This window comes from Terrapene carolina, unplaced genomic scaffold (assembly GCF_002925995.2).
Source record: "Terrapene carolina triunguis isolate 2854851 unplaced genomic scaffold, T_m_triunguis-2.0 Scaffold22, whole genome shotgun sequence".
In the NCBI taxonomy this organism is placed as follows: Eukaryota; Metazoa; Chordata; order Testudines; family Emydidae; genus Terrapene; species Terrapene triunguis.
The window spans coordinates 3,221,574-3,365,752 of record NW_020664373.1 but is presented as its reverse complement, the minus strand read 5'-3'; the positions used below and the strand labels follow the sequence as shown (position 1 = coordinate 3,365,752).

Sequence of the window (144,179 nt, the reverse complement as noted above, 5' to 3'; positions counted from 1 at the left end):
CTGTCAGATATGTAGAGATCAAAATTTGAATTCCAAGCAGCTAGGAAAAAGTATAGTGTTTGCAGATCTATGCTCCATTGTCTGAAAGTAATTACAATGTCAATAAATTCTAGATGTGGAATTGAACATCTCTTTGAGGGATATAAAAATATGGTAAATTTCATTCTGAGCAATATTAAAATCAGGCTTTTGCCATTCATGTTTTAAAAGCAATAGTAATTTCAACAGACATTGGGTTGCCTTCACTCTTAGCTTTTCTTCATTGCAGTTGTTGTTTTCTTACTTCAGAATGCGTCCTTACTAGTGGGAACCTGTGAGTGCTTTTATGATAGGCGTCACCAGATGGTGCTGTTACACATAGTCCTCCATGTTCTTTTTCTTAGTGGGCAAGTTTTGACCCTTGGGAAGGCAAGCTGTATTGTTGTTAGTTTTGGGTTAGGCAAGGCTTTTGTGTGCAGAGGCAGCTTTTGGGACCGAGAGCTGTGCGAGCAGCAGGGCCTTGACCTCTGACTAGAGTCAGTTCTTGAGGCACAGTTGCTCCTTAGTCACAGGTCTTCGGTGTTGGGCAGAAGATTCTTTGCAGAAGGGACGACCCTGGCATGCTGTTTGACTATCTCATTATAGGACTGATGTATGTGTGTAAATAAAGCAAATTACCCTTTGAATGTACCCAAACTCTACGTCATTGGGTTCTTCTTCACTGGGAAGCTGACCTGCAAAACCCTGGACGTTTGCTACGTGCTCAGCGCACATGCAAAACTGGTGTCCAAATGGGACACTGGCATGAGAAAGAGCAACAATACCAAAGCATTCTGTTTCCCCATGACCTCCCATTTGCAGTCTCCCATTCACTGCTAGGCCAACATTTTTACAGCCTGCTTTTAAACACGTCTTAATTTGTGTAGACATTTACTATGATTTTGCATGCAAGATAGTTAATTGTGCATAAAGATTACCATTAGTCAACTGTGCAGACAATTACCTGATTTGCTTGTGCAATTGCAGTAATTAGTCATGCAAATAATTATGCAATTGCATGCCTAAGTTTATTAAAAATAAGGCCTTTGAATAATCTATCCTTATTAACTCAACCCTGCTAGTCACCGCCTCAGTTTGCCACTCAATACATAACTCCCACTGACATCAAACTTCATTATAGTATGCATTCATTCTGTGGCTGTCTCCCCTCTCAGAGTTTGAGAACTGATTTCTCTCTATCTGGCATCTTCTATCACTCAGGAAATCAAGTGGCTCTTTCCCCCACACTCAGCTTTCACCATCAGTACAATTATCTCAGTGCATACCCCAGCTCACCACACAAACAGTCACTCCAGTTTAATGGGCTAAGTGCACTCCACTGAACTGAGAAACAATTACTAACTAATGTTCTCATTTTCTCCGTTTCTATTCCACACTGTTTTCTGAAAAAAAATGTTAAATACAAATACTCCCTGCTATATAAACACTGTAACTAGCATGAAGCAAACTCCCTTAAAGTTTGGATTCACTGTGTGGCTTTTTTCATTTATTTCGGGGCTGGTTTTTTAGAGCTCTGTTTCTGAGGAAGGCTCCTCACTTTTCCCCCCAGCATATACTGCAGAATTCCCTCTCCATCTTGTCCAAGTCCTCTATCTCTAGTCCTGACTATGCTTTAGGCCTCTTTTTATCTGCCCCCAGTTCCCTGATTGGTTACCTTTCCCTCTTCCCCACTTCCTAGGAAAGAGCAGCCAACCAGACATCCTGTGGGAGGCAGGCAGAGCTCTCCTCCACCCCTCCAGAGGCAACAGAAGATTTTGGATGCAGGAGATGGGGAGAGATATCAGCTGATATAATTTTCCACACAGTAGGCAAGAGGAAGCAGAAAGCCCAGTAGCTGGTCACGGTTCTGCTCCCGTCTCCTTCCTCTGTTTCTTCCTTTCTGTTCTGCATCACCAGGCCTGGGAAGGGAGAAAAAAGACCCTGATGGAACTGCCCTTCTGCCCCAGGCTTGGTCAGCGGAAGACAATCTTCTGAATCTGTCTCCCTGAGACTGGCAAAAGGGCAAAGAACCTCCACAACTGCAAGAGGAGCAGAGATGTGCTGGGGCAAGGCTTTTGGAATTGATTATCTTGGGTGGGGTTGCCCAGAATTGATATCTGAGCTGGGAGGGTGTATAATTAATTGATGTGTGGTTTGGGGCCACCTCACATTAATACTTACAGGTTTGCAAGATTTGGCAATGCTAATTGTCACGCACATATTCTGGGGATGGGCAGGGAGTTAAAAATCAGAAGGCTGACCAAAATACACACACATATAAAGAAACTTCATGATTTGAGGGATAATCTTTTTCTGGGTCTGACTCATGAATTTTGAACTTCTGGGGTTGACAATACAACAGTTTATAAAATGAGAATATTGTGCTTCAGGCCTGAATTACAGGAAAACTATTATGTAATCTCTTGATTGATTGCAAAGGAAGTTGATGTAAATAGGCAAGAGAGTTCATAAGAACGGCCATACTGGGTCAGACCAATGGTCCATCTAGCCCAGTATCCTGTATTCTGACAGTGGCCAATGCTAGATGCTTCAGAGGGAATGAACAGAATATGGCAATTTCAAGTGATCCATCCCCTGTCGTCCAGTCCCAGCTACTGGCAATTGGAGATTTAGGTAGACTCAGAGCATAGGGTGGCATCCCTGACCATCTTAGCTGACGGCCATTGATGGACCTTTCCTCCATGAACTTATCTCATTCTTTTTTGAACCCAGTGATGGTTTTGGCCTTCACTACATCCCATGGCAACAAATTCCACAGATTGACTGTGTGTTGCATGAAAGAGTACTTCCTTTTGTTTGCTTTAAAATTGCTACCTATCAATTTCATTGGGTGACTCCTTGTTTTTGTGTTCTGTGAAGGGGTAAATAACACTGCCCTATTCACTTTCTCAATACTATTCACAATTTTATAGACCTCTATCATATCCTTCCTCAGTCATCTCTTTTCTAAGGTAAACAGTCACGGTCTTTTTAATCTCTCCTCACATGGAAGCTGTTTCATCCCCCGAATAATTTTTGTTGTTCATCTCTGTACCTTTTCCAATTCTAATATATTTTTGAGATGAGCTGACCAAAACTGCACACAGTATTCAAGGTGTGCACTAGGGCTGTCAAACAATTTAAAAAATTAATCGCGAGATTAAAAAAATACTCATTATTAACCACAGTTTTAATCACACTGTTAAACAATAATAGAATACCATTTATTTAAATATTTTTGGATGTTTTCTACATTTTCAAATATGTTGATTTCAATTACAACACACACAATACAAAGTGCACAGTGCTCACTTTATTTTTTATTACAAATATTTGCACTGTAAAAAAGGTAAACAAAATAACTAGTATTTTTCAATTCACCTCACACAAGTACTGTGTTGCAATCTCTGTATCGTGAAAGTGCAATTTACAAATGTAGAATTTTTTTTTACATAACTTCACTCAAAAATAAAACGATGTAAAACCTTAGAGCCTACAAGTCCACTCAGTCCTCGTTCTAGTTCAGCCAATTGCTCAGACAAACAAGTTTGTTTACATTTTCAGGAGATAATGCTGCCCGCTTCTTATTTACAATGTCACCTGAAAGTGAGAACAGCCATTCACATGGCACTGTTGTAGCTGGCACTGCAAGGTATTTATGTGGCAGATATGCTAAACATTTGTATACCTCTTCATGCTTCGACCACCATTACAGAGGACATGCTTCCATGCCGATGACAAGTTCTACTTGATAACGATCCAAAGCAATGAGGACCGACACATGTTCATTTTCATCATCTGAGTCAGATGCTACCAGCAGAAGGTTGATTTTCTTTTTTGGTGGTTTGGGTTTTTTAGTTTTCAAATCAGCGTGTTGCTCTTTTAAGACTTCTGACAGGATGTTCCACACCTCGTCCCTCTCATATTTTGGAAGGCACTTCAAATTCTTAAACCTTGGGTCGAGTGCTGCATCTATCTTTAGAAATCTCATATTGGTACCTTCTTTGCATTTTTGTCAAATCTGCAATGAAAGTGTTCTTAAATCAAACAACATGTGTTGGGTAATCATCCAACACTGACATAACATGAAATATATGGCAGAATGCAGTTAAAACGACTGAGCAGGAGACATACAGTTCTACCCTGAGGCTTTCAATCACAAATTTATTAATGCATTATTTTTTAACGAGCATCATCATCATGGAAACATGTCCTCTGGCATGGTGGTCAAAGCATGTAGGGGCATACGTATATGTTTAGCATATCTGGCACATAAATACTTTGCAACGCCAGCTACAAAAGTGCCATGTGAACACCTGTTCTCACTTTCGCTCTTTTAGCATTCCAATCATCCAGCCATTTCAGCCTCTTGCATGACCTAGTATAATGTTTTTAAATGTGTCCATGCAGTTTGCAGGCATGTCACCCGTGTAGCTGTTCCTTTTAATTTCTGTTTAACTAGCATCCTTTAGACTATCAGGGTTGGAAGGGACCTCAGGAGGTCATCTAGTCTAACCCCCTGCTCAAACCAGGACCAATCCCCAGACAGATTTTTGCCCCAGATCCCTAAATGGCCCCCTCAAGGATTGAACTCACAACCCTGGGTTAGCAGGCCAATGCTCAAACCACTGAGCTTTTCCTTTCCCCAGCCTCTTTCCCCTTTTCAAATTAAATGATTGGATGGTGGATTTCTTTGGCATTTTCCCATTAGGCAAAAAGATTCTTTTCCTCAAGAATCAAGCAGGCACAGACAATACAGAAGGGGGATTATTCACGGTACCGGGAAGACTGATAAACAGCTTCAAAAATATGGTGCCACTATGGCCAGTTATATACATTCTTTTATTAATTCATTTGCATTTATCTGTACATACAGAGACAGACATTGTTACAAGTCAAGAAAGAACTCTGAACAAAGATAAAAATAGGAACAGTACGTACGTATAGAGGTCATCCTGATTACATTAAATATCTATGGCTACCTTGCGGGGGAAAGAGGCGGGCTGGAGGGGTAGGGATGAGTGCTTACAGATATCCGGTGGTATGTTCTGTTCTAAGAGCTGAGTTACTGGGCGGACACTTGACCATAAGTGTGCTCTCGAGGGATTTATATCTGCATTAGCAGTACTGAGCGGGGCGAGCGGGAGCGGGGGGACAGGGGCACTGGATTCTAGCGGGTCATGGAATTTAAAAGCCTGGCCATTTCCTCTTTGCTTAGGTGTGAGTAAGGGTTGGCAGCTGGTTGAGATACCGGTGGGAGCCGGTTGCCCAAGGTTACTCGGCTCGGGCATCCGGCTGCCCAATGTCCAGTCTCCCCCCATACAAAACACAATGAGGTGGTGGGGACGGGACCAGGACCAGATTGAAAGGGCAGTGAGGTGCTGCAGGGATTCAACTGGCCGTGATTCTGTCCCTGACTAGGCTTTTGGGCCTTGCACCTGCAGTTCTTTTGGGTATATCTGAGACACCCACAGTTATAGCAAATTACATTATCTTTTGCTGTTACCACAGCAACGCCAGCAGACTTGCTCTTTATCTCTTTAGCTTGTCTGGCTTCGCATTCGGAGGCTCACATACAGATGGATTCATAGTCAGAGCCTGGGTTCACTCCCATATTAAGGGCTGGTTGCAGGTGGGAGTTAAAACCTTCCTTTAACATTTTTAGAAATGCCTGATCAGTTTTCTTTGGGTTCGCAATGCCTGCATTGCTGGAATACATCTCCCATTTTTTCTCACAATATTGAGCCGCAGGCTCATCCTTGCCTTATACGCAGCCTATGATCAGTTTGCAATTACCGGCTCTGTTCCCCAAGGCTTCTTGGATGGCTTCCTTAAACTCAGTGCAGGCACGAGTCATATCATTTTCAGATTCAAATTTAACAGAGGCCCAAACGCCATTTATAGGGATCTTGGCCCATGATAGATCGGGGCATTTAGGTTTTGTTAAAATATAAAGATCCCTGGGATGTAACACAGGTGGTAACCATCTGGCTTATTCTTTTTCAGAATATCAAATTTGGGTCTTTGGGCTTTAGATCAGGGCTTTCAGTAAGCCCCTCATATCCTCTGTGCTGAGAGGAGTGTACTTATAAATATTATGAGCCATTCTGTTTTCACCTGTCCCTGAACAACAAGTGGTCACTTGGAGAGGGACCAAGGGAGCACTGGCACTTAATTCTGGGTTTAAAAGGAGGGGAAGAGAAGGAGGGGGCCAATTATTTCGCTCTTCCCCCGTGTGTGTCAGGTTCCAATTTTGAATTTGTTTCTCAAGGTGTTTCCAATTAATTTCATTTTGGTTTTTATCAGTATCTCTGCCTAAACCAAAGTCGATGAAATTACCCTTTTGTTGTATGGTAGCAACAAAATGGCATGCAGAGGAGTTGTTTTCGTTTCGTTTTGCTTTTAGAGCCTTGTTTTCTGCTTCAAGCTCACTCAGCTTGCAGTTGAAATCTGCCTTTTGATTCTGCTCTGTAAGAGCGTTTTGGAGTATTTCCAACTCTTGTAATTTCCTTTCATATTTGCAATACATTATTACAATCCCTTTCTCTAATCTTCCTTTCATCTGACCAGACCACCACGACACGCTGTCCATCGAACTCATACCTTCATTCCATCCAGTGGCGTAGCCAGCTTCTAAGAGGAGGGGGAGCAAATATAAAAAAGGCGCCCCCCCCTTGGCTCCTCCTCCGGCCGCACCGCCCCTCCCCCCCATGGCTCCTCCGGCCCTGCCGTGCCACCCCCGTGGCCCCCCCTCGCTACTCCGGCCGTGCCCGCCGCCCCCCATGGCTGCCGGCCACACTGCGGGCTGCCAGGCTGTGCCCCCCCTCGCTCCTCCAGCCGTGGCTGCTGGGGTGTGCTGCGGGCCGCCAGGCTGTGCCCCCCCCGCTCCTCCGGCCGTGGCTGCCGGGCCGCGCTGCAGGCCGCATGCCACGCGCCCCCGCTCCTCCAGCTGTGCCTGGCCCGCTCCTCCGGCCATGCCCGCCACCCCCCCATGGCTGCCGGCCACGCTGCGGGCTGCCAGCCTGCACCCCCCCCTTGCTCCTCCGGCCGCGGATGTTTCCATCCATCTTTTGCCATCATCTTTCAAACCTTCTCACGTTTACCTTTTATAAAATCAATGAGTCTCCCTCCCGTAGAGGGCATCATTGATGTTCCCCAGGGCCAGTCAATGAGTCTCCCTCCTGTAGAGGGTGTCATTGGTGCACCCTGGGACACACCAACAAGTCCCCCTCCCATAGGGGGAATTGTTGACGCATTCTGGGGCAACTCATACAACATTGTATCCCAGCTTCCTGAAACACACTTAAGCAGTACTTCAGGGGAGACCGACTGAGCACACCCTTGTACTCAGTCTACTGCAGCACACACTTTGGTGCTCAGTATCTGGCAGTGCAGCCTTCGCCTCCAGTGATCGCTGCACCCCAAAAACTTGGCCACAAACACAGTCCCATTCAGTCCTCTTGTCTGTGTGCCCTATATGTGGTTCGTATTAAAAAAGGGGTGCGAAAAGGTGTCTCGGGGAGTCCCAAACCAAGGTGTGCACTAGAGGTGGTAAGTAAAAGGGTACTCACCTCTATCTCTGGTTGTGAGAAACTCTCCGAGGATTCCCGATCATACCCCACTCGCTGTGCCAAAACTGTTAGGCAAAAAGATTCTTTTCCCCAAGAATCAGGCAGGCACAGAGAATACTGAAGGGGGGTTATTCACGGTACCGGGAAGACTAGTAAACAGCTTCAAAAATATGGTGCCACTGTGGCCAGTTATATACAGTCTCTTATCAATTTATTTGCCATAGAATATCAGGGTTGGAAGGGACCTCAGGAGATCATCTAGTCCAACCCCTTGCTCAAAGCAGGACCAATCCCCAGACAGATTTTTGCCCCAGATCCCTAAGTGGCCCCCTCAAGGATTAAACTCATAATCCTAGGGTTAGTAGGGCAATGCTCAAACCACTGAGCTATCCCTCCACCCAATACAGAGATAGACATTGTTATAAGTTAAGAAAGAACTCTGAACAAAGATAAAAATAGGAACAAGACATATGTATAGAGGTCATCCTGATTATATTAAATATCTATGGCTACCTTGCGGGGGAAGGAGGCGGGGCGGGGGGCAGGGGGTAGGGGTTGGGGATGAGTGCTTACAGATATCTGGTGGGCTGTGAAGGGAGGGTTTGTTCTGTTCTAACAGTTGAGTTAATGGGCGGACACTTGACCATATAAGTTTATCAAGTGTTTACAGTTGCCAGTGTCCTTGAGCTACTGAAGCATTCCTGCTTGATCTGCAATTTCTGTCTTAGCTGTTAGCTACATTTTAACTCTTGCCTGACACCCCCCTAGAAGGATGCAACATTTATTTACACTACGGTCACTATTACCAAACAGTTCAGCTATATTCGCTACTTTGACCAGATCCTGTGCTCCACTTAGGACTAAATCAAGAAGTGCTTCTCGCCATGTAGGTTCCAGAACTAGCTGCTCCAAGAAGCAATCATTTTTCTGTGTCTAGAAATTTTATCTCTGCATTCCTTCCTGAGGTGACATATACTCAGATAATATGGGGATAGTTGAAATCTCCCATTATTATTTCATGTTTTGCCTTTAATCTCCCTGAGCTTTTCACAGTCACTGTTACCTTCCTGGTCAGGGGGTTAGTATTATATTTCTACTGCTATACTCTTCTTATTCAATCATGGAATTTCTATCCATAGATTCTATGGTACAGTTTGATTTATTTAAGATAAATACTATACTTGATTCTATGTTTTCTTTCACATATAGTACTGCTCTCCCACTACTGGAACCTAGTCTGTCATTCCTATATATTTTGTACCCTGGTATTACCATGTGCCACTGATTCTCCTCATTCCACTAAGTTTCTGTGATGTCTATTATATCAATATCCTAATTTAATACCAAACACTCTAGTATCTTAGTATTTAGACATCTAGGATTTGTATATAAGTACTTGTACATTTTGTCAATATTTAGTTGCTTGCTTTTAAGTGTTATATTTAAATTTGTCTCTTTTATGTTTGCCTCTTTTATGTTTAATGATTACCTTCTATCTGTACTTTACCAGCTTCTTTCCTACCCTCTTTACTAGGATGTAGAGTTCCCCTTTTAATAAATTTATCCTTAAGGGATGTCTCCACCCAGAGTGTGTGCTCCTCCAACATCTGGTGGCTTTTTCCCACCCGTGCAGTGCACAGCTTTGGAAGTTTCAGTTTTGGCATAGGCAGTAGATTAAATATAATAAACTATTTTATATAGAATCATCAATAAAAGATTGAAATAGGATGAAACAGTGGCAAGAAACTCATAATAAATGACAGATACGTGACTTTTAGATACTCTGTATGCAATTGGATACATCAGAGTAATGTAGAATGGTTAAGATTATATTAGGAACTTAATCTTTATGGTTTTAATGCTACAACCAAGAGACTTAAAATGCCCAGAAAGAAAAGGGGGAACCTGAGGAAAAACTGATCAAAAAGCCCCATTAGTACTTGATACCCTATATGATTAATGTCTCCATGATTAAGACTATAATTGATCAGTATCCTGTATGATTTATGTGGGAAGCCATGGTGTGACCAGTAAATTTTGGAAAGTCTGAGATACAGCCATCCTGAAACTACTATGTATATAGCTGTATGGTTTTCCTCTGTTTATATAATGCGGTAATGCTGTCTAATGATGAGCTGAATGGGACCAATCTGTGATCCATCAGTAATGAAATATACTCCTGAAGGCTGATTGAAATGATAATGGTGACTCTGGCAGACCAGATACCAGCTCATGCCATAGCCCCTAAGCCTCAATGAACACTGACAAATATATAGCTGAAAACCAGTCTGGCTCACCTGTGTGTTAGTATTGTTAAAATAGGTGTTAAATTTATAGAGTTATGTTTAGTATTTGGACTTTATTACTTGCTTGTGAGTTGTTATATGCATTAATTAAAGAAAGAAGGACTGCTAAACAGAGATGATGTCCACCTATCAAGGAAAGGAAAGAGCATATTTGGATACAGATTGGCTAACCTAATGAGAAAGGCTTTTGAACTAGGTTTGAAGGGGACAGGTGACCAAAGCCCACAGGTAAGTCAAAAACATGGAAACCTGGGAGAAGGGTCGCAATTTGGTGGGGAGCATGGGCTGTTATAGCAGGGATAAAGGAGAGACAAGACAGAACACAGGGAGAAATCAAATCAGTATCTTAGATGTCTGTATACTAATGGGAGAAGTATGGGGAATAAGCAGGAAGAAATCGAAATGCTAGTAAATAAACACAACTATGACATAGCTGGCATCACAGAGACTTGGTGGGATAATATGCATGACTGGAATATTGGTATAGGAGTGTACAGCTTGCTCAGGAAGGACAGGCAGGGAAAAAGGGAGGAGGTGTTGCCTTATATATTAAAAATGTATATACTTGGACTGAGGTTGAGATGGAAATAGGAGACAGACTTGTTGAAAGTCTCTGGGTAAGCATAAAAAAGGTAAAAAAACAATGATGATGTCATGGTATTGGTCTACAACAGACCACCTAACCAGGAAGAAGAGGTGGATGAGGCTTTATTTAAACAACTAACAAAATCATCCAAAGCACAGGACTTGGTAATGATGGGGGACTTCTGTTGGGAAAATAACGCAACAAGGAACAGATTATCTAACAAGTTCTTGGAATGCATTGGAGATCATTTTTTTTTATTTCAGAAGGTGGAAAAAGCTACTAAGGGAAAGGCTGTTCTAGATTTGATTTTGGCAAATAGGGAGGAACTGGTTGAGAATTTGAAAGTAGAAGGCAGCTTGGATGAAAGTGATCATGAAATGGTAGAGTTCATGATTCTAAGGAATGGTAGGAGGGAGAACAGCAAAATAGAGACAACGGATTTCAAGAAAGCAGACTTTAGCAAACTCAAGGAGTTAGTAGGTAAGATCCCATGGGAAGCAAGTCTAAGGGGAAAAACAATTGAAGACAGTTGGCAGTTTTTCAAAGAGACATTATTAAGGGCATAAGAGCAAACTATCCCACTGCATAGGAAAGATAGGAAGTATGGCAAGAGACCACTCTGGCTTAACCAGGAGATCTTCAATGATCTAAAAATCAAAAAAGAGTCCTACAAAAAGTGGAAACTAGGTCAAATTACAAAGGATGAATATAAACAAATAACACAAGTATGTAGGGAGAAAATTAGAAAGGCCAAGACACAAAAGGAGCTCAAACTAGCTAGAGACAAAAAGGGTAACAAGAAAACATTCTACAAATACATTAGAAGCAAGAGGAAGACCAAGAACAGGGTAGGCCCGTTACTCAATGAGGGGGGTGGGAATAATAACAAAAAATGTGGAAATGGCAGATGTGCTTAATGACTTCTTTGTTTCAATTTTCACCAAGAAGGTTGGTGATGATTGGACGTCTAACATAGTGAAGGTCAGTGAAAATGAGGTAGGATCAGAGGCTAAAATAGGAAAAGAACAAGTTAAAAATTATGTAGACAAGTTAGACGTCTTCAAGTCACCAGGGCCTGATGAAATGCATCCTAGAATGCTTAAGGAGCTGACTGAGGAGATATCTGACCCATTAGCGATTATCCTTGAAAAGTCATGGAAGCCAGGAGAGATTCCAGATGACTGGAAAAGAGCAAATATAGTGCCCATCTATAAAAGGAGAAATAAGGACAACCCGGGAAATTACAGACCAGTCAGCTTAACTTCTGTACCCAGAAAGATAATGGAGCAAATAATTAAGCAATCAATTTGCAAACATCTAGAAGATAATAAGGTGATAAGTAACAGTGAGCATGGATTTGTCAAGAACAAATCATGTCAAACCAATGTGATAGCTTTCTTTGACAGGGTAACAAACCTTGTGGATGGGGGGAAAGCAGTAGACGTGGTATATCTTGACTTTAATAAAGCTTTTGATACTGTCTCACATGACTGTCTCATAAACAAAGTAGGGAAATGTAACCTAATGGGAGCTACTATAGGGTGGGTGCAAAACTGGTTGGAAAACCATTCCCAGAGAGCAGTTATCAGTGGTTCACAGTCATGCTAGAAGGGCATAATGAACAGGATCCTGCAGGGATACGGTTCTTGGTCTGGTTCTATTCAATATCTTCATCAATGATTTTTATAATGGTATAGAGAGTATACTTATAAAGTTTGCTGACAATACAAAGCTGGGAGGGATTGCAAGTGCTTTGGAGGATAGGATTTTAATTCAAAATGATCTGGACAAACTGGAGAAATGGTCTGAAGTAAATAGGATGAAATTCAATAAGGACAAATGCAAAGTTCTCCATTTAAGAAAGAACAATCAGCTGCATACATACAAAATGGGAAATGACTTCCTAGGAAGGACTATTGCAGAAAGGGATCCGGGGGTCATAGTGGATCACAAGCTAAATATGAGTCAACAGTGTAACGCTGTTGCAAAAAAAGCAAACATCATTCTGGGATGAATTGTATTGTAAGCAAGACACGAGAAGTAATTCTTCCGCTCTACTCCGCGCTGATTAGGCCTCAACAGGAGTATTGTGTCCAGTTCTGGGTGCCACATTTCAGGAAAGACGTGAACAAATTGGAGAAAGTCCAGAGAAGAGCAAGAAAATGATTAAAAGTCTAGAAAACATGACCTATGAGGGAAGATTGAAAAAACTGAGTTTGTTTAGTCTGGAAAAGAGAAGACTGAGAGGGGACATGATCTAAGTTCCCTCTAAGCTGCACGGCCGCACAGCCATGCAGCTGCCTATTAAGCGGGGCTCAAGGCTGCGGCAGGGAGAGGCACTTCTTCCTGCCAGCCCCAGCACAGACCTGCCACGGTGGGGAGAGGTTCCCCTCACCGCCGGCCCCAGCATGGACCTGCCCAGGACTTGCCGTGAATGGGGGAGTGAAGCCTCTCCCTGGACCCAGCCCAGTCCAGTCCCACCGGAACTGCTGTGGCCGAGGAGAGGCGCCTCTCCCCCGACCCTGAACTGCTGCAGAGAGAGAGGGCTGAGAGGAGTCCTCTTTCCCTGTCGCAGCCCTGGGGCAGCATGCACCCCAAACCCCACATCCCTGGCTCCACCCCAGAGCCCACACACCCTGCACCCCAACCCTCTGCCCCAGCCCTGAGCCCCCTCCCGCACTCTGAACCCCTCATCCACAGCCCCACCCCAGAGCCCACACCTCCAGCCAGAGCCCTCATCCCCTGCATCCAAGCCTCTGCCCTAGCCCTGAGCCCCCTCCCACACTCCGAACTCCTCGGCCCCACCCCCATCACATGAATTTTGTTATGTGCACTAATATGAAAGTGATGTTTCAATTGATTGATTCCAATTACAACACAGAATACAAATTGTACAGTGCTCACTTTATATTTATTTTTATCACAAATATTTGCACTGTAAAAAACAAAAGAAATAGTATTTTTCATTTCCCCCATTGCAAGTAGTGTAGTGCAATATCATGAAAGTTGAATTTACAAATGTAGAATTATGTAAAAAAAGCCTGCACTCCAAAATAAAACAATGTAAAACTTTAGAGTCCACTCAGTCCTACTCCTTGTTCATCTAATTGCTGAGACAAACAAGTTTGTTTACATTTGTAGGAGATAATGCTGCCCACTTTTTGTTTACTATGTCACCTGAAAGTGAGAACAGGCATTCATATGGCAGTGTTATAACCAGCATCACAAGATATTTATGTGCCAGATTCATATGTCCCTTCATGCTTCAACCACCAATCCAGAGGACATGCGTCCATGCTGATGACGGGTTCTGCTCGATAACAATCCAAACCAGTGAGGACCGACGCATGTTCATTTTCATCATCTGAGTCCGATGCCACCATCAGAAGGTTGATTTTCTTTTTTGGTGGTTCGGGTTCTGTAGTTTTCGCATCGGAGTGTTGCTCTTTTAAGACTTCTGAAAGCATGCTCCACACCTCATCCCTCTCAGGTTTTGGAAGTCACTTCAGATTCTTAAACCTTGGGTCGAGTGCTGTAGCTATCTTTAGAAGTCTCATATTGGTACCTTTTTTGCCTTTTGTCAAATCCGCGGTGAAGGTGTTCTTAAAATGAACCACATGTGCTGGATCATCATCCGAGACTGCTATAACTTGAAATATATGACAGAATGTGGGTAAAACAGAGCAGGGGACATACAGTTCTCCCACCAAGGAGTTAAGTCACAAATTTAATAAACTATTTTTTAATGAGCATCATCAGTCCTCTGGAATGGTGGCCGAAGCATGAAGGGGCATATGAATGTTTAGTATATCTGGCATGTAAATACCTTGCAATGCCAGCTACAAAATTGCCACGTGAATGCCTGTTTTCACTTTCAGGTAAAATTGTAAATAAGAAGTGGGCAGCATTATCTCCTGTAAATGTAAACAAACTTGTTTGTCTTAGCAATTGGGTGAATAAGAAGTAGGACTGAGTGGACCAAAGTTTTACATTGTTTTGTTTTTGAGTGCGGTTATGTAACAAAAAAAATCTACATTTGTATTATCTAAAATCTACATTGTAAATTCTATTATTATTTGTAAGTTGCACTTTCACGATAAAGAGATTGCTCTACAGTACATGTATGAGGTGAATTGAAAAATACTATTTCTTTTGTTTATCATTTTTAGAGTGCAAATATTAGTAATCAAAAATACTAATATAGAGTGTATTGTAATTGAAATCAATATATTTGAAAATGTAGAAAAACATCCAAAATATTTAATAAATTTCACTTGGTATTCCATTGCTTAATAGTGTGATTAAAACTGCAATTAATCTCGATTAATTTTTTTTTGAGTTAATCTCATGAGTTAACTGCAATTAATCGACAGCCCTAATATAAACCCTTGTCCTATCACAGTTTGAACGTGGGGGGAAGGGAATAAAAAATCTCTGCCCAGAAGGATCTGTTTCACTGTGCTGCTTAGATTGTAGCGAGGGCAATATTTGCAAGCATAAGCAAGGGATCCGCAAGCTTCTCAGCTTGGGTTAGCCCTAAAGACACATAGAACTTTCACATTACAGCAGCTACTATAATTATTTTTTTGAAACCTAAGACTTTAACTCATTTGTGTGTCTATTTACCTGCTTTAATCTTGTAAACAACTAATTTCTTTTTCCTAGTTAATAAAACTTTAGTTTACTATAAGATTGTCATTGGTGAGCGATCTAAGGTACAACTGACCTGGTGTAAGTGACTGGTCCTTTGTGACTGGGAGTAACCTGATTTTTTTGTGTGCAATTTTGGTGTAAGGGACCATCTATCACAAAGGCAGGCTTGCCCTGGGTGGTTAGATAGACCAGAGTGCCCAAAGGGATTGTCTGTGACTCCATGTTAAGGATGTTATAGTGCTTGAGGGGTTCACACTTGATATTTGATTGGTGAAATCTAATTATAGAAAACACAACCAGTTTGTGCACTGGTTTGTAACAGTTTGCCCTGGGGTTGACACCCACATTTGAGAGCCACTCCAGACAGCTTGACAATAACATAACTGAATATATATTTTATGACCACCAGAGAAGGACAAGCTCCACGGTACTCATCCAGAACTGGGGTGTGGCTGTTATGGAATACACAGGGGATAGTAAAAAATGACAAGAAAAAATACCTGTGTGTGAGCTGTGTTGACAAGGCCTTTTTAAGCAGTGCCCTGAGGCTGAATTTAAAGCTCTAACTAGACTAATTTTTTTCTAATCTGCAGACCAAAAGATATGGCAGCTACCTCTATATATAAGAAGCCTGTTTTTCAGAAGTACCAAGCACTGAGAGTACCCTTTAAAGTCCTTAAGAGCTGTGGTTGCTCAATACCTGTGAAAAACAGCCCCTTTCTATTTAAATTTTTAGATATGGATTTAGATGCCTAGTATTCACCAGAAGTTTGAAAATATTGACTTTAGTCCTTTATTTTTGCTTTAAAGACTATCTTCAAGCATATGCATTGGTACTTTCCTGCAATGCAAAGGAGATTCAACACTAGAACTGGTTGAAAATTATCCATTGAAACAATTTTAGAAGGAAATTGGCTTTTCTTGGCAAACTTAAAATGTTCAACAAATATATCCATATTTGTCAAATTGGATTAGTGGAGGGGGGGGGCAGGGGTTTCAAAAAAGTTTTGCAAAAATCTGGAAAAAAAAGTTTGACAAGAACAACAAAAAAGTTGTCAATTTTTGAAGGAAAAACAAAAACCCAACCAACTTCACTCCCTTGTAGAGCTGGCTAGAAAACAACAATTTCATTTTGCAAAAAATGTTAAGGTTTTGAAATTTGTTTTTGTTCCAATGTGAAATGAATCCAAGACTTTTTCTGATTTTTATTTTATTTTATTGCAAAAAACCCCTGACTAAACAACAACAAAAGAGCAAGAGAGATACTCATTCCAGGAACAGTGAATAGTCTGATGGTTAGAGCTGAACCGCAACAAAAATCAGAAAAAAATATGCAATTTGATTCAAACTAAAACAATTTAAAAAATGAGTTAAATTAAAAGAAAAGTTTCAAATCAACTGAAATTATTTTATGTGATTTGAAATGAAAATGTTGTTTTTTCAACTCATTTTGAGTGAACCAAAATGTTTTGATCTTCTCTAGACAAAATTTTTTTTTAGTTTTTTATTTTGATTCGGCTACATGTCGGAAACATTTCAACCCTTTTGAAAAAAAAATCCAACTGAAATGTCATCTAAATTTAGCAAATAATTGTGGGGCTCCCCAAATACATTTTTTTCAGTAAAAATACAGTTTGGTGAAAAAAATGTTCCCCAGTTCTAGGGCTCAGGGAATTCACATGGGCTATGGGAGACCAAAGTTCAAATTCTAGTCTGCTTCATTGCCATTTGTGTGCCCTGGTCACCAAACTATCATCTATTTTGGGATAAATCTCTCTCTCCCTTCCTCCCTCCTCTGAGCATCAGAAATTACATCCTGCACCCATAAATTTCTGAGAACCAGTAAAACAGTTTGGTTTCAATAACAGCATTTTTCTATGAACATTGTTAGACTGCTCGGCTCCTGATCACATTTCCCTGGAGTGCTACAAGCAGAAGCAGCTTACGAAAGTATCTCAGACTCCATAAGAAGCTTAATGGTGAACGTGGTGCATGGGATGCACAGATTCATCACATCCTGTGGAGCCATAGTCACATTTTGCACAGAGCCAACCTTCCAATCTGTGGATGGATATTCTGCTCAGGGGGACATGTACCCTTCAAAACACTTGGAGTACTCAGCATGTATCCCACAGTTGAATCTATCCTAATGTGTTTAACATGTCAAAAACAATTGCAGGATTTTACTCCAAAATAGCAGTTATCAGTTTGCGAGTCCCACATGACATTGCAAAATCCTTTATTGTGTCCTGCAGCTCCACCCTTCTATAATATTTGACCTAACCACTTTAAATTGTGCAGTTTAACTTCCTTTTATTATAAAGAGCAAAGTAAAGTCTCTATTAAAAATCCATTTTTGCTGTTTAGATAACTAACAAATACTATGATGTGTGTTTATAGCATGTGCTGTGTTGTTCTAGCATCCCAGTTAAGGCTAAGGGATCTTTAGCCACCTCAAAAAATGTCATAATTATTGATGAAAACTTGTTAGAATCATTTTCCACTACGGGCACTGCAGGTAGATAATAATGTACATATTGTCAGGGTCACCTATGTCTCTCGCTTTGGTGGAAACAATTTAAGAGCTGCTGTGGAAAATGAGATCATAAAGTTAACAGAGTAAAGGTTATAAGAATCAGTTGAAAGGATTTTTAGAGATTCAAGCCTGTACTGTTTTTGCAGGATTTCCTGAAGGTTTACAAAGAGAACGTAATGACGTGCATGCTTCTGAAAAGAGTTTGCACATCAGTATTCCAGAAATGAAGAGTTCAACCAGAGACACCTCCTTAGAATACATTAGTTGTTGGTTCACCCATAGGGAAAAATATCTGAACCATTTCATCTGGGTGTCATGGCAACGGGAGGTGCAAGAAAGTATAGATTCAGTTCAAAGAATCGGGTTGTCATGCAACATCTTAAACAAATTCAACTCTGGCATGGATCCTCAGATATATCCACACAAGTTAAACCGAGGTTTTAATGTCCTTGCACTGTCAGTGTTGTTTTATCATGATGAAACAAGGAAACAGAAAAAAAAGCAGGTGAGAACAGACTGGAAGCATTTGAATGAACTGCTTCTCAAAATGACTTTAGCACATGTGCTAAGGAGGCTGTTCACATTAAATAAACCTATACAACTGCCAAGAACTTGAATGACTACTTTCACGGGTTGCTCCAGGGAGCATGGGAAGTTCTAGAGCCTCTCTGAAGACTGAACAGAATCTGAGGATCCACAGGCACTGGCTTCCTCTGGGCCCCAGGGGTACTCAACCACCCGCTCTGCCCCAGGCCCCATCCTCACTTGCCCCCTTCACATACAGCAGCAGTAGTATGGGCTATGGATTTTCATTATATAGCTTTGAATGACACAAGGCTTCTGAAACATCATGGTCCCAGACTGTGTACAATAGATGGCATTCACAAGGCTAATATGAAAGTGTTCAATACTTTTAAAAGCTGAAGTATGTTTTCTGCCTTCCAGTTTGAAGGAATACATTTCTTCTATTGATACTCAGATTTATTTCTTGTACTCTGAGGGATTTTTTTAATCTCATTTGCTCTATTGTCCTTGGTGGTTGGCTCCCACCTCTACCCCATCACTCTATTACCACTATAACTCTTTAGCTAATTTACATCACTATCCCAGCTCTTTGTGCTCTTTCCTTCTCTCCCTATTCACCTCTATACATACTGTAAGGGACCGGGGTATAGGCAGTCTGGTCTATCGGTCACAGCTGGGCTGAAGTCTGCACATCAGGGATAGTAGTCATTGAGCAGGTGTTGAAGGAATTGCAAGAACCAGGTTCAGTAAGCAAGAGTGGGGGCCAGGGTCACAGCTTGGAGGTCAGAGGTCATACCAGGTGAGAGTTAGGGTCAGAATCAGGCTGGGATTGGAGACCAGAGAATGGGTACTAGGCAGTTTGGAATCATAGCAGGCCATAGTCTTTGTGGTTTCCCAGACAACTTTCTTGGGCAGCCCCCTAAGTTAAATAGGGTGCTTGGTCAATTAGAGGGCCACAGGGTACAGGCAGCCCTCGACTCTACGACATTCGAGTTATGATGCATGGCACTTACGCTGTTTATAAATGGACATTCTATTTCAACTTTATGACACTGATTTTGACTTTACGATGCTTGAGCTGACGCAACACCACACCAGCGAACAAGTTCATATGTGCATTGATGTTCTGTGCCTCCCATCTCCCTGACTCAATTCGCTCAGTAGCTGTTCTGATGCCATTTTTACATCGTGATTCTTTATGCTTCCAAACTGTTTCTAAAAAGTTAGTGTTTCTTTGCCCATAATAATGGCAGAAAAGTGAAAATCTGGTGATGTTTGTTCTTCTAAGAAACGTAGAACAATTACTATGGAAACAAAAATGGAAATAATTAAGAGGTCCGAGAAAGTGAGACACCAAATGAAATTGATAAAGCTTTGGATTTCCCCCGAATGACTATTGTGACCATCCTGAAAGACCAGGTGCAAATTCAGGAACGTGTTAAGGGCTCAGCTCCTATGCAAGCAACTGTGATAACTAAGCAGTGTGTTGGACTTATTGCCCAGGTTGAGAAACTGTTCATTATTTGGCTGGAGGATCAAAATCAACACCGTGCTCCTGTGAGTTTAGGCATAATTCAGGAAAAGGCTAGGAGTCTTTAAGATGATCTAAAGAAACAACAGGGGGAGAGTTCTAATGCTGAGCCATTTTAATGCAAGTGTGTGTGGGGGGGGGGTGGCGGTGCCCCCCATAAGGTTTAATGGAAATATACTTATAAATATATATGACATAACTGGAATATGTTCTGTGCTACATATGCCATGTAACGTATCTATGTAAAGGTTATGATCTACTGAATCTATTAATCCTATTTGTATGCATGTATCATTTTTGTATTCAAAGATATGAATATTGACTGTGTACTGGCTTGATTTCTAAATAACCTTAGTAGAGCATTTGGTCAGTTCCTGGAGAAAGGAATTCGCAAAGTTAAGTGCCCAATCAAGAAGCACTTAAGGAACAATGCATTTTGGAATGCTCCAATCCACATAAGAAGTCTTCCTGGAGATATTCAAGATACCATGTGGGCAATGGCTTCTGCCTGAAAAAACTGTGGGTCATGCATGGACATGTGACTTGCCCAGGTGATTCCAGAACTCCATCTTGGAGCTGGACTTTGCATAGGAGAGAGGAGGGGGTCTCCACCCACAAGAGAAAGTCTATTTAAGCCCATGGGAGACCCCTCCATTTTGTCTTCAGCTGGCTAAATAGAGAGCCTCTCCACCCCCAAGGATACCTGAAAGAAACTGGAACAAAGGACAGTCACTACAGGGGGTGTGAGTGATTGCTGGACCCAGACTAGCAGGAGACTAGTCTGTAAAAGGAAGCTTATTGGAACTGGTGAGGTGTTATTTGTATTCAGTTTTCTTAGACATAGACTTGCGTGTTTTATTTTATTTTACTTGGTAATTCACTTTGTTCTGTCTGTCACTACTTGGAACCACTTAAATCCTACTTTCTGTATTTAATAAAATCACTTTTTACTTATTAATTAACCCAGAGTTGTAAGTATGTATTAATACCTGGGGGGGGGAACAGCTGTGCATATCTCTCTATCAGTATTATAGAGGGAGAACAATTTATGAGTTTACCCTGTTTAAGCTTTAGACAGGGTAAAACGGATTTATTTGGGGTTTGGACCCCATTGGGAGTTGGGCATCGGCATGTTAAAGACAAGAACATTTCTGTAAGTTGCTTTTAGTTAAGCCTACAGCTGTTAGCGGACGTGGTTCAGACCCTGGGTCTGGGTTTGCAGCAGGCTAGCGGGTCTGGCTCAAACCAGGCAGGGCACTGAAGTCCTAACCTGCCAGGACAGGAAAGCAGGGGCAGAAGTAGTTTTGGCACATCAGTTGGCAGCCCCAAGGGGGTTTCTGTGATCCAACCCATCACAGATGGTTTATCTGTTTTAAAGCAAGGGCCAATTTGCTGCCAGTGCTGATGAGGAGGCAGCTCATGTTTTTCCTGAGACATTGGCTGAAATCATTGAAGAGGATGGGTATTGTGCTCAGCAAGTTTTTAATGTTGATGAAACTGGGCTCTTTTGGAAAAAATGCCATCGACAACCTACATTGCCAAAGAGGAGAAATCCAAGCCAAGGTACAAAGCTGCTAAAGATAGGCTCACTCTTTTGCTCAGTGCAAATGCTGCAGGTGACTTCAAACTTAAACCTTTGCTTTTGTACCTTTCCGAAAACCCCAGGGCTTTCAAGGAATATTCCAAGGTATTTATCCCAGTGATATAGAAATCCAATCGTAAGGCATGTGTCAATAGGAACATTTTCGAGGATTGGTTTAATCATCATTTTGTGCCAAGTGTCAGGAATTATTGCAGCAAAAAAAGTCTTGCATTTAAAGCATTGTTAATCCTCGACAATGCTCCTGGTCATCCAACCATTCTTGATGACACGCATCCTGACATCACCCCAACACTACTTCACTGTTGCAACCCATGGACCAAGGGGTAATTGCATCCTTCAAGGCCTACTATCTTAGAAGCACATTTGCCAAGGCCATCAGAGCAACTGAGAAGGAAGGTTGACCAACTCTGAAGGAATTCTGGGAGGGCTTCAACATTTACCATGCAGTTAAGAACATTGGTAAGGCATGTAATGAAGTCAAACAATCAAATTTGAATGGTGTTTGGAGAAAATTGTGTCCTGATTTTGTGTCTGACTTCCAAGGCTTTACAGACACTGTTGAGGAAGTGACCAACACTGTTGTTGAAATGGGAAAAGATCTCAACTTAGATGTTGCACCAGAGGATGTTGATGAGTTGCTGGCATCACAATCTGAAGAATTAGCGAATGAGGACCTCATTGATTTGGAACAGCAAAAAGTGGCAGAGGAAGAAGAAGATGCAGCCACTGTTGAAGAGACTCCTCCTCGTAAAGTCTTGACAACAAAAGTGTTGGCTGAGGCATTTGGAAGCTGCCAGGTTCCTGTTTGAGGAACATGATCCCAACATTGACCACAGTGCATCTGTGAATAGGAGCATATCCAAAATGTACAGCTGCTACAGAGAAATTTAAAAGGAAAAGAGGAGAACATCCTTGGACACTTTCTTTAAGTCCTTCCAAATCACCTCAAAAACCCCTGAAAACCCCACCCAATTAGACCCACCCATGAGCTCAGAAGAAAGTGTCCCATCTCCTTCTTCATTCCTTCAGTAATTTTCTTAACCTACAAATCAAATTACAAGATCAGCAATGCCCAGGAACCAATTGTGTCATAAGTCCGAGGACTGCCTGTACTATATTTCTTTATGTATTTTAGCTTATTATGTGATATTTTTATGTCAACGTGATTGCTATTTACAATATAAATACATTGATATAGCTATATTACTTGTGTATAATTGATTGAGTACAAAAATCTGGGTTATTTTGGTGAAAATAGCATATTGGGCCTTGGTTCAGGAACCAATCGCCCAGTTATAACATTGGTTCCTATGGGAAAATCAGTTCCAAGTTACAACGTTTCAACTTAAGACGCAATTTTCAGGAACCAATTGTGTCATAAGTCCAAGGACTGCCTGTACTGTCACTCTGGCTCTCTTAGGCCTGGTCTACACTAGGACTTTAATTCGGATTTAGCTGCCTTAATCCGAATTAACCCTTCACCCGTCCACACTACAGAGCCAGTTAATTCGAATTAAAGGGCCCTTTAAATCGATTTCTGTACTCCACCTCGACGAACGGAGTAGAGCCTAAATCGATTTTGTTAATTCGAATTAGGGTTAGTGTGGACGCACACCACCGAATTACTGTGTTTAAGTTAATGGGGTAGTGTGGCCGCACACCACCGAATTAATGTGGTTTAAAACCGAATTAAGGTGCTTAGTGTGGCCACGCACAATCGAATTTATACAACCTGTTTCCCAAATTCGAATTATCTAAATTCGGATTAATCCTGTAGTGTAGACATACCCTTAGGTGATACTTCCTGCAGCACCCACTCACTGGCTGTGGTTCTGGATGGCTCCTGGTGGCAGTGTGGGAATGTCAGCTGTCCCAGGCTCTGCAGGCCTAGGGTCTAGTCTACAGACCCTTACAGATACCCTCTCTCTCTCTCTCTGCCCACTCCCCTCTCTTAGGCCTGGTCCATATTTGAAAAGCTGTGTTGTTGTAACAAAAATGATTTAAAAATCAGTAAAATTACACAGGTGCAAACATACAAGCACTTAAAACTGATTTAAGCCTCACTTACAAAAGTGGGTTAGCTGGCACTTAAACTGGTGTAAGGTGTAAACTGGTGTCTACATTAGGGGGTTGCATGAGCAAAGTTAATTCAGTTTCAAATCCATTACATTGAACCAGCACAGACTTTCTACTATAGAACCTGCATGGAACTTGGAGAAAGGAACACATTTTGCAGGAAGGAAGAATTGGGAAGAGGCACCAGGAAGCTGGTGTGCATGACCTGGCTTAGAATGTTAACTGCATTTGCAGCACCTCTGTAAATAGTTCTCATAGACTTTAAGGCCAAGGGACCATCAGTTCTTTTAATAAAGTGCCAATTTAATTTTATAAGCATGGCATCTTTTCATATTATTACCCAATAGATGAAGCAGAGACCAGGCCTTAATCTGACATTCCATGCCTACCATTCCCTATTTTCCATTCCAAATGTCTCTGATTTATAGCTTTCCAAAGTTGGTAGATATGTTTTTCTTTTCTTTGGAAGAAGATGCATTTTGTTGGTGAAAACGAGCAAAAAAACTATGGCTTAAAAAGGGGGGAAATTGATGGATCGCTTTTACATGGAAAACTTTTCTGTCACGTCACTCTGACTTTCTCCCAGACTTTTCTTTAAAAACTAAAACTCCTTTCATGTTCTGTACTTTTGTAACATTCTGGCTAGTCAAATTGACAATGAAAACTAAAAAACAAACGAACAAACATAAAACAACCACTCTTCACTTCAGCCATGCAAAATCATGGCAATCAACTTCATTTTTCATGGTTCTTTAAGAACATGAATCTTGTGGCCATTTCTTCCAATAAATGAATGTGTTAGCTATTCACCTTTGGAGACCTGGGAATAAATCCTACCTTAGATCACAAGTGAAAATGAGTTTGGTGGACATTTGTCCATATCACATAATTTTAATAAACTGGCAATCTCTCCCTAAGAGAGACCCAAGTATTCTATAGGCCAGCAGAGTAGTGCATAGGCAGAGGTGAATGAATAGGCTAAAGGAACACTTGCCTAGTCTTTGCTTTGTCCTACGTGTTACTACTGGTCCTACCTTTGTGAAAGACAGAACCTTTACACATGCAATATACACTCAATAACATGAGCTGATTAATTATAAATCATTCACATTTTAAGGGAATGTTATATTAGTCATTTCTCTTATTTTAACATTAAAATGAAATAAACCTTAAGGATTGATTGTAGGGTTGACATACTCCAGGATTGCTGCTGGATTTAGCAACAGGGTAAGAGCATGTTGGGCAGTTGATGGTTGTCATATAATCTAAACAAAGACCACAGGGCAAAACAGAAGAAGAAAAACACAGCCAGGCACTTCAGGGTGAATGCAATATATCTTTCCCCCGAAATTAGGTTACTGACTTTTTAACGGTTTGACACATATTTATTCCAATTAATTCCAATTAGGAAAAACAAATGTAAATGAATATTGAAACATTGTTAAAGTAACCAGGCACTGAATCTGTGATCATTAGACATGATTTTCATTTGAGGTGATTAGTGGAACTTGTAGACAGTAAATTATCTCTTCAAAACAATCAGTTACATTGGGTAGGCTTCATGGTGTGACAGTCCTTAAATAAATTAATATGCTATTAAAATTTCTAATGAATCTTGACGTGCCCATGCTATTTTTGTTAAGATGAATTAATAATGCATAAGAATTGGAGATTCTGTTGCTCAAACATTAAAATCCCTTCCTCTCATTTGTGGTCTAGATAGATACACAGACTGAAAGTTTCAAAAACGTGTACATGGATTTTCCAGTGGTCTTCTCCCTATATCCTTTATGTGCTCCCTATGTTCTGCAGGCTCATCCATCCTTAACATCCTGGACATCCTAGAACAGAGTCCTGGTTATCTGTCCCTTCCAGCCACATAAATCTGGGTCACATTTCAGTCTTATGACAACACAACTGTTTCCTGGTAAATTAGCAATGCTCTATAATGAAAATAATTTTAATAGCTCATAAAATGCATAAGGGAACATTATGTTTACTGTTCCTTGTAAAAAGGTTATAATGATATGTTACAATTGTAGGCCAGATGCTTGGCTGGTGTAAAATTGTGTAGCTTCGCTCTGACACTACGCTTCAGTGGACTGAATTGACGTCAGTGGTGCTACATCAGTTTACACCATCTGAAGAACAGGACATAATTACCTAATTAGAAAAAAAAAATTCTACTACCTAGAACAGGAGCGGGCAAACTTTTTGGCCTGAGGGACACATTGGGTTTCTGAAATTGTATGGAGGGCCGGTTAGGAGATGCTGGGCCTCCGCAAACAGCCAGGCGTGGCCCGGCCCCTGCCCCCATCACCCACCCCCCGCTTCTCGCCCCCTGACAGCCCCCATGTGACCACTGCCCCATCCACCCCTCCCTGTCCCCTGACCGCCCCTGGACCCCCCGCCCCTGACTGCCCCCCGCTACCCCATCCAACCCCCTATCTCCTTCCTGACTGTCCCCCCAGGACCCCTGCCCCATCCAACCACCCCTTCTCCCTGATCGCCCCCAGAACCCCCACCCCTGACTGTCCCCTGCCGCCCCATCCAACCTCCCCTCTCCTTCCTGACTGCCCCCGCCAGGCCACCTGCCCCCATTAAACCCTCCTGTTCCCCGCCCTCTGACCACCCTGACCCCTATCAACACCCCCGCCCCGACCACCACACCAAACTCCCCTACCCTCTATCCAACCCCCCTGTTCCCTGCCCCCTTACTGCACTGCCTGGAGCACCAGTGGCTGGTGGCGCTACAGCCGCGCCACCCAGAGCAGCAGGATAGGCAGCCATGCCGCCTGGCTGGAGCCAGCTACATCACAGTGGAGCACAGAGCACCGGGTCAGGCTGAGGCTCTGCAGCTGCACTGCCACCCAGAGCATTGCACCGGCAGCACAGTGAACTGAGGCTGCGGGGGAGGGGGAACAGCAGGGGAGGGGCTGGTGGCTAGCCTCCCAGGCCAGGAGCTCAGGGGCCAGGCAGGAGGGTCCTGCAGGCTGGACGTGGCCCGCGGGCCATAGTTTGCCCAACTCTGACCTAGAATGATGATGGGAATAAAATGTAAGGTGTATCATGTAACATGCATAGTCACTATACACTTGCCTATTGCAGAGCCTTTGCCCCAAATCACTGAGCAATTGATGGACCACACTTTATAAGAGTGTCAAAATTGTATAAGGATGCATGATAGTATTTGAGAGAGTATGTGATCATGTCATTACAGGCTGAATTAGAACGCACACAGAGAAGGAGAAGAGCAAAGGGTGCATGTGCAAACTTAACTCCAGCAATTCCAGACCTTGTAGTGCTTAACAGTGGAAACTTAAGGTTCTCTAAATGTAGGGATGTTTTTAATGGAATTTCCTTATGTTTTTAAAAGAAATAAATAAACAATGTAATTTGAAACTATTTCCAGTTGTTAGTGCTTGAAAACAGAACATCCATATGTTTGCACATACACAGAAAGGCTCCACTTTCTGAAAAGCAGGTCCCTGGTTTGGTTCTGGTTGTTGTTGTGATTGGTTGCATAAAGTCTGTGAATTTACTGTTGCTCTTCCTCAGGAGTATCTTGAAAAACATAGCCTGAGACAGCAATTGGTATGCTGCATTTGATGCAGTGTGTATGGACTACTAATGCTAGAATGAATGTTTGGAGGCTTATGTAGATTTTAATTTTTGTCAAAGGGTACATAGTTCAAGATGTAACAGGCATGGAAGGAAATGCCTGTAGAGAATAGTGAGGAAAACACTGAACAAGTCCAAGAAAAGCCATGACTGAAACCCTTAGGGTTCTTACAAAGCCTTTTCCTCATTCTATTTAAAAGGAAAATAGTAATTTTGTTGAAAGAAGGGATGCTTATTAATCCACTGACAAATACTTGTTCTTGCCTGAAGTGCTATAAGGCCTTGGAACTTCTCTGAAAAAATTTCAGTTCTGTTCCTATATTATTCTTAGAAACATAGGCATATTAGATTTGCCATCCTGGATCATAGCATTAATCCAGCAAGTCTGCCTTTGGCACTGCCTAAAACCTCCTCTTCAGAGCAAGACAAAAGAACAAAACAAAAAAAATAAGCCACCCATCCAAGTATAAAATATCGTGAAGGTAGGTAGAGTGGTGGTTAGGTTATGAATTCCTTCCTGATCCCTACAGTCAATCAGCATATGCCTTACACCATGAGATTTAATCAGCCCTATCGTTATTGGTTGTCTAATCAGCCCTATTTAAAAATCAACCAGAGTGGTTTGGTTAAATGTTGATTTAATAATTATTTCTTTTCATTCAGGGAATGAGGAAGGGCTAGTTATGGAAGGCACTTTGCTGGCTCCATAAGAATATGGACACTCTAAACTACTCCCTTCCCTCTTGAGAAGATTTGCTTAGATAGTATAGGTGCCTCCGCTTCCACTGCCCTACCACCTCCCATCTGAAGGGCTCTACCTCTCCTGTTCCTCCCGTCTGCATTGCTCCACCCACTTTCAATAAGTTCACTGTGGCTGCAGCTCTAGGTCTCCTTGAGGACATGGTAGTCTTCATGCAGACCTTGGAGGGTACATTTTCACAATAATGAGAGGAAAGCTATCCATGGAATGTTTGGTGCTTTTTGCCTTAAACCTCCTGACTGTCTTTTTTCACAAGTTTTATGTTAGTGCATCCTAAAAAGAGATGAGAAAAGGAAACGCTATTTGTAGTCTTAAATGTGTGGATTATACTTTGCCTAGGACAGCCACAGAAAGTTGCTATCAGATGATGGCACAATTGCAGCATATCTGACCAATCTGATGGGGCCAAGTGAAAGTAGATGACCACCAATCTGATCACACAAATACAGAAATTGATCAGAACAAAAAAAATCAGCCTGACTACTCAGCACTTTCCCAGGTCAGACAATCTGAGAACCGATGATGCCCTGTCTAGGTGTCAAATGCTGTAGAACAGTGGTTCCCAAACTTGTTCCGCCGCTTGTGCAGGGAAAGCCCCTGGCGGGCCGGTTTCTGTACCTGCCGCGTCCGCAGGTTCGGCTGATCGCGGCTCCCAGTGGCCGTAGTTCGCTGCTTCTGGCCAATGGGAGCTGCTCGAAGCGGCGGCTGGTACGTCCTTCGGCCCACGCCGCTTCCAGCAGCTCCCACTGGCCTGGAGCAGTGAACCGCTGCCACCTGTGGACGCGGCAGGTACACAAACTGTCCCAGCCCGCCAGGGGCTTTCCCTGCACAAGCGGCGGAACAAGTTTGGGAACCACTGTTGTAGAAGAAAGCATTCCTGGGTTTTTCTTCTAGCTGTATGACCAGTGAAGGGGCCCCACAGCTGGGTCTCTTCAACAGCTCTCACAGTCACAAAGCCCTAATCTTTGTTCTACATTCCCATATAAAAAGGCAGCAGAGTGTGAGGCTTTTTCAGATCCTTGGTGTTTTCCCCCTTCTCAGTAATGGAGAAGGTAGTAGCAAAGGTAATGAATGTCAAGCCAGGCATGTGTCTCCCCTGGCTGGTGCAATGAGATGAAAAAGATTCCTTCCTGTTACACAGAGTAATAGTTGTAATTTTTTCTTATTTCTGGTCTGAACCTTTCTACTTTGTTTCTTTCTTTCCATTCGGTGAAGGACTACAGTGCTGGTAGTGTATCTTTTTAAAATTCTTCTCTTGATATTTATCTGATTCTAATAGCTGATTCTTTTATCTATTTTTTGCTATCTTTTATCTATTCATTGTACAGTCAAGTATGTTTTATTTCCATTGAGCGATAAGCCATTGTGATAGTGGTAAATGCTGGGCTTAGCAGGTTCCTAGCTATGCATGTATAAAAGGCTACCTTCATTTCTCATTTAAATATTTGTTTTCCTCTGGGGCTGGTTTAGCAGATTCAGTGTTCTTTTCTGTGACCCATTAACGCAGGTACACTTTATAGCTGGATAGTGGCTGACCTTTGCTGCTGCCTGCTGTATTTGGATTTATCCTTTACAGAAAGCCTAATTATTTTAACAATATATTCAGCATTATAATCTCTCCTGTAAACTGTATCTTAGTAACAGAAATGATTGAGCATTGAGTTGGGATTTTTTGAAAACGTTGGTTTACCTCTGTATTTCTACCAAGAGAAGATTTGGGGATGAGGTAACAAATGGCTTAAATGTACCCCCTGAAAGTGGGAGAAATTTGGAAATTAAAACATAAACAACTATTTATTATTATTTTATTTTAGAATAAGTTAAATCTATTAATCAGTCAAAGTAAAGTGACAGTAATACAACATCTTCCATTGTTGTATGTAGTGCTGTTGTAGCTATGTTGGTCTCAGGATATTAGAGACACAAGGTTGGTAAGGTAATATCTTTTACAGAAGTTGGTCCAATAAAAGATATTACCTCACCCACTTTGTCTCAGTAATACAACAGTCAGTTTGTATACTTTCTCCTGATCCTGCAAAGCACTTGAGCATGTCAATGGGATGACTCACATATTTAAAGTTAAGTATGTACTTAAGTGCTTTGCGGCCTTACTGCCCATGTTTTAACAAATATGTGAGCTCAGTCAAGCAACAATATTGAATGGAAAAAGGAAACTGATACCATAAAATTATTAGAAAGGCTCTGCAACTTAAGAGCCTACCTTGCCTCATGCTGCATTATAGTATGTTAAACAAATTTTACTTACCCTAAGAAACTGACTAAATTAAAACATCCAGAAGACTGATCGCTACAAATATCTATGTCATGAGTACTTGTGTTGCAATTTATCTATTTGCTAGCCTGGGGAGAATCTCTGTTTCTATAAGAAGAGGGAAAATGTGTGCACACAGTATTATGGGCACGGGCATTTAGGTGGTAAAGGGCACGTTACAGAAGTTGAGTACTGCACTTCAAACCCAAGTGATTCGATACATCCCACATTTATAACTGATGTTAGCAGAAAATGCTAATTGGAAAACAGCTTAATTTACTGCTGGCAGAATTCTATTCTAATTGAAATATCTCATCTTAGTACAATAATTAAAATGTTGGCATACAGAATGATTAATATGACCTTAAAAATAAATTGCTTGACCTATATAACGGTGGCAATTCTTTAAAATTCTGTCAGTCATAACTTCTCCACTGAGTTACAGTGGATGCTGAAGGTTACATGAGCTAAAATCCTTAGGGTTAAATCACAGCTGATTCTGCATGAATATGCAAGGATGGCAATTCCAGGTGCTAAAGTCCTTCCCCTGAACAATAGGAGACCCCCTTTTAAAGCACAAAAGGGAAGGACCTCTTTTGGGGAAAGGTCTGGTAATTTATTCAGAGAATCAACAAAAAGGGCTAGCTTTTTAAAGCTATTTAGGCACCTAACTTCCATTGATTTCAAAGCCTTTCACAGAGGCTCTTGGATCCTCTAGGCTTTTAATACAAACTTCAAAATGCAAAACATGTGCAAACATGAATTCACAGCAATCCCTCAGGAAATAGAGGGCCACTTTTTCTGCTAGGAGCAACAGCAGCAACCACTGCTGCCTTGCAAGGGGAATGCCCTCTCTATACATCTGCTTTAAAATAGTAGGTGCAGTTCTCTTACTGCCATCTTTTCAGCTCCTGAGGACAGTACTCTGGGTCCAAGCCTCCATCTTCTATGCATTAGGGAATCTGAGATGTCAGGGTATAACCACAAGGGCCCCTTTCTGGGAATCTGAGATGTCTGAACACATTTATGAGGTGCAACATGCATGGATCTTCTAGGTGCTAGGGCTAACCACATTTATAGTCCTTGCACTTCATGCTCATGTCACTGGCCATGAAGGTTAGGGCCCCACAACTCCCTCAGCAGTAGCCAACGGAGATCGCTGAAGGAGTGAGGAATGCACCCAGTGTGTTTTAAGGAGTGGCTGAGCTGAAGCCTAAAGAGGAATTTTGGACTGAACTAGCAAGCATTCCTCCAGGGGTTCCTACTGTACTGCTGCCCCTCTAGTTCTCCCTGCAATGTGCACCATGGCTTAAAGCCAGTGTCTGGCCCTTAACAAGAGTTTAACAAGTCTGCCAGCATGAAATATGACACAATCTTACAGTACAGCAATCTCCATGCTTGCAGAGAGATATCTCTGCATTCATAAAACACATTTAAATATCTGAGGAGCAGAAACAAACAGTTTAACAGAGCTTGTGTTTTTCAAGCCATAAACTGAATTGTGGTTGTGAGGGTCTGAACCCCTCTTGCAAAAAGAGACTCATAAAAGAGACATGGAACTGAACCTAAGCTAAAAGTATGAAGGAAAGTGCCTTTTATATATTCTGCTATTGAGTGTTTCAAATTGATAGGCAAAACTAAGTATCTGCAGCATTCACACCATGCACATTAATGCAGCTGCCTGAGTGCTGGCAAACCACTTTTGTCATTGTCATTAATTTCCAGAAAGGGCAGAATGCCATCTAGCTGCCAGGGGTGGCCTCTCATGACTGAATTTCACTGAAAGATAATCAAAGAGGGGTGTCGTTCAGCAGCATAAATCTTAGTGTCAGAGAGGATCTCTGTTTATTTTTAGCAAGCATCAGAGGAGAGAAGGCTAGGGCATCCAGATGATCCTTTTGCAAAGTAATGTTTTTTAAAAGCCTGGTGAGTGATGAGATGACACTCGATAACTGCGCTTTTCATATGTACCAGACAGAGAGATGTTAGGGTCTGAAATTCCTCTCTACCAATCTCCCTAGAGCTTAAACAGTTATCTGGACAGTGGCATTAATCAAATGCTTCCCAACGTGTTATCTAAGATAGCATAAGATTGACTTTTACAGGGCAATCGGCACATAGTAGTTGATGGCAAGTTGGTTTTCTTAACTCCGGTTATATTGTCTTTTTTTAAAGGGGAACTGCACAAGAGATAAAAATGAGAAAAAATGAAAGAACTTCTTACATATGGAATATGCTTAGAGTAATCTCTTTTATCACCATCAGACTGGAAAACTCATTTTTAATTTTTTTTCTTGATAGCTTATTTTAATTCAACAGTGATGAGAGCATACTAAGAAAAAGCAACAGAGGGTCCTGTGGCACCTTTAAGACTAACAGAAGTATTAAGCTTTTGTGGGTAAGAACCTCACTTCTTCAGATGCAAGTGAGGTTCTTACCCATGAAAGCTTAATACTTCTGTTAGTCTTAAAGGTGCCACAGGACCCTCTGTTGCTTTTTACAGATTCAAACTAACACGGCTACCCCTCTGATACTAAGAAAAAATTATTCTCTTGCAAGCCCAGTGCAAGTCTGCTAAGCACTTGACATTTTCTTGCTCCATCCTTTTATCATAAATATTGCTACAAACAGCAAGTTTGCACCTAGGGTGACCAGATAGCAAGTGTGAAAAATCGGGATGGGGGTGGGGGGTAATTGGCACCTATATAAGAAAAAGCCCCAAATATCGGGACTGTCCCTATAAAATCGGGACATCTGGTCACCCTATTTGCACCAAATTCTCTCACAATCAATGTCACAATAAAGAGCACTGCATAATAATTTCAACCATTTCATAATGTTTTTCATGCCAGCCAGGGATGATACAATATTATCTAGAGAAAAAAAAGTGTTTCTCTAATAGCAAAAGCACAAAGGAAAATCGTCTTTAAAAAAATGTGTTTGGCAGAACATAGCTATATTTTAAATCATTTTAAATTTAATTTTAAACTTAAAGAAAAATACTTTAGGCACTATTCCATTTATATGTGATAGGAGATAGCAACTTCGCCAGGGAATCTACTCTGATTAGCACTAAAAGGAATTAAGAGCAGAATTTTAAAGGTATTTAGGTGTTGTGCCACTCTGTTGCAAGGCCTGTGGCCCAGATCCTCAAAGGAATTCAAATCAAGGGGAAGTTAGGTACCTAGATATCTTTGAGGATCTTGGCCTAAGTGATTTAAGTGATTTTAAAAAGTGACCTTCTTGTCAACTGTTGGGAATGGGTCACATCCACCCTGACTGAATTGGCCTCGTTAGCACTGACCCCTCACTTGGTAAGGCAACGTCCATCTTTTCATGTGCTGTATATTTATACCTAGCTACTGTATTTTTCACTCCATGCATCTGATGAAGTGGGTTTTAGCTGACGAAAGCTTATGCCCAAATACATTTGTTAGTCTCTAAGGTGCCACAAGGACTCCTCGTTGTTTAAGCAGTCAAAGTCACTCCTTTTCCTCTAATTCATCCACAGTCCCTAGCAGGCGCAGATGGACTCATACTTCAGTGGCACGCTGCTTGCCATTCTGAACAGTTCCAGTGGGTGTATGGCCTCTCGCGTACTCCATGATGCAGGGCTCTGTTCTGTCATTCTTTTCTTCAGCATGTGTGACTGGTTAGCTAGTGAGGCGGATTGAGCTGCAGTGCATTAGTGTGCTGACCAGGTCCAGACCATTCAGTTTCTCTGCTTGCAAATGCTTGGCCAAGACAGAAGTTGTGAAGCTGATTTCAGATAAGATATAGATAGTGCTAGTGGGAAGGAGAAACCATACAAAAGGTGTGATGGAGCTGGTGTCTGCCCTGTTTATAGAATTCTCGTGCCTACAACTTGTCAGAGGCTTCCAAATTCAGGACCCCCTGTCCCTCAAAGGTCCTGGATTCTCAGCTTGTGAAAGTGGCCAGAAGCGTCTTTATCAATCTGTCTTTGTCCATGAGGTCATGACCATTCCTCTCACAAGTGGAGTTCTCCATATTGTTATATGCTTTTGACTCTCCAGCTTACATTACTGCAATGTGAGCTACTTGAAGCATTAGTTTGTGCAAAATGAGGATGTACGCTTATTTAGGAGTGCAAGACATGAAGTACGTCATATTAGTTTTCTGAAGGCTGTACACTTACAGGTATAATTGAGTGTGTTAACTTTGATCTCTAAAACCATATGGCCCAGGTTGACACAAGTACTAGGCATGAGGACACTGAGCATCATGATGCCTAACTTTTAGATGCCTGGAAAAAGTCTGGGATTTACAAAGCTCGAGTTTGGTGCCTAGGCTCCCTATACAATGAATGGGGAGAGACAGACACCTCAGAAAGGGATTCACAAAAGGCAGCATGCTAGGAAGCTCCCCACCTAAGCTAACCAATGGGAGATACCAAGGCGAGGGGTGTGTCCTAAGTCCCATCCTCTCAGGGAGTTCAGCACCTACATCTGGGCCGCAGAGAGGCACCTCCTTCTGCTTGGGTTTCTCTGCTGCAATCCCTCTATTGGTGATAGGCACCTATGATGTTTTTGCAAGAAGCTTCAGTGGGATGGGAGGAAAGGAGACAGCTTCAACAGGAGAGACTGAGGGGACCCCCACCATCATACTATTCTATAGCCCAGTTGTTAAGGCATTCACATTAGAGGTAGAAGAGCCCTGTTCAAATCCCCAGTCCCTTTGGGTGGAGGAGGGACTTAAACCAGGCATCTTCCATTTCCCAGGTGAGTGTCCTAACTACTGCACTAAAAAGCTATGAGGGATTGATACTCTGTCTCTTCCTCCACCCGCTCCCTGCAGGTCTTTCAATATGGCTTTGAAAGCATCCAAGGAAAATGTTTAATTGCCTTACATTTAGTTAATCTGGAACGAATAAAATATCAAAATTCTGAATGCAAAACCAAATTTTCATTGCAAATCCTTTTCTTTGGATAATTAATGTTATTTTATTCCGACATGCAGGGCTTTAGTTTACAGTGTAAATGAATGTGCTGGAAGGTTCCTTTTGAAACTATTGCAAGGCTGAAGAGATTCATATTCAAATTGCCACCTTTGTTTAATTATGCAGAGGTCCAACATGTCTGTGCACTTTCAATCATAATTAAATATGCATAATTTCATCAATGTGCATTTTACCTCTTAATTTCTCTTTCCCTGTGCTACTATGTTCAACTTTGGAACTATTATTCAAATCTCTCCACTGGCTCCCCCTTGCCCATGAAAAGAAGAAGAGACTAAGATTAAATGTACTTAAAAAATCTAATTAATACTTTTCTCTGAGTCTCCCAGTTCCTCTCTTTTTTAGCCATCTCTCTCTCTTTTAGACCCTGATCTCACACATGCTAAACTTTAAGTAATGGTACTACTCACAAATTTGAAGTCCAGGGGTAGTTAGATGGTCTACTAGTTAGTGCACTATCTTTCCTCTGAAGCTAAGCATACATTTAAATTGACCTAGGCTGCTACCCTGTACCATGTTAACGCATTTTTACAGCTAGGATAATTAAACAATAGGGGTGGAAGAGACAATCTCAAAGCAGTGCAGGAGCAAGCTTTTCTTGCACATTTCTCATTAATAAATAATAGAATTTATGCATGAGCCACCATCAAACCACTGTGAAAAACAAACTTTGCCTTATTAGTGCATGATGCTACTATACAAGATGGTACATTGTGCTTCACTTTTTATTCTGCATACATACAAGACTGTTTTAATTATCAGGATCCGATATGTCACCGAAAGGTACAATACATTTGTAATGTGGGGGGATTATTTTATTAAGCACTAAACAAAATAGCATCCAGCATAACTGCTGAAAAATATAGCGTTATACTTAATACAATTGTATTGAAGTAACAATTATAAAATTAGATTGCAGATTTTATTTTCAGTGTCAAAAAATTAAATGTTGTGTTACAACATATTTTTGTAAATATGAAATATGGCACAAACAAGAACTAACTTCAACCGTCCATGCTTTTTTAAACGTCTTTGATGTTATAATATACAGTTAACTTAAGCATTCTTGTTAGACCTTAACTAATAAGTAGAGGATTAGAGTTGTAGAGCTCAGAAAACTGCATCTATTCAAAAAGATTTCTTTTTACTGTGGTGATTGGATGATATAGAGACTGAAATGGAAAGGGGCGAGGAAGAATTTGAGGTGTGTAAAGCTCCTAGGCATGGAGATCAGAAAGACCTGGATGATTCCAAAGAAATAGGGGGTATTGGACAGGCCTAATTCAGTTGGGGAAAGAGATCAAAGAGGTGGGTGGAGGAATTATCTCTCTTGGTAATTCCCTCTTTTGAATCAGAGAACATATACTGCTATCTGCATCAAAAAAAGAACAGTCGCACCAACATCATGCAGGAAAAAAAAGATAGCAAGCTGGCAGCTGCCGGAGGAAAGGAAGACGATATGGACGTTCTTAAGAGTATCCACTGAGAGCCTTATTGAGGTCACAACTAGGGAATTGTGAGGACAAAGATGGGTTCAACAATGTAAAATAGCTCAGCCGAATACATCACTGTATAGTAAGCAAGAAACGTATGAGAACGTATAATGTTGCATACATTCATGCTTGAAAAGTTCACATAGATGACAGCAGAAAAGTACTTGCAGTACAACAAGCATAAACAGATTTCTTTGTTGCTAAATTTATCGTGTATTTGCTGTGATTTAATAAAACAGACAGGAAACCAAGCTGAATGGCCATCTCATGGCTTTTCAGCTGTAATATAAATAGCCCATATGGGTTATCCGGGAGTTATTTGACCTGACTTGTCACAATATACAGGATCTTGCTATGTTATTGTCAACCTACAGCTGGCATGAATGGCATAACATTTAGAAAAATGTACAATGATAAATCTGCAATGAATCATCCAAAATAGGGAATATGGGAAATATGACACCATACTTACCAGGAAAAATGTATGGATGCCATGGATTAATCTGTGAAACCTTGAGCTTCATTGCATGAGTTTCATAAAAAAGGCAAATAAAACACTAGGTTATAATAGGCCGAGGGCTAGACTCTAAATCAAAACATATATTACCATGACAGGCAGCTCAAAAAAACGGCATCACAACTTTAATATTAGCTAAATGCAGTTTTTGAGTGTTAACATCAGCAAAGATCATATTGTGTTAGGGCCTTACTAATATCATCAAACACCCCCTAATGCAGTGACTCTCACACTTTTTGTGCTGGTGACCCCTTTCACACAGCAAGTCTCTGAGTGCGACCCCTCCTTAGAAATTGAAAACACATTTTAAATGCTAAATTTATAACCCTATTGTTTAAAATGAATCTGCCTTTTCTCACCTCTTTTAAATTAAGACTAAAACACATTTTTATCAAATTACTGTTATAAGCAGAACAGTTATTTTTTTAAATAGTTACTGTTTAGTGCTGGGGGGGGTGAAGAAACTTTTCACAGAAGACTTAATGCCCCATTGCCACCCTTAATTCTGTGCTGCTGCTGATGGTGGCGCTGTCTGCAGAGCTGGGTGCATGCATGGGCTTCGGCTGTCAGCCAGGCATGGGATTGATAGCTGGAGCCCAAGCCCAGGGACTGACAGCTCGCAACCCTTAGTTTGAGAACCCTTGCCTTAATGCAGGGGTCGGCAACCTTTGACACGCGGCCCATCAGGGTAGTCCACTGGTGGGCCACGAGACATTTTGTTTATGTTGACTGTCCGCAGGCACGGCTCCCCGCAGTTCCCAGTGGCTGCAGTTCGCCGTTCCCGGCCAATGGGAGCTGCGGGAAGCGGCAGCCAGCACATCCCTGTGGCTTCCCACTGCTCCCATTGGCCAGGAACGGTGAACCGCGGCCATTGGGAGCTGTGGGAGGCCGTGCCTGTGGTCAGTCAATGTAAACAAAATGTCTTGCGGCCCATCAGCGGATTACCCTGATGGGCTGCGTGCCCAAGGTTGCTGATGCCTGCCTTAATGCATTATGTTGTTGGATGGACAGGAATTCACTATGTTTCTGTGACAAGGTGAAAGTCTCATATTATTAGGTATCACATAATTTTAGTTTATATTGTTGATATGTTTTCTTAATATCTGCCAAAAATAATAATAATTTGCTTTGCTGCAGAATGAAAAGAAAATGTGAGTGAACAAGATACAGAGTAAACTCTGGTACTGAAATTAGCCCATAAATGCTAAAGATTTCCCCAGGCCTTATTAAGAATACAGAGTATACACATTCAGCCTTGGGTAAATCTGAGCTACTTTTTATAGACTTCTCAGAAAATAGCAGACCTTGCAGGGGGTTTTCAAAGTAATAATTTCAAACATTTGAAGCAAGACTTTTTTTAAAAAAATGTTGTTCTCTGCCATCAGTGAAACAGCTGGTTTGCACAGTAGCTACTGAGAGAAAAGACCCTCATAGCATGGCCTGTGTTTGGAGTTTGGACATATAGATTGGGCAGAATTGGCCATTCAGTGTTTGGACCCTGTTTTGGGATGTTTGTTATTATGGAACTTGTTGGCGAAGTAGGATGGATCCAGTTGACTGGGCCAAGTTGGACCTCTCCACATGATTAGTGGCTGTAAAAGGCTTCATATGACACACTCCTTTGCCTGCTTTTCTGCCTTCCTGCCTGTCAGCAGCTCAGTAAGCCCATCTGCCCTCCCAGAAACCGGGGAATGCAAGTGACATCATCTGTTAGTCCCGTTAAATATGGGCAGCTGTTACTGTGTAGTCATCCATAAGTTGTTTTGTATAGTCAGTCATCTATTTTTTGTTTTATAGCAGCATTGATTGCCCGTCATGAATGCGGCTACAAATCCTCTCTTTATCTGTCTGTTTCTGTGTCTGTTTGTCCATCTATCTAGGTAGTTCTGTGGTCCTCATCATGGTGGTATCTTTTTTGTATTTTTCCCTTGCTGCAATACTCTCGTAACAGTAGATGATAGTTACCAATGGGGGCAGGAGCGATGTGTGACAGTTGCAGCTGGAAGCTGTAGTTACATACCTTCAAAGCTTGTGAACACAGCTGGAGTCAGAGGTCTTAAGAAATAGTACTCTCCGTAGAGTGACTACAGCATGACCATCTGCGAATATGGCAGGCACTCCTGCTTCATACAAACATTGCATGAAAAAGGATTATGCCAAGGGTAGAAAGGGTTGTGCTGCTCCAGAACATACTCTTTCCTCTGGAATGGAGGGTCCAGGATTGGTTTTCCCTCCCCCAAAAATATTTGGCAATGGTGTATTTAAAAGATGGTTTACCCTATATAGTCGGATTTGGGATTCCAGCAGATACTATACACCTATGATAGAGTCCTAGGAGCCCCAGTGGGATTGTAAAGGTTGGGTATTGTAGTGGTTCAAGCAAAACAACCTGCCAATACCACTTGTTCCAATTATTGAAGGTAAAAATGCAGATATGTTATCCAAAAAGCATGTGTGTGTGTGTTTCAGAGGTGTCATGCTGTAGGCAAGCTTAGTTTTTCTTCTGACTCATGGTCACAGTAACAAGACAGAAAGACGGATGAGCAACATAACTGAAGCCAGGGCTTCCAAAGGATATTCCCCCATGATAACTGGTTGGAGACTATGTGCAATGATTTTGTATGGTTGTTTACTGCTTGTTGAATGACATCAAGGATTTCATAGAAACGATGTTCAGTCTCTGGTGTTAGTGGATTCTTCTCTCCGGGGTCTCTGGAGAGATCAAAGAGTAGCGGTGGGTTATGGTGTGTGACAAGTCTTCCAAAGCAATAGCACACGTGGGAATTATAGCAACCGTTGGAGCCTTCTGGATTAAAGTTTGGAGTAAAGAAAAAAGCTTTCCAAATAGATTCACCTGCAATTTAAAGAAACAACAGCTGATGATTAGAGTACAAAAAACCCCTTGTGAAAATCAAAATCAAACCACATAAAATTAGTCATTAATCTCAACCTTTACATGTACAGTATTAGTGTACAGAAACCACAAAATACAGAAATAGCACAAAAAGTTTCTTGCAATGTTCCACTCCTATTCGGAGCAATTACAGTCACTTCATATTCTTTATTAAAATGAATCATATACATCTTAAAACCCCTTTCCACTTAATCTCATGCCACCCGTCTGCACAAGAGGTGCACCATAAATATCCACAAGTCATTGTATTACCTTCAAATCTCTCATTACAATGCACTTCTGCCATGATGCCAACAAAATACTGACCATAGGCAGGCAGCTGATGTTCCATGACTACCATTTATTATGCTAATTATAATCATCTCATTGTTACTTTGAGCCCCTCCATCTGCTTGTTGTAGCTACCTGTTGTCTGTAGTCACATACATAGATTGCAAGCTGTTTGAGGCAGGGACTTTCTATTAGATGGATGTAGAATGACCTGCACAATAAGTCCCCCATTTCCTGACTGAGGCCTCTAGGAGCTACTGCAATAGTACTACTAATAATTACACAGATGAAACTGAATTGCAATTGTTTAGGAAATGTGGCAATGTCATCTTTAGGTGACCCACTGCCTTGGCAAATGAGAATCAAATATGTCTTTAATTCTAAATGCGTTGCTAAATGTCTCATTTTGTTGTGTATAGGGAGTAAGTGATATGCACTGATGTAACACAGTTTAATTTTTCTTTTCTTAAAGTATTGTCTGATTTTTTGTTTTTTTGGTTTCACAGAAAGCAAATGTGAACTGATGCAGATGTGGTTTAAGCGCAGATTTATTGGGGAACCCCAGAATGTTCAACAGCAAAGAAGTCTACCAAGAAATGGCTAATACTTTGCTCAAATAGCACAGAGCCCAGTTGTTTGCAGTATTGTTGTAGGCATGTTGGTCCCAGGGTATTTGAGAGACAAGCTTTCAAGTTTACACAGAGCTCTTCTTCCGTCCTGAAGAAAACCTGAAGAAGAGCTCTGTGTAAGCTTGAAAGTTTGTCTCTCTCACCAACAGAAGTTGGTCCAGTAGAAGATATTACCTCACCCACCTTGCCTCTAGACAAGATTGTAACTTTTCATTCTGCCCAGAGTTAGCAACACATAACTGAACTGCCCCAGCGACAGACCAGAGAACAAATTGCCTCTCAGAGAGTCACAATTTGTCTCCTGTTCTTGCTGGAAAAAAACACACACAAACTGCTAGCTTTTATTTCACAACATTGCATCACTGAAACAATTTTTTAAACAGCTCACCCTTTAAGTGCCAGTCAAGGAGACTTTCTTTCTTTTTTTTTCTTTTTTTTGGTATTTTCCACATTTCAGGGTAAAGTTAATCTCAGTAAAAAGAGCTTCATTGAGCTCAAAGCAAGCTTTGTTAATCCAGTAACTGGCTGTCATGATTTATATGCAGGGCTACATAATGTGGTGTTCATTAAGCCCCCCAATGGAAATCATTAGGAAATAGGATGAGGGGAGAGATAACCGGTGTATCACTCTAAAAGTGCTAACTACATTACACTTTGCTTTTTAAGATAAGATTAGTCTTTCAGACAGACCTGTGCCAGTGCAAAAAGAGCCACAGAATGAAGGTATAATATACAGCCTGGATTTAAAAGAAAGTAAGTAACCTTAAGATTCTTTCCAGCATCTCCTATCATACATCATTCTTCACAGTACAAGATACATTACCTTTAGGAACTTATTCAGTGACAATCTGACAGAGCCTGGAGGCTTCCAGTTCACTTAGACGGCACTAACACTCAATAATCAGGATCAGGTGGGTGAAGGATATTAGGAGGGGGGAACCTCTGAATGTTGCTTAGAACTCAGCAAAGGGAGAGGATGTTTCAAGCCTGAGACTGACTTGCTTGTGCAGACAATAAGTAGCAGCACCTTGAAAATCTTCAGAGAACTCCCTGACTCCCACCGCAGATATTCACAGACTTACAGAGCTGTCAAGTTGTTGCAAAATGGATGCAATCACCTTTCTCTGTGTTTCCAGCATTATTCTGAAAGGCACACTGGTGGCTTTGCTTCGTAAAATATTCTCAGATTTAAATAAATCACAATTCTTCTACATGTGTCTTTGCACAGACCATTGCTCTGAGCAGGGATATGCCTCTATTTACTGTGGTACTTATTTAAGCATACTGGGAAAGGTAGATAGTTCTGTGCTAAGTGTTGCTTCAGGCGATTTTAAGTGTTTAACTGGCAAGATGGATTGGGGGAGGCATAAGGAAGAGAAAAGCTAAGGATTCTATTAATCGGTGATATGTGAGAATTGTAGGTTGTTTAGGATCACACAATGGAGTTATGCTGATTTACCCTAGCTGAGGCTCTGGCCCATAGTATTACAAATCATTTGACGTAAAGATACAGCTGGATAACAGAGGTCAAGAAAAATGAAAATTTACATAGCTATCAAAATAGCAACGAGAAAGAATTTCAATAAAAATATTCATGTGGGGAATTTGAGGAGGTCATGCTGTCTGATCACACATTTGTCTTTGATGGCGCATTTGTGCAGAATGACATTGAAAAGAAATCTGCAGCCAATTCCATCATTGTTGGGCACCATAGCCTGATGCCAGTTCAAGGATTTAGCCATACAAATATTAAGTAGAGTATCCTGAATAATAAAAGCCTTTATTTAGGGTAGCTCAAGTAAATACATATGTTTGCAAAAAAAGAAAAGACGTGGAAACTAAGTAAATAGCACCCTGTTTGTAACACAAACAAGCAAAATTAAGGGCATTCAGTGTTAAAACTGAAACCCCAGCCACAGCTTGCAACCACTGTCTTGCAATTGCATAAGTTAAGGATGGAACGTGAGACACTATATTACATTTGAATTTTCTGGCTTTGGCTAGTCTTAAATTAAAATGATTATGAAGTGTTTAGAAAAGTAACAGCTACACTGCTTCTTAGTGTAGCAGGTGTGTTGGGCAAAACACTGAGCTGAGCAAAGTCTGCTATTGTTTCACGATGTTTCATTTCATTTCATTGCAGTGGCATTCTGGTGTGATTCTGGAACATCGGTGTATTGCTGAAAGACAGCAGTGCCGTCTAACTACTGATTTCCAGATCGTTATAAAAAAGTAAAACATATCAGATCCTGTGCCTGTGGAACAGCCAATATAATATGCTGGTAGACATAAAGAGCTGTCAGACTTGTAATCTGTAAAGTTGATAAATTGTATAAGGCTGGATATTAAAAGGAAGAGTACTCTTTCTGCCTCTCTCAGCTGGTATAAAATCTCATTTTGTCAGAGGGCTAGCCACAAGGATCAAATTAATCTCCCAGTAATTAACAATCTCTTTGTTCTACAAAGACATCTGGCTAGTAAAGTCTCATTTGATGTAGGGATTACTACATACCCTTTTCTCTATGGAATCAACAACTAGAATAAAGAATAAGGCTATGGCTGTAGCACCAGGATTCCTCCACAGATAGGCATGCTAGATCCATCCTGGCATGAATTTACAGGGCTTGTACTATTATTAATTAATACTAATTATTTTGTATTGCAGCAGCCCTAGTCATGGAGCAGAATTGCATTGTGCTAAGGTGCTGTACAAAAACAGAACAAAAAGATGGTCCTTACCCCAAAGTCCCCTGGGAGTAACCCAGGTCCCCTGGCATCCAGTCCCCTGGGAGTAACCCCTTTAGTGTGCCAGACCCTTCAGGTGCCAGCAAAAAACGGTTACTTACCTGTAACTGTGGTTTCTCAAAATGTGATACAGACATGTATTCCATGTGGGTGTGTGCTCACACCATGCTCCAGAGCTGAAGAACTTTGCCTTGCAGTACCCATGGGGATGGCGCTCATACCCTGCATCTGCAGCCCCTCCCCTGGTCATATGAGAGAGATGCCGCCTCACCCCCCTCAGTTCCTCCGCAAAGAATTTCAGGAGTATACACTCTGATACAGACGGAGGGGGACGGAGGGCAGGCCATGGCATACACGTCTGCATCACACCTCAAAGAACAACAGTTACAGATAGATTACCATTTACTCTCAAGCAGTACTCGCAGGAGGTGGGGCTTGGAGTCTATTTAAAGAAGGACTGCAGGATTGCCTTCCCAAAGTTTGCATCTGATCTGGAGGCAGCAGTAGTGGCATAGTGGTTTGCAAAAGTATGCACAAGGACCAAGTGACCGCCCTGAACATGTGTAATATAGAAACATCGTTTCGAAATGCCATTGACGTCTTCTGAGCTCTTGTGGAAGGAAGTTGTATCCCTTGAGTAGACATAGCCTGGGCTACTTCATATGCTCTCATGATATAGGAAGTTATCTATCTTAAGACTTTATCCAATCTGCATACAAAACAAAAAGATGAGGTAAGAAATGGAAAGGTTTAGTTCTAATCAAATAAAAAGCTAGACACCATCTGACACCCAATATGTGAAGGCACTGCTCCTCTGGGGTCGAATGTGGCTTAGGGAAGAATACTGGTAGATACATAACTTGGATCAAGTGCAACAGGGAAACTACCTAAGATAAAAACAGGATGTGGCCTCAGGTTACTTTGTCTCTGGAAAATTGCATGTAAGGAGGTTCTGCCATCAAAGCCTGCAACTCACACACTGTCCTTGCAGACGCTATTGTCATAAGAAAGGCAGTTTTCTGCCACAGAAGGGAGAAAAAAGTTGCCAGAGGCTCAAACAAAGGCCCCATAAGAGCCACTAAAACAGTATTAAAGTTCCACAAAGGAACTGGCTTTTTAACTGGTGAGTGGATACAAGTGACTCCTTTCAAGAACCTCACTGCCATGGAGTTTGAAAACACTGTCTTCCCATGGATAGGAGGATGAAATGCCAAAACAACCACCAGGTGCACTCTCAATAAAGTAAGTGCAAGACCAGAAGAGTGAAAGTATAACAAGTACTCCAAGGTGTCCTGGATACAAGTCAGCATTGGTTGAATTCCTTGAGGTAACGACCATGCCAAGAATCACTTCCATCTGTCTGAATAGGCCATCCTGGTGGAAGGCTTCATACTGTTAAGCAAAACCTCTAGGACTGCTTCCAAACATCGTTCCTCATCATCTAGCCATTCAGCATCCAGCCCTTGAAGTGCAGAGAGATTACTGCTTTATGCAACACCTGGCTGTCAAGATGAAGAGGAAGGGATATGGGAGGCCGAACCGACAATGTGCGGAGGTTGGAGAACCAACATTGCCTTGGTCACGCCAGAGCAATAGGAATGAGTTTCGCACAATCCAATTTCAGTTTAAGAATAACCTGCAGGATGATCAGAATTGGAGGACATGCATACAGGAGCACCGATTCCGAGCTGAGGTGGAAATCATCAGTCCAGGAACCCAGACTGAACTCCTGGGGAGCAGAACAGTGGGCATTTGTTTTTTTCTCTTGTGGTGAACAGGTCAATCATCAGGATGCCCCAAACTGCAAAGATGGTCTGCAGGATACTGGGCTTCAGAGACCACTTATGAGTCAAGGAGAAATTCCTGCTGAGGTGATATGCCAGGTGATTGTGTATCCCAGGTAAGGGACCGGCCACAGGGGTAATGTTTTCCCAGCTGCAAACCTGCCAGAACCTGATTGCCTCCTGGCACAGCACATTGGAGTGTGCTCCCCCCCCTGCCTGGTGACATAATACATTGCAGTGATATTGTCAGTGAGTATGAGAACCATGAACCCCTGAGGTGATCCTGAAAGGTCTGACAGTCATTGTAGATGGCATAAAGTTCCAGGACATTGATATGAAGCGAAGCTTCTCATTCCACAGGCCCTGAACTTTCAGTGAGTTCAGATGCACTCCCTAACCTATTAAGGAGGTGTCGGTGACTATAATCCAGGTCAGTGAAGGCCGAGCAAAAGGAATGCCCTGGCACACATTGTCCAGCATATCCACCACTGTAAGGGCCCAGAATCAGTGGAGGAAGCTGGACAAGCATGTCTAAGGGATAGCGATTCAGATGATAGACCGACTTCAGCCATATCTGAAGAGGATGAATGAATATTGAACTACCTGTATGCATGCGGCCATATGGCCTAACGACCTCAGGCATATTCAGACTGTGATTGAGGGCTGAGACTGCAGCTCCAGACATAAGTAGTGGATCACATGGAATCTCTCAGTTGGTATAAACTCTTTTGAATTCATAGAGAATTCAGCAGGACCCCAATTCATTTGATACCTTGAGTCGGAACCAATGTTGACCTAGACCAGTGATGGGCAGTCTGCGGCCCATGGGCCGTATGTGGTTCGTCAGGGTAATCCACTGGCGGGCTACGAGACAGTTTGTTTACATTGACCGTCTGCAGGCTTGGCCCCCCGGAACTCCCAGTGGCTGCGGTTCACTGTTCCTGGCCAATAAGAGCTGTGGGAAGCGGCATGGGCCGCAGGCACATGCTGGCTGCCCCTTCCTGCAGCTCCTATTGGCCAGGAACGGTGAACTGCAGCCACTGGGAGCTACAGACGGTCAATGTAAAGAAACTGTCTCACGGCCCACCAGCAGATTACCCTGACGGGCCGCGTGCAGCCCGTAGGCTGCAGGTTGCCAACCACTGACCTAGACAATCAAGTAGGTATAGGGTTAAATGAACATTAGACTTCCTCTCTGGACTTGCCCCTCAGTAACCAATTGTCCAGTTATGGGAAGATAAGAATTACCCTCTTCCTGAGTTATACTGTTAACACAATCATGCCTTTGCTGAAAACCCGGGGAGCAGATGACAGGTGGAAAGAACATGACGTTCTGGTAGTGCTGGCCAGCCATAACAAATTTGTGGAACGTCCTGTGGCTCAAGATGATTGCTAAGTGGAAATAAGCACTGAGGGAGAGGAAGATTCTGGCAAGGAAAAGTCATCTGGAGAGAATGAGGAGGCAGTTTGCTGTGCCAATGACAGATCCTGTTCTTGCACCACAGGATCAGGTCGGAAGAGCCCTGTATGCCCAGGGGGAACAGACTAAGCTGTCACTTGCAGCTGAAACTGGGAGTGGGAGTTAGTGTCACAACTGGTGATCTCGCTCGGGAGCTGTTCGAGGAGCGGGAGCCCAGAGACTGAGAAGCATTGCAGGGATTCCAAGGAGGCCACTGGGCATACAAATAAGGCACTGGTGACCAGTAGGCACCGGTTCAAGAGCCCCTGTCCAAACTGCAGGACAGATGCCAATCTCAGTTCTGGTAGTGATCCATGGGAGATCTCTGGTGCCTAGCCAACAAATACCCCTTTTCCTCTGGGGGAGATGCCAGAGCCCATGTGCCGAGTGGCATCAGTTGCTGGATCTGAAGGCAACCGCCAATGAGACCAGGGCCTCATTAGCCTGCTTCAAAAGGTGCTGCTTCAACTGCAAGTCTCTTGTCCCCTGAAATCTCTCTGTGAATGACTCAGAGATGGAGTACCTCTCTTTAATGTGTTTCTCACTGAGACGCACCGAGCACCTTGTGTAAGTGGTTGCTGTTGGGGATGGTCCCCCTACATGACAGACAATGCTTGAATCCTGGTGAGGGCATCACACAGGGCAGCCAGCTCCTCTACTAACACTAAACTAACACAAACTAAAGCTAAGGTACTGCTATTACTATGTGCAAGAAAAAGTTCTCGGAAAACTGAGAGCAAAATGTGAGGTGAAGACACCACAGAAATTCTAGCTATGGGAGGTGAGAAGGAACTGAGGTGGGTCAGGGTGGTGCCACCCTTATATGGCCAGAGGAGGAGTTATGACCGCGGGTTATGAGCACGATCCTTACGGGTACTGCTAAGCAAAGTTCTCCAGCTCTGGTGCATGGGGCGCACATACACTCACATGGAATACACGGCTGCATCTATTCGAAGAAGATCCTCTGTTTCCCACCGTGAGCTCCCACAGCGAGTCCACTTTAGTTCAGACCACTGGGGACACTTTAACTTCTTAAGTTTCAAAGTAGCAGCCGTGTTAGTCTGTATCGGCAAAAAGAACAGGAGTACTTGTGGCACCTTAGAGACTAACAAATTTATTTCAGCATAAGCTTTTGTGGGCTACAGCTCACTTCTTCAGATGCATAGAGTGAAACACACAGACAGAAGATATTTATACATACAGAGAACATGAAAAGGTGGAAGTACGCATACCAATTGTAAGAGGCCAATCAATTGAGATGAGCTATCAGTAGCAGCAGAAGAAAAAACTTTGAAGTGATAATCGAGATGACCCATAGAAGGTGTGAGGAGAACTTAACATGGGGGAGAAAAAATTCATTAGTGTAATGACTCAACCATTCTCAGTCTCTGTTTAGACCTAAGTTAATTGTGTCTAATTTGCATATTAATTCGAGTTCAGCAGTCTCTCTTTGGAGTCTGTTTTTGAAGTTTTTTTTGTTGCAAAACTGACACCTTCTAGTCTGTCACTGAGTGATTAGAGAGGTTGAAGTGTTCTCCCACTGGTTTTTGAATGTTATGATTCCTGATGTCAGATTTGTGTCCATTTATTCTTTTGCGTAGAGACTGTCCAGTTTGGCCAATGTACATGGCAGAGGGGCATTGCTGGCACATGATGGCAAATATCACGTTGGTAGATGTGCAGGTGAATGAGCCTCTGATGGTGTGGCTGATGTGGTTAGGTCCTATGATAGTGTCACTTGAATAGATATGTGGACAGAGCTGGCATCGGGCTTTGTTGCAAGGATAGGTTCCTGGGTTAGTGTTTTTGTTGTATGGTGTGCGGTTGCTGGTGAGTATTTGCTTAAGGTTGGGAGGCTGTCTGTAAGCGAGGACTGGTCTGTCTCCCAAGATCTGTGAGAGTGAGGGATCATCTTTCAGGATAGGTTGTAGATCTTTGATGATGCGCTGGAGTGGTTTCAGTTGGGGGCTGAAGGTGACGGCTAGTGGCGTTCTGTTATTTTGTTTGTTGGGCCTGTCCTGTAGTAGGTGGCTTTTGGGTACTCTTCTGGTTCTGTCAATCTGTTTTTTCACTTCAGCAGGTGGGTATTGTAGTTTTAAGAATGCTTGATAGAGATCTTGTAGGTGTTTATCTCTGTCTGAGGGATTGGAGCAAATGCGGTTGTATCTTAGAGCTTGGCTGTAAATTATCACTTCAAAGTTTTTTCTTCTGCTGCTACTGATAGCTCATCTCAATTGATTGGCCTCTTACAATTGGTATGCGTACTTCCACCTTTTCATGTTCTCTGTATGTATAAATATCTTCTGTCTGTGTGTTTCACTCTATGCATCTGAAGAAGTGGGCTGTAGCCCACGAAAGCTTATGCTGAAATAAATTTGTTAGTCTCTACGGTGCCACAAGTACTCCTGTTCTTTTAACTTCTTAGGGAGCAATGCAACCCAGTAAGCATTTACAGTGAGGCAGAGCAGCCTTTCAAAGCAAGGTGTTATTTATTAGTTCACTGGAACAAAGCATGAGAAAGTCCTTAGGTCAGCAAGGAAAAGCCAAGTTGAAGACTTGTCCATATTGGAAGCTCAATAGCTTCACCATGCCATAATTCTCTGAGTCCATCTTTATTCTCTCTTTCCCTCTGTGTGTGTGTGTCCCCCTGCCAGAGATCCTGTGTCTCTCTCTGTCCCCTGAGTGTTCTCAAAAGCACACTTAAAACACAGTCTGGGCACCCCTCATTCCTTTTTTCTCCAAACTCAGCCATGCTGTGTCCAGCCTGCCCAGTCATTTCAGTGTTAATGCCCCAGTCGTTGGCTCTTCCGTTGTCTCTCTTGAGCCCTTCATTCACATGGGTTGGTTCCAGCCAGCTCTTGCAAATGCATCCAGCCTCAACCCAGACAGCACATGTGCTCCAAACACCTAGCCCTTATCTACCTTGTTCCAGGTGCAAATCAACTCCCTCCCACCTGGGGCACAGTAGGGATCTGGCACACTACAAAGTGGATTTGTATAGAGTCATACATACAGCTCAGAAAAATATTACCAGACATTCCCACATTTGTGTCACCTCCACTGGAAAAGGCATGAAAGCCTCAGGTAGGACCTGCTCTCCCTGAAACCACCACTAGGCCTTCACCCACACAATGGTATCAGCTTCCCAACAACTCTCCATATACACCTCAGCATAACACTGCTCCCCTACAGACACTTTGAAGAAGCCCAATTAAATTCACACCGAAAAATGTCTTTAACTTAGGGTATGACTATACAGCAGATGGGAGAGGGTCTCACTGGGTATTGTGGCACAAGCAGTAGCATGGGCTAGCCACCCAAATGCAAGCCCGCTTAGCCCCCTGGGTCTGTACTCAGGTAGCTAGCCGAAGCTGCTGCCCATGGCATAACATCTGCATTGCAATTTTTAGTGCACTAATCCAAGCAGACTTACTGCATATCTGTCTATCCTGACTGGAAGGCATGCTCCCAGCTGCAATGTAGACATACCCAAGTTGTTCAAGTGAATTTCCTATTATTAACATGATCACTAAACACAAGGAAATCACCAGTAACGGCAGCATTAACATTCAGACCAAACCTCAGTTGACATTCCATACCACCAAAACATCATAACACTCAAATCTACTCACAGATTGCTTATCACTGCAACAAACTGCCTTTCCATTCCAGCATTCAGCCACCATTCATGTGTTCTTACACTCATGTGAGACCACCTTAACTCTGAAGGCTAGGTAGTAACAACAGAATATACGCTTTTGAAATAAGAGCTTCTCAGTAAAATATATCTTTCCAAAGATGAGATTAGGGTTGTACATGTGTTTGTGATTTTTGTCTTGGTATTACTTGTTCTCAGACACACAGGCATTGAAGTGAAAGGAAGCTATATTTGAGTAACTAAGGTAAAAATTCAACCTTGATTTTGTACTTTGCTCTATAGTATTCCGAGTCATTTCTGTGAGGGCAGCTTCATAAGTATGGTGCTGTTTCCTTTGTTACTGGATTTGAGGTGTTTGAACTTCTTTCTATAGAAGGAGAAATTCAACACTCTCCACCACCTTTTTGTGTAAATGAGGGAATTTGTTTGACTGCCCTTGACTTTCTAGATGCCAAATTATATACATATAGTGTATTAATTTGAATTGCTCAAAGATATTTCATTTGCTTTGTGTTCAGAAAGTGCATTACATTTCTTATGAGCTCTCCCATTCTGACTCATTCCATTCTCTAATCTATTTCTACACATAACCTAGTAGTAATCAGAGTTTACCTTTATTGTGGGTTGTGGGTTTTGTTTCTTTTCTGCTATATTTTTAGAAACATTTTTATGGGTCATATTATTATATATCTATGATATGTATGCAGTTCTTCATGAATTTAGCAACAGGAACATTTTTGTTGCTAAATTCTCTAATAAATATAGATAGACAGCAATGTGATCCAGGTTACTTTTTGGGGCTGAAACTGGGGTGGATCAGGGCTGAACTGACACTAAGACCATGTCTACACAACAGCTTATGTCAGCATAACTTATGTCTCTCAGGGTGTGAATAAACCACCCTCTGAGTAGGGTGACCAGATGGGACCGTCCTGACCGATCTCTGGTCGGGACGCAATTTGTCCCGATATTTCGCTCCGCCGGCAGTTTTTTTTTTTTCTCCGCCGGCGGACCCTCCCCCCACCCCCCCTCGGTGTCCCGATATTTTCTTCCTCTCATCTGGTCACCCTACCTCTGAGTGACATAAGTTACACCGACATAAGCACTCATGCACTCAGTGCTATGTCAGCAGGAGAGCTTCTCCCGCCATCTTAGCTTCCGCTATTCGCTGAGGTGGTTTTATTATGCCAACAGGAGAGCTCTCTCCCATCGGCATAGAGCGTCTTCACCAGATGCGGTGCAACAGCATGGCTTCATCGGTACAGCTGCGCCGCTGCAGCACTGTACGTGTAGAGATGCCCTAAATCTTTAGGGGTACAGCCACCGCTTGATGAAACCCAGGCTATAAACTCGATTCTACTTGAGCTAGGAATCACATCCTCAGTTCCAAGTGTAGACATAGCAACAGAGCAACTTCATTAATTCAGTAAGCACATTTCCTGAAATAATATTTACTTACAGCAGATTTTTATTTTTTTGAACTATGCCAGGTAATGATGTTTTTACAGAAGAACCTGACTGTGAATAAGTGGAGGGATCAATATGAACACATACAGTAGAAATCGTTGTCTCTAGTGAATTGAAGCAGTAACTTTACAAAGTCTTACTTAGAAAAAACTTTGTCCTCTTCAGCTGTCACCAGTGCTAGGTCTCAAAGAGGCAAATTACAAGGACCACCACCATTATAAAAGACACATTTTCTTTGTTGGCCAAGGCAGAATTTTTTTTTAATAATGCCTGGTGAAAATCCCTCCAAAACAAAATCCAGCTGTGAAATTATGGATACAAAGTTTGCTGTTGTCTTGAATAATGCATGTTATATGCTACTATTTGTTTGACATCCTTTTGGGGGAAAGTTGCTCCAGGTTTGTTATTTGATCAAATACATCTGGCTGATATACAGATATTTCATAACCGAGGTAAAGGTCCAAAGGTTTGCTATTTGCAGTTGTTTTTGTGAAGTGTGGTACACTTGAGCTGTGTATAGAGCTGGGCAAATGTTTTTGGAAGAACAGTTTGTTTGCATGAAAAATGTAGTTTTGGTTGATCCAGAATGATCCCTGAATTTGACACAAATTGGTCATACAGTTTTGGCCCAACAACGGGAGGGGCAGAGGAGGTGGTTAAGGACTTATCTGGGATGTGGTAGACCAGGCTTCAATTCCTCCCACTGCCTGATGTGGAGTCACAATTTCTAAAAAAATCAGCTATTCACCCAGCTCCAGTTGTGTACAGCAGGTTGGAGGATAATGAGGTTGGCTCAGTGTCTCCAGTTTAAATCCAGGTTCTGGCCCTCTGTTGGAGATTGTTGATCTTTGAACTTTTGTTAGGACAGGAGCCAACTTACTATAATTATTTATTACTTGTGCTGCAGCAGCACCTCAGGGCCCCAGTCATGGATCAGGGTCACAAACACACAAAAAAGTAGACTATCCCTGCTCCAAGAAGCTTATAATATAAGTAAAAGATGAAAGACAAGTAAGTACCACAGACAGAGGAGTGCAGAGAAACAAGTTTTGGGTTTTTTAGCTTTACGATTTAAATGTCTAATTCCTTTTTAAAAATAGAAATGTTTTTATCATGAACACATCTCTGTGTCCTGAAATATCAATTTTTTTATCTGAAATATTTTGGATTAGATGATGTATTTCCCCAACATGCAGCATTGCCAACCCCAAGCAAGCAGTCAAAAGCATGAGGCAAGGTGTAAAAAAATGTGAAGTTAAAAAAAAAATGGGGGGGGGGAGAGATTCTTTTTCTTTGTCTACTGGCTTTTGAGCATTCATGTTATACTTCTGCCATGTTTTCAAGCCTTTTTTACTCCATCTACCATGAAAGGAACTCAAAATGTTTTACAGATATTAAAGAAATAAGCGTCACAATGCTCCTGAGAGATAGAAACACTGAGCCAATGATTGCTGCTGGGTGCTCGGCACTGTTGAAAATCAAGTCCTTTATTCAGGTGCCTAAATATGGATATAAAAACATAGGCTCTTATTTAAAAAAAATCTTGGCTATTGTCAACATTTTACAGAGGGGGAGTGACAGAGGCACAGAGATGTTAAGTGACTTGCCAAAGGCCACATCGGAAGCTCATGGAACAGCCAGGAACATAAGCTAGATCTCTTGATTCCCATAAAACCAAAGTCCCCCTATATAGAGACCTATTACAAGAGGCAGACCTTTTTCACTAGAGAGCTGTACATTTCATTTTAGCTGAGCCCAAATAACCTGGAAGTTGTTCTTTAATGTGACTAAGAGCAAGGTAAGAAATACTATATAATTTAATTTGATTTAATTTTTTTCAAAGATTGTCCTGGAGTAGATGGGAGAATACCAGCACAGAATGGAGACCTTAGTGCCACAGGGTATAAATAGCTCTAGGTGGAAACATAACAATAGCTAGTGTCTCTACTATTACAGAACAGCACTAATAAAATACAGTAAGACTGTTTGTCAGGGAAACACATTTCCACACAAAGTATTGCTAGCAGAAGATTAGGTCAATTTTTTCTTGAGTTTGATATTAACACTTTTACAGTATCTGCATAAGCTAGCCACAGGTTCCTTTCCTTTGGCAGTTATGTAATTTCACATTTAGCAAATAAAATGCCCAAAGTGTGTGTCACAAATTCAGCTGCAGCTGCTTTGCCATGATGATCAAAATAACAAATTAAAATGCATAATGAGACAGCTTAGCCAAATTGCACTGGTATCTGCTCTGCTTCCTCCAGCTGTTGTGACTGACTTGCACAACTGACATTTAGAAGAGAAAATTTGGGACTTTCACAGCTTTCTCCTTTTTGTGGCCTGTATATTAATGGGGGGAGGAGGAAGGGGAAAGGGACAGGAAGGAAAATGGACTGGTGGGGCCAGAGGAAAGATCAAGAAGGACAAAAAAGAAGTACAAATGATGCCTCAGTGTGTGTGCGCAAACAAACTGGGGTGGCAGAGGAGAATAACCCCAATAATCAAGAATAAAACTGGAGGAGGATATTGTTGCAGGTCATAATGGACTTCAGAGAGAACAAATTGTACTCCAAGGTTAGGGTTGCCAACTTTCTACTCACAAAAAACTGAACCCCCTTGCTGTGCCCTATACCCCGCTCCTCCTCCAAGGCCCCACCCCTGCCCCACCCTTTCTCCGAGGCCACACCCCCACTCACTCCATTCCTCCCCTCCCTCTGTCGCTCACTCTCCCCACCCTCACTCACTCATTTTCATCGGGATGGCTCGGGGGTTGTGGTGCCGGAGGGGATGAGGACTCTGGCTGGGTGTGCAGGCTCTGGGGTGGGGCCAGAAATGAGGGGTTCAGGGTGTGGGAGGGGGCTCTGGGCTGGGGTAGGGGTTTGAGGTGCAGGGGGGTGAGGGCTCCAGATGGGGGTGCGGCCTCTGGGGTGGGGCTAGGGATGAGGGGTTTGGGGTGCAGGAGGGTGCTCCAGGCTGGGAATTAGGGGTTTGGACTGAGGGAGGGGGATCAAAGCTGGGGCAGGGGGTTGGGGTGCGGGGGGAGGGCTCCGGCTGGGGGTGCAGACTCTCTGATGGGGCTGGGGATGAGGGGTTTGGAGGGTAGGAGGGTGCCCCGGGCTGGGACCGAGGGGTTCGGAGGGCAGGGGGGCGATCAGGGCTGGTGCAGGGAGTTGGGGCACGGGAGGGGATCAGGGATACAGGATCCAGGTGGCACTTACCTCCAGCAGCTCCCAGAAGCAGTGGCATGTTACTTCTCCGGCTCCTATGCAGAGGCACGGCCAGGCAGCTCTGCGTGCTGCTCCATACACAGGCATTGCCACTGCAGCTCCCATTGGCCGTGGGATCTGCAGAGCCAGCGCTTGGGGTGGGGGCAGTGTGTGGAGCCCCCTGGCTGCCCCTACAGGTAGGAGCTGGAGGGTGGACATGCCACTGCTTCCAGGAGCCGCGTGGAGCCACAGCAGGCAGGAAGCCTGCCTTTGACCCACTGCACTGCCAAACAGATATTTAACGGCCTGGTCAGCGGTACTAGCTGGAGCTGCCAGGGTCCCTTTTTGACCGGGCATTCCAGTTGAAAACCAGATACCTGGCAACCCTATCCAAGGTTAGCAAGAAGTCTGCGGGGATTTACAGGACACCACAGAAAAGTCACCACACAAAATCAGTCTTTTTGGTGAACTAGCAATCTTTCTTGTGTGTCTATGAACTGAATCACTCCTGGAACACACCGTTAGCCAGCATAGGTGTGTCATCCAAACTCTCTGCCATTTCAGTAGCCTCTACTCTGCCTTTCACTGAACTTGGTGGGAACGTTGAAACAAATACCTTAAAAGTGTATTCGTATAGAACTTTTGTGAATGATCCCACAGACAGTGGGTCAAATAGCTGCTCGTATCAAATGCTTATAAGCCCTGTATATTTAATTGAGATGGTCAGAAAATGGAAACCCATTCTGTGTTAAGTTATATACACGTGATGCACTTCTGGTTATGTAATGTCCATCTCTTTCTGTTATGAATAGACTCAATATCCTTTGTATAATGTTGTAGCAATTAAGAAAAAATGATCATAGAATGAGAGATGGAAAAAACACCCATTTAGTTCATCCCCCTGCCAGTGCATGATTGTTCCTTACAATGTATTTTCTAATGCTGTGCCTTGATGAATGGTGTCTTCTATTGTGGCTTTTGTGCTACCATCATTCACTTCCTTTATTGAGGAAGACAAAGGTGCTCACATTTTATTGGCATTTAATTTGTATCCTGCAAATGCTCGGAATAAATTTCCTCCTCTCCATGAGTTTCTGCTGCAAAGACTGCAGTGCAGGTGAATTGTTTCAAAGTTTAGTTTATTTGGTTTATTGTGTTCTTCATTTGCCCTTTTCTCTTGCCTATGTTAAGCCCCATTTTCAAACCCTGCCACTGATTTCAGTGGGGCTAGGATTTCACCCCTTCGTTTTATTTGACTCCAATTCAACAAGATACTTATGCACGTCACTTTAAGCAGTCAAGTACTACCCACAAGCTTTAAGATACCCTCATATTTAAGGACCTTGTTGAACTGGGGCCCAAATGTGCACCTGACTCCTCAGTAAGCCCCAGCCTGCAGTGCAGTAATGAATCATCTCTACTAATTTCCCCCATTTCTGACAGTTGTATTCATAATAGTGTATTTGAAATCAGAAGTACGTTAATAATGCTGTATTGCTCTACATCTTCCTGGGTACTGAAATAAAACTCATTTTGGAGGTTTTTATTGTTTATATGCAATTTTTGTATGTTTGCTCAATGCCCTCAGAGTCTTCAACTGATTCGCTAGGCTGTGACCAATAATCTATCCACTTGTATAACCCCATTAGTGTCCTATCTGAGCACCTCAAAGTCTTTAATGTATTTATCCTAACAACACTTTGTTGAGGTAGGGAAGTGTTATTTGCCCCCATTTTACAGATGAGGAACTGAGGCACAAAGCTCCAGATTTTAACAAGGTTTAAATTGATTTCAGTGGGAATTAGGCCCCAAAATATCTTTATAAATTTGGCTGAAACACACAAAGGTCCAGATCCATGAAGGGACATAGGAGTTGCAACACTGAGCACCACAGTACAAAACTTTTAGTTACATAGAAAAATCACAGGAACACCATTGAGATCCACAAAGCCTGAGTTAGGTGCAGAGGCTCCCTAAACAATGAATGGGGACAGATAGGTGCTATAGTATGTGATCCACAAAAGCCAGCGCACTAGGCGGGAGAGCTGCCACTGGCAGATGCTAATGGTGGGGGGTCCCTCCCCTCTCATGAGGATAGGCATCTAGGTCTAGGTTGCAAGGAGTCACCTAGTTCTGTTAATGATGCAAGAACTGAAGGAAGATAAGCATGTAGGGCCTGAAACAGAACAGCTGCAATAGGGCAAGGAGGACCTTACTTATAACCTTTAGCCTAGTGTACTCATACAGCATGTGGGAGTCCGCTGTTTCAGGTGGGGGTGAAGAGATTTGAACAGGAATTTGCCACCTCTCAGGTGAGCACCCTAGCCACAAGGCTACAGTCCTTCTGACTTGTCCATTGGTTAATTGATATTTAATGAAGAACATGAAAATGGGTATGCTGGGTCAGACCAATGGTCCATCTAGCCCACTATCCTGTCTTCTGACAGTGGCCAGAGTCAGATGATTCAGAGGGAATGAACAGAATAGTGTAGTTATCAATTGATTCATCACCTAGTGGGGGAAGGGAGAGCTCAGTGGTTTGAGCATTGGCTTACTAAACCCAGGGTTGTGAGTTCAATCCTTGAAGGGGCCATTTACAGATCTGAGACAAAAATCAGTACTTGGTCCTGCTAGTGAAGACAGGGGGCTGGACTCAATGACATTTCAGGGTCCCTTCCAGTTCTATGAGATAGGTATATCTCCATATATTATTATTAGTGCCAGCTTCTGACAGTCAGAGATTTAGGGACACCTGGAGCATGGGCTTATGCCCCTGACCATCTTGGCTAATAGCCATTGATAGACCTATCCCCCATGAACTTATCTAATTTTTTTATGAACCCAGTTATACTTTTGGCCTTCACAACATCCTGTGATAATGAGTTCCACAGGTTGACTGTCGTTGTGGGAAATAGTATTTCCTTATGTTTGTTTTAAACCTACTACGTATAATTTCATGGGGTGATTCTTTTGCTATATGAAGGGGGAAATAACACTTCCTTATTCACTTTCTCCGCACCACTCATGATATCATAGACCTCTATCATATCATACCGCTGTCATCTCTTTTCTAAACTGAACAACTCCAGTCTTTTTTAATCTCTCTTCATATGGAAGATGTTCCTTACCCCCAAATCATTCTGGATCACGCCCTAAGCGACTTGCCTTAAATCACACTGGGAGTCTGTGGCAGAGCAGAGACATGAACCTGGGTCTCCCAAGTCTGAGGCTAGTGTCCTCACCAGTGGACATTTCTTCCTCCCAAATATCAAATAACCTTTTAGTGTTCAAATCCTAGTTATTGTGGAGATTATTAAATGAGTAACTATTTAATAGTGTCCATTATCAACTTTTGATACTGTAGTCCGGATGTGCTGACAAATATAATCAGCCTGCCTGCCTTCAGCCTGATGTGATGGGACTGTGTGTTAGTGCAGTCTGCCCACGTAGATAGAGCCGGCCAAAACTCAGGATTTATGTTTTGTGACAAATTTCAGGATTTTGAAGTTCGGTTTCATTCCAACTCAGAACAAAACCAAGTTTTCAGAAGTTTCTCATGAGCTAGAACGTAGTAAAAAAAAAAGTTGTTTCAGAAACAAATTGACTCATGGTGTTTCTGAAACCAGATTTTTTCCTGGGGAGCAAGTGGTGGGGCTGCCGCAGAGCTGTGGACCCTCAGCACCCAGGTAATCTGCCCAGCAGCAGGGTTCTGCCAAGACCCTGCCTTTGACTCAGTGAAAGTTTGTCATACTGAACTTGTTTTTGCAAGAAATTTCAGGCTCAATGAGCTGGCATTTTCCAATGAAACAGTTTTGTCGGAAAGTTTCTGATCAACTCTATACACTGGTCAGATTGCAGGATCAGGGCCTTAATCAATTATTTAAATAAGAAATATAAAAAAATAGAATAAATAACAGCTTGAAGATGGAAGTCATTTAGAGTTGCATGTTGTACCTTCTCCAAAGTACTGAAAGTGCTTTTGGCATTGCATGATAATATATGAATTTTATATACACCTCTCTACTGTAGTTATCAGTGATGATAGCACTCAAAGGATGTCCAGAAATACAGACAGCTGGGTTCGGGTTGTTTTATTTATTTAAACCAGGCTTATGTTCAATTTTTAAATTGTCGGTTTGCAGGCACAATCCCCATCTTTCAATCGTAGCAGGTTGCTTTGCCAAAAATAGTCTCTAGAGCTTGATGATCTGTGACAAGAGAAAGGGTAGCAACAACCAAAAAGAAACATTCATCTAAAGCCCATCTTCCCATGCTACTCAGTGCTCAGGCTTCCTTTTCTAGATGTTATTTATTTATTTTGGATGCCTTGCCAGAGCTCAAAATTTAAGAGCAAGCCTTGAGAAAAATCTCATAAATGCATCCGTACAGTATTTCAAATCATCCAATTTTTCAATAACTATTTTCCCACTAAAGGACTTTCCCACACACAAATGACATACATAACACTTTCCTCCCATCCCTCCAAATTATCTACTAATCTGTTGAGAATATTTTCCCCTAGACTTCTGATACTTACTTTTTTGTTAGAATGACACTGGGCTATTATGATTTCTCAAACCCACTGAGTTTACATCTTAGTCTCAAGCTGGCAGAGTTTGCCTGAAAAGAGCACCCTGTGTTGATCCTGCTGGAAAATGTTAAGCGGATATTGCTGATTCACTGGTACAGTTGGCTCATCATCCCTCTGAGCTATAAGGAAACAGGAATATACCAGGACAGAAGGGATCTCAGGGACATGATAAGACCCCAAAATTCAGGCAAACAGGTAAAGTTATCTTAGGCTATGTCTAAACTACAAGTGTTATAGTGGCACAACTGCCACAGTGCAGCTTTCCCACTGTTGTGTAGACACTTGCTGCAGTGAGAGAATTTTTTGTTGTTGTTGCTGTAGTAAACCCACCCCTTTGAGAGAGAACTCCAGCATAGAAGAGTTCTTCTGTCAACCTAGTGGGGCTTAGGTTAGCTGAAATACATCTCTCAGAGGTGTGATTTTTTCACACCCAAGTGACGTAGCTAGGACATCCTAAGTTTTAGGTGTAGACCAGACATTAGACCGGGATAAAGTAACCATAGAAATAGCTAAAGCCTGAGGAGAAGGCTTAAGCTGGAGTTGCATGGGGTATAATTCTCGGGGTGCCTTTTGTTTAGTAAACCAGACCTATGACAGATAGCTTTATTTTGGCTACAAGAAGATGCAGGGTTTTTAAGAGTGAAGTGGGGGTGTCACCTGTTTCAATATTCTCTGAATTTGCCAATTCAAGATCAACAGTTGACACAATAGCATTAGAAACCCATTGAGAGCACCAGATAACCTCTTACAACAGTCTAATCATTCACATTCTATATTCTGGTTTCATTATTGGAGAGCTTAAACTTGAAAAAAGAGTTAAGGGGCACATTAAGGAGTCAAGCTAAGAAGTTGATTTTTGCATGCCCTTCCCCCATCTTCTAGTACACCTGATTTTTCATAGCTGTTACCTTCTTTGACTTAGGTTAAATGCTTTTGAAAAATGTATATTTTAAAAAAAACACTATGGATTCGTTGTGGCAGTGACACTTAGCCTTTTTTTAAATTCAGGTTACTAACATCTAAATATTCAAATACATATCTTAGAGCTTTGCCCTATTCAGTTGTTTGCCAAAACCCAATGTGTCATCACTATAAACACATTGGCACAGATTAAAATATTTGCCAAATGATATTTTTTTTAGTCTCCTGAAATGTTTCAAGACTTCAAAGAATGAAGTCTTTTTATAATACCTAAGCACTATTTGAGCTGGAAAAACATGTCAAATACCAAGACCAAAGCATCAAATTTAACAATCTTCTTTATCCAAATCCTGCTTGGAAAGAATACTGGATCCATTTGAGCAAGGAAATAATCTTCTAGTCCAGCCACTGTGTTGTGGCAGTACTATCCTGATGTTCTGAAATCCGAGTGGAATGTCATACTGTACCTGAAACATCAAGTGGCACATCAAGTATGTTGTGTCCACCATACCAGACCTGGTGCTTGAGGCAGCAGTGAAGCAATACAGGACTGGATTTTCAGAATTGTTTAGCTCTCAGAAACTCCTATTGTTTTCCTCTGCTCCCAGTCATTCAAACTTGGACAACAATACTTTTGAAAGCTAAAGTTAACAGCAGTGGGTCAAATTCTGCCCTCAGATACACATGTGCCATTCTCAATGAAGTCAATAGGAATTAAAAAGTATTTTTATTTCTTTGCTAAGTATTTTTACAGATTTTGAGATTTACTTGTCCTTTGCTCTTTGTCTGCCCAATAGCTCTGAGATTTCTATAACTTCTGGCACATTCTAGCCATTCAGTTAGGGTCGGTTTTTTTCTGATGAGTGAGGCAAAAATACAAGCAACATGTATTTTGTTTCAATTCCCGGTATCAGAAAAACAACAAGGAGTCCGGTGGCATCTTAAAGACTAACAGATTATTTGGGCAAAAGCTTTCATGGGTAAAAAGCCTCACTTCTTCAGATGCATCTGAAGAAGCTTCTAAAGAAGTGAGGTTTTTTTACCCTTGAAAGCTTATGCCCAAATAAATTTGTTAGTCTTTAAGGTGCCACTGGACTCCTTGTTGTTTTTGTGGATACAGACTAACACAGCTACCCCCTGATACTCTGTATCAGAAAAGTTTCAGAGTAGCAGCCGTGTTAGTCTGTATCCGCAAAAAGAACAGGAGTACTTGTGGCACCTTAGAGACTAACAAATTTATTAGAGCATAAGCTTTCGTGCATCCGAAGAAGTGGGTTGTAGCCCACGAAAGCTTATGCTCTAATAAATTTGTTAGTCTCTAAGGTGCCACAAGTACTCCTGTTCTTTCTGTATCAGAAAAGTTACCTGGGTAAGCTAATTTTATCATTTTAGCTGCAATTTCATTCGTGAACTGCTCAAATTTCTGTTGGCCTGTCCCAGATTTGTGACATTCTTGTTGTGTATTTATTTTTGCACTAAAATAAGTATCTCAATGCATTTTACAGAATGCAAAGTCTTTGTACAGGTGGACCTACAAAATGCCAAAGCAATGCTATTTCTGCTTAGCTGTTATTACATTTAGTACAACTAGCACATTTTCATATCTTATGAGGTTGGGGATTGGTCCTGCTTTGAGCAGGAGGTTGGACTAGATGACCTCTCGAGGTCCCTTCAACCCTGATAGTCTATGATTCTATGAGGTATTTTCTGCTGTTGAATTGTGTGGTAGATTACTGGCATCTATCCAAACTAAAGGAAAAGAGGCAGTGTTTTTTAGACCAACATAACTCTGTATAATGTGTCAAAATGCTTTTCAACAGATTAAAACTGATCAATAAAACAAAATTCCAAAAAAGAGGATTTTTTTGTATGCTTTCTATGGTTACTTAGTTTTACAGAAACTACCAAGTCCAATTTTACACAGACTAATTTTCAGCAGAACACAGCTGCTACTTACTGCATTTTCTATATTCTTTCACTTGGTTGCTTCTAGCTTTGGACTTGTTAGACACATCAGAATTCTTTCAAAGCTTTTTTTTCAGGCTTTGTAGCAAATTCAAAGTAGTTACTGCAAAACATCACTGTCAGGGTGCTTGGTTCAAACCTGCATCATCTTTGTGTGGTGGGTAGTTGCATTCTTATAAGTAAAACTGGCCCTTACTAATGAAGCCAACTTTGATCTTTGAACAAACTCTAGTCTTTTTTTTAACTTTGTGTTGCTTCCCTATATCTCTATACCTTCCATTGAACGACTGACTCAACCACACTGACTATAGTAGCTTCTGCTTCTTAAAGGTATATGCATCCAGAGCCTCAGGCTGCAACAGCAGCTGTATGTAAGCAACTTCAGTGGGAATTGCTCACATGCAGCATTTTCAGAATCCAGTCCACAATACAGGTCCTGTATCACTGCCAGCTATAAACAATACAAGCACATTACTAGAAATTTTATTACAGATCTGCCAGCATGAGTCTCTGTAATTGAAGCTCATAACTCTAAACGTGCATCTGAGACTTTGGAATGGAAATTATTTAGTTTTGAGAAAAGGAAAACGGACAAAATGTGTTGTCTCATACTGTACAATGTCCCCAGACTAAAAATGGGAGGTGCTTAAACTGTATGACATTCAGTTTAACTAGCTAGGCAGGTGCATGATATACACAAAAGTAGTAAATAATACATAATACTTTTATACAGTGCCTTTCATCCTCAAGGGCCCTGAATTACTTTATAAATATCTAACATCTACATACTATAGACAAGGATCACTTATTCCACCATTGAAAATGCAGCTATATCTAGGGTGAACATCATCAATTGTTTAAAACCCGCACGACATGATTTCAGTGAGTTTCCTTTCCTTCTTTAGCTGGGTTACAGATAGGTGTGGTTTGAGAGAGGTGAGGCAGGAAATGGAAGAAAGTTGTTTTCAGGGCCTGTGTCCAGCTCTAGAGTAACAGGTATTGCTTTGTGAGGGCCTAGCTGGATTAAAGGATTCTGGAATTTTAAGGTAACGGAAACCCCCTTGGGAACTGCCAACTGATGTGCCAAGACTACTTCTGCCCCTGCTTCTCCTGCCACCTTAGGACTCCAGCACCCTGTCTTGCAGAGCCAGACACGCCCGTCTGCTCCAACACAGACCCAGGGTCTGAACCACGTGCCCCAAAGCTGCAGACTTAACTGAAAGCAACTTGAGAATTGTTTCTGTCTTTAACACTCAGATGCTCAACTCCCAATGGGCCCCAAATAAATCCGTATTACCCTGTATAAAGCTTATACAGGGTAAACTCATAAATCGTTTGCCCTCTATAACACTGATAGAGAGGTATGCACAGCTGTTTGTATTAATACATACTCTGGGTTAATTAATAAGTAAAAAGTGATGTTATTAAATACAGAAAGTAGGATTTAAGTGGTTCCAAATAATAGCAGACAGAGCAAAGTGAATCACCAAGTAAAATAAAATAAAACACGCACGTCTGAGCCTAATACAGTAAGAAAACTGAGCACAGATAAAAACCTCACCCTTAGAGGAATTCCAGTAAGCTTCCTTTTACAGACTAGTCTCCTTCTAGTCTGGGTCCAGCAATCACTCACACCCCTTGTAGTTACTGTCCTTTGTTCCAGTTTCTTTCAGGTATCCTTGGGGGTGGATAGGCTATCTCTTTAGCCAGCTGAAGACAAAATGGAGGAGTCTCCCACGGGCTTAAATAGACTTTCTCTTGTGGGTGGAGACCCCCTCCTCTTTCCTATGCAAAGTCCAGCTCCAAGATGGAGTTCTGGAGTCACCTCGGCAAGTCACATGTCTATGCATGACTCAATTTTTACAGGCAGCAGCCATTGCTTACCTGCTACCTTGAAAGTCCTCATGTAGACTTCTTATGTGAATTGGAGCCTTCCAAGATCCATTGTCCCTTAAGTGCTTCTTGATTGGGCACTTAATTTGCACATTCCTTTCTCAAGAAGCTGACCAAATGCTTTACCAGGGCTACTTAAAAATCAAGCTAGTACACAGCCAATATTCATAACTTTAAATACAAAAATGATACATGCATATAAATAGGATTAATAGATTCAGCAGATCATAACCTTTACAGAGATATGTTACATGGCATATGTAGCATAAATCATATTCTAGTTATGTCATATATACATTCATAAGCATATTTCCATAAAGCCTTATGGGGGACACCGTCACAAATGTGGTCTTAAAACATTAATTAATATGTATTTTAAGGTGCCACTCTGCATGCTAGAAATGAAGAATCTCACCCAAAAGAAACTGCAGGGGGAATTTAGATGGGCGATATAAACATGAATGATAGATCAGAGACAGACAATGAATCCACTTAACAAGCTAGCAGCAGCAAGACATTTTCTCAGGAGAAATGTGCCATGATTTCTGCATTTAGTTAGATTTCTTTGCATACAATTATTTTCCTGGAATTTCCATCTCATTTAATTTTGCAGATCTAGGCTCAAAATACTCTTGTGTATGAAGTGATTACATATAACTTTGGTTCATTTTCTATTTTTCTTGCTGTATGTTTTTACCTTGTGTTTGTATATCTTAGTGTTTTAGTAGCTTTAGCAAATGATTAATTGGCATACTCAGGTACCTCTATGAATAGGTACCACCTAAGTAATTTTTCCCTGGCTCACGAGCTAAGAGGATAAAGAAAGGAATAAAAGGAAATGTCCGAGAATCATCTCAACTCTCATAAGAATCACAATTATATAAAGAAGTGAAATGTCTAGGTGTCTGGGGAAGTCTCAATACACTGGACTGGCCAGTGAAGATGAAGACAATGAGGAGATTCTGGATAACAAAATTATCCTGATCTTAAAGTCCTCATACAGGCAAAGCTGCCACTGGAGTCAACAGGAATTCTACCTCAATGACTTCAGATTGTACCAAGTGTGTGTAACACCAGAAACATCTCTGCTCACAAAATGAAGAGTTAACTCTAAATCAGCTGTAAAGAGCAGAAATATTCTCATGTGTGTTTGGAGGATTAACATTGACTCAGGGTAAAAGGCTTTGGACTTCCTCCACTGCAGTGTTTCCAACCCCTAGCATTCAAAAATCATGAGTCAAGACTCAAAAAAGTCATGAGACTGGCTTAAAATTCCCGAGAATTTTTTTTTAAATCATAAATAATGGACTCCTTTTATTTGTCTTTTGGTTTATGAGCCTTTAGGGTGCAACTTGGTGCAGCTTTCCTCTGCAACACTGCCATTGTATCCTGGGCCCCGAATGCCATTCTGGTGGGGTAAGAGAAACAGCAATGTAGTCCTGGAGAATAAAGTTCAAATATGTATTTGCACTGGAACCCCAAATCTAAGTTCTACTCATAGAATCAAGGAACAAACTCAGGACTGATCTGCAGTCCAAGAATTTTTTTTTTTTTATTTGAAAGTTTTGAATAAAGAATACATTTGTAAAAAGTCACAATCTGTTGCTTCGTCTGATCTCATGGACTTTGTATTTCTAGTTAAGAGCTGAAAGCAAACAATTTGTTTACTAAATTTAGCCCCGCTTTTCTGTTTGCAGGCAGATTTTCATACTTTTTCAGTAAGGAGAAAAAGTCAAAGGAGTTAGAATAAATAGAAGCTTTTAAAAAGTTTTTTAAGTATTGAAGTTTTACATAATTAACCAAGATATAGGAGGAAAATGTAATAAATTATGTTGTGAGGGCCTCATACAGCACCTAGACCAAGATGTAAGAGGGGGTGGGAAGAGTGAGTGCCTGCCCTGGCAGAAGCAGAGGAAGAAAAATAGCTGCCTGTGCTAGGAGAAGAAGGGGAGGTCGAGGGACACTATCTGCCTGCTGTGGGCAGGGTGGTTATTTTCCTGCACTAGATATGTGCATGTCTGTTGTGGCCAGTAAGTGAAAGCAGAGTATCCTGGTCTGTAACTTACCCAGTCATTCTGAATCTGAGTCCATAGCACTGATTAGAAACCTTATTTTCCACACAGTTCTTTTTTCATTCTGATGCTTTTATGGTACTCTCTCCTCCAGGACAGTGTTCTTAATGAGGTAATGATACATTAGCCAACTCCAGGCAATCATGTTTTCAGTGATTTTTTTCCTGAGAAACAAGCACTTTGTGGGAGAAAGAGGAACCAAGTGGTCTGGCACACTTTATATACTAGGCAGGATGCATATGAAGTAACTCCTTTCTTTGAAGCACATTGCCTAAGACAGCGTATGTCATTTGAATCCAATTTTAAAATTAGAATGAATCAGTGCAATGTTCTGAATATGCAGGATGCTGCAGGCTCAAATCTAGCACTGAACTGAAGCTATCTTTGGAAGTGCACTGCTCTGGAGATTTTTAAAGAGCCCCCCCCCCTTTTAAAGTGATTTTGTGAGCAGACATCCACTTTTGAAGGTTGGAACATAATTTTTGTCTACTTTTTTATATTGATTATTATTTACTTTCATTGTGTCTGCTGCCAACCTTCCAAATGGATGGTATCTTTAAAAACAGAAAGCTGCCCTAGTTTATATCCTTTTTCTGTCCAAGGCATAGATGTAAATTCTATAGGTCAGAACCCTCAAGACTGTTTTACTACCACAAATATATGGTACTGTTCCTGACAGAAACCCATTCACGTTGACGTTTAAATTGTACTAAATTAGCCTCTTTAAAATGTCTTTGTTTTATATAATCATTCAAACCTGTCAACTTTTTCCTATTCACTAAGAACATTACTAATTTAGGTCAGGATGTCTTGGATTCAAGAGACTGATCAGTTATGGCTGCAATTTTTGTCTGAGGAAAAAGTACTGTAGTATGATCACAAGGAGAGTATGGGAATAGAATGTCAGCGTCAAGAGACATCCACCATGCTCTTTCACTGGTAGGTTCTTAAATCAGTTTCACTACTCTTGTTCTAACCAGAAAGCAAAGCTTTTAAAGGAAATGGAGAAATTTGTTGCTTTGATTATTTTTCTTTGGTTTGCACTTGCACGCTCTCTCTCCCTCTCCCTCTCATACAATGCCACCTGTTTGACTTCCTTTACTGAAGGAAGAGATGAGGTTGGTGTGCTAGGAGGATGAATTTAAAGAGATCTGTTTTTATGGTATGAAAACAAAAGGTTTACCTGGCAACAGCTGGAGTATGTCTACACTGCGAAGTTGTCGACAAAGCTTTTGTCTTTCACGAGTACTTAAAAAGCCCCCCCATGAAAGACAAAAGTTTTGCCGATGCAAGTGGCAGTGTGAATGTGGCTTTGTCAGCAGGAGCACTCTCCTGCCGACAAAGCTGATGCTGCTTGCAGGGCTGGAAGTATTTTATCAGCAAAAGTGCTGACAAACCAACAAAGAACATTTACACACACTAACTTTTAGTGACAAGGCTGTGTCGACACTGCCTTGTCGCTAAAAGCTGCGTGGTGTAGACAAGCTATCATACTGTATGATAGTCACTTCTTTTGAAGTGTGTTAAAGGAAATGTTCACTTCCTGGACCAAAACAGCTAAATAGATGATTGTATCCTCTTTTGTATTTGTAAGTAGGTGCCGGGGTTCTCAGTAGCAATAGGAGTCTTGATTAATCACTAATAGTCGGTGATTACCTTTTTTCATGTAAGAAAAGGTAAACAATATTGATATGAAAAAGTCTTCAGCAAAGCAAGTAAGAGAAAGACAAAAACAAAGCCAAGGCAAAGCTTATCGGTCTAATGTGATGTATAGTGACACATTTGACATTTCACATATGAAGCTGCAATAGCATTCATTCACCGTAAAGGAAGCAGCACAATGAACAAATCTTCTTATCAGTATCATTTCTTCCACAAGAGGACATGGGAAAGCCTCTTTGGAAGATCTCAATAGATATTTACCCCTTACCCCCTTCATTTTAAATAAAATAATTGTTCATTTGTTCTGTGGATGTATGAGGGTACTACGTTTTTAAAATTAAGCCAAAAATATTTGCGGAGAGCAGAATTAGAGAGGAAGATGTGTTGCCAACTACTTTAGTTCGAAAACATCTCCTCAGACAGAAATTATTGTTTCTACAACTGCTGTTGCCACTCTAGCCTCAGCCACCCTCCCACATGTACATTTATAACAGGAAGAACCGTTTCAGATTGATTCTACAGAATTACATAGCCATTTCCCAGTTTTCAATATCTACCAGCACTTACTCACATGCTTAACTGCTCTCGGGACAATTTTGTACACAAGTTTGGCATTCTTTAGTTTTATTTATTTTATTTAAATGCTGAGTCACAAATTGATATGGCTACATTTTAAACTAAACCGCAATACCATGAATAATTTTCAACCCTGTTAATTAAAATAAGGGTTAGAATGTACAATTTCATATCAGTCTTGGGAAACTGGGGAAATTGCAGATTGTGCCTCTTTTATGCACATTTTCATCTTCAGAAACAAGTCTGATTTCTCTACTAGTTTTCACAAGAGGTAAAATTCTTCCCTAATCATACATCTCAAAAAAGAACTAGATAAGTTCATGGAAGATAGGTCCATCAATGGCTATTAGCCAGGATTGGCAGAGATGGTGTCCCTAGCCTCTGTTTGCCAGAAGCTGGGAATGGGAGACAGGGGATGGATCACTTGATGATTACCTGTTCTGTTCATTCCCTCTGAAGCACCTGGCATTGGGCACTGTTGGAAGACAGGATACTGGGCTAGATGAACCATTGGTCTGACCCAGTATGGCCGTTCTTATCTTCACTGATTTTAAATTACACCTGGGTAACTGAGAACAGATTTTGGCCTAAATTCTTTTCATAGCTTTAAAAAAAATAGTGCAGTAAAACCTAAACAAGTTTCTTTAAAAAAAAAATGATCTGTCTGACACCTGTCAACTGCAAAATCTTCTGTATTTTTTAACCTCAGGTCTCAACAAAAAAAAAATCCACTGTCATTAGCTGAAATAATCCTGCACTTTGAGTAAAGATAGACTAAGTGCATAGAGGAAAATACTGTGTGCTGAGCAAAAAATTGAAATAAACAATGAGTAGGAAGACTCCTCTCCTTTAGGAGGACTAAATAGCTCTCATGGAATATCATACAAAGTGGGATACTCTGGACCACAGTTGTTGGCACTGACTACTATATAAACATTTAAAGATCCGACTCCTAGTGGGTGACATTGATGGAATTCATTTTTATTACTGCAGTATATTCCAAGATGCAGAAATTCACTAGGACTCATTTAATTTTTTCAAATGTTGAAATTTCAAAACAAGGGATGGGTGGACATTTTTGATTCTGTTCCTCAACCAGCTATATTCACAAGGCAAACCTTTTAGCCAGTAACAGAGTAGAATAGATATTGTCATTTCCAGAACAGCAGCCTAATTACTTCTGGCTCATTTTCACCGCTTATCCTGTGGCTTTTAAAGTGAATGTGCTACATACTGAATAGCACTGTATAACCATCTCTGGCAGCCTAGGGTTACAAAATTTTAAAGCAGGCAACAGAGTGCACAATGTGGTTGCAACAATTTTAAAAAGTCTGATATTCTCCCATCTTAAAAAAACCCTATTTCAATATGAATCATTGTCCATGGATTTAAGAGTGACTAGTAATTTTGGATGCCTCAATTTTAGTTTTCTTAGCAAGACACACCATAAAGGGGGCCTGATTTTCAGAAAGTGCTGAACATCCACCCTTGGAAGATCAAGCCCCTTTAAGGGGTATTAAACCAGACAGTCAGATCTTTACAATCTTGAACTTTTTCTTTAAAGTAGATTCTTTACTCATTTTTATTTCTGTAACTCATAGAAATGTAGGATTGGATGGGATCTCAAGGGGTCATCTAGTTTAGTCTCCTGCACAGAGGTAGGACTAAGTATTATCTAGACCATCCCTGACAGGTATTTGTCTAAGGGTATGTCTACTCTGGCAAGTTTCTGCACCACAAGTTATACCACTTTTATTAAAACGCTGGAATTAAACCGCTGTTGCGTATCCACACTGTGCTCATGACGCTGGAGCGCATCCACATTAGCAGCTCTTGCAACAGCAAAGATAGGAGCGCACTGTGGGTAGTTATCCCACTGTGCAACTGTCCGTAGGGTGCTTTGGGAAGGATTTGCGATGCCTCATGGGACAGGCACAGTGTCGCATGATGCAGGTTTCCAATCCCATTGTTCCATGGACATCCTACTACATTGTCAGCTGCTTTCCAATTGAAGTGTGTGTGGGGGGGAAGAGTGTGACTGGGAGAGTGTGTGTGTATGGAAGGGGGAGAGAGACAGTATTTTGGGGGGACAGAGAGTGTCTCAGCATGCTGTCTTGTAAGTTTAGACAGCAGCAGGAAGCAACCTGTCCTGACGCAGGGGGAGGGGGAAACCCCGACATCAGCCCCCGCCTCCTGCCCTGGGCTCTCTGCACAGCAATCTCTCTCTCTCTCACACACAGACACACACACACACCTGCCTCTGTGTTCAACAGCACGAGCATTCCACATTAATGGTTTGCTTTGTGTCCCGGAGCAAATCAGCACAGCACTCAATGGCTGTCAGAAACGGTGCTTTGAAAGAGGAGGGGCGCATGTCTCCAGGGCAGCTGAGTTCAAAATAATGAGCAGAACGGTCATTTGAGGCATTATGGGACAGCTCCAGAGACCAATTACAGCACAGAAAGCAATCAGATGTCTACACTGGCAATAGAGCCCTGGAGCCTCTGTGCAAATAGCCTTACGACTCTTGTCGAGCTGGTTTTTTTGCAGCGCTGCAACTGAGGCATTTCTGCGCACAAAGTGGCTTGGCAGTGTGTACACGTCTGCAGTTTGAGCGCAAAAATCTGCTTTACTGCACAGAAATTTGCCAGTCTAGATAAGCCCTAACTTGTTTTAAAACATTTCTAATGACAGAGATTCCATAGCCTTCCTAGGTAATTTGTTCCAGTGCTTAACTAACTTACAGTTAGGAAGTTTTGCATAATGTCTAACCTAAATCTCCCTGGCTGCAATTTAAGCCCATTACTTCTTGTCCTCTCCTCCATGGATAAGGAGAACAATTTATCACCCTCCTCTCTATAAACTTGAAGACTTGAATTTATGTATTTGAAGATGTATTTAGTCTTCTCCAAACTAAACCACCCAGGTTTTTTCAATCTTTCCTTGTAGGTCATGTTTCTAGACCTCTGTGTTGCTCTCCTCTCGACATTCTCCAAAGTGTTGTGCCCAGAACTGGACACAGTACAGTAACTCCTCACTTAAAGTCGTCCCAGTTAACGCTGTTTCGTTACTACGTTGCTACGTTGTTTAAAGTTGCGCAATGCTCCCTTCTAATGTCGTTTGGCAACCGCCTGCTTTGTCCACTGCTTGCAGGAAGAGCAGCCTGTTGGAGCTAGCTGGTGGGGACTTGGAATCAGGGTTGACTGGCAGCCCTCCTATCAGCTCCCCCTATCACCTCCCCGCTCCCCTAAGTTCCCTGTGTAGCAGCTGCCCAGCAGGCTAGCAATTGCTGGCATTCAGCTGTCCCTCCCCCCACTGCCATGTGCTGCTCCTGCCCTCTGCCTTGGAGCTGCTCCCAGACACTCCTGCTTGCTGTACAGGGGGAGGGGGGAAGTCGGGGGCTAATGTCAGGGTGTCCCCCTCCCCCCTGCTCCTGCACCCCGTTTACCCCATTTCCATAGAGCAGGGGGTACACACGACAGGGTTCAGGATGGAGGGAGCTTTCAGGCAGCAGCTGCGGTCTCAACAAGCTGATCTAAGTAACAAGGCAGTGTACTTAAGACTGGGGTCAGTTACTTAAAGGGGAAATGTGCATCTCTGTCTCTCACACATACGGTGTGTGTCTCTGTCTCTGTCTGCTATGCTCTCTCCCCTCCCTCCATGCCTGCTGCCTTGTAGAGTGAGGCTACATTAACAACGAGTTAACCCTTGGGGGCTCAGCCAAATGCTAGTTCATCATTTAGCAGTAAGGCATTACCTGGGAAATATCCCACCCTCTGACTTCACCACCTCAACCCAGCTTCACAATCATCATCGCTGTGTACCAGTATTAAATTGTTTGTTTAAAACTTATACTGTGTGTGTGTGTATATGTGTACATATATACACACTATATATATAGTCTTTTGTCTGGTGAAAAAAATTTCCCTGGAACCTAACCCCCTCATTTACATTAAATCTTATGGGGAAATTGGATTTGCTTAGCATCGTTTTGTTTAAAGTCGCATTTTTCAGGAACATAACTACAACGTTAAGTGAGGAGTTACTGTACTCCATTAGAGGCCTTATCAGTGCTAAGCAGATGGAAGAAATGCTTCTTGTGTCTTGCTTACACTGTGGCTAATACATCCCAGAAATGAATATTTTTAAGGGCCTTGCCATGGTTGGATGAGTAGGCAAAGACTGACTAGCAAGAAGTTTGACAAGGATGCTCCTTGACCATTGCTCTGAACCTGTAATATCCAATGTCATCTGACCAACCAGATGGCCTTTGAAGGGACAATAATAGTGTGGCCTTTGGTAGTAATATGGTCCATAATGTGTGAAGCAGCATGGGGCACTCTGTGCCAGACAACCTCAGCCTCTCCCATTGAGGTTGTGGGTGTCCCAAGTGAACTGATGAGTAAGAATTCTCAAAGGCATTTCTAAATTACATCACAAAGTTAAAAGAACAAGGTTTAGAATCAGTATTTTTCACAAAAAGGATCAATCCATTGTTTTTGATGTGTGGTTGTTCTTGTAATGAGAGCTGCTAATAATTTCATTTATAAAACTCATAACTTGGGTGTTATTCTCCCTTTATCCTGTGTCTCAGTACTAGAGGTAATGCAGCACTGAGATTAGTAGATTCTTCCCCTCTGTCTATGCAGATTAATATATCTCAGTGAATTGTATTCCCCTTTCTATCAGTCATTTATGTTTTCATGATGCACTGTTTTGATTTTATTGGCATTTTATTTCAGTTTAATTTGCCATGGCAAGGCCCTTAAAAATATTCATATTGACACTCACAGTTTTGGTACTGGAAGCAACCTACTATGGAGTAGGGGGAGAGGGCAAGAAAGCCGTAAATGTGCTGGTTTAATTTATTGTCTAGTAAAAAATAAGAAGTTGATCTAGTTCATCCTAGATAAGTCAGTAAACATTTCTACTAAACACAAAAATGAAGCTTACGTTTCCCCTCCTTCCTCTTCTTTGTCTAAAAGTAGCAGTTTCCTTTGTACTACTAAAACCCTGATTTGTAATAGAGAAGCTGAACTGTTGCTAGTGCAATCAGCTTGACATTTATCAACAGATTTTTACTTATAGTGCAAAAAAACCCCATTAGGATTGTTATTTCTTTGTAATATATACTGTGCTGTGTTGTATTCCAGAATGTTTACAAGGCACACAGGAATTTACTGCACAGCATGTGCAGTGTATTTCCCACTTATAGTAATGGAATGATGGTCACAATGAGAGGAGAATAGGCCTCTGAGTTTGCAACATGCAACATTACCATGCGACCAGAAATACACTCTTTATTTGATGAATGCTCTCCTTATAATTACGTTGTCATAGTGATGCATTTTTAATAGCACTAATTCTTATGCCAGTAAAGTTCCAGAGCAGCAGCTCTTGACATTTTTTACAGTATTTCTTTATGTAAATTGTAACTTTAACAGAGAAGAGCAATCCACAGTACAAAAGTACCAGTCTGTTAGCATCAGCAGAACTATAGCATTTGATCAAGTTAAATTAGGCCAGAGCATATTCTGGCATATACAGTGACCAGAACATTATACAAAACCTTAGATGTTTTAGTCTTTAAAAGCAGAAATTACATTGTCATTGATTATGATCTTTTAAAGTGTAAATGTTTAATGATTTAGGATCCCGAGCACTTAAGATGACATCTAATTAGGCAAAAAGACAGGTTAAATACCTGGAATTAGAATTTTTCAAATGTGTAGCTTCAGAATATTAATACGTGTGGGCAGAGCCCTCCAGCATCACTGAGATTCAGGAGCTTCTACAAAAGCCCTTTGTAGTACTGAATGTTCAGAACCAAGTTTATAATGGGCCGTGCGTTCCCCAACCCTCAACCACCTCAGTTCCTTATATTAAACCTCAGAGTCCTAGAGTGCAATAGGGATGGTCAGCAGTTAGCGTGAATATGTTGACAGCCAACACTGTCAACGAACCACAGTTACTGCAAATCAGCCTTTCTTCTTAAAGATGATCTCTGCATATTCCCATTTGTCAGAGTCTAGTTACCATTACAAACCCCAAGAAGGTGGGCTGAGGAGTTCTAATTAAACAAGGATTGCTGTACTGCCCTCCCAAAGTGAGCATCAGACCTAGATGCCACATCGAGAAAGGTGCTATGTAAACGTGTGATCAGAACTGGTAGCAGCCCTGCAGCTTTCTAAGATGGAAACAGTATGAAGGCAGGCCATTGATTCTGCCAGAACCCTAGCAAAGAGATGGTCAGATTTTCAGTTAAAGCATAACATGTCTCAATGCATAATCTGATCCACCTTGACAGGCACTGCATGGAAATTACATTCCTCTTACATTGGCTCCCAAAGCCTACAAAACACTTTAACTCCTAATGCCTTAGTCTTATCTAAATAAGAACAAACAATAATTTAAAAAGAAATATAAAAGAATCCAAACACAATTTTCTCCCTGGGGAGAGGACAGGAAAAAAGAAGAGAACCACATATGGCAGATTCTAGTCAAATCATGTAACACACTAGTAAGAGCCACTCCGACACCACAGTAGTGGGCTCAGTATAAGAACCTCAATATAAAATAGCACAATAGACTAGCAATACTCTAGATAGGGTATGGAACCTAGCTTCTCTTGGTTGACAATGGGGTTTTAAAAAGAAAACACAGCCAAATGGCTTGGTTTTGGTGGACCTCAGAAACAGGTTTGTAAAAGGATGCAGAACAGCTTTGTCCTGGTGAAATACAGTGAAGGGAAGTTAAACTCCCCAACCAGTCACAAACAGTACTTCTGATCCCCACACTGGTCATCAAGAAAAGAAAAGAAATCACACAGCCCCTTTATTGCATTCCAGTTCTCTGGCTCCCAATCAGCACCTAGGTCCAGTAGAGTGAAAAGTTATTTTAAAACTCTGCTCACTATACAAAATGTTTTTCTGACCCCAAAGGGCCAGCCACCTTGCCCGGTCAATATTAGGTTGGATCTTATCCAAAATACCACGCTGCCAGCCAATCCTTTAGTGTCTAAAACTAAAGGTTTATTACAAAGAAAGAACAAGAAGAGAGTTGTTAAATGGTAACGCAACCACATACATACAAAGACTTCATAGGCCATATACCAGGTTCTTAACAGTATTGGTGAGTTTGGTGGCTTGAAAGTCCCTCTGGAATACATCCACAGTTTGGATGGGTCATTCAGTCCTTTGTACAGAGCTTCAGTTTGTAGCGAAGTTCCTCCAGAGGCAAGAAGCAGGACTGAAGACAAGAAGTAGGACTGAAGACAAAATGGAGAAGATGCAGCTGCCTTTTATAGGGTTTTGCCATGCACGATGTATTTTCTTTGTTTCAAACACAAGCTACCCAGCACATAGCCTGGAAGCCTAGGGTTGCCAGATGTCCAGTTTTTGACTGGAATACCCAGTCAAAAAGGCACCCTGGTGGCTCCAGTCAGCACCGCTGACTGCACCATTAAAAGTCCGGTTGGCGTGGGGCTAACAGGCTCCCTACCTGGCTCCACATGGCTCCCCAGAAGTGGCGACACGTCCCTGCGGCCCCTAGGCAGAGGGATGGTCAGGGGGGCTCTGTGTGTTGCCCCCACCCTGAGCGCCAGCTCTGCAGCTCCCATTGGCTGTCTAGGAGCCAAGGGACATGCCGGCCACTTCCGGGAGCCATCTGAGGGTAAGCACCACCCGCAGCCTGCATCCCCTCCCGCATCCTAACCCCCTGCCCCAGCCCTGAACTCCCTCCCTCACCCAAACTCCCACCCAGAGCCCGCACCCCACACCTGCTCCTGGCCCCATCCTGGAGCCCACACCCCCAGATAGAGTCCTCACCCCCTCTTACACCCCAACTCCCTGCTCCAGCCTGGTGAAAATGAGCGAGTGAGTGAAGGTGGGGAAGAGTAAGCGAGTGAGTGGGGGCGAGGCTCAGAGAAGGGGTGGGGCAGAGGCGGGGCCTTGGGGAAGGGGCGGGGAAGGGGTGGAGCAAGGGTGTTCAGTTTTGTGCAATTAGAAAGTTGGCAACCCTCTGGAAGCCTTAGAGTTCTGTCCATATGCATGCCCCTGCATGCCTTGCTGAGTCATAAGGTGTAGCCCCTGACCCTTTCAATTTGTTCGCTGTACAGCTGATGTCCCTTGATGGGCCATAAAGCAAGCTGGGCAGTGCTGCCGCCAATCTGTCTGGGGGTGTCGCCCAGATGCACAGCACAAGTTTGGAAATACAGATATACCTTATATATCTATAACTCATAATACAAAGGTGATACAAACATATTAAAAAGACTTGGCAAATTATAAAATTTTTGCAGATATCTCACACGAGATATCTGGCATGATTCATTACAAATTTATAATATTGGTATCAGCAATATCATAAAGTGTCCCACATATTCCATACAGCATCACATGTGGTAGTGAGAAAACAACCCCTACAGACCTGGGAATTCTGAGAAACACACCGCGTCCCCTGCTCCCCGTAGGGTGGTGCAGTTATACCCTGCCCTGGATGCGGTGCTGTACCTAAATGGTATAATCACATCTTCATGTTGCATGATTAAGCATTACAATACCCTTTTGTTACATGATCGTGTACTTGTTCTCAAATACAACACTTCATGCATTTCTTTCCTAAAGCCTTACTTACATGTGTAGCATCTTGATATCTGTTTTTAATTGCATCAATCCTGTCATCTTCCAGGATTTTCATCCCCATATGCAATCCAAGGTGATTATGGAAAGTTTGGGATAAGATGTATAGATGATTATTCATACCAAACCTCCAAATTATTTGAGGTTTACGAATCAGAGTCTTAAATACACTTCTCCTGACAGGCTAACAAACCTGCTGAAAAGCATTGAAATTGACAGCATGCATGGTGATGCCCAGTGCAAAAGGTTTGTGTCATGTCAACATTCTGAAGCCTTTTTATAATTTGTCACCATGAGTGTCAACTGACCTGGGACAAGCACTGCATATTGTCACCTAAATGAGAAAGCGACTCCTTCAGCACAGGGATTTTTATAGGAAGGGCAACAGGTTGACGTTAGTACGGCATCTGCCACCATGAAAACTTAGCTGATAAAAAGAAATAGATCAGTGAGCAATGTTTAGTTCCTTGGCCTTCAAAGCACAATTATAGTGTTCATAAAAGCATGAAAAGTCTAATAATTCACTTGGGATTTGTGACTTTGTCCCAGTGGTTCCTTAATACTTTGCTGCTTTCAATAGTAAAAATTGTCCAGTTGGCATAATACCCACTAAGATGTCCAGCAAACATTCCTATTAGCTGTAAATTTTATTTAAAAAGTAATATCTGGCCCTGACTCAAATGTAACATCATGTATCAGAAACTCTGCTCTAAACAAATAAAAATTTAGAAAATATATTCAGTCACTGTAGGTCTCAGCACTGTGTTGATATAAAACTTTGTTGTGCAGCATCAAATTAATGTCAAATAATAAATTGGCTGTGTAGATAGATGTGTTTTCTGGATAAAAAAGGAGAAAGGTATAAAAAAGATGAAGAAAAAACCCCAGTACTTTAAGCAATTTATTTGTAACCATAGCCTGAGGCTTTTTTCTGATTCTTTTCAAGTTGCAATAAAAATTATATGAAATATTTAATATGTGAACAGGCAAGTTTACTTACTGTTTCCTGGATGCCAGCGCACTGCATTTAAATATGCATTACAGTAATGGAAGAGAAATTCATGCTCGGATCGGAGAATTTTCCCTTGAAGCAAGGGCATCAGATCATGTCCATCAATAATTCTGAATAAGAAAGCATTTCAAAGTCAGGGAGAATAACCCAAGCCTTTCCTGGCTGAGAAAAAACTAACTATGCATTTCCATTTCTTAATAGTGCAAGTGCCATTCCACCATGAAGGCTGAAGTGTTAGAGCTAGCCTTATTTTCATGACTTGAAGGGACACAACAAATTGGTGAATTTGGAGCAAAACCTACTGGCGTTTTTTCTCCTTGAGTTCTACATTATTCACAGGAACGTTAATATTGCCTTTTGCTTTTTGTGGATAGTTGGCTTTCCCACCCCATTCTCTCTATTTTTGGTCTGGAAATAGTTGAGCTGTATGTGAGTAAATTTCTGGAACACAGGCCTCTAGATACACAAACACGTATAGCCATTAATGCTGCTTAAAAACGTAGATTTGCTGTGGTAGCTGTGGGACAGGTAAATGAAATCTTCATCACATGCCATTGACTCTGCCCAATGTCCCTAGCTTTTATGGCTAGGGACATTCATTAAAGTAACTTCCAGGGCACTACCTGAATGTATTCTATATGCTGAACTAAATATGAATGCAATGATTCCAAAGTTGAAATGAATTATTTTCAGAATACATGTTAAGGGATTAACTGCATGGTCACCAAATAAAAATAGTTCTCTAACAGCTGCTGGACATATCTGATCATGCTTTGAAGGAATCCATCCATTTAGATGGGAAAGGAGTTATATAATCAGCAAAACATGACTGTTTCCATTCATTAAGCTATCAAGTCGCTAGAATGAACTGACAGGAAAAAAATAATCACAATACACGGTTTTGGCATTGTGTGAATTACAAGTTTGACAACAGTTTTTAAAAGAGATTAATTCACGCACATACATAGATCAGCAAGGCTATTATTCTTTCAGCTTTTTGAAGGACATCCTGTAAAAATAGTTTTTAAAACAGCTGAACTTTTAAGCTTCTATGTAAATTTTAATTATGTAATTCCCTGTTATTAAAACCAATGCTTGAAAAAATTGCCAGGTAATTACTAGCTGGAAAATTAAACCTACTGGCCAGAAACTGAAGAGAAAAGTTTGAAAATCATGGACCACCACCATGGTGAGCTCAGTACTCACTCCTAGCTAATGAGGAGGGAGAAGATACTGAGGCTTCTACCACAATGTTGTCCCTGGCCTCCACTTTGGGTTCCATTTTTGATATCACTCCCTGACTAGGAAGTGTCTGATAAAATTAGAAACTCCTTTCCTACCCCCTAGGGTCCTCCGGTCTGATTCATGGAATGAGAGTCATGCGATAGCTCGTTGAGATAGGAGCAGAGATAGGCTGGAACAGGGGCTGACTATCATAGAAACAGACACAGGTTGCAGGACCTTTTCATACCCCTTCACGACAGAAGTTTTGCCAACATAAATGCTAGTGTAAACATGGCCTCAGAGGGAACCCAGGAACGACTCATCAAATGTAGGCAGACTCAGAGGTAACTCATTGCACATGGGTGAAAATCTCCTTATTCGGTTCCTTTTCTATTTTTTGGCTGCTGCAAGGATGAGGATAGGAGAAGAAGGTGCCTCTGCTACCCTCCCCCTCCAGCCTCTTTGCTAAGGATGTGTGTTTCTTTTCTACTTAATCCCTTTTCTACTTAATCCCCCAGGGCCTGCTGCCTACAGTCAGAAGGGGGTGGTCTCTGCTATCTTTCCCCTCCTAGAACCTCATTTTTGGGTCTTCCTCTCTGACGTGTATCTTCCCCCAGATCTAAACCTATTTGTTGGCTTTTTTTGCTGGAGAGAGTTCAGAGGGCTGCTGCTGAGTGATCCAGCCGCTGGGGTGCTTCAGGCTAGTCACAATAAACTGTTTTGAGCTATTGTGGAGCAGTAATTATGGCATGTAGTTCTTTCCACTTCTCTTCACCTAGAAGGACTGTGGTGGCAACAAAGCAATTTGATGGCAGAGGTTAAAGCAGAGAAACTGGTGAGGGAGGGGGGCATCACAGGAAAAGAGGAAAAACAAAACAAAACAAAACAAAAACATTCCTAGGGGCTTAGTGTCCACTCAGAGAGCATGAGATCTATGTCCATAAAATCTGCACACATCAAGACCACCAAGGATCTGACAGAGTGATTGTTTGTAATGGATGTCCTGGGGCAAGCCTGTAATTTTTCATATCCTATACCTGTCTTCTCTGTTTCTACAAGCACTCAATAAATCATCAGCAGCAGAGTGTCTCTTCACTGCAGCTGTGAAGAAATACCAGTCTGGCGTATCAGCTGCTGCTCATTTTTGCCATGTAAAATTAAAAAGTGACCCTTCTTTATTGAACTCAAAGTAGCTTGAATATTCTAAACATATGATGAACTAATTCTGCAGCTATCTAATTTGAGTTTTAATGGACAGTTAAAAATAGTCACTTCATAAAGTAGTTCTGGATGCCAGTTGTGATGTTCCTTCCTATTTTTCCCATGGAAAAAAATTACATTTTTTTTCACTTTGAAAGTCATAATTAATTTTGAACATCATTTCACTGAGAGTGTCAGATAAACGGTATAAATGAATACTAATAAACTCCAACAATCTCAGATGGCTAAGATGTTTTGGGCTGCATGACTGTGCAGGTGCATATGGGGAAATATGCCCCTTCAGAAAGCTAGCTTGGCCTTGAGTTTAAACGCACAGGAGTTGAGGTGCTACAAGTCAACTAGCCTGGGCAGATAGGGGAGAATAACGGGGGACAGGTGGGGAATGGATAGAGATTTTAATCTGCCCCATCAACACACCAGCCAACAGAACTCATAACAGAGCTCATATGGCATGTTATCAGAGTATTAATTTATTTGTGCTATAGGCCAGCAGCAAATTACTTTCCCTGAGGAGCAAAGGGAGAGCAGGGAGGGAATTGTGACTCCCTGAACCACATTTCCTTCTCTGGAATTGTCTTGAGACAATGCAGCAACATGCTTCTCCTTAGTAAAGGCCATGCCCTAGTGACACAATCTAGCCCAGAACTTCAGTACAGCAGACATTCACACTTGATCTTGGGAACCAAATTTTGCAGCTTCCAAAAAATGTTTCTCATTTTGCTCTGGAATTCTGCAGGAGGATATTTGCACTGATTAGGTTCATGGCAATGAATGATCTGAGAAATGGCTATCAATTTATTATGCGTGATTTCAATAAGCAAAGGTTCATTTTAAGAGTCCAAGAAGAAAATATGGGGTCAGACCCTGGCCCCTTTGGAATCACAGGCAAAACTCCCACTGATTTCAACCGGGATAGGATTTCCTGAAGTTTAAAGCAATTTATATATTTGGATCCAGATTCTGCCACTCTCATTCATTCTTATTCTTAGAAGCGTCCCATTTGGCCTAATAATAAATAATCATAATACATCTGCCTGATGTATTAACTCTGAATTACTTTGTCTTATTTTGCTTTATTTTATTATTTGTATTTATTATTTTGCCTAGGACCTCCAAGGAGGTCCAGAAGGAAAGCTGCACTGAGTTTAGTTAAGCAGGTGCACATTTTCATTTTACATGACCAAATTAAGCACCAGAAGACAGATCAGTATTTCTCCAGAACTTCAAAAAAAGAGCCTCTTCACTGCTGATGATTTACTGAGTATATTTAGGAAAGGACACAACAGCTTTGGAACTGTATATTAGCACCTATGAACTGATCAAAAGAAAGGCAGGAACACAAACTAATTAAACCTAACTCTCGTAACCAAGAAGGGAAATTAGAACATACTGTTTTCAACATTACGGAGAAGTTGGATGAGCAAAATATTTAGCAGCCTTGAAGTCTCATGTGCCCTAGAAGTGACAGCCAGGGTATTAGTTCTTTCATCCCTTGACCAAGGACAGCATTAGTGGCAACTGGGTCACAGAGAAGTTACAGGATGGTGGGAGACTTTCACGTAAGATATTTTAATTTCTGGTTTCATCTTTCACAATACCTTGTGTCAAAGTTATTGGGTGAGCTAAGATTTAGGACCCTTTCTATCGCTCTCAAGTGACAGGCTTTGCTTCCTGCACCTCACTCTGGGTGGAACCACATGGTCCAATAACCCTTAGACTTGATCTCTGGCCTGCAGCCTCCCTGTCTCCCAACGGTATTAACCTGACAGGCCCAACTGAATTTGGCACCCGTAAGCCTTTTCCAGCGGGAGCCTGAGACAGTGGCCGATTAATGACTTGAAAACAGCTTCTTCAAAACAAAGTATTATTTATTCTTTCACCCATAGGTACATAGCACACTGAGTGAAGGGTAAAAATAGTGAAGGTCTATATATATTGTGACAGACCCAGACCAGTGGGGTACAGGAGTCTGGTAGAGGGCAAATATACTGGTCACTGGATGAGTAGTTTTCTGTTCTCTGAGTGACCAGAGCAGGGGCTGCACTAGAGTAATCAGGAACCTGCTAGAACCAGTTAAGGCAGGCAGGCTAATTAGGACACCTGGAGCCAATTAAGAAGAAGCTGCTAGAATCAATTAAGGCAGGCTAATCAGGGCACCTGGGTTTTAAAAGGAACTCACTTCAGTTTGTGGTGTGAGTGTGAGGAGCTAGGAGGAAGAGGCGCAAGGAGCTGAGAGTGAGAGGGTAAGGGTGTGCTGCTGGAGGACTGAGGAGTACAAGCGTTATCAGACACCAGGAGGAAGGTCCTGTGGTGAGAATAAGGAAGGTGTTTGGAGGAGGCCATGGGGAAGTAGCTCAGGGAGTTGTAGCTGTCATGCAGCTGTTACAGGAGGCACTATAGACAGCTGCAATCCACAGGGCCCTGGGCTGGAACCCAGAGTAGAGGGTGGGCCCGGTTTCCCCCCCAAACCTCCCAATTGACCTGGCCTGTGGGTTCTTCCAGAGGGGAAGGTCTCTGGGCTGTTCCCCCAACCCACATGGTGAATCTCTGAGGCAAGAAAATCCGCCAGTAAGTGCAGGACCCACCAAGATAGAGGAGGAACTTTGTCACAATAAATATATATATATTTTCCCTTACCTAACCCTTAATCTTTCTTTCTTGGTGTAAATTCTTCTCATCCCACCTAACCCCTATCTCTGGCTGGGAGAAGCAGACTGTCGTGCTTGCAACATATTTTCTTCATCTCTGTGTGTCTCCTTGCGTGCCTTTCAGCTCTCATTGACACTCTCTGGGCAGACCCCCTTAGCTCATCCAACCCCCCTCCCTTTTCAAGGCCTGGGTTCCTGTAAACTTTAGCATCCCCCTTTGATCCTCAGCTTATCCTTGGAAAAGTAAACCATTTTTAGCCTGGGTGGAGACACGTAAGGGGTATTCTCCAATAAGCTTTTCCAACAACTTCCTGCAGTTTCCATTGGCTGGGAACGGTGAACCGCGGCCACTGGGAGCTGCGAGTAGCCGTACCTGCAGACACTCAGGTAAACAAAGCATCTCGCAGCCCACCAGGGGCTTACCCTGAACAAGCCACGGACCAAGTTTGGGAACCTCTGCCTTAGAGGAAGATTCTACCTCTGTTACTGGTGTAAAGACAGAGTAACTCCATAAAAGTCAATGCATTACAGTGACTTAACTCAGATCACAATGTGCTCCATAGAAGTGACCTTCATATATTTGCAATACTCTGCATAAGGGCCATTTTCTTTTATCTGTTCTAAAAATTCTGCTGATCCATTTAATTTCTTTGAATGCCCCATTGGTCTCACCCTATAAAACTGCAGGAAGAGGACTGTTTCTTACAGAGCTACTCATTATTTTGTACAATTTTTCGAAATGTTTTGTGAAGGATAAGGGAGGTGAGGGTTTAAAGGCAAAGAGTAGGAGGATGATCTAGAACATGGAGACTGATCCTGCACTCATTGAACAATGCCTAGCTCTTTTACAGAACTGTCCATCCATAGATCTCAAAGCACTTTACAAAGGAGGTCACACTACCTCCATGGACAAAGCACCCATGGATATCAGTGGTGCAGGATTAGTCTATAGGGTTGTTGAGAGGCTGGAACTAGGACTCACCAAGGGATCACCCAAGAGGAGATGGAAATTAATTATATGAACTAGTTCAGAAAAGGCAGTCCAAAAGATTTTGTCTTCATGCACAACATGGCTATAAAATATACCACAACAGTGCTATGAAAAAGACATTTTACTATTGTAAACAATGGTAAAATAATGAAATTTCAAATCCAGACTTTTTCCATGCTTCTCTCCCACTAAATACAGACATAAAAGCTAGCAAAGAGAAGAAAGGGTCCATGAAAAATACTGTGGCGAATACAAGAAAATGTATACCATACCTGTCTTTGGGTAATGGTATCCCTGCAAGTTTAACAACTGTTGGGAATATATCCATGTTACTTGTAGGCTCATCAATATGGACACCCGCCTGTACCACTCCTGGCCAGTGAAGAAGACCTGGCACACGAATACCTCCTTCCCAGTTTGTAGCCTTTCCACCTGAAAGAGTGAACATGGCTTTTAGCAGAAATTTCTCCTTCAGAAATGCAATTTAAATACCATTATTTTGTTTCCTCTTTACATGCCACCCTCACAAACTTGCATCTGAAGAAGTGAGGTTCTTACCCACGAAAGCTTATGCTCCCAATACTTCTGTTAGTCTTAAAGGTGCCACAGGACCCTCTGTTGCTTTTTACAGATTCAGACTAACACGGCTACCCCTCTGATACATCACAAACTGGTTATTTTATTTGCACTAAATGTACTATTCCTTTACTCAGCTGATTTTTTTCCCATATATATTTTTTAATTCATTTCTGGTTCTGAAATTTCAGCCTAAAACAGATTCTTTGGGAGAGTTTTTAGCTCACTGATATTAGGAGCCAAGAATTAATATATATATATATCAGTGTCGGATATATATATATTTACAGCTGAAATGCAAGAACAGTTGGAGGGAAAAAAATAATGCCTCATAAAAATTTTGCCTGGTTCATGTGGCACAAAGGCATGTGCAGAACCAATTCCAACCAGAAGTCAAAGTATAGATTTGTATAGGTCTGAGGCATGAACACCCAGAAAAGTTTTGCAGCATTTTATTATAATTGCTGCTGTCGGATTCCTAGAGGGGGAAAAAGATTTTGGTATTGAATTCTGAAATTAAACACATCAGGAAGATGAGCAATGATTTCAAACACTTTCTGGATGTCCTGAAGATCTTTTTTTTTTTAAGTGACAACAATTATAATTCTATCATCCAAATAATCAGACTGAGTGCAACACGCAACTTACAAACGCATATTTCCCTCTCTTAGATTCCGTGACATCCATCACTGCCCCAGTCATCCAGTCCTCTCTGTCTAATGTGAAAGCCCAGCACATATTTATTATACAGACAATATACCTATCCATTACTTAATGAGATGTGACTGACACAAATCCATATGGAAAATGTATCAAATATTGTAATTAATTGCTTACATAGTACCATGGATAGGCACAGTGCTCCAAAGTGTTTTAAAAATGAATATATGAACTTGGAAAAAGTTCCTGGCCAAAAGAGTTTATCAGTCCTGCTTTTATTGAAGTCAGTGGCAAAGCTCTCAAATGACATGTGGGTTTTCAGGAGTGATTTGGTGGGTATTGATTGGGAGCAGGCAGATCAACCCATGTCCTCAGAATAAAGTGTGTTTACTGAAATCCAGTGTAGCTAAGTTTATAAACAAGATTAATATTTTGGATATATTCATTGATGCGAATGGCATAGCCCCTGGTCAGGGGGCTATAATACACTCACCGCTAGAATTGTCTATTATGATGATACATTGATGTTTTCTGAAGTTTGGCCTCCTGCTTTCTATTGCACTGATCTTCCTGAGATGCACCAACTTCCACAAGGACAGTAGAATTTCAGACCAAGGTGGTAACCAGGGGCTCACTCATGAAAAGGGGTCTCCAGATCTCATAACAGTTTGAGGATCCTACAGGGCCTTTGCATGGGCTGAGGGCAATTAGTCAGAATAGCATGATTATTTTCATGAAAGGGAAGCACTTCCTGTATTGTCATCTAGATTCACAATCAGTTCCTGGATACCATCTGCTGTTCTGTGAACACTATTGATAGCTTTATGGCCTCGTAGCTTCAACGTTCTCTAAGGCAAATTGCCTTGCTGTGGTTTGTGTACTTATTTCTCAGGGGATTATTCCCACCACTTCAGATATCATGATGAGAATCATTGATCTGAGACTGGTGGCATCCTGACTTGCTCTGAAAAGATAAATATCAATGAAAAATTATAAAGGATGGAAGGAGGACCTGGAACTCTACCCTCCTTCTTCCAAAGGAGAGAGACTGACACGTGCAGAAGCAATGTGTAGAATCAGAGTGGCCAGAGGAAGCAATGAGGCAAGTGTGTTAGAAGAAGAACTAGAGTAGACCCATTGAAAAGAAATACTTCTTGGGAAGTTGCAACCTGAAGAGAGCTGGGGCAAGTAGGAAGAAGAAGATACATTTTCTTCCTCTGTTCTTGTGAATTATTGAGTTGAAAAGCTGCTGAGAAATCTGCTGTTCACCCACCCAGGGAAGGGGCACTTTGCCTCTCAGTATATGCAAAGGAGCCCAAGAAGCAAATGGGGCAGAATTGCTGCCTGATACTTGTAGAGTTCCACAAGGATCAACTCTTTCCCCAGTCCTTTTCAACATCTACAGGCTACCACTGGTGAACTGATCAAACAACATGTACTCAAGTGCCTTTAACATGCATATGAACACTACCACCCAGTGCTTGGATGAGATTAGCTCTTGGATGAAGAACAGCTGGATGAAGCTGAACTTCCATAAGCGCATCAGACTTGTCCACTGTTCTCTATACCGGCTTCCCATAGATTATCCAATCGTGTTCAAGGTCTCAGTTCTTATCTTCAATGCACTTCATGGGCAGTACCAAGGATAACAAGACCATCTAAAGCTCTGGGACAACTACATACCTCTGCCACAATGAAACGCTCAACGATAACAATAAAGCTCATCTGTACAGGAGACAGAACTTTCTCTAGGGGCTGGTCCAAGACTGGGGAATGTACTTTCCCGGAACTAAGGACCATCACAAACCTCACTGCTTTCTGCTCCAATTTCAAGGTGCATTTCTTTGACGTTTCCTTCTCATAATCACATAGCAATGAGGGAACAAAGAACAAGTGACATATGTGTAGTCACATTGCTTAATGCACTGACAGAAGGTGCTCAGATACTATGGTGATATGTGCAGTATAAGAAAACACAGAAAAGTACAGACATCATCCCTGCATTGCAGCCGGGCTACTTCCTCACTTGTCTCTGCCCAGACACAACCACCATTTTGCTTTCAGGAAACAGACAAACTGTTTAAGTCCTATGGAGGTTGAGAATAGACCTCTGAACCAGAGTAAAGGGAGGCTACAACAGGGGAACTAGATGCTAATGTAGCAGAATTTATTCTGCTATATAGATCTAGCTGTGTCCGATGACAACAGAAGCATTGCCAACTCCCATAATATGATCACAAACCTTGTAATATTTGATATTTTCTCAAAACTCCAGCTGCTTCAGCTGAGAAACTGCATGAGAATTTCAGCTTTCCTTTTAAAAAGGTTTCTAGCCCTAAGGATTGCAAAGAAAAGCTTGAAAATGCAAAGCACCCTAAAGGCTCAGAAACCAGGAGACAAATGAAAAGAACCCAAACGTATTATTTAAAAATAAAACTCATGATATTTTAGGGCCTGACTCATGATTTTTGAATACTTGAGGTTGGCAGTACTACAAAAGAGGAGGAGGAACAGCCCATGAGTCCATATGCCGGCAGCACCTAGGCAGTAATATGCATCCTCACACAGAGACATATTTTCCTTCTTAAAGTTCTTTAAAAGTGTTTTTAAAAGAAGAACAACAACAACCCAGGTTGTATTTTTATGCATTGATGTTTACACTTTCTGAGTGACTATGGCCTTCAGCCTTATGTTTAATAGCTGATATTCCCCTTTTCCTCAGAAAAAAACTGTAGGTGCAGAAAAAGTACAGCTATAACCCTGTGTTGTCACCTACAGAGAGATCCCAAATTTCCATTTCCATTGAAAACTTGTATTTTTCTCCCTTGCATAAACCTCTAATTCACATTGACTGTGTAAAGTATTTTGGGATAGACTTTGTATGTAAGATGAATTAGGACACTCTGTGATTCTATTGCACAGACTTATTAATATTTGGGCTTGGTTCTCACAGAATGATCAAAACTGTTGAAAACATCTCTCTCTCTCTCTCTCTCTCTCTCTGTGTCTTTCTCTTTCTCTCACTGGAGTTTAATCAGGGTAAACTTTTCTTCCTACCCATGCACATCAGGAAGTGGCCTCCCTCAGCCCATTTATTCTTTTGAATGAAGAGAGAATAAGCAGAAATTAATTACTTTGCTCACCTGTAGTGGACTCTTGTTTCTGAATATCTAGGATAAAAATGTGTTGCTATTTCTGGTCTTCAAACAGCACACCATTTTTAATGGCAAGACCATCTGCTAACCCCTCTGCTTTATCTATTTTCAGTGTTCTGTCAAGTGTTGGTTTATTTTTTTGGTTTTGGTTTTTGTTCTGTTTTTTAACTTGAATTGTCCTAGTTCTCATACAAGAAGAATTGACAAACAGAGATGGTGAATGCAAACTGCCTCAAAGCTGATCCTCTTCTCAAACAAATAGCCTTATTGCTCAGGATAGTGTATTCTATTTGCAATGTCAGGATGGTTTGATCATTCCAGATGTACAATAGTAGAATAAATTAGAGACAGGGGATGAAGTCCTGGCCCATTGAAGTTAATGGAAAAACTGCCACTGACTTTGATAGTCAGTTTTCACATAGTATTATTAACTTAAATTCTGCAGCAAAAATACCATAAACACTGTCAAATTGATTTGGATGCTAGTTAAAAAAAAATTAATAGTTAATTAATAGTTTTAAGAAACACTGATGAAGAAGCTTATCACTGTAGCACATCACATTGCAGAAGATTATAATTTACACCCATTGCTTATCTTTAACAGGTCTACTCACATAAGTCCGTTCTACTAGATGTGAATAAGGGTTGAAGAATCAGGGCCTGAGTCTTCAGCAGACATTGATAGTATGAATCATCCTCCAATAGACATTAATAGATACATTAGTTATGAACGTATTCAGAATCACAGAATTTAGAGGTAATAGTATTAGAGCACAATCAGGAATCAGTGAAAAGTTAACTTGGCTCTCTCCACTATTTTCTTATTTATCTATTTGTATCTTATTTTTGGAATAGAATGAATATTGTCTCCTGTACAGCTGTTCAGCTATATCAGGGAGGAAGTGTCTGGAATGGAAGATAATTGTAATAGCTTGTACTATGAGTGTAGAATCCAAAAGATTCAGTCATTTAAATCAGAGGAGGGAGCAGTAGCTTGGAGAACCTTCAAGGCATATGGAACTTCAGAGTCAAATATAATTCAAATGAGTTTGATGTTTAGTGTGAATGTTTTAAACTTTAATAGGGGTGCCACAATCCAAAATCAAGAATATTAGTTATTACATAATGGTAGTATTACAATAGTATCCAAATGCCCCACTCAGGATCAAGGCCCATTGCGCTAAGCACCGTACAAATGCATAGGGAACACATTGTCCCCACTCCAATGATTACTGGATGCAAAAGACATCTGATATCTCTCTGTGTCTGTGTGTATCTGAAAGAAGATGGCTAGACAGAGTACCAATAAATAAAAAGGGACCTAACCAAACAAAACCAAGAAACCAAGGTGCATCAGCATCACATCAGACCCAACAAAATGATAATAATGGGGGAAATCAGCTGTCTGCATATAAACAGGTCAAATGGCCCAATGGGACAAAGTTTAGAGAAATACTCTAATGCGAGGTCTAAGCTACAAAGTTAGGTCGACCCAGCCACGTTGCTCAGGGGTGTGAAAAATCCACACTCCTGAGCCGACATAACCCCCAGTATAGACAGTACTAGGCTGACAAAAGAATTCTTCCATTAACTAAGCTACCACCTCTTGAGTAGGCAGATTAACTATGCCAGCAGGCAAACCCCTCCCATCGCTGTAGTGAGAATTTATACTGAAGCACTGCAGCATTTCTAATGAAGCTTAAGTGATTGCTTCTTGGAACAGCTCCAGAGCACACCAATGGAGAGGCTATTTTCAGCATAGGGTATGTCTACACCCGAGCTAAAGGTGTAATTTCCGGCTCAGATAGACAGACCCATGCTAGCTTTGCTTTCCTCAAGCTAGAATGCTAAAAATAGAAGTGTAGCTGCAGTGGCATGGGTTGTGGTATGGCTGGCTACTCACCCTAAGTACCAAGGGTTCTCGGTGGGATTGTACTTGGGACAGCTAGCCCATCCCACTGCCCGTGCCACTGCTATTTTTAGCGCACTAGCTCAACCACAGTTAGTGCATGTATGTCTGTCTAGCAAAAGCTTTGCACAGAATAGCCTATCCAAACTATCTTGAATCCAGCAGTGAAGGCAGTGCAGCATTGGCTTGAGAGTGGGCTAGCGAGCTAAGTACATAGCCAGGCCCTGTATCTGGCTTGAACTACCTGCCCTGAAAGCCACACTATGCTGTCTTCATTGCTACTCTTACATGAACTAGCGGGATTCAAGATAGCTTGGATAGGCTAGCCCATGCTAAGCTTTTCCTGTGTATGTTTCAGTGACCACGATATAATTATGTTAAACAGCTTAGGGAAAGGCAAGCTGAAAAAAATTGACACTGTTACACAGAATTTAGAAAGGGAGCTGTCAATAAAATGAGGTAGTTAATAAGGCCCTGAAAGTCAAAAGTATAGTAAGTAAAGACTTTACATATGGCAATGGAAAACAATGTCTGAGAAGGTCTGCATACCTCACAACAAAATCAGAACCTGGAAGTCCAGAAGTAAACTGCCCTGGCTAAATGGCAAGGTTCAAGACGTTAATTGAACCAAACAGATATCCTTCAATATCTGAAATTTTAACTCTAGGAAAGCCAAAAAACAGGGGCATAATTTACAGTGAGTAAAAGAGAAATTAGGAGATTTAATATAGATTTTGACGAGCACGTTGGAGAAGATACCTATCTTTGACCAACTCACTTCTGGTAATGAAGATGAGGTAGCCTCAGAGATTGAGGAATCAGAAATGGTGCTGGAAGAAATCAATAATTACAAAAAAAACAATAACTCACCACGTCCAAATGTACAAATACAAAGTAGCTGAGCTGCTAGCAAAAATATACAATCTCTCATTACATTCAGCTACTGTACTGGAGGATTAGAGGGGAGCAAACGTTTCCACCTATATTTTGACTTTCAAAAGGTCTTTGACAGGTCCCTCAGAAAAGGTGTCTAAAGAACTAAGCAATTGTGGGGTAGGAAAAACTCTTGTCTGAAAAGATATTGAAGAGTCTGGGATTGATTATTTTATGAAGGAGACAGGTAAGAGAGGACATGATAGAAGTATACAAAACCATGAATGGTGTACATTAGGCATATTGAGATCTTCTGTTTTCTCTGACTCATAACACAACAACAAAGGGACATTCAATGAAATTGAAAGGTGCCAAATACAAAAATGATATAATCAAGGATGCCTATTGTTGGGTTTCTTGCACCTTCTGAAACATCTGGTACTGGCCACTGTTGGAAAGAGGCTACAGGGCTAGATGGGCCATGAGTCTAATGGCAATCCTTAAATGTATAGGTCATTATGTAACAGCATTCAGGTTAATTAGAGGACAGTGAAGATTTAAGCAGGATTTGTTTATTTGCTGATAGTGTCAAAGAGCTAGTTAACTACAGTGTCAATGTCGGGTTTTAATTTTGCATTGTATCCAGCTTTTCAGAGATCACACTATAATCAGAACACAAAGTTTCAGGAAATAATAATAGTGATGTCACCTTTTTGCAATCTAGCTAGCTGGTACCAGACACTCCATCCAAACAGTCCCTAACTTTTATTATTGGGACTGACCTGGCTGTGTATCAAGATAAATTAGTGAGTTCAAACTGTGAAGATCTGTTGTGAGCTTTTGATTTAGGGCAGAACCAATTACTGTTGAATAGACTGCTACATCTTTGATAAGAGAGTCAAGAGGTTTGATTAATGTTCACACTTTCATATACAGAAAGGCGTATTATTGAGATTCCCCAGCACAGACACTGAGATGCCCCTCTCATAAAGTACACCTATTACTTTCTATTCCTCTAAACCAGATGAGCTAAATTCCAATATACACACACAAACGCAAGAGGGATAGCTTTTTAGTCCAGTTAATTTTCTACATATATTAACATCCAGTGCGTGATAGTTTAGGACATAACAGGTCTGATTTTCAGAAGGTCAGTCATGCAAATATACACTGATCTTGCACACCCAATTTGTGTATGTAAAAAGGGTCTTCACACATAAAAATAACTAGTTATGTGTCTAATGGTCCATTTCCCTTCGTGAGCTTTTGACAATCAAGCATGACATATCTTAATGTTAAAAAGATGCCTTTTGATTTGGGGCTTTAGAGTAGAGTGTGAAAGATAAAATGTAATCCACTATATTTTCAATCTGTTAGGGTAAATTAAAGTGATTGCAGAGATCTTTTAAACATCTTAGTTTCATTATAAATGTCTTTTATTAAGCTGCTTATCTTCCCACCCATAATATATTAGTGCATTTATCAGCTTATCTAAGAGGAATCTGTAAATCACTTAATAATCCATTTTAAAAAAACCCAAAGGTCTGTTTTCTTCTTTAGGCCACACTAGCTATCAGATCCGTATTGATTCAACTAAGATCTGTTTCAAATTCTTCACTGTTATACAAGTAGAAATATAATACTCTATGTTAAATGAAAGTTCCAAAGGAAAGTACATTCCCCAGATTTATTCATCTTCTTTCTCAGATTGTATCCCCCATTTTATGTCTGACATTCTAAAGCACTAACATTTTTAGAGCTTCCAAAATTCATTGGGGCATGCCTACAGCTACAAATGTGTAAGTCTATGGTGTTTTGAATATGGCAAGTGCTATATAACGGCTAAGTATTAATATAGTTCTAATTCAGGTTAATGATAGATTCCTCTCAGCTGTCAATCTCTATAGTACAATAGGACCCCTTGTATATTCTGTAACCTCCACAGTTGTGGTTGTTGCAATTTTTGCCCTACTCATATCTGAGATTGTTTCTCACCCACTTTATAAACACATTAAAGTTATATAGCTTCCTCACACGGTGGCCCTACTACACTTTTATTACTTCCTGTGACCCTCTTTTCCCTCCCTCTAATTCTTCTTCTCTGAAATCATACTCAAAGGCAATGTGCTACCTGCTCTATAAAATTACAGCTGGTAAGTTTAGGGACTGGTTTTCCAATTCTCTCCCTCCATCACCCAAAAAGGAAGGGAAACAAAAATTAAAAACCATTTTCACAAAATTTTCTCTGGGAGGAGTGAGAATATCTAAACCTGTCCATACAAGAACCAGGCATCTCTCTCCTATTTTGATGGAAGTTAAGCTCACTTTCGTCATCACAGGCCTGCTTTTCAGAAATGCCGTGTACCTGCCACTTCCATGCTGAAAATCAGACCCTGTTTTAGCAGCTGGTACTAATGAAAACTTCACAGTGCAGTGGAACGGTAACAGTTATCTTCCTGTCTCTCTTCTTTACCTTCTCCCTCACCTAATATTCCCCCATCCTCTCCATCTGCTACATATTGGTGAGTGGGATTGTGATATCAAAGGGAAGTAATCCTCTTCTTCCCTCCCGCTATTTCTTTTCTTCCTCTTTTCATTCTCCCCTTCTCCAGAATCACCTTGTATTCTATAATCATGTGCATTATTTCACTAGGAGGGTGGTGAAGCACTGGAATCCGTTATCTAGGGAGGTGGTGGAGTCTCCTTCCTTGGAGGTTTTTAAGGCCCGGCTTGACAAAGTCCTGGCTGGGATGATTTAGTTGGGAATTGGTCCTGCTTTGAGCAGGGGGTTGGACTAGATGACCTCCTGAGGTCCCTTCCAACCCTGATATTCTATGACTCTATGATTCTATATCATGACCCCTTTGCCTGAATGAGTTACCAAATTCATCTGCATATTTTGCACTGCTATTGCTTGAAATGAAATGAGTCAGCAAGTGACATCGAGTCAGGGACACATGAACAGACAAAAAGAAAAAGATCATCTGTTCAGCTAGATTTTTTGCTACTTTGACGTTCACCTTATCTTGCTAAAAACACTATTCTCCTCTACAGCAGCATGATCTCATGGACAGCAGGTCTTATTGCAATAAGGTAAACTTACTGATGGTCTCAAGCCGCTACAGAATTACTTGAATTTGAAGTACGCATTGATTGTCTCAATAGCTGTATTGGGAGAAAAGCAATCAATTTGCGTGCCTTTGACACCACTGATCATACCCTCCTCTTGAAATCTTGTGATCCTTTGGCTTTCATGACTCTGTCCTGTCCTGGTTCTCCTCTTATCTCTTTGGTATTTTTCAGCATCTCTTTCACTGGGTCTTCCTCCTCTGCTGCTTTCTATGGGTGTTTCCTTAGACTTTGTCCTTGGCTCCCTCATCCTCTCTCTCTACACCCTTTCTCTGTGCGGCTTCACCCACTCACTTGGCTACAATTTCTGATGACACACAGCTACCTCTTCATTCCTCCCCTTTCTTCTACTACCCAATCAGGTATCTCAGCCTGTTGCACTGATATCTCTTTCTGGATGGCTCACTGGTCTATTTAAAAGCATTTTCAGAAGTGCTAAACACCTAAAAATCTCACTAAAGTCACTGGAGCTGCAGATGCTCCTCACTTTTGACAATCAGGCCATTTACGTTTAGGTGTCTATATATGGATTTAGGATTCTGGACATTAGAAGTTTAATGTTAGGAACCCAGATGTGAACATTTTGGGCTTACAGCATATTACAAACAGTGCAGAGTAAGCAGCTAATTTTCGACACGTTTCTAAAAATCATTACAAGAAGCTCACCTTTATAAATTCCATTATACCCCCCATGGACTTCTCCAGTGCTAGAGACTTCTTCAACATGTGCCCCCTGGTCAGATGTGAAGTATACAAGAGTCTTATCATTCAAATTCCATTTCTCTAGCACATCCAGAATCTTTCCTGAAAAAACAAAACAGAAAGATTTAAACTTTTATTTTTAACCTGAAAGAAATAGACATTTTTGCCCTTATTAATTTTTCAGATGTTTTTCCTTAAAAAAACATTATTATATATAGCAACTGACACGATGCAGAGCACACTAGGTGGCTACCACACAGAGCTTGCTGCTATCAAGATTGTGGCTTGATTGCTGCAGGGCCTCCTGACGTATAAAACGAGAAGATTTGTGCACATCAGAGGAAAGGGCTGCACCACAGAGAAGCAGCAACCCCATAACAAGGAGTTTGAAACAGTTGATCATAACTGAAAGAGTCACAGTATGCAAAGTACAGTTAACAATGTACTAGAGCTTTGCCACATGGAAGCCTTCAGAAGAGGCATGGCTCACCTAACGTATGTGCTAGAATAAGGCACTCCTAAAAGAGTAATAGTACAGAGAAGAAGTGCCTCTTGAAGCTACACGATTTCATTATCTAACTCTGCCAATCAATCACAGTTGGAAAAATGCTCTTGGGCAGATCAGAATAAACCCTTAGTAAACTAGAGAAAAAGTTTCAAAATGTAAATGCATATTTTAAAAGAGTTGGGCCACTTGAATATGTTGTGAGACTTCAAAATACTTTGGGCCTAATTTTCATTTATACAGAGGGCTCTTCACCCTACTCTGACACTGTAAACAGGCCTTGCAATGGGTGTAAATTACATTTAAACCAATTTTAAGACTCCTTTACACTGCTCAAATTTTGTAAAGGGGCTTTAGTGTAAATGAGAATTCGGGCCTAATGCTAAAGTACATTTTTGTACTGAAAGAAATGTAGGATTATTGTCACTGGAAACAGATCAAGGAAAAGATACAGCACAAATAACACCCTTCCCAACACTGCCCTGCCAATGAGCCTTAACCTAGTTCTTCAGAAAATCCATACAGTATAAAGATAATTCAAACTCCATGACCATTCTCCTCATCCTCTCTGCTTAACCAGTCAAGAAAGGTGACAATATGGGTGGCTATTTTGATTTGTTCATCTGTCCACTAAAAACTGGTTCCCCAGCTGAAACATTCAGCTACTATGTTAAGTAGCATGATGCAAGAACCCAGAAATACAGAATCCATTTCATTAGGAGTGAGGCCACTTAAACAGTTTTCAGATTATAATGGCTTTCTGTCATTATCAACCTGTTCTGGCTTAGAAGCAGTTACCTCATCCTTTTGCTCACCAATCCCCTTGCAAGTTGCAATTCAGTAAAATCACAGTTCTGTAATGTACTGAGCACTTACTGGAAGGGGCTGAGTGCTTTCATTTCCTACTGACTTTAATGACTGGGCTCTAATTAAAGGGATACAACCAGTTAAATAAGCAGTGTCTATTGTTCTGGTTTGTAAAATAGGAGAAAAGTAGCTATATAAGAATAGGAGAATTTGTTTACATAAATTTTGAAACTTGGTGGGAGTTGAAATTTCCCAACAGAGCTGTGGAAAATCTGTTACAAAGGCTGACATTTTAAAGCTGGTGGGTTGTGGGGGGATTTGGTTAACAGCTCATGCAGCTCCATCTGACAAGTCATTTTGCTTGTTGTAGCAGGTAGGCTAAGTGCCAAAGAAAGAAAAAGGCAGTTTTCCATTGGTTGTGCTTGCTAAACACTGTCGTGTTTGCTGATAAAGTGGTGGTGATGAAGTCAGAAAGTTAGGTTGGACATTGTGTGGGTACATATGATTTAAAAAAGTGAAGGATAGACAAGATGACCTACTCTAATACACTTTTCTATTTAAAATCTGCAAACTATTTTTCTTAATGAACTAGGATTATGTAATCCCTCTTGACCAGTGGTTCTCAAACTTATTTGATCGGGCCCCCTTCTTCGTGTCTGTACTCATTTACGTCCCCCTCCCCAACTACATATACCACCACCAAGAGGTGAAGGCGAGGCAGAGAGCAGCGGCTGCTGGCTGGGCACCCAGATCTGAAGGCAGCGCCACGCCAGCAGCAACACAGAAGTAAGGGAGGCAATGTGAAAAGTGATATTCGTCAGTATCACTTTTCACAGTAGACTTAGTGCCCCATTGCCACCCTTACTTCTGCGCTGCTGCTGCCACCCCAGAGTTGACAGCTGGAGCCACCTTCAGGAGGGAATGGGAGGATGGGGGAGGGGATGAGAGCTCAAGCCCGAGTGGCAGGCCTCTGGCTCTCCCCTTTATTTCTGCCTGCCGGATGTGTACAGTCCTTCTGCATAAGCTCCAGCGACCCAGGGCTGATAGCCAGAGCTCTTTTTAAAAAAAGCAGGACACACCTCATGTCTCCCTTGACACATTACCGCACCTCTCTTGGGAGGCTCACCCCAGAGTTTAAGAACCGCAGAGTATGACACCATGTGCATGTGAAAGAAAAAAGTACAATTATGACCATGTAATAGATCATATTAAAAGAAATAATTAAAAGCACACCAAATGGAGCACGAGATCTAGGCCTCCTTTTCTCATTCACGAACAATCAATAATCATTTTTCTACCTGAACTGGGACAAAACAGGAAATATTCATCTGAAACTCCCCTTTCCAATGCACTCCATTAAAAAAAAAAAGTATTTATTTATTGGCAAGTAGATTGGATAAAATTTGACGTAGTCTGAACATCATTACTGAGTTTAGACTCATGCAAAGGCCATGCAAATAGTATCTATTCCAGAAAGGCAACAAATTGCATATAGAACCTGATCCAAAGCCCATTGATGTGAATGAAAACATTCCCATTGGCGTCAATGGGCTTTTTTGATCAGGGTCATTATAAGGTAATAACAAAGTCAGCATTTGGTTGATTATATTACAGCAGGGTTAATAAATACTAAAATGACAACAATTTATTTCTAGCAACCTAAGTTTTCAGTATTCCAAATAACACACTTTGCTGTGCTTGGAGATTAAGTATCACAAAAATAAAAGAGAACTTGCATTTCTATTTTCTCCTTGAACATTGACACCTTTTGGAATGAGCACTGTATAAATAAGTAATAAGATGTATTTTACTGTAAGATAAGATACTAAAGGGTGTTTCAACGATGGGGTTAGTGTTAATACGAGCCCTACATAGCTCTGATTAGAAATTTTTCATCAAAATAATTTTTTTGATGAAAAATGTCAGCTCCATTGAAAGCAGAATATATAAAAAAATAGATTTTGATGAAATTTTGTTTTAAAATAAACATCAATTTAATAGTGTTGAAATGTCCCACTTGACATTTTTGGACTGAAACATGTCAAAATTTTGTTTTGCTTAGATTTTTTTATAAGTTTGAAAAGGTCAAAATTGGAATGAAATGTAATCAAAACAAAACATTTTGATATCCCCTAAATGGTTTTTTTTTATTTTGTTTCTTGGAATTTTTTTCTTTGTTTGTTTTTGTTCCGTTCCAGAACAGGGGGAAAAAAATGAAATTGTGGAATTTCCTGCAAAATGGAAAATCCAGTTCCTGCCCAGCTCTACCCATACAGTATCTCAATTGTGTTAAAAATGGTAAGAAAAACAATAAAATAAATATATTACATTGAGTGTAACTGTGTGTATATTTTACACACACACACACTTATATCTATATTGGGAGCAACCACTACATAGGGCTGAAACACAAATTCCATTACAATCCTCCTTTTTCAATTGTTCAGTACTTTCTCCAATACATTATTTTTGGGTCTAAATTTTTGAGGCTTGTTTGTTTTGTAGATTTAAATGAAGCTTAAAAATTAAAGCCAAGTCTGATGACTATAGGTTCAATTGCGCAGGGAAGTGTAATTTACACACTGTTTGCCAGAAGGGCAACTAGAGTTAGAAATCAGTCTTATCCATGACTGTAGGAAGGAATAGAAACTTAGTTTGGCATTGCAGCAGCATTCAAGGAAGCAATGTAACCAAGTTTGTGTGACCTTGAGAAAATAAGCAAAAAAATAGCTCTACTGAATCAATAGTGAATTTGTTGCAATTGCCTCTTTGCTCAGGGCACAGACATTATCCACTGTATACACTTGTGGCACTCTACAACTACTCCCAAATGACAGAACTGTCAGTTGAGGAGATCCACTTGAAAACTGTGGTCTGGAAAAGTTAAGAGTTGTGTTAATCCCTAAGGATGCAGATGCTCCCGGGGCACACGTCATTTTATTGCAGGGCAATTGATTGACCAGAATGTGGTTTAGCCGATGGAGCCCAAGACCATGGGGCCAATGTGACGCTGAAAGAGCCACGTAGTTTCTGAAAGATTGCTGAGTGGTTAGAATATAAGACTGAGTTTCTCCCAGCACTGTCATCCCAGGAGTTTGATCATCTTTGGTCCTGAACCTAGATCAGTGTTTCCCAAACTTGTTCCGCCGCTTGTGCAGGGAAAGCCCCTGGCGGGCTGGGCTGGTTTGTTTACCTGCCGCGTTCGCAGGTTCGGCCAATGGAGGCTTCCAGTGGCCGCGGTTTGCTGCTCCAGGCCAATGGAAGTTGCTGGAAGCAGCACGGGCTGAGGGACGTACTGGCCGCCGCTTCCAGCAGCTCCCAATGGCCTGGAGCAGTGAACCGCGGCCACTGGGAGCCGCAATTGGCCGAACTTGCGGATGTAGCAGGTAAACAAACCAGCCCAGCCCACCAGGGGCTTTCCCTGCACAAGCGGTGGAAGAAGTTTGGGAACCACTGACCTAAATCATTTCCATGTAGCACATAATGTCACAGATCATTGGGTACACGTCTCATTTTTACTTTTTTAATTAGAGACACATTAATGAAGGCATTAAAAAATAAGGTTTGACATTAATTAATTAATAGGATTAATGCTTTAAAGTCCAGCTAAAGCTCCCCTTGAAATGCCCATATGCAAATATCCTAGCCGAATCATCTTTATATCCTGCTCCACTTTTGCTCTAAGTAATATTATAAGGTGTCAGATCTGCAGGTGCTGTCTCCTAGAAAGGTTTTTAAAATGTGATGTCGTCAATTTATATGGAGTGATGGAGTATAGCTGATTGGAGCTTGACTCTTGTCCTTTGGGATGACTTTGCGAATGTAAGATTTCATCTCTACAGTCTTATCCTGGTTAACTCAGTACAACTCCTACTGAATCTCAACTTTAACATTCCATTAACATTGCCCAGTGCTGCAGTCCTGAATCATGCAAATCTCTCACTGCACTCAATTCTGAATTTTTTTCAAAGAGAAATATAATTCAAGATGTGTGTGTGATATACATGCATTTGTTTAATAAATTCACTCACTTTCATTTAAAATTAATAATCCAGGAATGTTTTCCATACAATTTAAAATGTGAATCTTGTTTGTCTGTTTGAAATAACTCAGATGCCTGCTAAAATCACTAAAGGACCCAATCCTGACCCATCTGTCACAACACTAAAGGTCATGCAGCCTTCTTACTCCCACATAGGGCAGTTCTGCACCAGTGTGACCAATCCACACGATGGTCAGAATGCTGCAGAAGGGGTGTGGAACAGCTCCAGCTGAAGTTCTACTGTATAGGACAGATGATGGGTAAGGCTACGATTTAATCATGAATATTTTTAGTAAAAGTCATGGACAGGTCACGGGCTGGAAAAAAAAAGTCACGGACCATGGCCTGTCCATGACTTATACCATAAATACCCCTAATTGAATTGGGGGGGCAGTGCAGAGGGGGGAGCCTGCAGCACCAGATGCTGGAGGGGAGAGTCCTGGGGGGCCGGCGGTACCAGCTGCCAGGGGGAGAGGGGAGAGGAAGCCCCAGGGGGACAGTGGCTGCTCCGGCCATTCCGGGACCACTGCTCAGGCAGTCCCCAGGGCCAGCCACATCTGCAGAGCCGCTCCAGCAGTGGCCAGTGTGGCTGTTCCCAGGGTCAGCCACACTGGCCGCTGCAGAAGTCACGAAGGTTGCAGGAAGTCACAGAATCTGTGACTACCGCGACCTCCATGACAAACACGGAGCCCTAATGGTGGATACAGGTAATTCGAGCAAATGAGATACCACTGCCCCACTCAAGGCAACATTCATATATCTTTCCCCATATTTCCACTTTCTTCTGTTGGAACGACTGCATCCCTGGGTCTGTAGTGATGCTCTAAGGGACATCGGGGGGCGGGGAGGGAGGGGAGGGACAAAGGGTGATTTGGGAGCATGAGCCACCCCATCTTCCATATACCTAAAGGAGAGAGATCATTTATTTGGTTAACAGCTCTGTTTCAGAGCCATCTGCTGGCACCACTCCCTGTGACTGAATAGCTTTTTTAAACATCTCAGCTGGGGACTGACAGTCAGCTCTGGGGACCTGCCTCCATGTCTGGGGAAATGGGGAGATTCTGAACATGTGCAAAGGGTCCCACAAAACATCCCCAAATACTATGGGGGGCTGGAATCCAGGACTCATCCTTGAGAAGGTGATGGAGCCAGACTGCAGTGTAGACAGTATGTAGTAGTTTCTGAGGGGACAGCCGCTTCACTGCCACAGGTTTTGAATTATAAGGTAATTCAATAGCTGAACCCCTACTTGGTGTTCAGAAGGGTAATATTTTTTCCTTATTAAAAATAAATGTTGCAACTTCTGCATTCCAACATCTACAAGCTAAAAATCAATTTAGCAGAACTTAATCTTCCTATAACGGTTTTGAGACGAGTATTCTGAAAAGAGTTTAATTTGTTGATCTGATATAAAACCCACTGATTAGCTATGCAAATTTACACTACCTGAGGATCTGCCCCAAGTACCTAGTACAATCTGGGTGCTGTGTAAAAACATGCCCAAGTACAGTAACTAAGACCTAGACATCCATGTCTTAATTTTAGCTTTTGTAGATTTCAGGTTATAAATATTCAAATTTCTGTGATAAGCTCAGAGTCATCAAGTTTCCCCTTGATAAGTATGTAAATCAGTCTGTCTCTGCAATGGGGAAGTAATTATCACTTTCAGACCTAGTCATTGAGCGCAACACTTGAGAGGTGAAGATGAAAAATAATAAAACCACTGACAGCAAGACAAGAAGTTGCAGCACATACAGTGAACCATATATACTTGCATACACTTGTTTAGCATTCTGAGCTGAAATACGGCAAATGGAAAGTGGAGATTTTGGAAAGAGGCAATAGATTGGATAGATAATGTGCCATGACATCAATCAATAGAACCCAAGGAAGACAGGTGATTCTGCATACAGGCAAAACATTCACATGACTCTGTAAGGTCACAATCAGGAAAAAATTGATCCAAATGCCTGTCTAGAAAATATATATAAAATTCCCCTAGAAAGTCAAGAGCATGGATTGATTAAAAATCATACCTCCATATTTTATTATATCAATTTTGAAAATGGAGATATTTTAATCCATAGAATAATGCAATGTGAAGTAGAATGTAATGGTGGTGGGGAAGTTCTGTAACAGTTCTAATTTGTGACTGTTATTATTTAATAGTGCTATTATGATAGCACCCTGTGCCCTGAAATCTTCCAAAAAGTACTTAAGACACTCAGGGCTGGTATTTCAGAGGTGCTGAGCCCTCACAACTCCAAATGAAATCAATGGGAGCTTCAGGTGCTTCTCAAAATCAGGCCTTCAGAGATGACTAGTAACTTTTATATTGGAGAGGTTTGCTTGCTTGGCTCTCATGCACAGTATGATGCATTCATAATGGTTGCTGAAGGAATGCATAGAAATAAGCGGAGGATTTGACCTATATTTGAAACAACCTGGATATATGTTTATAATTTGATTTCAGTGGAGCTCTGTGCATGTGCAGGGTCTGCCCAAGCACATCAAATTACAGGATCTATAAACTCCTTGGGGTGCTTAGAAACTATGGTAATAAGAGGTAAGTAGATAGATAACATCTCAATAGCAACACTGAAATCAATAGAGCTATGTTAATTTACAATACCTGAAGATCGGCCCCAAGTAACTAATACAATCTGGGTGATGTATAAATACATAAATTATGATAATACATAGTATAATCATTTCTCTAGGACTGTGTTTGGGTGTGGGACATAACCCAAACATTTTTAAGTACTGTATTGCGTCTTACCCAGTGTTTTGATGGTATCCAGGCAGATGGGTTATTTCCAGCAGATTTTTTCACGATAAATGCAATAACTGAGACACAATAGACCCTAGCAAACTTCAGATGTTCTCTCCTCTCCCTTTTCTCTAGCTCTGTTGATAATTCCCCTACTTACTCATGGTGAACATTCATCACGTGGTTATTTGACTACAGTAATCTTTCTCATATTTTGTGAGTATGTAAATTAGCTTCAGTTTCCTTGTACTGACCTGTATTATTATCTCTCATATATATCTTTGCATCACTTGTTTGTTATATAAAAAAAAGAGACACCTAGTTTTATTTATATCAGAACCCTTTTCACAGAATATCTTTTACAGGGATTTTGTTACAGGATAGGGAGTGAGGGTGATGAGAAAGAGTGAAGGTTGTCTTAGGTTGTCTTGATAGATTTCCCATATTACCTCTCCAATTCTAATTGTAAAGAGATGGTCTTCGAAGCCAAGATATATTTCCTCAATGGTGTTACACTGGACTTCAGTTGTGGTAAGCAAAAGCAGAATTTTGCCATATGGGCTTGGGACTTGCCTTCTCTCTATAAAAACTAAAGCTAAAATTGCTGTGGTCAGTTAAGGTATTAGTATCAATTTGCTATGTGTTCAGATTTGTGTTGCACTGTAACTTAAAATTGAAATTAGCTTGTGGTTGTTTATACAGTCTAAAAAGGATAACTTGCCTTTCAGACCCTCGAGGTAAATTTTCAGCGTAGTGCACAGCCGATTAGACATGCACTGTTTAGCTGCTATGAATAAATCATCCAAACTTTGACTTATAATTATGCATAAGATAAGGGCAAAGTGTTTTCTACAGTTAGGCACTAAATCTTTTCTTTTAATATGGGGTTCAAATCACCTAGTAAATGTAACTGTTGGAATGATTTGTTTTACATGTGTACAAAAAGTGCTATTCAATCTTTGGCGTATAATAAAGCATGGAGCTAGGATATAGTTAATAAAAACAATGAGGAGTCTGGTGGCACCTTAAAGACTAACAGATTTATTTGGGCATAAGCTTTCATGGGTAAAAAAGCCACTTCTTCAGATGCATGGAGTGGGACTCCTTGTTCTTTTTGTGGATACAGACTAACACAGCTACCCCTCTGAGACATAGTTAATGAGAGTTATAGGCACCTTTAAGTACGGCTGCACTATAGACAATATCGGATTGCAGGGCATCCATAACTGCATGGCTACTATAGGACTGAAGAGATAACATTGTTGGGATAGGTAGAGGTCAACAAGTATGGCTGCTTTATGGCTACCTGGTTAGTGTGTACATTAGTTAACGAATACGTTGCTTAAAATTCATTTTTAGACCTTACATTTCTTCACCATAATGCTATGTATTTCTTAACTTTTAGACTGCCTAAGATACTAAATATGAGACACTGTCATGCAATTTTAGAAGGGTCTATTGTATTTGCATTTTGTATACTCCAGCTGAGATCATTTCTTTTGGGAAATTCACAGCATCATTCTGCTAACATCTGAGAGTAAAGGCCATTTTACACATACAACTAAAAGTACACAATACACAATACACTGTCTGGTGTCCTGCACCAAACTCTCCCATGTATATTATGGAAGCTTTTCCATCTAATTTTTGGAAACACTTCCTTTGGCTAAGACATGGGACTGTTTGCAAGCTTTAATGACAGATAAGAATGATTTCCATTTTCATGCAAACCATACTTTGGGCCAGATCATCACCTGGAGTAAAGAGTAGAGTCCACTGACTTCAATTATTTTCCATTTATATGTTTAAAACTATGTTTCCTATATTGGGTTAATGAACAGGGACTGGTAAACAGGTTTCTTTATAAACTTCAAAGAACTTGATGTAAAAATAAAGTTCTAAACTCAAATTTTAAATATCCACTCAAATCATCCTAGATATTTGGATCCAAATGTATTGGGCCACAATTATGTAAGATTAAAGTTTGAGATGTTCAAAGCAGTGCAGAAATTTTCAGCTTTCAAAACTTTAACCAAATTATTTTTCAGATTGTTTTATTTTGATATCAGTTTTCTAATTCAATATATATTTTTAACAAAAAGAGCTGACTGACATTAGAACCCAAGGTTTTCGGAATCTTCCTCTGGCCAAGCACTTTCCTCTTCACTGCATTCTGGGATTGGGTCGTTTACACTGCACTCTCGGATTGGGTTTATGTTGTAAAGTGTATACCGCAAAATAAACAGGACATTCAGCAAGACAGAATTAACACTGCTATTGGAATCTTTATTCCCCACATTTCCTTACTTTCCCCTGTGCAAACCTAATTTTCCATGAATGCAATTGGCTTGCATTTCATTGACCCGATGATCAGTAGATTCCTTTTGTTTTTCTCTAAATGTGACATTCAGTTTGCATGTTTCCTGTTGCATCTGCATCTTTACTTCCCGGCGCAATAGCTCATTGGCTTTGTATCTGCTAATGCTGTTAGACATTTGAAGCCTACTATGCACTTGTCATCTGCAGACAAGGCAAGCCGTGAATCAATCTCTTCACAGAGAAGTTGTTAATGCCAACAAGAAACTGAGCTTAACAGAACAGAGGTAAACTCTGTTGTCTATCTGGATGACATTTTGGATTTAAGTAGAAAAATGGGGAAAAAATTAAGTCTGTACAGCTCACTATTGTTCAACAATCTACAGTTTATTTACCCCCCTTACTGATCTTGGTTCTGAAATTGACTGTATCAGCATTCTGCACACACACAAATTAAACTCCGAAGGAAACTTTTGAAAAATGGAAAGAAATTATTTTGTAGGTCATATTAGTAAATCATAGAAGACTTTCTGAACAAACATTGTCACAGACATATGGTTCCTGCTCTTAAATGCACATATGCAGTTAGTGAATGTAATTTAGGGAAGCAATAGGAGTTAGGTGCCTAAATACCTTGGAGGCTCTGGAGCTTAGAAGCCTAAGTCCCAATGAGTTTCGATGACAGTTAAACTCCTAAATGCCCGTGTTACTTTTGAAAATGAGACCTGGGTGCTTTTGAAAATTTTATCCAGCCACTTCTGAAAGTGCTTCTCATACATTCAGTTGCAGAGAAGATATCAAACAGAAAAAAAATCTGTTCTGCTTTGTGGAGTGGGGATGGAGAAATACTTCTGCCTCTTCCTAGACTATGGATTGCACGTAGAACTGCTTCATGGACTCTACTGCTGCCCTGATGCTTCAGTAGCCTTCACAGTGCCAAAGAATGGCAGGGTGGGAGAACAGCATAGCATTGGATCATCTGGGACAGTCCTCACTCTTCTGATAGTCTGCCTAGGCCTCTACCCCATCCCTGTATATTGACGGGTACGGGGGGGTGATACCAATTCCATGTCTATGTGATAATCTAAGATGTAATATTCTGTGAACACTTTATGTGATCTGGTCAGTGAAGGGAAGTTAGTGCATATTGGGTTATAAGACTTTCCTGTATGAAGGCACTGATCTTGTTTAGTAGGTGGCTACGGGAAGAACAAACAAGAAGGCGGCAATGGCCCCAGATACAGATACCCCAGCACACACTTGAAGGATAGTGGGCAAAACTATCAGCTTCAAGAGCCTTACGTCCTGTCTCCAAGGAATATAAAAGCTTGTTTTGCCGGCAGGGAACTTGAAGGTCAAAAGGACTGAACAGCTTTTGAATGGGACCCTGATGCCTAGAAGATAAATAGTGCAGTGTCTTAACTCACATACCATGCCAGCAAGACCCTAGAGGTCTTTGGGGATGGGAGGGTCTATAGGAAGCTTAGACCTACTAGGATCCCCATGTGGAATATGATTAGATACCTTGTAAACTAGACATGCCTATAGTCAGTTTTATTGCTTTAAGATCTGTTTTCTCTTAAATGCTTTTGTTCTAAATAAATAACACTTTGCTTTAGGGAAGCTGTCTGACGACCACTGTCATTACTTCTAGAGAGAACAGAACTGCTGGGGCTGCCTCATAAGATATTCATAGTCAGCACTTAAGATCCAGTCTGAGGGCTTGTCCTCACTACGTTGTTAGCTCACGCTATAACTTGAGTTTTGTCTCTAACCTGGCGCCTGTCCACATAAAAAAATCTCCGGCTCAGGCTAAGTGGGGCTGTAAGCTCCAGCTAGCTATCACATCAGAGGCGTGGCTTGGAGCTTGAGGGCTACTGCCACTTGAACTAGCAATGCAATAGAGATGCAGTAGCTCAAGTTACAACAACTCGTCAGCTGCTAATCCAAACACTGTGTAGGTCAAGTGTTGTTTCAGAGTGGTCACTCTCCCTATGCTCTGCTCTCACTCGAGCTAGGCTAGCTTGTACACTCGACTTGGGCTAGCTCAAGTGGAGTAACTCAAATGTACTGTACGAACTTGAGCTAACGGTTGCAGTGAAGACAAGCCCTGAAAGTGAGAGAATTGTGTGATTCTACTAGAGAAGAGGGCTTTAGGCCTGCAACCTTAACAAGTTGCATTCAAACAGACCAGGAGAGGTCAAAGGTGCAGTTAGCCTGGTAACTGTAACATATATGACTGGGGACCTTGCAGTGCTGAGGTCCCCACTGCACAGAAGGGAAGCACTCTGAGCAAAGCCCCTCAGTATCGTGCCCCTTTCCTTGCACAGTGGAACTGCCCTGCTCCTGCTGTCAGGCATGTCTCTATGGATGTGGAGGAGGGTACAGGATTTGCCCCATATATAAATTTTCTTTTCAGGGACCTCTTTTTTCTTTCCTTCTGTGCATATAACACCAATTTAAATCTGTGGGAGTTGTGTACAGATGGATGACAAGCAAGTGAGCTGTGAAATCTCCATTCTTCCCAGAAACACTCACAAACATGTCCACAACACATTGCAGTTTCAGTATCACGTGGAGAGCGGTTTAAGTACACAGAGTCAAGTGGCTTTTTATTCTTACAGCCTACAGAAAATGCAGTTGCTCTACACCCAGAAGTTGACTGTAACCATTCAGCTATATAGTGATAAATATGCATAAACTTCAGTATCTAATGTTTTTGTACAGATATTTCTGGTTATGGTATATTTAAAATATCAATAGTAGCTGTTTAAATTATCTTCCCTTTCTGTACTCCTTTTCCAGATACCTAAGGTTAATAGGAAACACAGGAAGTAGTAATTAAATGTCAATCAAAGTCAGCTCAAATTCTGAGACAGTGTTATCGATCTTACACTTCTAGCGCTTTTCATCCAGATGGACCCCCAAAGTTCTCCTTAACTGATGTCTACAGGAATCACTCATCCACCTTTGGCATGAAACCACTGAAGAGTAAATTGCAGCTACTGTTTGACAGGACATAGCAACGCAACAGCTCAGAGCAGGAAGTGACTATAACAGAAATTTAGGGAGGGGGGATGTAACTACCCCAATTGGAGCTTGGCCTGTACACCAAATGTAACACCTAATTCTTGTAAAAAAATATGTAGTGACTTTTTAAAGACCACATATTAGTTTTCTCTCTTAGCCAAGTAGGAAAAAAGCCACCTGCAGCAGCACAGTGCTCTTAACATCAGGCTAGGACACTGGTTCACTACTGATCCAGAGAAGCTGTAGGGAGTGGGGCTGATGATTCAGGGAGGTGGCACTTCTACCCTGATGCAGCACTAGACTACTGCCTTATCATGGGGTTAGAGGCTTTGGTCCCAAATCAAGACATTAATAGAAACAAGATTAAATCTCTCCCTGATTCCAGCTGCACAACCATCATACTGTACATTTGCTTTTCTTCTCTCTCGCCTTTGCAAACAACACTCCTCTAGCTTCTTGCTGACAGCACTATGTGTGTTGCTCCTTGCCAGCCAGCTGCTGGCAGGAAGTTCCTGTATTTTGTTTTCTTCCCTGCCAATATTTGACATAGACAAACCTTGCACATCTTAGGAGGATATACCGTTTGGCTGCTACACCACAGACATTGTGGCTAGATCTTAAAACCAAATACTCTTTGGTTCAACCAAATGGACTTTACAATCTTTTCTTAAAACAATAAAATAAAATTTGTGTTTTTTTTTCAAAAGGACCAGATCCTCAGCTGATGTAAATCAACATAGTTCCATTGACCTCAGTGGAGTTATATCAACTATATTTACATTAGCTGAAGATCTAGCCCAGAGTGTTTAAAACAAATGACCCACGGATTTTCCCCTGGAGAATCCTATACTTTAATTAGCTATCTTCATTTTTTAAAGGCCCTATAAAGATCTTTTATAAATATTTGGTAAGATTTGAATATTTGCCAAATAGAGGGACTTTCTATGGTTATACTAAAGCTCTGAAGTAAAATATGTCTTCTGATAATCTCTTTCCACGTGGATTTATCAGGATGCCTTCTTCAAGACTAGAGGGAAGAACAATGAATAACTGAGCATACTGGACCTGGACAATGCTTATATCTATCAAAGAAACTTCATTTTAACTACAAAGAGAAGCATAAGCTCCCTTAGAAAGAGAAATCTTAGAATAGAATCAGAATCATAGAATATCAGGGTTGGAAGGGACCTCAGGAGGTCATCTAGTCCAACACCCTGCTCAAAGCAGGACCAATCCGCAACTAAATCATCCCAGGGCTTTGTCAAGCCTGACCTTCAAAACCTCTAAGGAAGGAGATTCCACCACCTCCCTAGGAAACCCATTCCAGTGTTTCACCACCCTCCTAGTGAAAAAGTTTTTCCTAATATCAAACCTAAACCTCCCCCACTGCAACTTGAGACCGTTATTTCTTGTTCTGTCATCTGGTACCACTGAGAACAGTCTAGATCAATCCTCTTTGGAACCCCCTTTCAGGTAGTTGAAAACAGCTATCAAATCCCCCCTCATTCTTCTCTTCTGCAGATTAAACAATCCCAGTTCCCTCAGCCTCTCCTCATAAGTCATATGCTCCAGCCTCCTAATCATTTTTGTTGCCCTCTGCTGGACTCTTTCCAATTTTTCCACATCCTTCTTGTTGTGTGAGGCCCAAAACTGGACACAGTACTCCAGATGAGGCCTCACCAATGTCGAATAGAAGGGAATGATCACGTCCCTCGATCTGCTGCCAATGCCCCTACTTATACAGCCCAAAATGCCATTAGCCTTCTTGGCAACAAGGGCACACTGTTGACTCATATCCAGCTTCTCGTCCACTGTAACCCCTAGGTCCTTTTCTGCAGAACTGTTGCCTAGCCATTCGGTCCCTAGTCTGTAGCAGTGCATGGGATTCTTCTGTCCTAAGTGCAGGACTCTGCACTTGTCCGTTTTGAACCTCCTCAGATTTTTTTTGGCCCAATCCTCTAATTTGTCTAGGTCCCTCTGTATCCTACACCTGCCCTCCAGCGTATCGACCACTCCTCCCAGTTTAGTATCATCTGCAGACTTGCTGAGGGTGCAGTCCACACCATCCTCCAGATCATTAATGAAGATATTGAACAAAACCGGTCCCAGGACCAACCTTTGGGGCACTCCGCTTGATACCGGCTGCCAACTAGACATGTAGCCATTGATCACTAACCGTTGAGCCCGACAATCTAGCCAGCTTTCTATCCACCTTATAGTCCATTCATCTAGCCCATACTTCTTTAACTTGCCAGGAAGAATACTGTGGGAGACCATATCAAAAGCTTTGCTAAAGTCAAGGAATAACGTGTCCACTGCTTTCCCCTCATCCACAGAGCCAGTTATCTCATCATAGAAGGCAATTGGGTTAGTCAGGCATGAATTGCAGTTGGTGAATCCATGTTGACTGTTCCTGATTACTTTCCTCTCCTCTAAGTGCTTCAGAATTGATTCCTTGAGGACCTGCTCCATGATTTTTCCAGGGACAGAAGTGAGACTGATTGGCCTGTAGTTCCCCGGATCCTCTTTCTTCCCTTTTTAAAAGATGGGCACACCATTAGCCTTTTTCCAGTCATCCGGGACCGCCCCCGATCGCCATGAGTTTTCAAAGATAATGGCCAATGGCTCTGCAATCACATCCGCCAACTCCTTTAGCACCCTCAGGTGAAGCGCATCCGGCTCCATGGAGTTGTGCTCATCCAGCTTTTCTAAATAGTCCTGAACCACTCCTTTCTCCACACAGGGCTGGTCACCTCTGTGACGGGTTGGATCACAGAAACCCCCTTGGGAGCTGCCACCCAATGTGCAAAGACTACTCCTGCTTCTGTTTTCCCTGCCAGCTCAGGACTCTAGCACCCTGTCTTGCTGAGTGAGACACTCCAGTCTGGCTCCAACACAGACCCAGGGTCTGAATCACTTGTCCCAAAGCTGCAAGTTTACCTAAAAACAGCTCACAGGAGTGTGCTTGTCTTTAGCACTCAGATGCCCAACTCCCAATGGGGTCTAAACCCAGATAAATCCGTTTTACCCTGCATAAAGCTTATGCAGGGCAAACTCATAAATTGTTCGCCCTCTATAACACTGATAGAGAGATATGCACAGTTGTTTGCTCCCCCAGGTATTAATACATACTCTGAGTAAATTACTAAATAAAAAGTGATTTTATTAAATACAAACAGTAGGATTTAAGTAGTTCCAAGTAGTAACAGACAGAACAAAGTAAGTCACAAGCAAAATAAAATAAAATGCGCAAATCTATGTCTAATCAAACTGAATACAGATAATCTCACCCTCAGAGATGCTTCAGTAAGCTTTTTCTCAGACTGGACACCTTCCAGGCCTGGGCACAATTCTTTCCCCGGTACAGCTCTTGTTGCAGCTCAGGTGTTAGCTAGGGGATTCTCCATGATGGCTCCTCTCCCTCTCTGTTCTCTTCCACCCCTTTATATATCTTTTGCATAAGGCGGGAACCCTTTGTCCCTCTGGGTTTCCACCCCCCATCACTGGAAAAGCACCAGGTTAAAGATGGATTGCAGTTCAGGTGACACGATCACATGTCACTGCAAGACTTCATTACTCACTTGCCAGCACACACATATACAGGGAGACTCACAGGTAAACAGCCATCTGCAGACAATGGGAGTCATCAAGATTCCAAACCATCATTAATGGCCCACACTTTACATAATTACAATAGGCCCTCAGAGTTACATTTTATATTTCTAGTTTTGGATACAAGAGTGGTACATTTATACAAATCAGATGATCATACTCAGTAGATTATAAGCTTTGTAATGATACCTTACAAGAGACCTTTTGCATGAAGCCTATCCCAGTTACGTTATAGTCACTTATTACCGTATTTTCTCTAAAACTATCCCAGTTACATTATATTGACTTATTATCATGTTTTTATAAAACCATATAGACTGCACAACGTCACAACCTCCTCCCCACACTGTGCTGCCCAGTGCAGTAATCTGGGAGCTGACCTTGTTCATGAAGACAGAGGCAAAAAAAGCATTGAGTACATTAGCTTTTTCCACATCCTCTGTCACTAGGTTGCCTCCCTCATTCAGTAAGTGGCCCACACTTTCCTTGACCTTCTTCTTGTTGCTAACATACCTGAAGAAACCCTTCTTGTTACTCTTAACATCTCTTGCTAGCTGCAACTCCAAGTGTGATTTGGACTTCCTGATTTCACTCCTGCATGCCTGAGCAATATTTTTATACTCCTCCCTGGTCATTTGTCCAATCTTCCATTTCTTGTAAGCTTCTTTTTTGTGTTTAAGATCAGCAAGGATTTCACTGTTAAGCCAAGCTGGTCGCCTGCTATATTTACTATTCTTTCTACATATCAGGATGGTTTGTTCCTGCAACCTCAATAAGGATTCTTTAAAATACACCCAGCTCTCCTGGACTCCTCTCCCTCTCATGTTATTCTCCCAGGGGATTCTGCCCATCAGTTCCCTGAGGGAGTCAAAGTCTGCTTTTCTGAAGTCCAGGGTCCATATTCTGCTGCTCTCCTTTCTTCCTTGTGTCAAGATCCTGAACTCTACCATCTCATGGTCACCGTCTCCCAGGTTCCCATCCACTTTTGCTTCACCTACTAATTCTTCCCAGATTGTGAGCAGCAGGTCTAGAAGAGCTCTGCCCCTAGTTGGTTCCTCCAGCACTTGAACTAGGAAATTGTCCCCTGCACTTTCCAAAAACTTCCTGGATTGTCTGTGCACCACTGTATTGCTCTCCCAGCAGATATCAGGGTGATTGAAGTCTCCCATGAAAACCAGGGCCTGTGATCTAGTAACTTCTGTTAGTTGCCGGAAGAAAGCCTCATCCACCTCATCCCCCTGGTCTGGTGGTCTATAGCAGACTCCCACCACAACATCACCCTTGTTGCTCACACTTCTAAACTTAATCCAGAGACTCTCAGGTTTTTCTGCAGTTTCATACCAGAGCTCTGAGCAGTCATACTGCTCTCTTACATCCATGCAACTCCCCCACCTTTTCTGCCCTGCCTGTCCTTCCTTAACAGTTTATATCCATCCATGACAGTACTCCAGTCATGTGAATTATCCCACCAAGTCTCTGTTATTCCGATCACATCATAATTCCTTGACTGTGCCAGGACTTCAGAAAGGACCTGTATGTTCTTCATATTAGAATTTTATTATATTTATTCTGTTTTCTGCAGCAGTACATACACAGAGGCACTCTATTATGCCAATATAAATGGGACCTGAAGAAAAAATTGAAGGAGTGGATGTCCAAAGCAGTTTGAGAAAAAGAGCCATGGCAATCCACTAGGAGGGTTTTACAAACAGGAAATACGGACAAAGGAAGGGATGGATGATCTGTCCATGGCATAGTAGGTAGAACAAGAGCAAACCAGAACAGCATAAGCAGAACAAGAGCCAGATTCTGCCCTTGGATGAGAGTGCACCTCTCCCACTGAAGTCACTGAAGGCAGCAATGTACTTGAATGAGGACAACATTGACCCCGTTACTAGATATGGAGCTATGTCCAAAGTGGCCTAAAAGTGGTCTTATTGTCTTTAATGGGAAGCCACATATGAATAAAGTTTGGACTGATGGACCAAAACTGCTCTTAGCATCTGGGAAAACAGAACAACCTCAAAAAAAAAAAAAAAAAAAAAAAGCTCTATTTTTAGGTAAAGTTAAGATGCATCTCTGCTAAAATCCATATACTGTAGATTTACTTCCTCCCTACCCCCTCTTATTTACAAAATAGCTCAAACAACCACATTATGCATGCATCAAGTTTCATAACCAAAACAGTTTTGTTTTCAAAAGCCAGTTTTCAAAGCTTCTGGTAGTGTCAGAGTAGCTTATTTTCCTTTGATCCCCTCTTCCTGTTCCTAAGAAAATGCTATTTACTATCTAACTCCCCAAAGCAAATGTATAAATGCATTCGTTAGGGGCTCATTACTGATGCAACTTGTCAGCAAGAAACTACTCTGTAGATCTAGCTAGTTGTCAGGGAAAGTCTAACTTCAAATTTACAAAGTTCAGAACCAAGAAATCACAGACTTTTAAAAGTCTGTTTTCTTATTTGTCACCTGAAAATATAGTACCAATGGTTCCTAACCATTCATCATATCTTCTTTATATTCTTTGATTCATTACTCATTATTAAATGATTTTGAAAGCCTCTGCATGTGCTGATGATTTTGTAGACAGGGACAAATTACATCTGTTCATATTATATTGTAAATAAGAAAACAGCATGCGAAACCTTACTGACTGATAACTTGTTCAACATTTCTACAGCTTTCTGATGTCAAAAATCTATTCCACTCTGGATAACAAGCAGACCTGTATCTGTCAAACTAGCTATTTTAACCAGTGAAAACTGGTATTTTGTATAGTTTTGCTACAAATGCCGAGACATCCTGTGTTATTTTTTTTAAAGAGCCAGGATCAAGTTATGCGTGGGTTTGCAGAAAAACAGAAGTTTATATTTAACAAGCATGCCATCCTTTAATTTTCTTTCAGCTTAAAGCACTTTTAAGTTTTATATTATTCCTCAGATTGATGCTGTCCTACTTTGTTTTAAATTCCAGTCTGCTTTAGAAATTAAAACAAAGTCAATTAAAAAATACATATCTAAGATACTTATATGGAGCCCATAATGATAGAAGCTAAGCATGCCCCAATCCTTACTGTATTTAGCCTCATAACAACCCTGTTAGGCATTAGTCCCATTTTTATAGATGGGGAACTGAGGCACAGAGAGACTTACCCAAAGTCATACATTAAGTCTAGGAATTGAACTCAGGTTTCTCAAATCCCCAACTTGTGCAGTAACCACTGAACCATCCTCCTTCTCCAAATAACATTGTTAACGTAAAATAAAGTGAAGGTTATTCTGAGACAGAAGAAAAAGGATGCGTGTGTAAGGGGAGGGGGAATCAAGTGTGAAGGCCTGACAAGGTGTTTGTCATGCTGGGATATCACCACACTTCAGATGGCTCCAGTCTGTATGCATCTATAATGCACTTTTCTCCCCAGCGTCTAGATCCCGTGTACAAACGTGAGATTCATACTGATTCTTCCTCAAAAGACCCAAACTCACCAGCCCTACCCTAATTATTTTCCATTGGAGGTTGTGTTCCCAGAGGGCATGGCTGGCTCTGTTACAGCTCTGTTATTGAAGGAAAGCTTTGTGCACAGAGATAGGTCTCTTCCATTAAGTTCTCAAAATGGCAAAATGGCACACTATTACACTGCACGTGTCTTTCAGGAACATCTGGAGTACATACTCATGTAATGCCTCTCCACTACCCCCGCCTGGGTACAAACAGCAGTGTAGCCGGTGAGGCATGGCTTAGGCAAGTAGAATAAAGAAAGACACACCTGAAGGGTGTGGGTATGTATGCCAGAACATAGCATACATGTTCTTCACTCGCCCAAGCTGTGCCTTCCTGACTATACTGATATTTTTAGCAGTGTAGTGTCCCACCACTTCCCCACTGCTGGAGCCTTTCCTCTCCACAGGAAAAGAATCCCCCAGTGGGGAAAGTCTCTGGCACAAGGGAGGCAGTGGGGAAAAGCTCTGGTAGCTCCCCACTGCTGGAGCCCTTCCCCATCACCGGGAAAGACTCTGGCAGCAGGAAAAGGTTCTGACAGGTGGGAGGCAGCAGGGAAAGATTGAGCCTTTCCTTGCCATAGTGAAAGGCTCTGTCAGCTGGGAGCTACAAAACTTTTCCTTGGTGCCTTCCCCCGCACAGCCTTTCATTGACACACGTAGCTACACACCGCAGTGCTTCTCACTGCATAATATAGTTACACTTACAACTCATACCACTGCCAGTGATATGTAGTATAGACATAGCCTCAGAAGGCTCTGAATCTACCCACTCATTGCATGTATCACTCTGGGGCCTGTCTGCTACAATATTCTAATGTATTGCAATTACCGTAGCAGGGCACAGAAAAAAAAAAGATGTCTATTAAGACAGATTGTTCCCTCCCCATTAAGGGCTCTGAAGATCAGGACTTTGAACCGGATCAGAAGCTAGTACAGAGTAATGCATGATATGCATTCTCTGGTTCATCCTCACTGGAGAGATAGGATCCACTGTGCATATCAGGTTTTAGGTGTCTCAAACTAGACACATAAAATTAATGGATGCTTGTTACCTTAATGTGCCTGAGCTCCCCATCAGTAGAATGGGAGTAGTAATATCCCCTGATTCCACAGGAGTGTTGGGAAAATTAATTAATTTGTTTGTGAAGCACTCAGACATTATAATGATGTGAGCCACAGAAAAGTCCATGAAGAAATTAACAATTCTGTATTCAGAAGAGGTTGTGACTATTGTGCAGTAAATAAGACCACATGCTCAACAATGAGGAGAAAACAAAATATTGAATAGCTGCTCATTCAGTGAGCATAGTCCATCCTGAGTACTGGATTAGGTGGGTCCTGTGGACAAAATATATTTGATAACATAAGTAAACACTGTGTCATAATGTATACACACAAGATAGCTGAAATAAGGTTGCACAGGCAACCTCAATTTTGGCATTTCCTAACTTTTGAGTGCTTGACTTAATGTTCTTTTAATGTGCTTTTTGTGTTTAATTATTTATAGGTTGTACTAGATCTCCAGGAGTCCTGGACAAGCCATTACAGGCAGTATCTTGCACTATAAGGAATATGGATGAAATGCCTTAATAAGTCTGTCCATCTCTAGTTTCTGTGATTCTTTGTTTCAAATTTGGGCTTCTTTCTCATACAAAGTAATGTAAGTTATATCATCAATATCCCTCACTATTCAACTACATTCTTTATGTAATGATTATGTGAGCTATAAATATCTAAACAGATATTGCTTTATGTCCAGGTGTTGAAAAAGGATCATAAAATCATGTTCATAGTCAATGCTGAGGGGTTTCATCTTCACAAGAGGCACATTCACCAAAGCTGGCATAGTGAGATATAAATCACATCTCTCTGTGCCAGCCTGGCTCCTTGCACCGGATAGGGGACTCATCCTTAATGCTTTCCTGCAAGGTTTCTGCTGAGACAGAACAGATTTAATGACAGTTTCAAACAATCCCTGCTAAAGAGTCTGTTAAGGTGGGGCACTGGATCGTCACATGCCCAGCTGCTCCGGTTATATATTCTTCACACTCTTTGGGTAGTACTATCCCCCTCCAAACTCTCTGTTTACAACCTTCCCCCAAATAGAACTCGCACCACTAGCAGCCTCCGTCAAGGTATATGCAGAAGCCAGCAAAGATCCTGTGGTAAATTTAGGCCAAGATTGTCTTTGTTATCTTGATTGCCATTCGTAATTAGTTTTCCCGTTCACTTTAAGCAAGCATCAATATCCTACTATTTCAACTCAATGATTGATTAAAAGTAAGGAGGAAAACTTACTTCTCTGTGAAGGTGTGTGGGTGGTAGAAAGTTGTTGATTGCAAAATTTTGCATCCTTATTGTATGGAAAGGAATTTGTGGAGTTGTTGGGTTTCTTTTATCCCTAGGTGGCCTAATACAAGCATTTGCTTTTTTTTCTTGTTACGGAAACTTCAGCTCTTCTCAAGAGTAATGTTAATTTTCTAGCTGATTACAGCATTTCCGTTCACAAGTCTACAAAATACATTCTCTCGGTGTTTCTTTTATGAGGCCCAATTTTCAGGGCTTCATAACTTTGGGTGAAATATAATTTTGGAAGTGATACAAATTATGTTTGCAAAATAAAATGCACTAGTCACAAAAACTTTTTGTGCTGGCATAGATTAACCACTTCCCTACTGGTTGCTGATGAAGCCTCTACAGCATCTGACAGCAAATTTCTTCCATGGTGTAATTTCAAATGCAAGCATCTGGTGCATTATAAAGGAGATTTACATTATATAGTACTCTACTTGAATGTTAATCAACATCATTAAACTTGACTGATTAAAAAAAATACTATAGAAGTGGCTACCTATGTGCTTTATAATCTTCTAAATAATGTTTTCAGCAGAGTTTTATTTTGTACAAAGATGTTACTTATAAAAACCTGCATGTAAGCGGGAATTAGATGACTCAGGAGGTTTATCACACTGGAAATGGGATGTGGAGTCTTTCATTACAAAGTCACCTCTTAAATCCAGCCCCAGTCAGTAGTGACTAAAAGTCATTACTGTTTGATGACATATGAAATGACTTTGGGTCTTAGCCCAGATCTGTTTGGAAGGTATCCACCCTTCAAAAGACACCAAGCTAAATGTCTGTGCCGTATCCTTGTTGACAATTTCACCAGCAATGCCAAAGACTAAATAGGCCTGGAGTCTTAACTACCTTCTCAGCCCTAGAAATAGTCCTCCAATGTTAAAGTTAAAAGCAGACTGACAGAATAGTGTGGGGAAGTGCTTTACTATCGAAAACATATCCGTTCTTGTGGACTGATAAAAAATTCCATTTCCTATAGATGCTAATCAACCACCTTTCATGACAATTGAATTAATTTTCTAAAACAGGGATGACCAACTGTGGCCTGGGGGGCATATCTGGCCCACCAGATCAGTTCATTCGGCCCATCACAGCCCAGCTCAGGGCAGGCAATCCAGTGGCACCAGGGCCAGGAAGGGACAAGGTGTTGCAGGGGGAGAGGCCCCCCTGCATGCTGATGTGTGCATCATGTAATGCTGTGGTGCTAGCCAACGGGCCAAAGCAAGAAGCTGGGCTCAGCCCCATGGGACAGAAGCCATCACTGCTGAGTGAGTGCATGGCAGACTCACTGTTCAACCCCCCTCCACCCGAGGCAGGAGTGACCCACCCTGCATCACATCCTCTGGGGACAGGACCCAATGTCATACTGCCTTATGTCATACCGCCTGGCCCACCAAAGAATTTTAGTGGTTTCTGTGGCCCTCGTGTTGCCCATCTCTGTTCTAAAATGTTAGGATTGTGACACACCTCAACAGAAAGTCAAGAAATGCAAAGTTAACTGTATCTTATATCACATATGTCATCCTCTTAAAGTTTGGCAGGCTCACTTTTAAGTTTCCTGAATCTGCTTTGTTTGTGCTTCAGTCTTGATTAGCTGCCTGAATTTAATAATCCAGGCCCTGACTGTGTGCTGCCTTTCACTCTGTGCTACCATTCTGATTCAATAGCACTTTACATCCACTTTGCAGAGGTGTAAATGACTGCGGAAGATGCAAAACAATGAAAAATTAGCCCCCTATCGTACAGCCCTATGCTGAAGTCTTGTACAGGGAAACAATTGAGAGCAACAAATTAAGAGTGCCTCATTCATTTTTTCTAGGGCATAAGTGAGTGTTGTTTTTGCTTCTCATATTATTATTCTCTATCTTTATTTCTTTTTAATATAATCCAGAGTTCACTAGTTTACTGCTGATTTATGATTCCTTCACGTATTGGAATTAATAGAGTGGAATTCTAAATAAATGCTGATTGCATACAAATCCTGCATAGTAAAATATGGCTGTGAGAGCCACACTAATAGCAGCTCACATATTATGATTAACTGAAGGGCCAGTTTTAATAGGTTTAGCTGAATGTTATACCATTTCCCAGAAGAATAAAAAAAAGTTAATACTAGAAATAGGATAGCAAATTTAAAATATATATATATATTTCCTAGGAATGCAGTTTCAGTGCTGAGTAATTTAAAAATAAAAAATGATGCTTTCCTTTGACGACTTTCTCATTAGAAATAGTTTCTCAAGTTTAAAAATCTGAGCATTTATAACTTCGGCACAAGATTTCTAGAATGCAAAAAGAGTTTCTATTAATAAAAGACAGATGCACCATATATGCTGCTCTACATATGGAAGACACTAACAGATGAATTAGAGAGAGTGTAGTACATATTTCAGCATCTCAAGAAGCGCCTCTCTTCTGCCCTCCTGAATATTTGTGATCATTTAGACTCCATGATAGTTTTCATAAGAGTAGGAGTGTTGCTGATTGTCCTAGTATTGGTGTCATGGACAAATTCCAGTTTCATTAATTGTATTCTGCCTATCCAAATTTCTCATACAATCCTAATTTCAAAAGTTTTCTCTTCTTCTCCAAAGATGTAATTCTTTGCTGTGCAGTATAAAACAGTTGGGTCTGATCCAAAGCCACTGGGGTCAATGGATATGATTCCTATTAACTTTAATGGGTTTTGGATCAGGGCCTTAGGATCATAGAAATGTAGAAGGGACTTCAACAGATCATCCAGTCATGCTTCCTGCACTGAGGCAGAACCAAGTATACCTAGACCATCCCTGACAGGTTTGTTGAACCTGTTCTTATAAACCTCCAATGGCAGGGATTCCACACCTCCCTTGGAATGCTATTGCAGTGCTTAAATAGCCTTATAGTTAGGGGAAAACTTTCTACTATCTAATCTAAATCTCCCTTGCTAAAGATTAAGCCCAATCCTTCAGGAGAGTTAGGGTATGTCTACACTGCAATTAGACACCTGTGGCTGGCCTGTGCCCGGTGATTTGGGCTCAGACTGCAGTGCTATTTAATTGCAGTGTAGAGTTCTGGGGTCAGGCTGGGGACCGGGCTCTAGGACCCTGCGATGTGAGGAAATCCCAGAGCTCAGGTTGCAGCCTGAGCCCAGAAGTCTATACTGCAATGAAACAGCCGCACAGCCCAAGTCCGAGTCAGCTGGCATGGAACAGCCATGGGTTTCTAATTGTAGTGTAGACATACCCAGAGAGAGCAATTGATCATGGTCTTTTTTATAACACACCTTAGCATATTTGAAGACTTATCAGGTCGGTCCCCCCCCAGTCTTCTTTTCTCAAGACTAAACATGCCTAGTTTGTTTAACCTTTCCTTGTAGGTCAGGATTTCTAAACCTATTGCCATTTTTGTTGCTCTCCTCTGCACTCTCTCCAATTTGTCCATGTAGTGGTCCCTCAGTCTCAGGCTCGGAGGGAGGCCAATCTGTCTCTCTGCGTCAGGCAACAAACAACAATTAGCAGTCTATAGCTCTGGCTTCTGGGTGGGGCAGAGCAGTAAGCAGTCTCTAGACCAAGCCTCCTGGCTAGGGCAGATGGTGATCACAGTCTGAGATTCGGACCCTCTGGAAGAGGCAGAGCAATGAGCAGTCTTTAGGCTGAGCCTCTTGGCAGCCAGCAAACAGTCTGGGGCTCTGGCCCTCTGGGTGGGGCCCAGCAAGGAGCAGGCTTTAGCCTAGGCCTCCTGAATAAGGCAGCCAGCAAACACAGTTGGGGGCCTCACAGCCTTCTGGCTGGGGCAAGTCAAAAACACGGACCAGGCCATCCAGCCAAGGGGAAGCAGGCCGCCAAATCAGGGGTGGGGTTGATGGCAGGCGGGTAGGAGGACCCAGGCCCATCCTACTCCACTGGGTCCCTGCCCAGGGTACTAACAATGGTGAATGGTTCTGCTGTGAGTTCAATCCTTGAGGGGGCCATTTAGAGATCTGGGGCAAAAATCTGTCTGGGGATTGGTCCTGCTCTGAGTAGGAGGTTGGACTAGATGACCTCTTGAGGTCCCTTCCAACCCTGACAGTCTATGATTCTCTTCAGGGTACGTGGCTGATGGCAGTCCTGGTAACTCCTCTCCACGGCTGGGGAGCAGGGTGCTACACAGTGCAGTTTCGGGTACAGAGTTCTGCTAGGGGCATCTGGCTCCTGCCCAACTGAGCTGCAGGGCCCAACACTGAGACTTCCTGCCATGCCTCTCTGCTTCCTGTGCAGGGTGCAGGGCTGGTTTGACTCTGCCTACCAACGCGAGTGTAGTGGTCCCTCGCTCTCAGGCTCAAAGGGAGGCCACTGTGCCTCACTACAGTCCACATCTTTCCTAAAGTGGGGTGCCCAGAACTGGACACAATAGTCCAGCTGAGGCCTCACCAATGCCTAGTAGAGCAGAACAATTACCTCCCATGTCTTACATGACACTCTTGTTAATACATCCCAGAATGATATTGGTCTTTTTCACAACTGCATCACATTACTGACTCCATATTCAATCTATGATCCGCTATAACCCCCATATCATTTTCAGCAGCACTACAAGCTAGCCAGTTATTCCCCATCTTGTAGTTGTACATTTGATTTGTCCTTCCTATGTGAAGCACTTTTCTTTACTGAATTTCATCTTGTTGATTTCAGACTAATTTTCTAATTTGTTAAGGCCGTTTTGAATGTTAATGCTGGCATCCAAAGAGTTAGCAATTCCTCCCACCTTGGTGTCATCCACAGATTATATAAGCATACTCCCCATTCCAAGTCATGAATGAAAATATTGATTAATACCATCCCCAGAACAAACTCTTGCATGACCCCCCTAGCTATGTGCTCCCAGTTTGACAGAAAACCATTGATAATTACTCTTTGATTATGGTCTCTCAATCAGTTTTTCACCCACCTAGTAGTAACTTCATCTACACCACATTTTCCTAATTTGCGTATGAGTGTTTCAAGTGGGACTGTGTCAAAAGCCTTATTAAAATCATATTATATCACATCTACTGTTTTCTCCCTATCCACTAGGCCAGTAACCCTGTCAAAGAAGAAAAATAGGTTGGTTTGGCATGATTTATTTTTGACAAATCCATGTTGGCTATTACTTATAAACCTATTATTCTCTCGGTGCTTACAAACTGTTGCATTTCATTCTATAGCTGGATACACACTTTTGTATATTTGTTTTTAAGTTTGTCAAGCACTTTCAGATGAAAAGCATTATTTAAATATGCAGTTATCATCTCACTCTTTGTGGCTGCAGTAACTGAAAGCCCTTGGGAGGATCACATGCCTATTTTAACATTTTTTATTTAAGCAGTATAGTATATAAGTATATAACAGATAAATCTGGTAATGAGGTCGACAGTTTATTGCATAGACCTTCAGCTGCTCTCCCCTTCTGTGCTTCTTCCTGGACTCCATAATCTCCATTGTTGCAGAGGAGCACAACTACTTTGGCAGGTCATGATGATTCCTTTGGCTGAGGATGAGGCCACTGATGGAACTGTGTCTTGAGCCACAGATATTTTGAAAGATCAGGCTTCAAACAGGCAATAAAACCAGACTGTAAGCCAGTGGAGAGATACAGGCATTGGAGTGACATGCTCACAGCAGCCCATCCTGTTAAGGAGGTAACCTGACAAATTTTGCATTGCGCATTGCTTCCACTTTCAGACCCATACACTTTGGAGTAGATCCTCAGCTGGTCTGAAGACAACTGAAGTTAATGGTGCTATGCTGAGGATCAGACCCAGTGTGTAATCCAGTCTGGAAGTGATAAGTATATGAACCACTGTGATCAGATCCTCACCAGCAAAGAAGGGGAGAAGTTTCCTAACAAGCTGGAAGTGGAAGAAAGTATTTCTAGACACTGATGGTCATCTAGGCTAAATGGTAACTCCAACAGGCCACAAGACTTTGTACCACAATTTTTTAAACAGGGAGGATTATTAACCATTGGAACAAACCAACAAGGGAAGTGGTGGATTATCCGTCTCTTGAGGTTTGCAAATCAAGAGTGGATATCTTTTGAGAAGGCAAGTTTTAGTGAAACAAATTCTATGGCCTGTGTTATGCAGGGGTCAAAGTGAATTGTCCCCTATAAATATATGAGAAAAGAGACTATATTCTTGAATGTTGTGAAGCTTTAAAAAAGTAAAATGCACCCTTATTCATGAAAATAACACCCATATTTTTATATCACTTCATCTCTATTTTGCCCTAACAAGTCACATATCTAAATAGAATAATAGAATAACAGGGTTGGAAGGGACCTCAGGAGATCATCTAGTCCAGGGGTCAGCAACATTTGGCACGCGGCTCACCAGGGTAAGCACCCTAGCGGGCCGAGCCAGTTTATTTACCTGCTGACGCAGCAGGTTCGGCCGATCGCGGCCCCCACTCACCGCGGTTGGCCGTCCCGGGCCAATGGGGGCGGCGGGAAGCAGCGCGGGCGAGGGATGTGCTGGCCGCGGCTTCCCACTGCCCCCATTGGCCCGGGACGGCGAACCACGGCCAGTGGGGGCCGCGATCGGCTGAACCTGCCGCGTCAGCAGGTAAATAAACTGGCCCGGCCCACTAGGGTGCTTACACTGGCGAGCCGCATGCCAAACGTTGCCGACCCCTATCTAGTCCAACCCCCTGCTCAAAGCAGGACAAATCCCCGGACCGTTTTTTTTTTTACCCCAGTTCTCTAAATGGCCCCCTCAAGGACTGAACTCACACCCCTGGGTTTAGCAGGCCAATGCTCAAACCGGTCAAAGGGCTTATTTATGAAATCATTGTCTTGGGTTTATTAGCCAAAAGATGCTATTGTTCACTTTACTATTTGCTCAGCTATGAGTCAAACTTACAGGATAATAATAATAATGTCAGACTATTCTTCAGTCTCCAATGCCTCACTTTCTTAGTAAAAATAAACAAAATGGAATCATACTTTTTTAAACTACTTTTTCCAAGGACAGGAGTAACATTTGCAGCATGCTTTTTAACTGCTTCATTTAAACTCCTTTTCTGGACTTTATACAGCAGGAAAGGTCAGTGTTAGGACTCATTCTCTATAAAGCCTATATAGTAAGTATGATTCTGAAGTCCAAAGTTTCCCCATATTACGTTCATGGCATTTGAGCTCTGAATTTTGGTAATACGCCTGGTGATATTGGGTAGTCAGACCATAAAGTATTTGCTATGATTTTCAAATGGGTATGAATGGGGCCAGGATTTCACCCCAGTCATTCTGAGTGCCTTAAGTTTTGGTTGTTCAGCTAGGTACATCTTAAAGGTGCTTGGGTAGAAGCTCAGCACTTTCAGACTCATTTTCAGATGTCTCAAGCTGGGCACCCAAAATAATTAAACACTTTTGAAAATCTTGTTCCTTGATTCTCCTACATGCCCCTTTATCAAATTTTGCCCATACTTCTGACATACCACCATTTACTTAGCATACAACAAGAAAATACCAACATCGCTCAATAGGGCAGTACTGTCCAAGACAGCAAATCATGTCCACAGCTTGTCACCATCATAGGGTAATATAAGTATCTTGCTTATATCTACCTGTAGTCAGCCAAGGGCTTTTCCAAATTTGAATCCTATCACATCCAGAAATCTTCATTTCTAAATGTGAACTGACTGTAGGTGGGACCCACCTATTTTCTCTTTTACACTAACTATCCACACTATTAAGGAGATTCCCAAACAGAAACTTCATGTCTAAAATGGTTTGTTTCCTCCCCCCTTTCATAATGAGCATCATAAGTACACCTTGTTGACAACATCTGTTTAGGAATATGGTGAGGGAGGGGAGAGTCTGTTTTTCATGTTATTGGAAAGTTCATGGAATTCTCTTTATAATAATAAAGACACCCGATGTAATGGCCACACCTTACTGGTGTTTGGCTTGTGACAGAGTATAGATAGCATTTTCTAGCTCTTCCGCATGTGTGAACTATGTAGCACTGATTGTTCTACAGGTGAATAAAAGGATCTCTGTTAGAACCCTCTCCCCCCCCCCACCCATAAAGAGAACAGAAGAGAGAGCTCTGAAGAGGTATGTCTTCACACAGCTGTAACATAAGGCTATAGGGGGCTCCAGAACTCTTTGTAGTGATTATATTTGTGTGGTTTAATTTTTATCATAAATAATTTCAGCACATATCCATTCAGACTTCCACATTAAATCCACTACTATGTTATTTAAAAAAAATAACAGCAAGAAAAAGGGATTATAGTCTCTTCAACCCCCTTCATTTTTACAGTGGGAGGTTATTTCACCTGCTACAACTATTAACTATCATTAATATAAATAATAAGGTACTTATCTTACACTGAAACAAATTTAAAAATGTTAACTAGTTAGAAAATAACCCTGCAAGGCATGTCATATGAAGCAGCATTAAAACTGTGAACTCTTTAAGCACTGAATGCTGTTATATACACATGAAACATGCATGAGCAGTAGAAATACAGGATCCTAAAGCTTATCCTGTGAGCTTGTACTTAGTATTTGGGACATGGATTGTAATCATAATCATCAAGTATCAATTTAACATGCCTCAAACATAATTTTTTTTTAAAATATTTCATCCACCTACTTTTGTGTCAACTTCCCTGCTAAAATTAAGAAGGAAAACTCTCTATTTATTTTAAGAGTTGGTTACGTGATTAAGTCTCAAAAAATGTAGAGTTTTCCTTAATTGAAGATTCTCACTCTGGATAGACACAACTAAGAAGCCTTCTCCTTACTTTAAGTACTTTATGAAAGCGAAATCCTTCTTTTTGACCTGAGTTACTGGTCTCAAAAAAATCAGGGAACAATTTTCATTCACCTTCATGCTTCTGCTTTTGACACAAGTTCTTAATCTCTGGAATCTGACAGTCACAACTGCAGTACAGCTGTTCGCACTTTCTCATTACCCACCAACAAAGATTTTCTGTGACATTTCCCCACATTGAGCAGCTCATGGATGATCGTGTTTAAGACTAATAGCAAAATGTTTCTCAAGTACTCAACTGAGGGTGGTGTGTCCAGTTTCAAGTTAAGTGCTCTAATGTGGTTTTCTATACTTTCTATTTGCCCGGCTATAATTAGGTTACTTTTTAATTTAAAGATTTTGGGCTATATTCGCAAAGAAAGTTAGGCACATGATGGTGAGGGAGACAACTTTTAGGCCAGTGGCTAGGATACTCAAGCCCTGAGGAGAGAGAGGGATATGAACTGGAACATACCACCTCTCAGATGAATACCCTAGCCATTGGGCTATAAGATATTCTGATGGGGGAAGAAGGGTTGCTCCCTCCATTTTTCCAGTTGAAGCTGTTCCACTGTAGACAAATAATGAAGTAGTCATTGGACCAGAGAGAGAGCAGCAAGCAAGAGAATGACTCTGTAGCATGGTAGATAGAGAACTCACCTGGGAGAAAGGAAACCCAGGATCCAATTCCCCTGCTTCAGTTTTTCTTAAATGATTTATCCACAGTGGAACAGCTTCAACAGAAGAGACTGAGAAAGTCCCACTTAGGAATATCTCATAGCCCTACAGTTCAGGCCCTCACCGGAGAGTTCGTACACCCCAGTTCAGATTCCTTCTCCCCTCCAGCAAAGTGGAGACTTGAACCATGAGTCTTTCACATCCCACATTAGTACTCTAACCACTGGATTAAAAGTTATGAGGGAGATCCACCTCCGCCCTGGCTGTTTTGTGTAAGCATGTAATTTACAGGGGCCTGATCGAGTAGATGAGCTCGGAGCATGCTTACCAGATGGGGCCTTGCTGGCAAGTTAAGTGGAGGAACACCTATCTTTCCCCAATTCATGCATCACACTGGGATTTAGGCATCCAGATAACTGGCATGGGATTGCAGTGTGCATGAACAGAAGAAACATAGGCACTTAGGGAAATTTTACAGCAAAAAATTGGGCGTCGACTGAGTTTAGAAGTCTACAGTGTTTGGTGGCACCTAAGCGGGGGCTTTGTGAATCCTAGTGGGGCTTGATTCTGCGATGTAGGTACTTAAAGTGGCAGTTAGGTGCCTAAGTCCTTTTGTGAATCAACCCTTCATGTCAAGTTGACATTTCTGTGGTCCCCCCTGCCCAATTTGTATTTTTCTTGTGTAGCTAGTTACTTATGTTTGGTCGACAGAGGATCAAACTTCCCTTTAAGGGAAATTTGCAGCTTTGCACTTTTTCAGGCCAGCTGTTCCAGCTAATATTCTTTGTATTTCCTAGCACAGATGCTGAAGAGGTACCAGAGTAGAAATCAAAGTTGGTGTGCTGGCCACTGATGTGAGCAATACATTAAATGTCTAGTTTGTCAGACATACTCTTACTCTCAGGCATTTAAGCTTTGATTTTTAAAGGAGCCTAAGGGAGTTAGGTGCCTATTTCCATGGGAGTTGGGTACCTAACTACCTCAGGCTCCTTTGAAAATCCCAGCACCAGTTCTTTTCTTTATAGTTGTAAGTATGGAAGAGAATGTATCCATAAGAACTTAAAATTTCCCTTTTTCATTTGGAGCAAATATGCAACCTGAGAACAAATCACTCTCACCAAACAGCCAGACTGTGGGACCAGATCCTCAGCTGGGATAAACTGGCAGAGCTCCACTAATTGAGGATCTGGCCCTGGGTGTGTAGCTCTGCTGCTACTCATCCTTTTATGACATATTGTAAAGAAAAGAAAAGTGAAATAGAGTCTGAGGAAGAACAGAGGTTGCTTACTATCTCATGACTGGAACTATCTCTGTTTAATATGGAGTACATATGGTTCAAAACATCTAGGAGAATAAAGCCAGATCCTGGCTACCTGGTATATCCTAAATTGTTTTAACTATATCTTTTTGATGTTGCAACTTGCTGCTTGGTATGTTTAAAGTATTTTCTGAAAGTCCAGTGGTACCTTTGAATATAAGGCCTGGTCCACACTAACCCCCCACTTCGGACTAAGGTACGCAAATTCAGCTACGTTAATAATGTAGCTGAATTCGAAGTACCTTAGTCCGAACTTACCGTGGGTCCAGACGCGGCAGGCAGGCTCCCCCGTCGATGCCGCATACTCCTCTCGCCGAGCTGGAGTACCGGCGTTGACGGTGAGCACTTCCGGGATCGATCCCAGAAGATCGATTGCCTGCCGCCGGACCCGGAGGTAAGTGAGACACTCAATCTACAAACAACTCTACAATACTAGTGCTTCAGGAACAGCTAGTCTGTTGCTTTTGTCTCCAACTAGTTGCTTGTATTCAGTGGCCACAACTGTAAACTATCTCAACAGGTGAACAAAGTTAAGCTGAGCTAACGATTGGCAGTAACAAGTAGTGAATTAGATTTGCCTAATCCTTACCACTGTGTATGAAGACCCCAAACTGGAAGCAGAGGTAGAGGAAAAGACATGATGTCCCAGACATGCTAATGGTTTGGAGGGCATGACAACATGAATGTTCACCAAACATATGGCAGTCTAATGCTAAGATTGTAGTAAACAACCAACTTAGTCATAGTGATTACCATAGCACCAGGAGGAGTGGTGAAAGTTGAGGGCGTAAGTAAGATTCAGTGCAAGTCTCCCTCACTTGAATAAACTTCATATATAGAACAGTTTTTGAGGTCCAGTTGCATACAAGAAGGATACTCGTCCCATTTAAAATGCTTCACAACTTCCATGTTTTTTACCTATCTATTCAAATATTGCCCTATTTATATTACAAATCCCTTTATGTACTTTGCTCAACAATCACTGCAGCCCATTCATCCCTTGCCATTTGTAGTCAGAATTTCTTGATAAGATGAATAGAAATGTGTATGGAGTTGAACTCTACATGCTTGCAATCAAAATACATTGTTTGAAAGCGTATTATTAAGCATGCATCTAATATTGAGATGAAAGTCTGTTTATAGTAATTTAGTAAATATTGCTTATTTGAAGAAAGTAATTTTTTACTTGGCTTTACTAAAACCAGAATTGGCTTGGGTCAGGTAGGGAGGAGGAATGCAAGATGTTCATTATCTTTTAGTACTGTTCTACTTTCGCCTGATTGTTTCAAGTATGAACTGTGAGTTGTTTTCACAGGTGATTACCTCTAGAAATGGAGAGTCATTCCAAAATGCCCAGAAATAAAGCAGGCCCGTTGAACAATTTGATAACTTACTGCTCTCTGCAACATCAGAGGGTCTGTGCCTTGAGAGGTGACTTATTTGCCTTTTAGCTGTATTGTGCCCAGAGAAGTGGACCCTACTTGACTGATTTCACCAATACGGAAGAATTACTCATTATATATTGTGCTTACTAAGAATTAACAATAACAGTACATATTAAGACTTTGCAGTTATTTTATCGTTAGTTCTTTTGATGACAGCCCTATGAAGTCTCCTTAACTCAGCTTTCCCTCTGATGACTTGCAGCATGCAGAATTTATACTGACTTCATATGATACCAAGGGGGACACAGTATCAATACCGGTAGCATCTGAGCATGACACAGCATCTAAGGAATCAGTATTAATACATAGTAATTGTTTAGTCTTCCCCTTACCAGAGCAGATTTTGCATGCAGTGGAATTGTCACAAATTTCTAATGAAGATTAAAGAAACATCTGTGAAAATTTTTAAACTCGTTTAAGATAAATGTGCAACATACCTACACTCCAGTCCATTTCCTCTACAGCATCCCCATATAAGCCATGTTTGCTCTTTCCTTTGAAATCCTTTGATGCATATAGAGCAGTGTGGACTTGAAGGTAGGACAGGAAAAGAAGAAATGGTGCATCAGCGTTCCTGGAATAAATAAAAATAAATTAAAAAAATAAAATAAAATAACCCCCCCCCCGAAGTAAGTCACTTGGACAGCAATAAAATTTTAGCAACATTTCTAACAATGAAGTTTTTCTACATGCATGCTCTATAGAACAGAAGAAATATTATATAGGGGAAGGACTAACAAAATCATTTATAGAGCAATCCTGAATCTCGTGTTAGAAATGCCACTCTTCATACATACTGTACTGAAGATAAGAAATACAGACAAGTTAACCCTTCTGTTGGATTTTTAGTTGTTATACCTGTTTAAAAAGCACTGGCACAACCACTGTACAGAGTCAGGCACTAAAAGTGCCTAGCCACTTGCCTTTCTTTCTGCACGTTATTACCAATTCAGGCTCTCTCTGACCTCACCAGGAAGCACTAGAACAATGCATAGTTTAAAAGATATACAATCCCCAAACCAAACAAGATGCTTAGCCAGCTTTCTTCTTGGCAATCTCAACATATGGACATTTAACAACTAACAGGGTTAGCATGAGCAATAGGGACCAAAAATATATAGCTATCACCCGGAACCAAACACAATAGCATTACAAACGTTATGCCTAATATATAGAGAGGTAGAAAAAATATTTTTTCTCTTGTAACAATATCCACTCTCCATTCATTTCAAGCCATTTCCTCAATGGATTATTCTCTAATAAAAAAAGGAAAAAATAAACCCCCACAACAACAACAACAACAGAGCTTCAATTTTGCTCCTTATGGGATCTGACAATATATATGGCTTAATCCAGAAGGCTGTGAAGGGAAAGCTTAGATAAGTATGGATTTTTGCATTACAATTCTAGTGTGGGGGACATTACTCAGAGTATTAACAATTACTAGTTGAGCTTATTGTTATGATATTCCGCACACTGTAAATTTCAGCTGAACCGTAAGAGCAGCTAGGATACAGTGTTTCTAGACTGGCACCTTGCAACACACAGGTCAGAGCAGTTTTTTTCTGTTGTACATTTCCCTATCCCATACTGTTTGTACTTATTGAACTTCTGGTGGTTAAAAACAACACTTCCCCAAAACAAACAAACAAACAAACAAATAAAACCCAACAACAAAATACAATATTAATGTGCTGAGCCAGAAAGCCAAACTTGGACATGAGGTAAGGAAAACAATGCAATAAACTTTTAACTTTTGAACTAGGAAGGTTCTTTTTTTCAGCCCTAAAGGGCCTGTAAAACCTGTGAAAAGCCCACTGATGAAAAGAATTGCTATAATATCCATAAATCATTCTAAAGAAAAACAAATAAACTATTCTGGTGTATTTATTTATCTGTCCACTTCACTCCCTTCCCGTTGGCTGTGGCTGTTTCCATGAGAGATCTGTGGTAAAAATTCTCCCTTCTGCAGGCCAAGAATTCATAGATTCCAAGGCCAGAATGGACCACTGTGATCATTTGGTCTGACCTCCTGTATATCACAGGCAATAGAACTTGCCCAAAATAACTCCCAGAGTATATCTTTTAGAAGAAACATCCAGTCTTAATTCTATGAGCACATATTGGCCAGAGCTCATCAAAAGTTTTCCATCAAAACTGTTTTTGATGGAAATTTGATTTATGGACTAGATGAATTTTTCCTCATAAAAATGTCTGCTTTCTGAAGAAAATGTTGATGTTTTGTTGAAAAGCTGAACACCTTTCATCTGAAAAAAATTAAATATCAATGATTTGGAAATATGCCATGATGCCTTGGGAGTGATAACTCAAATGCGTCATGTAATTCAGATTCTACTCTATAGGCCAGGTTCCCTAGATGGACTACACTGGACTACACTTCCCAATTGTCTTATAGGTTTTGTGGGAGGGGACAATCTGGGTCTTTGGTTCTCATTTTCTCTCTCTGTCTGCCTATGTTTATATTGGCTTGTATTTTTTTTACTAATTTTGTAAAATGATGGATAAACTTTGTGAGCAAAAAAATCCCTAAAGAAAAATGTTTTTTATAAGAGATCAATGTATTGCAAGGTATAGAATGTCACTCTTATCCTTATGATTTGTTGGAATTTGCTAGAATATAAACGAAGTCTCATGTTAATAGAATCTTTAATTAATGTAACTACAAATTATTTAGGAGACTCTTTCAAGTCAAATTAAAAATTTTTAGAGCATGTCAGCATTTAAGGTTCAAGAGAAAACAAACTTATTTCAACTTGCATTTCAAGGTCAATTATTTGTTGTTTAGGTTTATGATATTGTCTCATCTATGCTCTGTATGGGCAAATCATTAAGGGCTACCTATAGTAGGCAAGACCCAATCTTAAGTGATGTTTTAAAAGTTTCCGCAACATTTCTAATAAAATATGGTTTGTCCTTTAGTTAAATACTTCTACCAGGCAGATGATTTATTTTATATTAGATTTTTATCTGTTCAGCTCTAATTAGGCACAGATACTCAAAGGTATTTAGGTGCCTCACTCACATTATTTCAGTAGGTGTTAGGCACCTAAATATCTTTGAGGATGTGTGCTCCTTTAGAAGTAAATGACAAAACTTGCATTGACTTCATGGAAGCAGGATCAGCTCCTTAGATTGGGTCCTTGTGTCAGAAATTCATTTTTCTTGTACACTTTCATTGTGCTTAAAAACCTGGTTGTTTTCTGAAAAATAAAAATAAAAAAATCTTTCTGATTTTTTAAAGATATGATCTAAAATAAGCTAAACATCTCACACTTGTAATATTTTGACAAGAAAAAGGAATTGTGGAGCATTTTGGGGTGGCTTTAAAAAAAAACTGGTGTGTATGAGAAAATGGGAAACTTGGCTGTGACTAGGAAGATATTTTAAACTGGGATGTGTCTTTGTTATCTCTGCCTATGTTAAATGATTTTTCCAAGCAGTCACATTGCCAGCATGTTTTTGACATCTGCAATTTAATACCCATGTCAGTTTTAAATGCTTAAGATATACTGTATTCATACACATAGTTTCCTTTCCTTGTAGTTTATGGGCATATATGCAGACTTTTCCCCCGCAAAAGAAAATGTTTGAATGATTCTTTCTGGCAAAAAGAACATTTAAGATTCCTTATCCACCCACAGTTTTTTGTAACTGAAAAACCAAACATGCATGGAACCCAATACAGAAATACAGCTCCAATGCTTGTTACAACTGCTCACTAGCAAACTGTGTCACTAGCTTGCTGACAAAATGACTCCTAAATTATTTATTTAATTATTTATTTCCAGTAGCACCCACAGAGTGTAAGAAGCTGTACAAACACAAGAGGGCATGATTGCTTCCTTAAATAACTTACACTCTGAAGCAACAAAACAGAAAGAGGGCAGAGGTAAGGGGAAAACATACAAGTAAAGTACGCAGGTGGTGATCAATCAGATACTAATGCATCCGGTTTTTTTAAACTGTACAGATAGATACATTCATATGTATACAATAAACTACATCCAAGTACATGAGTGTCTTGCCTTAATCAGCTGGTCAGTTTCTTTAGGAGTCATGAAAAGCATCTGATTTCAAAGTTTTTAAAATCCTAGAATTATGAACACAGTAATTTTTGGTACAAAATGAGACCTGTACAGCATGCCTAGTGCCAGCTTTTAAGCCTTGGTGATACATCAAAAAGCTCTAACTCACAGCTGTGCTAAAGAGGATGAGAGATAAATGTGTTTCAGGGCTTTGACTATGCCAAATTGTGACTGGAATAGAATAGGATAAAAGGTAATTTCTTTTAATGATATGTTTATTAGCTGTCACCAGAGACTTCAGAGATATATGGTTATACAATCCATGACGTTAGAGAGGAGGCTTCATCTGTATCTGCATGAAAAATGCTCAAGTAGCATTATCACCATAACTCTCAGTTATGAGCCTATTTTAACTATGGAAATATAATTTTTCAAAAAGTCTGATTTCACTGGTTTTCCCCATGAATGGTGGTCAGCCATCTGAGTTTAGTAGAGAGAGGTATGCTGAAAGAACATGGAGGTGTTTTTACCCTGCCAATTCCAAAGAAGTTTAAAATATGCTTCTGACATTTTGAAATTTTGGATTGCCTGTGCACCAGATCATTTACTAAACAATGTGGTGATGAGGCATAAGTAAGGTTAAGATTCTTTTTTACTAAAAGTCAGGGACAGGTCAGGGGCAATAAACAAAAATTCATAGAAGCCCATGACCTGTCCCTGGCTTTTAGTAAAAATACCCTGGGGGCGGGGGGACTAACGGTCAGAGCACTGCCGGGAGCTGACCTCCAGCAGTTGCTCCAGCCCTGCTGCTGCTCCAGCTCCAGGGGTGCTGACCCAACTCCAGCTCCAGGGGGACTCCAGCTCCAGGGGGGTTGCTGCTCCAGGGGTCCGGGGACTACTGCTCCAGTGGTCAGCCCATCACCCAGCTGCTCCAGCGGTCCCGGTACTGAATTCTGGCTGCTGCTCCGGCAACCCAATGGACAGCTGCTGGCTGTGGGGACCGCTTCTCCGGCAGTTAGTCCACTGCCCAGCTGCTCCGGCAGCCTCGGGGCTGAACTCCGGCCACTGTTCCGGTGGCCTGGAGACCGCTGCTCCTGACCACCGGCCAGCTGCTCAGCAGCCCCAGGGACCGCTGCTCTGGCAGTCCCAGGGGCCGACTGCAGGCTGCTGCTCCGGCAGCCCCAGAGACCTCTGCTCCAGCAGCCCCAGCAGTGAGTGCTGGCCACTGCTCCAGCTCTGCTGCTGCTCCTGCAGCAGTGAGTGACAGCTGCTGCTCCAGCCCCAGTGGACTGATCCAACCCCAACTGCTGCTTCAGCCCTGGGGCTGCTGCTCCAGCCCTGCCCCAGAAGAAGTCCTGGGGGTCCTGGAAAGTCACAGAATCTGTGACCTCCGTGACAAAATCATATCCTTAGGCATAAGTGATAACTGCACTGAACTTAGCATTGCAGAGACAGGGTGGCTGAGGTAATATTGTTTATTGAATCAACTTCTGTTGGTGAGAAAGATAAGCTTTTGACCTTACACAGAGTTCTTCAGGTCTGGAAAATGTACTCAAAGTGTCACAGCTAAATACAAAGGTGGAACAGATTGTTTAGCATAAATAGTTATACATATTTCAAGGAACCAGTCAAGGTGAAGTGGCCAGTTAACACCTCTCCAGTCATAGTGGGGAAAGGAGGGGGGGAAAGCTGAGCAGGTGTTAATGGGTGACAGATTGTTGTAATAAGCCATAAATTCAGTGTCTAGTCAGTGCATGATTTTTAGTATGTAGCAAAGTTATGAATTTAAGCTCCCAGACCTGTCTTTTGAAAGGGTTGTGCAGGTTTCCATTGAGAATGAGGACTGAGAGGTCAGATAGAGTGATCACTTTGTGAAAAGTGTTCACCCACAGGAGAGATGGTGTTTTTCTCTTTTATCATTGTCCTGTGTGAGTTCATTCGAGAGCATAGTGATGGTCTGGTTTCACCCACATAGTTGCTATTGCGGCATTTAGTGCACTGGATGAGGTACACCACATGTTGTGATAGGCATGTGTAGGACCCCTGGATCTTGAAAGGTGTGTTGTGGCGGGGGGTGAGGGGGGTGTTGATCATAGAAACAGTGGGGCTATGTCTACAGGTTTTGCATATGTTATTCTGGCAGGATCTGGTGCCACTTTGAGTTGGTGTGCCCTGGTCTGAGGGGTGCTTGCTTCTGATGGTGAGCTTGGAGAGGTTGAGGGGTGATATGAAGGCCAGAAGAGGGGGTTCATGAAAGATATCTTTCAGGATGTGGTCCCCATCGAGTATGGGTTGTAACTGTTTAATGGTACCTTGCATGGGTTTCTGTTCCACTTTGTATTTAGCTGTGATACTGTGGGTACATTTCCCAGACCTGAAGAAGAGCTCTATGTGGCTCAAAAGCTTGTCTCTCTCACCAACAGAAATTGGTTCAATAAAAGATATTACCTCACCCATCTTGTCTCTCTATTATCATGGGATCAACATGGCTACAACACTGCATTGAACTTAACATGACATAATTAGAATCCATTTACTTCCAAATATAGCATAATGCCTCATGTATATTTTGATAGGTTTATACCATATGTATATAAACCTGCTCTTGGGGAAAAATGATAATTAGAATTAATATAAACTGAACTGACCTGCCTCCATATAATGGAGGTAATCAGCAACAAAATTAGTATTTGTTTTCATACACTGGCTCTGACACTATCTAATTGAACCTATAGTCATAGAGTTTAAGGCCAGAACATAATTTACCCTAAATACCAAAAATAATGTGCTATTAATTCCACCTTAACATCTTTTTGTCTTGCAGACCAGATCCTCAATTTATCAGTTCAGCTCCAATTAAACTATGCCAAGTTAGACCAACTGGTGATCTGGATTTCTCTTCTCTGGCAGTTCTAAACACTAGTGTGAAATATAATACAATACAACTTCATTTACACTTATGAATGTGTCACCCAAAAATTAAGGCACCCAAAATCACTATTTTCTCTTAAAAATTTAGACCACAGAAGTCTAATTTAATGGATGTACCCAGAAGACCACATACAACTGAACACCAACACTTTTCCAGTCCAACATGCTCAGAGATCACATATCTAGAACTGCAATAACTTATCTAACATGGCATTTTTGAATACTGAAAATACTTTGAATCACATTTCAAAAGATACTGAATTCCGGCAACAATTTCCTATATTTATTAAGTCACACTGAACATATAAAGAAGAATGTAGGACCCAAACTTATATTTACTGCTTAATGGAATGTTACCTATGAACGTATCTTGTTATTTTTAAAGATGAAAATATAAACAACATAACTGACATTAGTGCGAGTTAGGCACCTAAATACCTTTGAGGATCTGGGCCTTAGGCTCTTTGGAGCTGAAATCTCATTGAAAGTCAGTCAAGTCTGAAAATGAGACTTAGGTTCCTTAATCAGTTTAAGTATTGCAATGCTGAGAAGAGCAACACATAAATACCTTTAAAAATCTGGGTCTTTGTATTTTGCCTGGGAAAAACAATTATGCCTCTAACACAATATACTGAAGAGATTATGGAGGATGTGCACCTAGATTTCTTAGCCTTTCATATGCATCCAATTGTTAAATGGTTCACTTTCATTAGTGACTTGTTAAATCTAGAGAAAAATGACAGTATTACATAATGACACTGTTTCCTTCATCCACCCGTCTATATGTATATTTTTAAAGCAGCATTATGACAGTGAACTGCTGGCATGAAGTCATAACATGACTAAACCAACCTACCTTCCTATAAACTGTACAGCTTCTTCTGTCAATCTTTGAGTAAGGTTCTTATAGGACAGTGGCTGCTGGATAATCTGGTGGTTCCTCATCAAGAAGCAGTTTAGATATCGAAAAGTATAAAAGAAAATGAGCAAAAGTCCAAATAAAACTGTAGATATTAAAAAGAAGTAGCGCAGTGCTCCATGGGGTATTCTGAGGAGGCCAATACAATGCAGCACCTCCAAACAGATTAGGGTAATGCCGATGAGCTGAAGTGGTGTGGCAAGGTATGCTCGAACCCCTGCCACAAACACGCTGCCTTCCCCTGGTTTGCAGTCTCTAAGAGTGGTCATGGTGAGCCCATAGAAGTAATCAAATCCATGATTGAGGGGGTGATGACAGAAGTCATCCCTGCTGTTACAGTTCAGCCCAAGATGCCACTTTCCTATGAGGAAACAAGCACATACAACATTTATGTAGTTAAATAGCCCCATTTGTAGTACGTGCCCCTCTGAATAAGGGAAACTGCCACCTTAGGACTGGCATTTCTCCCTCCTTTATTATGTGGATCCTTATTGCTCTCCCACCCCTTGTTTATACCTTCATCCTCAAAGACTTTGCATCATGTCTGAAGCTCCTTAGGTAACCATTAGGTGGGCTTGAGAGACTACTGCAGAGCAACAGACCCCTAACAGTTAGTTAGCTTTGAAAATGTAGCCTCTGTTCGTGTGTAGCTAAGGCCCCTTAAACAAATACTTATTTATATTAGCTCCCGGTGAAATTATCTGTACCAGTTTTCCCAAAAGTGTCTTTGTGGATTTGTTGCAACCATTCATCATTGTGATCTATCAGGTAAATAATTTCCAATGAATTTATTTCTAAAACACAGTAACTAGAGCTGTTCCAAACAGGTAGGTATTTAAAATATACTAAGTATTTATTTATACAAGGGCTCACACGGGTCTTTAAAATGCCAGTCACTCGCTATATTTGCATGAAAGATTCCTTCTCCTGATCTTTTTAAAAAAGTAAATAAATAAACAAATAACAAAATTCTTAATACACATCCCTTAAATTCATTTTCTTTGCATTTAAGTGATACAGAATGATTTTTTTCCCACAAGCCTGAGCACTGGTCAAAATAGGAAGAGAGTGGACCAGGTTCTGTTCTAAGATACACTGCTCTGCATTATGTGTAAATTCCATTCATGCCAAATGAGAACCTTTATTTATCCAGATAACTCTTCAGGACAAGTACTATTCCTTGCTATGTATCTTTACAGTGCCTAGTACAATTTACCTCCATTCTTGGTTGGGGCCACTAGGTGTTATTGTAACACAATAATGGGTAATAAACAACAACATCGCCTCCAGACTTACACTGATATAACTGAACAGAATCTTAACCAATCATTAGACAGGGCTAATGTATGTTTGATCCATTTTTATTCCTTGTAACTTTAATGATTTGCATCTAATAGTTGTCAGGAACAAGAACAACAAAAAATTAAGTAGTGTATTCCAGTGATCAAGTACATGGCAATTTTGCAGTAGTCAAATATCTAAAAATGGTCTGTAAATTCACAGCAGTGTAAGTTGTGATCTTTTAAAAAAAATGTTCTAGACAGGATTCCAGCATTCCCTCCATACAAGTGTCGTTGGCTGTCCCTCGATACGAGGATGATGTCTGCCAGGAGGAAAAGTCATTGATGAGACTTAAGATGGCTGAGGAGTCCAATCCCTGCTCTACAGGTTTCTCCACATGTGACAGGTAGTTGCTTGGAGAGAGCACAATTGCTGGTCGGGATGCTGTACACTTTCCTTCCTCCTCTGCTGTTTCTCAGCCTCTTGAACAAGGCGATTCTCTTCAAAACAGGCTAAGGCTTGATGTATGATGTGATGCCATTGCCAGACAGCTCTTCCCAGTTCATGGGATCAATGCCTCCCTTCTTAAGATATACTTTCAGGGAGTCATTGTAGCATTTCCTCTGTTCCCCATGGGTCTTCTTACCAAGACTATGTTGAAAAAAGAGGACTTGCTTCGGAAGACGAGCATCAGTCATCAGTACACAATGACCAGCCCAGCGAAGTTGTTGATACATAATCTTTGCCTCAACACTGGTGATGTTAGCCGCAGAGAAAACGCTGGCATTGGTGTGATGGTCTTCCTATCTGATACGGACAATCTACCTAAGGTAGCACTGTTGGTACCACTCCAGACACTTAAGATAGCTTTGGTGTGTCACCCATGTCTCACACCCATAAAAAAAGAGTGGGGCATTGTAGGCTGGGATCTTAGTTTCCATTCGCAGATCTCTGTCAATAAAGACACAATGGAGCAACTTTCTGAAGAATGCTCTGGCACAACGGATCCTATGCTCAATCCCCACATCAAGATTAGCGGTCTGGGAGAGATGACTACCAAAGTAAGAGAAATGCTCAACATTTTCCAGGGGTTCACCACCAATGACAATTTGTGGGAAAAGGTGGGCAATCTGTGCTGGGGCAGGCTGATGGAGGGAAAGTCCCAGGCTATGATAGGTGCCTGAGAAAAGATCTAGGGTGGGTTGCAAATCATTGTCCCAAGCAGGATTCCAGCATTTCCTCCATATAAGCACATATGAGAGAACAGAAGATAGGTGGAACTTTTGTCCTCCTTCCACATCACACAACTTCTGAATTTGCACAAAGGAAGACTGTACCTGATGTTGATAATTCATGAGCCTAAGATACAGGTGCATGTCCACCCTGTCTTTCCCATTCCCAACAGCACTAAATATTAGACCGGACCAGAGGACAGCAATTTCATTTCATGACAATTTTTGTGATTTTGAAATTTGTTTTCCTTCCAAGGTGCAATAACCCTTCTGAACATTTTCGCAAAACGAAATTGTGTCAAAACCGCTATTTTTCTATTCTGGTCCTTCTCTCTCTCTCTGGTCAGAAGTGATCAGATAATCTTGGATCTCAGAAACCTTCAGGATGAAAACTTCATCAAAACCAATGTCTCTGTGAAATGTTTCAGTGAAACAGCATTTTTTGACAAAATTATATTTAGCCAAAAATGTTCCAACCTGCTCTATTATACACCCTCCAAAGAGCATAGCACCACCAAACATCCCAAACAGGGTGAGGTAAGCACAAGGCTAGGGTCTAGTTCTCTTTGCACACCAGTTGGTAGTCTTAGGCCAGCACCACGAAGAGCATGTGCTGCAACTCAGAGGAGAAATTAGCATCAGGGTCGGGGTGTGGGAAGCCTGGCCTAAGGATTAGTGTCAGACATGAGTCAAGGGTCCAGGAGCCAATTACCAGGAATCAGGCCAGACTGTAACGCCAGGAGATCAAAACCAAGAGACAAACTGGAAGGCAGAGATAAAAAGTCAGTTACCAAGAGGTCAGGATCAGAAGGCGGGAACAGATAAACACCAGACCAGCAGTCATAGGCAGGGTGAAGCTCAGTTGTACAGACAACTTCCTTTTTCTTAAATAAAGGCTGCAGCCCAGGAGTCTTGCATCTCTCCCAATCAGAGTGTAGAGCAGAGCTCATGCCCCGCTTGGGTTTCATGGACCCTGGTCCCAGCTCCAGTCTGTGAGCTGCCAAGTAGAGAACTAGAGTGTGATGACTCCAGGGACCTGGGTTTGAGACCCATGGGGCCTGATAATTACAGGCATTGCTCACAGTGCTTGCCCCAGTGAACTGGAGGCATTTATGGCTCCCACACTCAATATGTCACAAGTGATGTCCCTTGTTATCAGGATAGCCACCTCAACCCCCAAAGGCACACAGTTCTCTATAGACAGAATGCCTTTGGTCACTGCTGCTGTGGACCAATACATGTACTTTAACAGGACAAGTTACAAAAAACACACTATGGCCAAATGTACTGAATTTCTTGATATTGTCACAGTGGCATATGGGCTTAAGACTGAAATTGTGAAGCTCTGCATTTCAGTTCTAGCTAGTAGAGGCACACACCTGGCAGTACAATTTTTCTTCTCTCTTCCTATGCACTAGGGCACTAGCCACATTGTAACATTAGTTTTCTGGCCTCCTCCAGAGAGCTTACCACTAGTTCCTTTGGTTGATCTGAAGTTTCCCAAGGATTCAGTCAAACCAGTAAAAGTGAAGTTGATGAAATTACAGCACTATATCAGTGTATTCTCTTTGATTTTTGATGACTGTCTTTGGGTTTAGAAAATAATGTTAAAGCCAGATGGATGGCAAGTTGGGCAGCAAGTTCCTCTCATAAAGTCAGATAACTGAACTAAAATTAGAGGCTTATAATCATAAAAATAAAAGGATCTTCAAACCTTTTTTAAAAAAATATGTATTTTAATTTGTCAGTCTCAAGGTGCTTGTGATTAAGTAGGTAGAAGAAAAGTGCTACAAAAACAAACAAAACATCTTTTTAAGGAGGTTCTTCTGAGTTGAACAGCACGCACGATTTAGGCAATTTTAATCAAAAACCTTTTACTAAATGTAACAAATTATTCAGTGTGTAGATGAATTTGGGCCACAATTAAGAATTGTCAGGTTACAACTTAATCCAGACAAGACAGAGATAGTGCTGGTGGAATAAGGAGCCAGAAGAATTGAAGGAATTTATATCAGTGCCCGACTGAGGGAGTGCAACTGTGGTTTTTCAAAACAGGTGAGCAATTTGGGGCCTGCTGATAGATCCTGAGATGCTTCTGGATGCACAAGTAATGGTTGTATCCATGAACACATTTTTTCCCATCTGTTCCTGGCAAGCAGAGTGAGACCTTTTCTTGCCACAATTATTGATGCCTTTGACATGTTAAGATTAGATTGCTGTAATGTGCTTGATCTATAGCTACAACTTGAGACCATTCAGAAGGTGAAACTAGGGCAGAATGCTGTAGCCTGTTTATTAAGTGTAGTTGTACGCTGGAAGCATGTAAGACCAGTGCTCTGTGCACTGCAATGGCTTCCAATAAACTTCAGAGTAGAATTTCACATGTTGGATTTAAACTGTAAAGACCTAAATAGTTTGGGATTTAGGAGCTGCTAGCAGGGAGTTCCCTGTAATGGGCCATCAATTCTGGAACTTGGTCTCGCTCTCGCTCTGCCAGATTTCATAACCTTCTGGGCACATGGCAAAGCCCACATTTTCCCTCTTTTTTTCTCATGCTGTTGAGAAAAGAGTTGGCTGAAAATTGAGTTGTTTATATTAACTGGCAGTTCTTTTTTATGATTTTGTGTGTGTTTTACCAATGGGACAGGTGCCTAAAACGTAAGATTGATGCCTATAGCTATATTTTATGCTTTCAAATAAATATATCAATGTGATGAATGAATTGTTAAGGTGTATATGACAATGGATTCACAGCGTGCTGTTCCTAATAAGATCTTTACCTTTCCAATACGCTAACTATTAAATTCATTGTGTGGGTTCAGCAGGTCACCCAATCTCTAGCTAGATGGGGTCTACAGATCTTGCAGATTCTCACTTTGAAGGTCACACTATTTGAATTTAGCAATTGGACTTTTCTAACATTGGAGATAGGTCCTACTGAGGGCTCTAGACTAATCAGATGTGGGGCAAAAGACAGGAGCAATGAGGGAAAGCCAGGACCAAAGAATGCCCTTTGTCCACTGCAGACATGTACC

The 144,179-nt window shown here is 41.4% G+C and overlaps 1 protein-coding gene and 1 pseudogene across 1 annotated transcript; one reads left to right on the top strand and one right to left on the bottom strand.

Moving 5' to 3' along the window:
- Positions 1-19,584: 19,584 nt before the first annotated feature.
- LOC113406052 lies at positions 19,585-22,138 on the top strand (annotated as a pseudogene).
- Positions 22,139-39,493: 17,355 nt separating this feature from the next.
- On the bottom strand, positions 39,494-139,041 carry LOC113406050 (steryl-sulfatase-like). The gene is made up of 6 exons (XM_026648245.1): positions 138,569-139,041; positions 131,173-131,309; positions 95,562-95,699; positions 84,866-85,025; positions 78,498-78,619; positions 39,494-39,897 (listed from the first exon to the last, which is right to left on the bottom strand). Exons 1-6 carry the CDS (start codon positions 139,039-139,041, stop codon positions 39,518-39,520), a joined length of 1,410 nt encoding a protein of 469 aa, XP_026504030.1. The 3' UTR covers positions 39,494-39,517.
- Positions 139,042-144,179: the final 5,138 nt, after the last annotated feature.

Bases quoted from the DNA above. Each gene is read 5' to 3' on its own strand.
- LOC113406050 (XM_026648245.1), bottom strand. From the start codon at position 139,041: ATGGGGCTATTTAACTACATAAATGTTGTATGTGCTTGTTTCCTCATA. The intron at 85,026-95,561 runs GTGAGCTTCTTG...TCACTCTTTCAG, and splicing joins GTATAATGGAATTTATAAAG to GTGGAAAGGCTACAAACTGG. The intron at 78,620-84,865 runs GTATGGTATACA...TTTCTTATTCAG, and splicing joins ATACCATTACCCAAAGACAG to AATTATTGATGGACATGATC.